The sequence below is a fragment of the Ctenocephalides felis genome, unplaced genomic scaffold (genome assembly GCF_003426905.1).
Source record: "Ctenocephalides felis isolate EL2017-DRISC unplaced genomic scaffold, ASM342690v1 CF-g0.4_SCAFFOLD_03571, whole genome shotgun sequence".
NCBI classification, from domain to species: domain Eukaryota; kingdom Metazoa; phylum Arthropoda; class Insecta; order Siphonaptera; family Pulicidae; genus Ctenocephalides; species Ctenocephalides felis.
The window spans coordinates 43,281,850-43,426,028 of NW_020539725.1; the positions used below are offsets into that span (position 1 = coordinate 43,281,850).

A 144,179-nucleotide genomic window follows, 5' to 3' on the forward strand; every position below is an offset into this window, starting at 1 on the left:
TTAATATGCAATATTAGGTAAAAATTTGCAAAAACTGTTTTTATTTTTCAATATCTTTTCAAAAAATTTGGGTTATTTTTGAAAATAGTATACTGAAAACAAATGCCTTATTTAACATTCAGAAAGTTTGTAAAATTTGAGTTCGAAATATTTTTTATTGCTATTTGGTTTCTGGAATTGAAGATTCGAAGTTTTCAATTTATAATTACAAATATTATTACTTTGACTTATACACACTGTAGCTCATATAACACTAATGCAAAAGCATATTTGTCAAAATCTCACAAATAGGATATGTTATTTGGTGTAAACTCTGTGTAGTAAAAGTTTATATAAAAAAATAAAATGAAATAAACATAAAATAACATAAAAGTCCTCACCAGTATGGTGATAATATCAGTGCACCTGGGAAAGATAGTCAATTACTGCATTATTGTAAAATATCGTCATTCATAGTAGCAAAATGTGTCATAGTATTTGAATTATATATTAAATATATATGAATTAAGTATATATGAAATATATGTGAATGCCGAATTCCAGTGAGCATTGAATTTTTTTACTAGTTTGTCATTGTTATCCATTTATTGGTTAACTTAGAGAAAAGTACCTCAATAAGGAATCCTGCTATGTAGTTACTAGTTATAAAATATATTGTTGATAACACGAAAAAATATAAAAAGCAGCCATAAATTTCCCTTTCCACTCGTATGCCGCTCTGGCGGCAAAATAGATATAAATCTAGCAGTTCGTGAGTGGAAAGGGTTAATATTCAAGGGAGAAGTAAAATCAATAGAATGGACCTTGTCACGAAGAAATGTAACATTGTCTATAGAAATTTATTCATTGCGATGTTGAATAAAGTCAGTCATTGTGAATTTGTGATTCTCAATAGCACAATCAGGATGGTATTCCACATTTGGCTGCTTTTCTCTAAACATATGAAATTATTTAATTTAATTCTAGTATGTAAACTTGTTATTTATGAAAAACCTCGCTAATATTTTTTAAACATTGCTTTGATGAACTAGTATACAAAAAATAGATTATTTGTAAAAAATAATAATACTTCCACTAAATATTTAGTTCGTAGATTATCATTATTTGACACTAAAGCTTATATTATAATTAGGCATCACTTCAAATTGTTTTAGATAACGCTTGAAATTTGCTCAAGTCTAAACACTTAAAATATACAGGGTGTCCCAGAACTCAACGTCAAGGCGAAACGACCTGAGAATATTAACCTTAACAGTACCGAACAAAATCATAAAAAAAAAATCTCATGTTTGGAAATAATGAGCTTTTAGTGTAATTATGACTATTTTTCGGTTATTGTGATTAATTTCAATTTTTTAAAAAAACTTTTTAATAATAAAATTATCAAGTATTTGACTATTTTACAATTCTGATTAAAAGTGCCAACTTTTTTTTAAAAAAAGGAGGTCCTCTCAAAATCGACCATTTTTTTAAATTTTAAATTCATAGTTCAACAAAAAGTCTTAATACTTGAAAACTTCCACCAATTGTATTATTTTTTTTACTGTTGTCCTAGAGATTTTATTTACGGTTACTATTCCAAATTTTTCAATAAAAAAAATAAAAATTAAGCACAATAACGGAAAAATGGTCATAATTTCACCAAAGCTCTAGGTTGCACTTAAAAGCTCATACTTTTCAAATGTGAATTTTTTTTTCTATTTTTTTAAGGACAGCAGTTAAGTTCAATTACACCCCGTTTCGGCTTGACGTTAAATTCTGGTACACCCTGTGTATGAAATATATGTTAAAATTATTTTGTTCATATTAAAATACACATGATTCATTTTTCACGTCTAAAAATCCAATAATACTGCCACCACATATGAGAGTGAATATTTGAGTGTGTGGTGTAGAAAATTTTGGAAAGTTAGAAATTCTTCCAAATTCCTATCTTACTCTCTCTAAAAAATCTTTCTTTTTTATATTATTTTGACCGATTTATAAACACCTATTAAAACAAAAATTTAAATAATATATAATTGTAAAATTTAATATTTCAATACTTATTTCCAATATGCTTTCATAATCAATTTATAAGAGTCCATAAAGTGTATCAAGATAATTTAATTTAGCTAAAGTAAACTATAGCGTCCAATTATTTAAAGCATAATGTTCGATACAATGCATTAAAATATAATGCATTTATAAATTGCTTAAAAATTATATAATAAATAAAATAAACGTTACTGTGATAAGCACAATCATTGATAAATATTGAATATTATTGATAGAAATTATGCCGAAAAATACAAATACATTCTTAATTGGCTATTGTAATGATTTGACTTCAATGAGTAATGGATTGAGAAATATACAATTTGTTTGAAAGTAAACAAAACAGATAAAACTGTGATAATAAAAAGTTTACTGCACAATGAAATGCATTAAAATTTTTAAAGCAACTTGGGGAAATTTATATGAAAAAAAAATTATATCAACACAAAAAAAATGTTTAAATTTTATTTATATATCCTTGAAAATAACATTATATAATTTAAAAATTATTATATTGTTGAGTAAATCATTCACCATAGCCTCTTAAGAATTTGCTTGCGTTCTGAAGTCATTTACTGTTGTGTCTTTTTCTGCTCAAACACGTTTCCAGTTGAAAAAATACTATTTTAGCTAAGGTAGAATACATGCTTTACTAATCTGCAAGACAAAAATTTGCAATCTTTTTAATAATAATAAAATCATAGTATTCTGATATAACATCAGCAAAAATTTAATTGGTTCAATTATTTTCAACATTCAATGATATTTTTTGTATAAAGGCATAGATATTACATTACATGGACTGCTAGTCCTCATATATTTTCCGTTGTATATAGTGCTCAAACATAGAAGGGTATGTGACGTCATATGTCTGAGCGAACATTGCCAACGACAATCGCGGACTCTCCCGGTTGATCAAATGTCATGTCATATGTTACGTGGCTAGCATAGACCTTATAATTTATAAACTGATTTTAACAGGTGGATTCGATTTTATGTACATTTATTTTACAAGGAAAATATTATTAATATCATTTCTTACAAAATTATCAGTCATCACAATTGCCATTATATTATTGAAATAAAACTATCACAGATAATATTTGAATTAAATTAACTGTTATGATAAATATTAGTAATATCATTTCTTACAAAATTATCAGCCATCACAATTGCCATTATATTATTAAAAACATAAACTTCTCCTTAGGGAAGTTAATAAAACATATGACATAAGACATTTAATCAATTCAGCGTCGGAGATCCGCGATTGTCGTCGGCTATGTTCGCTCAGACATGTGAAGTCGCATTCCCTTTATGTTTGACCACTTATTTTGCGCTCTACTAGCAGTCCATGTAATATAAAGTTTATGTATAAAGGTCACTAATTGTAAGTAACTTTTTGCTTGAGTACTTATTGTTGCAGATGCAATAAGTTTTTTGCCAAATAAAGACAGTAATTGTTTTATGATTTTTCTTTGCCAACATATATGTCGTAAACTCTTTGCTTTAGTATTCTTATTTTGAATTTTAGTTATTAGCAACTAATTATATCACCACGTTCCTTAATTGCTTCGAATTCTTTACTGAATAAAGTTTAAGGCATACAGTATTGCCATTATCATTTACAATATAAAATACTAGTTCAACAGAGCCAGCACTAACATGATCAAAAAATTATCATGAATACTATTTAAATATAAATAAATTATCATAATGCAAATTTTTGTCTGCCTACATATAAATTTAGAAATAATTACTAAATCTACTGTTTCTAATGTATGTTGTGACATGTCTTCTTATTATTCAAAATTTCAACAATAGGATATTAAGTATAAGTCAAAACTATTATAGGCATTAAAACTTATTTCAAAATGCACTGGTTAAGATAATTTTAACTAGGTTGAATCATTGGCCTACATTTTTAGTCGGTCCTAGATAACCTTCTCGTTTTTCCATAAAAATAAAGAGTTTTCAGAAAAAAAATCTGGCAGAATGTTTTAATTTCAAAATTCCGGGTATTAAAATAACTACCATCCTATTAGGCAAAACAATTGATTCAATTTACAGTATTTTTTTGAAATCCTAAAATTTCTTGTTTTATCAACTGAAACTTTTACTATCTATGCATAAATTAGTTTTAGGCAAGTGTGAGCTCTTAAAATACACATGTATTATAAAAGTTCATTTGTTCATATATATATATATATATATATATATATATATATATATATATATATATATATATATATATATATATATATAATATAGATATACATTAAATATCTAATATTAATCTGAAAGCAATCTATATAATAGCAATAAATTATGATATTATACTTGTTACTGCAAATAAAATAATACTACATGATAATTATAGATTGTAGTTTGTTAAAAAGCTTTTGCATATTATATTACAATATCCTTATAAAAGTTACAAATTGTAAGTTTTAATTAAAGATAGTTAAATTTTTGGTTGTGCTGGCTGTAAGAAAATTACAAAAAAATAATAAATTTATTATATATTTACTGCGTATCACTGATAGAATTTAAGTAAATTAATAATCCATGATTAAATCCCTCAAGGAATAATTTAAATTATTTCTTAACTGATAACTAGTTATTAACTCCCCATAGGGTAAGTTATAGGCATCGCAAAAATAATCGAAAATGAAATTTTATAAATCTTTACGTTTCAAAGGTTTCTAAACATTTTGGCATACTTTACGAAAAATTAGAAAAAATGGATGTATGTGTGTATGTAATGAATGTGTGCATGTGTGTGTATGTTTGTATGTGTGTGTATGTTTGTATGTATGTGTATGTTTGTATGTGTGTGTGAAAAAATTCAAAAGATTTCACATGCATTGATGGAATAAAAAAACAGATTAAATTTTTGAGAAGGCAGGTCTAGAGGTTTTGAAGATCCAATAAAAAAAATTTAAAAAAAAATCTAATTTGACGGTCAAAAATTATCATTAGACATATGCATATCAAATTATCAGATTCTTTGTAGAGATTCTAATAATAAATATAATTTTTTTGTACCAATGTTTATTTTAGTTTAAGCAGAAAGTTTTTTGAATCATTCAACCAGATGATTATTTCTATCAAAAACTGCCATTTTTGCACATTTAACTCGGTAACCGGCTAGACCTGCCTTCGCCAAAAACTAACCACCACTTCTGCCCATCATTACAAATAAAATAATTTTTGGATCATTCAAATCGGATGCTCTGCACTCTTTGCTCCGTAACTCCAAAACGACTGGACTGACTTTTGCCAAAAACTAATCAGCAAGTATCCCTATCAATAGGCATCGAATGTTTTTTGAATCATTCAAATCGATTGATCCATGCGCCCTAAAACGTGGACGAAAAATTGTATCCATACATACATACACACAAATCAATTTTTGCTAAGTTGTGCCAAAATGTTCAAAAACCATCAAAACCTGAAGAAATGCAAAAATTTTCAATTTTGAGTTTTAGACGATTACAATAACACCCTACGGGTAGTTAAAAAAGTTCAAATTTAAAAAAAATCAGAACATAAAAAAATTCAAATTTTTAAAAATACGATTTCTCAAAAATTTCAAAATTCCCACAAATCTATTTGATAAATTTGAAAACATGAATCAAACAATTTTAAAGCTTTTTTGAAAGCTGTAATTTTTGGTACGGAAAGTTCCAGCAATTTGTCTTAAGGCACAATGCCATGCACCACTAGTCTAATCTTAGTTTTTTTCATAAATATTGCGTTCTATTGATTTTAGTCAAAATAATTGAAATATAAAGCATTACTGTATGAAGCACATTGGAGTATAAATAAATAAATAAATAAATAAATAAAACATTATCTCGCATCCAGTCATGACTATTATTCCTAGTCACATTAGCCATGAGAGAACAATGTGCACTCAATTTCGTGAAAATCAAAAACAATAAAAATTCAAATATGTTTTGGGACCGAAAATAAAAATTTAAATGTGTAATTCATAGTTATTTCAGTATTAACTATTAGTAAAATGTCGCGATTCACTCGCTTTCGTTTAGTAACTTTTGATTTGCGCGACACTCTGATTCGTCTCCGGGCTGATGCAGGAAGACGTTTTACAGAAATAGCCAATAGGCTTGGAATTGAAACTGATGAAAATTCTATTCGGACATCATTTGCTGAAGCATGGAAAAAATTACGCAATGAACACCCGAACTTCGGGCTCGCATCTGGATTATCGCTAAAAAATTGGTCAGTCTAGATATAGAAAATTTAATTGTCATCTAAGGTAAGGGGCCAGTTTCTGACCTTTTAGAGTGACGGTGGAGGTTAAACTATAATAATTAATATAAAACTTAACTTAATGAAAAAAATTATAATTTTATCTATTAGTTTAGGATTTTTAAAATAAAGTAATGTGCATAAAAAAATTATTTGAACTAAATTTATATTTTAAATTGACGTTTTAAAAATTGACATTAAGAGCTCCAGTTTCTGACCCTCAGAATTCTTCGTGTGGCAGTTTCTGACCCTGACCGTAGCCCAATTTCTGACCCTCAAATTTAATCATGATTAGGTTATGAAGTGCTTACTAATTTTAAATAAACTGAAATTATTATTAAAATAAATAAATTAAATATTTATTCTAAAAATATACAGTTTGTTAAAATTTAACGTATAAATAGTTCAAGTCTTGTTATAACATATTACACAAACAAAAAAATTAAAATTAATTATTTAAATTACTTGGACTTTTTTTTATTTTAAGAGCTTTTGTTTTTTTTTCTTCAAGTTTCTTTTTTAATTATTTTTTCTGCCTCCTTGATGGCTTTATTTTTGGACCTTTCAGCTTTTCTCAATTCTTTTTCTTCTTCTAATTTTCATTTAATTAATTGTAATTGTATAATTGTATAATAATAAAAATATTAGTAAACTAAAACAGTCATAATTTAAGCATTGATAAAACTGACATTTTTTTTAATAATTTTATCACTTAAAAGATGTATTTACAAGATTTAAATACAATCTTTCATTTATACCAATGAATATTAAATGTAAATTTATCACTTTACTACGAAAAATAGTAAAAAAAATATAAGATAACAATAAATATTATTATTTTACATTTAATGAACAAGTGACTAAAAACATGTGACAGATAACCTAGCTTTTAGAAGGTTAGAATTGCAGGGTCAACAACTGTGACATACACTTAAAATTGAGCCTAGTTATTGACCCTCAAATTTCAGTAATAAAACTAAATTAATATGTTTTATAAATATTTTAAAATAAATTTTAATTAATTATTGACTTATTGTATATTTTAGTTAGATTTTCGTACTTACATAATAATTAGTGCACGAACTCAATTGTCGTAGCTCCTTACATAAACTGTTTAGACTAAAGCTAAAAAATGGCTTCCACAGTCACTTTTGGTTTAAAAATTTTTTTTATTTAGTTAATCTTTTTTATATTTTTTTAATTGACATTAATGAGGCATAGAATAAATTACTGTCAATTAAGAAAAAATTTATTTCACATTAAATGTATAGTTTTTTAATTAATTCCAAAAAAAGTTGAAAAGGTCAGGAGAAACTGGGCCAGGGTCAATAACTGGGTCTTTTACCTTACATATATATAAAATAAGTGGTTTTCCTTCCTGACGAAATAACTCCAGAACGCACGAACCGATTTCGACAATTTTGCATTCGTCGGAAAGGTGTCGGAATCCCCAAGGTTTAGGTTTATAACTAAGAAAAATTAGTTGTGCATGGCATCGTGCCTTAATGCAAATTGCTGGAACTTCACGCACCGTAATTAAAAATTCGAGTAATGACATTAGTGAGAATTATCAGAATTATGCTTGGTTAAGTCAACGAGCAATTCTTGCCGCAAAGAATAATGATGTACACGCACTGAATTTCACCATTCAATCAAAAATTGCTTGCGATTTAGTGACATACCAATGATTCCGACTGCTCTTCCGTTTGACTTCAAACGATTGCAATTTCCAGTTCGCCTTGCGTTCGCAATGACAATTAACAAGTCGCAAGGCCAATCGCTTAGTGTTTGCGGGATAATTTCAAATAGATTATTTAGAAAATCATTGTTTTTTACATGGGCAGTTATACGTTGCCTGTTCACGAGTTAGAAACCATCCGCTTTGTTGTGTTAACGCCAGACCAAAAACAAAAAAATGTGGTTACCAAAGAGCACTTCAATGAAACGCTGATAATTTGCGAATTCACTTCATTTACTTAGAGAAGTTCAACTAAAAAATACTTCATTTTTGTAATAGAAATAAATTCATTACTGTTGAATTGACATTAATGAGGCATAGAATAAATTACTGTCAATTAAGAAAAAATTTATTTTCACATTAAATGTATAGTTTTTTAATTAATTCCAAAAAAGTTGAAAAGGTCAGAAACTGGGCCAGGGTCAATAACTGGGTCTTTTACCTTACATATATATAAAAATAAGTCGGGTTTTCCTTCCTGACGAAATAACTCCAGAACGCACGAACCGATTTCGACAATTTTGCATTCGTCGGAAAGGTGTCGGAATCCCCAAGGTTTAGGTTTATACTAAGAAAATTAGTTGTGCATGGCATCGTGCCTTAATGCAAATTGCTGGAACTTCACGCACCGTAATTAAAAATTCGAGTAATGACATTAGTGAGAATTATCAGAATTATGCTTGGTTAAGTCAACGAGCAATTCTTGCCGCAAAGAATAATGATGTACACGCACTGAATTTCACCATTCAATCAAAAATTGCTTGCGATTTAGTGACATACCAATGATTCCGACTGCTCTTCCGTTTGACTTCAAACGATTGCAATTTCCAGTTCGCCTTGCGTTCGCAATGACAATTAACAAGTCGCAAGGCCAATCGCTTAGTGTTTGCGGGATAAATTTCAAATAGATTATTTAGAAAATCATTGTTTTTTACATGGGCAGTTATACGTTGCCTGTTCACGAGTTAGAAACCATCCGCTTTGTTTGTGTTAACGCCAGACCAAAAAACAAAAATGTGGTTTACCAAAGAGCACTTCAATGAAACGGATAATTTGCGAATTCACTTTCATTTACTTAGAGAAGTTCAACTAAAAAATACTTCATTTTTGTAATAGAAATAAATTCATTACTGTTGTGCAATGTGACGTCATATGTCTGAGCGAAGATTGCCGACGACAATCGCGGATCTTCCGATTGATCAAATGGCGAGGAGGGGTTTAAAATCGATCACTTGATTAATGGATGCCCCCTAAGGTAGTGGTGAAGAACGTGGGCTAGCAATCATAGAACCTCAGCCAAACTCGATTAGTTGTAATTTGCCTTAATAAATATGTTATTATTCCTACTTAATTAAGACTATGTTATTCGGTAGTAAATAAATCTAAGATGTAAAAGAGTGACAAAATTGAGAACACCATAACATATTGTCCGTACTACACCTAATATATAAAGAAAAGTGGTTAACCACTGGGTTGCCCTTTCGGAAAAATAGACACATCGCAAAAAACACGTAGTGTTGATCGTTAAAATAAAAGCAGCTCATATTGCGCAATCGGCTTTAACACTAAGTAAAGAAGAACGACAAACAACCAACTATATACCGAAATACCTATAATCGATTCAAAATTTATGTTTTACCGCCTTTTTATTTAACTAAACAAAAAATAATATTTCGCATGCAATTCACAATGGGTTGTTGAAAATGATCACCAATTTCTTCGCTTGCTAAATTTATACTCGTTAATTTCAAATCGCTATTTTGAAATTGTGATAGTATTTCCAACGTCCTACTAAATAAAATTTATATAAAATAATGCTTAGTTTAAGTACCTGCAATGTGTGAATATTGATACTGATGTAAGGTTTGTCAGCATTACTTTAGAGGACTTACCTGCAGTTCGAGTTGATGACTAATTCAGAAGTTACACAACATCCCACATTTTATAGATAAAATCCTTCTGTAATAAATCCTTATCCAACTTCTAAATAATAACTTAAGGTTTTTTTCCAAACATGCCACTGATGAACAATTAATAATTCACAATATTTTAATATCGAGCGTTCCTTCAATTAGATTTTGAGGTTATTTAGGAAAACCTTACGAATGCTCCATATCTCATTAACTTTCACATAAAACACATCACTTCACTTTAACACTATAAATTTCAGCACTTTTGTTCCTTCACAAATCACTGACACATACGAAATACGTTACTGTAAAATAAATAATGTCAAAGTACGATGTCCATCGATGGGCCATGTTCTGGTAAGCGTGATTGGAATATTGCGCCATATTGGACGCCATTGTCTTCTTTGCAAATCCTGAATCCCCCTGTCGGCAAATGCCGGAAACTGTTAAAAGTGGCGGAAATATCGATATCGACTTTTTATTGAACTTATCAAAAATATTTAAATTAATAATTGATATTGATAATTTAAATTATCTCCAATAAAAAACAAATTGTTAAAATTATTAAATTTCAATATATATGCCATTAACGGTTGAATAATGACTTGGTGGCTTAATAATGTAAGCTATATAAATTACTATATAACTATATAATTAAAATTAAAATTTTTGTTTTAATTTATTTCAAAATTTTTGAATTCGTTTTTTACAATATAGAATGATTTACTTAAATAATAATTTATTGAATAGTTGTACATTTAATATTAACTTCTGCAGAATATTAAAGTTTTACATATAAATATTACTTAATTGAACAATATTAATATAAATTACTAGAAAAGAATAAATGATGAATAATATTAATATAATAATTAATGAAATATTTTATTATATAAATAAATATAAATCATTAAGTTTGCCACAACAATTTATTGGTAATTAAATAGTTTACATATAATTAAATACCAAAATAATTAATAATAATAAAATATATATAAATAAATATATTATATATATATATATATATATATATATATGTATATAATAATATGTATATATATTATTAAATCAGGCCAGTTTAAAGATTATGAAAAATTATAAAATGTATTCGAAGAATTTTAGTAGCAGTAATATTTTTAAAAAAAACTTATATATTGGGAAAGTGGAATTTTGGCTTAAACTTTTATTTCATAAAAGTTTGCATAAACTTCTCGATAAGTGTAAATAATCAATAAAACTAGGTAAAATTTTCTATTATTCATATTGAAAATAAAATTCTTGTTTTCACTAATAAATAATCAACGCGATTTTCTAATATAATTGCAAATATAAACAAACTTATAATATGTGCAACTGCATTAATTAAAATAGTTCAATACCTTTACATTTCATTCTACTTCATGTTCATCTTATTTAAGTGTTGACCATCAACGATAATGGTAAGATTTTTTGCTATGAATCGGATTTTCAGGCGTGGATATTAATATCTTCCTAATATAGGTGGGACAGATTGATCTTCGAGACTTTCCGCACACATCTTGATGGTCCTGGAGATCCACGCATTGAAGCAGTATCGCAGAACGTGGAAGAAATTCTTACTTCTCCAGTACAATGGCAAACATGCCCTGGCTGTCCACAATTATTGGCGCAGCTACAAGATCATCAATTCGAATGGGCGTTGTTTCTAATTTTGATACTAGGCTGGACAAATTACTTGATCGCATGGGATTAAAAGTAATAGCATAATTAAAATATATAATTAAACTTAACTTCATAGATTTGAAACGATTCGTAACTCATACCCAATCATGAATTGCATAGTTCAAAACTATCAGAATTGTTTTTGTGAAAATAGCCACAATAGCAAATAATTGTCTTTAAGCCATTAGTAAATAATATAAAAACGTTTGAAAATCAATAATGAAAAATTACACAAATTTTATCATACATATCTTTAAAAATCGTACTCATCGATACAGATAGAAAATGTTAAAGTCTTAAACTATAGAACTTCCTATCTTGGTCAAAATTTTAATTGTTATATAATGCATTACAATAATATAAAGTTCAGTAAAATATATTTAATATCTTATTCGTAGGAGTATTTTGCTTTTGCTGTAGCATCCTACAATGAAGGAGCAGAAAAACCAGACAGGCGCTTATTTAACCGAGCATTATTTCTATCTCGTCTCCCTGGTATTAAAGCTAAAGACGCACTGCACATAGGTCGCCAAGCAACGGCTGATTACCATGGAGCACGCGAAGCAGGCTGGAGTTCCATTATTGTTTCAGACTGGAGTAAGTATTACTATCTATCATGGTTAATATTTATATTATCAAAATTTAAATAACGGTTTACTTTCTCATTTTGTCAAAAGTAGTTTAGTTTTACATAAGAAGTTTAATTTTCAGCCCCTGAAAAAATAATAGAACGATATCCAAGCGTTCAAAGAAATCATATCTTTCCCAATTTGGACGAACTTAGAAAGAAGTGGGCGCAAGGTGCAGTAAAATGGTGATCCATCGCACGTATTTTTAATATGTTGCAATAATGTAAGTAGTTTACGTTGGCAAGTAATGCAAAACTTACTAGTTGATTAATTAAATCAAACTTTTGTGATTGCAGATACAATAAAATTAAAGCAGCCAAAGTCAAATCAAGTATAATAAGACACTCATAACAATGTTAAATTACTAATTGTTTACTTATATAATGTTTGTTTAAATCATTATCTTAATAAAGTGTTATGAACCAAATAATTATTTTGAAGAATGATATTATGATAGAGAAAAAAAATTCAAAGAACTTTAAAAGAAATTTAGTCAATTTATATTAACGATAAGTGTATTAAAACAAAATTACATTAAAATCTTGGTTATTCTTAAAATGTTGAGAACAACTAATATTTAAAACTAAATTTACGTAAAGCCTATATACAATAAAACTTTTTTTTTTGCAAATTACAGTGGCTCAAACTCGGATCCAGCAGATAATGGTTCAAAATCATTACTATCCATATTACTTTCCATGCTTGTAACTTGTGGGTAGCTAAACTCTGCAAGGAAAAATTTAATTTTACTTATAGAAAATTTAAATTTTAGAAACACATGATCTATTGAAAAAATATTTTTCATGAACAAATAATAACTTAAACCAGCAATTAGTTTGGCTACTCCCATATTGTAAAAAAACGTTATTCGAAATAAACTTGTTGATAACTTTGAATTTAAACTAAGTCACCAACCTGGTAGTCGTCTTTGATATCAAGTTCTCCTTGTCCAAGAGGTGCAGGCAGTACACTTGGTGGAGCAGCAAGATCATCAAGTGATAATCCGGTGTCAATAACTGGAGCATCGAGATTACTTTGTGATTGTTCAGGATCTGCTTCCATAATATCCTCATTGGGGTTTTCTTCACATATTTTCTAAGAATGAATATAATTTAATACAAAAATGTAAGTATCAATACAAATGTATATCAATATCAAATTGTAATTCTAAAATAAATACATAAATATATGAACAGAAGGCATACATACATCAAATTCATCCTGTGATTTTGATGAATCATCTACAACACTTTGCTCTTTTGCATAATCTATATTTTCCATATATTCCTCAGATTTGTCTGCAACGTAATCAGACTTTACTACTTGCTCAGTCTGATTAACATCTTTGTTGTTACTATCATCATTATTATCCATATCATTATTAGCATTATTATCGATATTAACATCATTATCAATATTGTCATTATTATCGATATTGTCATCATTATCTATAGTATCATTATTTTCCATATCATCATTATTTTCTGTATTATCATTATTATCCGTATTATCATCATTTGTAATGTTATCATTATTATCCATATTATCATTATTATCCATGTTATTAGTATTATCATTATTACCAGCATTGTCAGCGTCGTCAGCATTATTAATATTATCATTATTATCAGTAGTATCGTTATGATCTTCTTCATTGTCATGATTTCTTCTCATGAGACCTAACATGTCCAACATACTTCTAACCACTTTATTAGAAGTTGCATCTTCTGTAGACATATATGCTGTTTTACGATCACATATTACTAAATGTTTGGCTAGAGTGTTACCTGAAATTATAATTATAAATTATACACACAGGAAGTAATATTGCTTTTTTCAGAGAAAAAAAGCACTAGACTCTTTCTTAAAAATGCAGAAAAAAATTGTGTTCCTGCACCATAACCTTTTCCTTATCAATTTTTTCAATTAATTCCCCTATGACAAATATATTACTAAAGTATTAAATAACTAAATAAATAATTTCAATTTTATCAGATGTTATGATTATTGAAATAATACATTAAATCTGCAAAAAATAATAATTATTCAAAAAAATTTGTTTTAATAATTATAATGAGTAAGCAATAAATGATTTGCTATTGGATATACTTTGTAACCATTCATATTAATTATAATCAAATTATATAAATATTTTAATAAGACAAAATGTTACTTTAATAAGAAAAATGTTAATCCATTTAGTTACTCAATCATAAAACTTTTTATCGCAAAGGTAAAATAGAAAATACAAACCATCATTAGATGAGAAACCGCAAATGCAATATCTTTCAGCATCAATGGGTTCAAGTGGAATTAAAGTAGCTGAATTAAAACCTGTGCAGCCAGCAGTATGCTTCAACATAGTTTTAAAGCAACTTGTAATATATAAACATTTAGAACATTTCAGTTTACCCCTGCAATGAAATTCAACTTCATTATTTAAGTATACCTCTAATCTAGCGCGATTAATAATTAAAATTAGCATTCTTACAGAAAATGTCTTCTGTCTCCAAAGTCACTGATACACTCTATGCAGTTTAAACCATCTTCAACATACATTGTTAGTTTGTCATAATTTTCTACAACTGTATGAGATATAATATCTCTGGGTGGAGTTGCTTTAATCTAAAAATAAAAAAATACAGTATATGATTTTGATAAGATGATTTTAAGCTTCCAGCTCGAAAAATAGTGAATATTATGATGGCAATCCTAATTTCATATAATAAATACATTAAAACCACATTATTGTTAGAAAATATACATACCTTAGGTCTATTAACCATTGTTGATGAAATGCAGTTATTCTTTATATACTGACTAAGTTGTTTTTGAGTTTTATGAGCATATAAGATATGTTCTCTCAGAGCACCTTAAATGTAATTAATTATGTTTAGTAAGTTTAATTTTTACCAGTGTTTCTTAGTCATTTATTACCTTTGTCATAGAACCATAAAGCACATTTAGTACATTTCTTAGCAGTTACTCGATCCATGTGATTTTTCAAATGATCATAGAAATCCCTTAGTGTTTGAATTCGAGGCTTATCTTTAGCCCATATCACCATAGCCTGAAAAAAAAAAAATCAAGTAGAAAGAAGAATATATGTAGACTACAAATTTCTATGCATGAATCATGTATTTAAAACATATATAGTAATATACTTATATTTCAACCGTAGTTTCATGTTCTATTTTATTTTGTATTCACCTGTAAACAGAATGGACATTGCAAACTTGTATCTCCATCATGATCTTCGTAAAAGTGTTCAATGGCAACTCTATGTGAAGAACATCTGTGATTACATGTGCCGCACATGTAAGGCATTTCGAAAGCTACATGCATCTTGCTCATATGAGCTGCCAATAGGCCTATTGTCGAATATCTTGTCTAAAATATACCATATTAAGAATTATAATAAATTTAAATGATTATAAAACTAAAATATAAATATGATAAATTGTAGATATGATTCTCTAGTAAAAACAGTAATTTCTCCATCAACAATTTAATTAAAACGGCAGTGTTGTATTTTTGCTCTGACATTGTACCACTTTCATGCCTAAATTATTCTATCAAACTGATTAACTAATTATTTGACTGAAAATTCAATTGCTTTGAACTTTCAAAAATTTAAAAATTAATACTTATACAAAAACATTGAAATATAGAACTTAAATTTGCATTAATTATATCAAATTTTTCTTACATACCTCACACATAACACATGCAAGAGTGTTCACCATTGTATTCTTTGTATCATTTGGATGAGCTTGAATTATGTGTCTTCGGAGTTCATCCTCAGTTGGAATTATTTCTAGGCAATATCTGCATAACTTTGACTCCTTGTCAATAACTGGATTAACATGTGTTAACAGATGATCCAACAGTTTTACATTATTTGTAAATTTTTCAGAACATTCAGAACACTAAATGAAACAAGAATTAATATATGGTTATTATATATATATAATATATATATATATATATACATATATATATATATATATATATATATATAATATAAACGTTTTAAAGGATCACTTGATCCAAATTAAAGTCATTTAATATAATAAAGTGATTAAGCCAATTTAAGCAACTTGATATTTATTCATAAATGCTAATAATGTATGCGGATTTGTAGTCCATTATAAATAAACACAATAATACCTCAATATCAAGCTCAAGTTTCACATCCGTGGGTTCACCTTCTAAATATCCATAATAGTAACTTTCTATAGCCACTAAATCTTTGTTTTCTTTAATTTTTTTGGGTGTTGACTCAATTACTGCAGATTTTTCAATCGGTTGTGGTGTTTCAGTTCTCTTAGATTTTTTAAGCTGAACTATTGGAAATTTTTTAACTTCTCTCTTCAATTCAGGTGTTGCTCTTCTGGTTTCCATAATTTGTTTTCTGGATTCCATAACTGGTTTTCTTGTTTCTATAGATGGTTTTCTAGTTTCCATAGCCGGTTTTCTGGTTTCCATAGCCGGTTTTCTGGTTTCCATAACTAGTTTTCTGGTTTCCATAACTGGTTTTCTGGTTTCCATAACTGGTTTTCTGGTTTCCATAACTGGTTTTCGAGATTCCATAATTGGTTTTCTTGTTTCCATTATTGTTTTCTTGCTATCGAATGCAGGTTTTTTTGCAACTGGTTGTGGAATGGGTGATGCTGTAAAAATAATCTCGCCTTAAATGATACACTGCCTTAAATAACTTTCAATTTTCAGCAAATTGAAATACCGCATACTTAAAAAATTGTGATTTAAAAAAGGAATGCCAACATATACATAATACTCGTAGCTGATATCTTATTCAGTGTTACCATTTGTAATACCAAAATATTATCACGATTTTATGATCTAATTACAAAATCTTAAAATATTTATTTTTAAGAAATAGTTGTGTTATTAATTTGAAAGTTTGATATATTTATATACTATTATATTTAAAGCTTGTTTCTTTTTGGTTTTCTAGTTTCCATAGCGTTTCCATAGCCGGTTTCTGGTTTCCATAACTAGTTTTCTGGTTTCCATAACTGGTTTTCTGGTTTCCATAACTGGTTTTCTGGTTTCCATAACTGGTTTTCGAGATTCCATAATTGGTTTTCTTGTTTCCATTATTGTTTTCTTGCTATCGAATGCAGGTTTTTTGCAACTGGTTGTGGAATGGGTGATGCTGTAAAAATAATCTCGCCTTAAATGATACACTGCCTTAAATAACTTTCAATTTTCAGCAAATTGAAATACCGCATACTTAAAAAATTGTGATTTAAAAAAGGAATGCCAACATATACATAATACTCGTAGCTGATATCTTATTCAGTGTTACCATTTGTAATACCAAAATATTATCACGATTTTATGATCTAATTACAAAATCTTAAAATATTTATTTTTAAGAAGATAGTTGTGTTATTAATTTGAAAGTTTGATAAATTTATATACTATTATATTTAAAGCTTGTTTCTTTTCAAATCCAATCATGCCATGTGCATTAATTTATTAAAAGTTTAATGTATTCTTGCCTCAATAGTTAAAGATGTGAAAGTAATCAGTTAGGTAATGTTTTTGAAACATTAGAAAAAAATAAGTAGCTTTAAAAAAACTTAGAATGATTCAATGAAATAAAAACCAAAAAATAATATAAAAATTTGTTTAATCCTTCTAATAATTTTATACATATATAAGTTAACTAAAATATATATTTGATATCCATTCTTATCAAAATTAAAAGTTATAAAGCGACAGTTACAAACAATACAAGCTATCTTCTTACTTATAAACAATTGTAACAAAGACATTGATTCAAAGTCGAAATATTTATTCTTGCCTCAATAGTTAAAGATGTGAAAGTAATCAGTTAGGTAATGTTTTGAAACATTAGAAAAAAAATAAGTAGCTTTAAAAAAACTTAGAATGATTCAATGAAATAAAACCAAAAAATAATATAAAAATTTGTTTAATCCTTCTAATAATTTTATACATATATAAGTTAACTAAAATATATATTTGATATCCATTCTTATCAAAATTAAAAGTTATAAAGCGACAGTTACAAACAATACAAGCTATCTTCTTACTTATAAACAATTGTAACAAAGACATTGATTCAAAGTCGAAATATTTTCACTCACATTCTATAGGATGGATTCTTTTTCGACCTCTTTTAGCAGGAAGCACAGGTTCTTTAGCTGCTACTTTTGGAGGTGCCCAATTTTTAAATGGATTTGCAGATACCTAGAAACAGAAGAAAATGCTTGTATTACTCAATCCAGCTTCAAGAATTAGCTATTTGTCAAGCTATTCATGTAATTTTAATTGAAGCAAATTGATAAATGACAAAGATTTTGTTTATTAGCTACTGGCTAAAAAAAATTATATTTACACAAATTTACAAATATTTTGTATAATTACTTTTGTTAATCGAGTAGTTAGGGTTTCTTTAACATCATATTTTGTTTGTTCTGCAATATGATTAACTATATTATCAAAAGCCAATCCTGGTGTATTACCATACCACTCTCGCCAAACCTAAAAAAATGAAAGTGATGTTTTAAAATGAGAAACAATAATAGTTTTTGTATGATAAAAGAAATAGTTTTACAAGAAATAAAAAGACAAGCAAATTATTAAAATGAAAATAGAACAACAAAAATTTCATATTGACAAAATGCTTGCAGAAGTGAAATCAGAAAGTTGGAAAATAATGAGTTCTTTTATGTCACATAATACATTTAAATAAAATATTGCATGAATATAATTGAATTGAAGATCAAATTATTTATTTATTGTATAAATAACAAAGAAAATGTTACCAATTCATCCAAAAATTGCTGTATTATTTGTCGTGATAATAAAGATAATGTATTTTGGAACATGCGAGGAACTATTCTTCTTAAATATTCCATTATCCCATTATTACTATTCTTGTTATTAACATCATTTACAGCCACCTAAAAATAAAAAAGAATCCAACTTATATTTTATGCAATAGTAAAGATAGAACTAAATTTATTCCATTTTTATATTCAGTTTTCATAAACTTATTTCTGTTTTACTACAATAAATATTTAAATAATTGAGCATTGGATGATATAGTATACCTGATGAACTGTCTTATAGCCCATATTCAAGAGGGTGCTTTTATCAACTGTCAAATCTGTTAGAATTACACTGTCTTTATGAACCCAATTTGCAAGAGGCTCCAGAATTTTCACAAAGCGTTTCTTATAGTTTCTCTCACCATCAGCTAAAGGTTCAACTGCGCGTAATCTCACCTACTAAAAAAAAAAAAAGAAAAGGAATAGAAACAATTAAGCCCAATGAAGGTAATTTGATTTTGTCACTTTATTTATAATCTAAAAAAGTCGCATTTAGAACTATAGTAAGATATGAGTCAAACCTAATTATAACCAGCACCTAAACTATGAAATATTTAAATGTATGTTTCGAAAGTGTGACATATCTTATGGGGTACAAAAATGTGCAATAAGTAAATGATTATTTTTCTTGAATTGAATTAAAACCAAAATGCAATTCCTTCTGCTCAAAAGATAATAAAAGGATTATAGTCCTTAAATCACTCTACTTCAACCAAGCATTTAACCGTCTTTTATAAGACATTTGTTTATTCAGAGATTATTTATTTATATCAATTATGAAAAAAAAAATCAAAACCATTGTAAACTTTATAACTCATGTTAAAGCCCTATATTTGCATAACCTATTTTTGCCAAATAAGTGTAAAGCCACAACCATAAACTACTATTATATATTCCTGGTATTACATATTACATATTCCTTCTGTTATGCAGAATACTGTAGCAGTTTACCTAGCCATGCAATATACATTTATAGTTTTAATTCTTCTACTCTCCAAACATGCACCATTCAAGAGTTTTGATGGTTGGTTTGTACCTATCCCCTTGAAAACATATTCTTATTGGAAAACAACTGTAATAGGCGGTAATTACTATTATCAGAAATACCAAAATGTATCTATTTAAAAAAATCATATTAAAATAACAATAATGTGGGTAAGTCTGTCAGTCAATATAACCCCAATTACATCTAGACCATCAGCAGCATCACAAATCACCATCAAATGAACAACATTCCTTGGAATCTCATCAGATCGCAAGTTCTAACTTATATTAACCATGACTCACCAGTTTAGCAACAGGATCTAGGACACCCAGCACTTCCACTTTAACTTGTCTTTGATTGCCATCCTGGCTTGTAGTACCAAGAGAAATAACTCCAACTTCAATTCGTTGATTATTACCGCCAAGCATAGTCATATGCTTGTGCAGGGCACCTGTGCAAACAGCACGCAACCATGTAAATAGTCCTTTTACATAAAGATTGCAAACCTACAATAATAACCAAGATTCAAAGAACATATAAACATAAACATTATAAATTACACAAAAGTGATATTTTACTGAAATTAATCATATTTTACTATAATATCATTAAATAGACTCAATATGACTAAAATAATAGTATTTAATATATGCATATCAACATCAAATCAAACTATTTTTAAACAGAATTTATGACTTTTGTCACTATCATATTTCATGATACACCAATATGTCCTTTGTAATTTATTGCTTTGAGAACTTCACTAAAATTTTTTTGCATATAGGTCTACAAAACTAAAATAATTTGCAAGTTTATCAAGTTTTAAGTAAGCCATGTAACTGAACATAACACTAACCTTGACCCATTGAACAACGTTTTGAACATTAGTCTGACAAGACCAATGATATATCAGTTTCAAGAGAACACTCGGTGGATGAGTAGCCCCTTCAAATAAAGAACCAGAAAAAACAGAAACAAATCTCGTTGGACAGCATTCACTAATCCAAACATAACCACCAGAATAGGGAAACTTAGAAACATCCGAATACATTCCTAAAGACAACAAAGGGTTTACTTGTATTGTAATAAATGATTTTATTAAATTATTCTGTTTTTAATTTAATCAAAATAGTATAAAACTTAGTCACCACAAATATTTACTGATTAATTGTTATTTAAATGAATATGCATAAAATATAATACCCCATATCAATTAAAAATCATACATTTTTAATCATCTTTACTATAATACAAGTAATTAATATTATTGTAAATTGTGTATTATCTACAAATTTATTGCTTTTGAGCTATAAAACCATTTTTTAAAAATATCATTCAAACCAACATCACCATTTCAAGATTGACTTACCTAGTTTCAAATGATTTTGTGGGTGAATTGCACAAATTTGATCAGATCTGACAAGCCCTTGTTGAATTAGCCATTCTGTGAACTTTGTTGGAGTATGCATCAAAACACTTTTGACTTTAGCATCTAGTGCGGATCGATCAGCATTAATATTTTCTTTTGCATGTAAGTAAGGTCTAGCTACAACAACCAAGGATGGATAGGTTTTACCTGAAATCATTTTTACATAAACAGAAAGTTAATTGATGACATAATAAAAAAATAGGGCTTGAACATTTTTATTTACATTTGTGAATGCTTCACACATAATATTCAACAAGATTCATATTTTGAAACTGTAATTTATAATTAGCTGAATTTAAAACAATTATACAAACCCTGCAACTTATTAAATGACACTTCTCGAGAATCTGGAAGTGGTCTACCAGAATCATCCTTCGTTAGGTCTACAAAAGTATTTTTGGCTTTGCCTCCAACTCCACCAGTAGCTAAGCCACCCACAGATGTAGCTTCAGTTGGCCGAACAGTAGCTGTTACATTTTGTACTGCTAAAAAAAATAAAATAATGATTTGGGTCAATATTAAATCCAGACTAATTTATTAGTTATATTTAAACTTAGCATTTATCTGCTATCTTCAGAACTAACATTATTACTCATAAATTTCTGTAATCATTGATTGCAGAAATCATATATTTACATTACTTGAAATAATTAGCTTAAAGCAAATACCTCAGTAGTAATTTATATAAAATCAAAATAATAATTGTAAAGATTTATATAAAATAAAAAAGTGATCAAGACATCTACAGAGATCCAATAATTTATATTTACTTAATATAATTAAGTAAAATGAACAATGTATTATAGGTTCTGGTATAATATGTATTATATAAAGGTATTATAGAATTAGAAATAAAACATAAATGTTTGCATATATACAACAAAAGATACCTTCTTTAGGATGTTTCTTGAGGTGGTAGGCTCACTAGCAATGACCTTCGACCTTGTTGCTAGAAATAATGAACAATATAAACATATCAGACAAAATGCAGTAAAATCAAGTTTATTACTCATAAATAATGCATAATAATTTTATTTTGATAAAGATTATATTGACAAAATCTATTTAACCCAATAAAACAAGTTCAAGCAAATTCATAGTCTCCTTTTTGAAGAAATTATTTAATTACATTTAATATCAATGGAAAGTCTTTAAATTTAAATAGGATGCTCCTTAATTAGTACTCTTTTTGCCATATGAATTTGCTTCAAATTATCTGTAATTATGTTATGCTAAAAAATTCTATATATTTAAAATGATTTAAAATGACACATAATATTTTGCAATATAAATAAAAAATCAAATTATCCAAATTTGGCAAAAAAAACTCACTTTTACTAGTAGTGGGTGCAGGTGGAGGTGATGGACTTCTGCTTTTATAGGTACTCTTACTAGGTCTTCCAGACTTGTAATCACCTGCTTGATTTTCTTGGCTGGAGGAGGTGTGGGACTGTCAGAATCCCGATCCAATGCTGCAACCGCTGACGCAGCAGCCAAAGCCGCAGCGCGGCTTGCTCGTTTACCACTACTCGTCTTTTGTATTGTATTATCAACATATCCGCTGTGAGGAGTACTTAAATGGGAATTCTTTGGAACCTTTAAAGACTTTGCTGTGTGATTTTGAAGTGAAGAAGGCGTTCTGAAAAACAAAAAAATGCAAGCTTTTGATTTTAATTTTTCAGATTGACCCAGACTATATGAACTATTTATCATCTAATGGAATATATTTGCTCATATTGATTTCCATGCTGTTTAATTCATTTCAGTTTGTAATTTGGAGTATCAAGCAATGAAGTTAATGATAAAAGTCTGTATTCAATAGAAGTAACAAATGACGTCTGTTAAATATATCTAATTGACTATTTTCTACATTAAATATTTATATATTTACATATGCAAATCTGATGATAATTCTAATTGTAAACCTTTAAGAAATATCAACTCTATAACAAAATATTATTACAGATTCAGTGATTTTCAATAAATGTTAGTTTTTCAGTAATTATAATTCATAATATATAGCAAATGGTATATCAAACTAAATTATTTATACTTTCTTGCAAGTTATAATTACAGGGATAATGAAAATAGTTGATTCGAATGTTTTCCAAGAGAAATGGGTAAATGAGCAAGTGAGTAGACAACTTAGCGAGCAACATAAATTGCATAAAGTTTTAATAAATATACATAATTTGACTAGAAATTATGCATACCCTCCAGACACTTGATAAGCAGCACAGTTATCCCCTGTAAAAACGACTTCTCCACCAGTGGATTTAACGATTTCATCAAGTTTAGTTTGTATTTCCTGGTGTTCATCATCTGCTTTTTTAAACGCCGCTAATTGAGCAGGACTTAACTCGTCCGGCCAACATTCCAGTTGCAAGACCATTGCGAATAATATTTATGTTTTACACAATTATTAATAAAATGTTCATGCCTTCAGTAATAAATGGAGGCACTATTTGAAACTGAAAAACTCACATTAGCAACTATTTTTCATTATAAGTCATGCCGGCTGAATAATAATTATTTAAGGCTGAAGTCAAGATTCACTTTCATGCCGCAAGATTATGTAAGTATTAAGTTGCAGTATACATATTAAAGTATTGCAAATTATAAATCCGCGTAATTAATTTCACAAAACAACAAACATCAAATAGAAAACACTGAAAATCAAAATGGCCAAGTTGTTTTTTATAGAGCACTGAAATCTGAAACTGTCACATCAAGGGCGCCACTACCGGCGATTGGTTGAAATACCGGGTTGGCGCCAATAATTTAAAATCTATGATCACTTGTTTATTTATCTATGTAGATGATTTTCAGCTATTCGCCATGTGCGAAATATTTGTTTATTTCAAATTTGAATAATATAATTAAAAATGAGCCACCAAAGCTGTTGTGTAGTGGGTTGTAGAAATACCGGCAGAAAAAGTGACTGCAAGTTCTATTCATTTTCTACAGCTAAGTGGAAAGAAAATCAACGAGAAAAGTGGATCGCTGCGGTTAGAAGAATAAAGTAAGTATCATAACCTTATTGTTATAAAAATACAATTCGGCGTATTATGAATAGTTGTAAAATTGTTATGTTTAGCAAAAAGAAAAATTATAAGTCAATAAATTGTTATATTATCAAAATTTAATGCTTACTAAAAAAATGTTTTGCAAACAATGTAATTAATACATTGCTGAAATATTGCAAAATATATATTTGTATAGTGTTGATGGATCACCATGGGTTCCCAAGCCTTATGATCGCATTTGCAGTGAACATTTCATTGGAGGAAAAAATCGGACGCCGTATTGAGTCCTAGCTTCGTTCCGACAATCTTCCCTGCAATTTATAAAACTCGAAAAGTTAGTGAATCTACGATTATAAGCAGGTAAAACTTATTTGGTAAAACTATACCATTGTTAATAATTTAACTACAATAATTAATATTTTTAGATACAAGCGTTTAATACCCGTAAAATAAAAAAAAAATCACCTCCACCGTCAACTTCTGAACTCACTATACAAGAACCAATGCAAGTGATAAATGAATGTGAACCTCCTCCGATTGTATCTCTAAAAGTTGACCAAGAGTGCCAAGTTGATTTTTACTCAAGCTCCGATGTCAACTCACATACATTTATTTGCAACCGTTATATAACAAATAATTTATGTCATGCTGAAACTCAAACAGAAATAGTTGTAGATACTAGGCCGGTAAAAAATACATGTTAGTAATAAAAAATTTGTTAATAAAAAAACGCGGTAATGATCAAAAAACGTTTGCTGATAAAGAAAGTCAAGCAGATAAACTGAAAATTTCAAGAGATCAGTAAATAACTTTGCGAATAATTGTATTGTAGTAATTTGGATTATGCTCATATCCTAATTATGTCTTTTATCATTAACATATATTTATTCGAAACAAATGTATTATATTATTAAATTATTATATGATATTAAAATATTAAATGATTCTGTAATAAATAATTAGTGCAGAAAAAAATTTAATGTGTATCCATAATAAAGAATAGATATAAGAAGAAAAGAGAGTGTATATCTATCAACCATACTCATCTTTTTTCTTTTTATGGATGCACCTAAGAACATATGCATAGAGTATATAGTTCCCAACTCAAAGTATTACGGAAAAAATGACTTTTCTGAACATTTCATCTTGCATTTGTTGATCAGACAGAAATATTTATCATTTCTGAAATATTGCAAAATATATATTTGTATAGTGTTGATGGATCACCATGGGTTCCCAAGCCTTATGATCGCATTTGCAGTGAACATTTCATTGGAGGAAAAAATCGGACGCCGTATTGAGTCCTAGCTTCGTTCCGACAATCTTCCCTGCAATTTATAAAACTCGAAAAGTTAGTGAATCTACGATTATAAGCAGGTAAAACTTATTTGGTAAAACTATACCATTGTTAATAATTTAACTACAATAATTTAATATTTTTAGATACAAGCGTTTAATTACCCGTAAATAAAAAAAAAAATCACCTCCACCGTCAACTTCTGAACTCACTATACAAGAACCAATGCAAGTGATAAATGAATGTGAACCTCCTCCGATTGTATCTCTAAAAGTTGACCAAGAGTGCCAAGTTGATTTTTACTCAAGCTCCGATGTCAACTCACATACATTTATTTGCAACCGTTATATAACAAAAATTATGTCATGCTGAAACTCAAACAGAAATAGTTGTAGATACTAGGCCGGTAAAAATACATGTTAGTAATAAAAAATTTGTTAATAAAAAAACGCGGTAATGATCAAAAAACGTTTGCTGATAAAGAAAGTCAAGCAGATAAACTGAAAATTTCAAGAGATCAGTAAATAACTTTGCGAATAATTGTATTGTAGTAATTTGGATTATGCTCATATCCTAATTATGTCTTTTATCATTAACATATATTTATTCGAAACAAATGTATTATATTATTAAATTTATTATATGATATTAAAAATTAAATGATTCTGTAATAAATAATTAGTGCAGAAAAAAATTTAATGTGTATCCATACATAAAGAATAGATATAAGAAGAAAAGGAGAGTGTATATCTATCAACCATACTCATCTTTTTTTTTTTATGGATGCAACCTAAGAACATATGCATAGAGTATATAGTTCCCAACTCAAAGTATTACGGAAAAAATGTACTTTTCTGAACATTCATCTTGCATTTGTTGATCAGACAGAAATATTTATCATTTAAATCTATAAATAATATAAATAATAAATAATTATTTAATTGCAACAAAATATCATTTAAATTATTTTAGGTGAAATGAAACAACATATAAAATTTAGACAAAATCATTTGTATTTGCTCCAGGTTACCATTAAGTGTGTTGTTTTAGACAAATTGTAATATTACATAATGTAACAGAGTAAAATATCTGTAAGTCCGACCTCAGGTATATAATATACATGCATGCCAAACACAAATTTGCATCTGCACATATTCAGTACAGGTCCTTATTTTTTTAAATTTTTTGTATAAAATTATTTTTATATCTAATTTTTTTCAAATCTCAAAATTAAAGCATGATAGAACAAAATTATATATAAAATAAATATACAAAATTATATTCTACAACAAATAAGATTTTATTCTGTACATTTTCATCTACTTTTAGATTCTTATATATATTTAGTTCTTTTTACAAAAGTGAAAACAGTCACAAATCTGTTTTTGTACTTCAGGGACTCTTAAAAATGTTTGATTATTCTGATTTAGTTTGCTTCATATTACAATAATTACTAAAGCATGATTTATATATATTTACATATGCCAGCCGAGTGTTACTCATAAATATTATATTTATTTATTTATTTATTTATTTTTTTTTTTTTTTTTATAACTCGTTTTATTTAGCAATCAGAAATACATTAAGATTCCTATGAGCTGAAAATGACAATGTAAGAGCGATGCCTAAGAAGAGCTCCAATGAGATCATCTCAGTTTAACAATTAATATAATAATATTATATTAGACCTAATCTAAGACCAAGTCTAAAGGCCATTGTCGTTTTAATCTTCTTGTACCATAAGGTTTAGTAATTTCTACTATAGAGGGGTTCGAATGTGAGTCCAGTTTGCGTTTGTATTTTTCTTTGAATTCTTGGAAAGTTAAATGCACCGTTTTCATCTTGAGGTCGCTGTGAATGGTTTCATTTGTTACATACCATGGAGAATTAAGAATTGTTCGTAAAATTTTTGACTGAGTTCTCTGCATTATAGCTATATTAGATTTGTAAGCACATCCCCAGAGCTCAATTCCGTAGGTCCAGATTGGTTTGATAATTGATTTATATAGCAGCAACTTATTTTCAACAGTGAGCTTAGACTTTTTACGCAGAAGCCAATCAAATTCTTTCATTTTGATCATTATTGCTGCTTTTTTGTTTTTATGTGGCTTTTCCAAGTAAGTCTGCTATCTAAATGAAGACCAAGATATTTCACTATGTTTTGTTTCGGAATCTGGACGTTGTTTAAATAAATTGGAGGACAAGTACCCTCTCTCAGGGTAAATGTGATATGAGCTGATTTGGTTTCATTTATGCAAATCTTCCATTTGGCAAGCCACATTTGTAGTTTATTGATATGTTCTTGCGTTTTGTCGGGAAGCTTGATCAGCACTGTGATTACTACTTAGTATGGCAATATCGTCAGCGAATGTAGCAAGTGTCAGATTTTCAAGTAATGGGAGGTCCTTTGTGTATAAAACATATAAGAAGGGTCCAAAAATACTACCTTGTGGAACTCCTGACATTATTTTGTGGAAATCAGATGTTACTTGATTTACTTTTACTTGAAAAATCCTATCTTGTAGATATGATTTGAAAATCCCATAATACCTGGATGGAAGGTATGCTTTTATTTTATATAAAAGTCCTGGGTGCCAAACCTTATCGAATGCTTGTCGAACATCCAGGAAGACACCACTACAGAAATGCTTATTTTCAAATGACTTATGTACAGTGTCAATAACCCTGTGAACTTGCTGTGTGGTCGAATGTTCACGTCTAAAGCCAAATTGATGGTAGGGGATCCAATCTGAAGGAAGCTCATTGTTGATTTGGTCCAAAAGAATCCTTTCAAGCAGTTTAGATATTACGGGAAGCAAGGATATTGGTCTATATGAAGACACCTCAGTCAAGTTTTTGCCTTTTTTGGGAATCATTAATATTTGGGCAGTCTTAAATGATTTTGGCCAATACTCTACTCTGAGTATGGCATTAAATATATACGTTATTAAAACAATCGTTTTCTTAGGAAGTTCTTTCAACGCCCTTGCAGTTATTTTATCAAAACCAGGCGATTTTCTTGTATTTAACATCTGGATTTGCGAGTTGACTTCTTTGGGTTTGATAGGTTTGAAAGATGTGATAACTGTAGAGGTTTAAGCAATTCTTCTTCAATCTCTTTATCCATGGTAGAATCAAATGGTTTAAAAACATTAGACAAGTATTTAGCAAAAAGCTGCGCTTTGTCTTCTTCACTTCTTGCCCAAGGATCATTAGCACTGTTTCTAATAGATGAAGAAAAGAATTTAGGCTTCTTCACATTACTAGCTGCTTTCCATATCGAGTTATCTGATCTGGATAGATTATTAATGTACTTCTCAAAATTTTCATTTCTGACTTGCCTAAGTTTGCTTTTAAGTTCTCTGCAAAGTTTATTGTATGAATTTTTATCGTCAGGTCTATGATTTTGTTGCCATTTAGCTCTGGCACGTCTTTTTTTCCGAATAAGTTCTTTGATTTCCAACGGAATATCTTGGAATGCAGGTGATGCTTGAACTTTAGGAGTTGCTTCTTGAATTGAAGTCTTAATGTGTTGAAGCAAATCTTCAGTAGCCTTGTCAATTTCAGTATCGCTTTTGAGACTGATATGTAAATTTGTTCGCTCTTTCAAAACTTCTCGAAATGTTTCCCAATTTGTATATTTGCTATGTAATATATTTGAATTTATTTTTTGTATAACTGTGATTCCTATAGTTAAAACAATTGGAGAGTGATCTGAGGATAAATCGTATGATGGCTTAATATTCGTCACGTTCTCATTTATGTTATTCAAAATAAAGAAGTCGAGCAGGTCTGGTATTTTTTGAGGATCACTAGGCCAATATGTCGGGGTTCCAGTGGACAGAAATGAATAATTATTATTATTTAAGGTTCTCAGGAGCTCATTACCCTTGCTTGTGATCAGACGTGATCCCCAAGAAGTGTGCTTGCAGTTAAAATCACCACCTACAAGAAATTTCGCACCCAATTGATGGAAAAACTGTTCAAAATCTGTTTGCTTGATATTATGTCGTGGAGGGCAGTACACTGCTGAGATTGATAATTTGTAAAGATGCATACTGACAAGTATTGTTGTTGCTTGTAGGTGTTCTTTTTGGTACGGAGGAAGTTCGGTGTGAACTATTGTATTTCGAATAAGTATGGCTGATCCTCCATGAGCCGTATCATCCGGGTGATTGCAATAGTGTAGTGTGTAATTCGGAATCTTGCAGAAAGAGAAGCTAGTAAAGTGGGTCTCGCTTATAGCATTATGTCAATGCGATTCAAAGTAAGGAAAGTAGTTAATTCTAGCTTGTGCTGTAGGAGCCCATTGGCATTCCAAAGTGCAATTCTTATAAATTTAGCCATTACGGATTAATTTTATTAATAAAGTTGTTAGCAGGTTGAAACCACACCATTTTGATGAATTAATTGATTAAACATCTGTTTGAATTCGTGCATGAACTGAGCGAAGCTTGCGGATATGCCTGAAGCAGACTCTGGATTAACGTTGTTATTTAACACCTGTGCATATGTTCGAGGGTGACCTTGATTAGCGATCTGATTTAGATTTAGATTCGGGTACGGGTTAGTGGTAATAGTTGGATTAACCGTATGTCTGTTGTTGGATTTTTGGTTTATAACGTTTGTGGTGTATTATGATTCATTTTTGGAAATTTTTGATTATATACCTTCTTATATGCTGGGCATCCACGATAACTAGCTGCATGATCTCCGTCGCAATTTGTACAAAATTTAATACATTTTCAGGTTTCTTGCAGTCTGATGTAGTATGATTGTTACCACAACGGGAACAAGTAAACGGTTTATTGCAGTAACGTTGAGTGTGACCGAATTGTTGGCATCTTTTGCATTGCACAACGGATTTATTATAGTGTGGCGGTTCTATACGAATTATGTTGTTAAGAATCTTTGTTACGCTGTATATGTCTTTGTTATTTTTTGCGGGTTCAAGATCAAGGTAAAATAAATTTAGAAGAATAAAGTAAGTATCATAACCTTATTGTTATAAAAATACAATTCGGCGTATTATGAATAGTTGTAAAATTGTTATGTTTAGCAAAAAGAAAAATTATAAGTCAATAAATTGTTATATTATCAAAATTTAATGCTTACTAGAAAAAAATGTTTTGCAAACAATGTAATTAATACATTGCTGAAATATTGCAAAATATATATTTGTATAGTGTTGATGGATCACCATGGGTTCCCAAGCCTTATGATCGCATTTGCAGTGAACATTTCATTGGAGGAAAAAAATCGGACGCCGTATTGAGTCCTAGCTTCGTTCCGACAATCTTCCCTGCAATTTATAAAACTCGAAAAGTTAGTGAATCTACGATTATAAGCAGGTAAAACTTATTTGGTAAAACTATACCATTGTTAATAATTTAACTACAATAATTTAATATTTTTAGATACAAGCGTTTAATTACCCGTAAAATAAAAAAAAAATCACCTCCACCGTCAACTTCTGAACTCACTATACAAGAACCAATGCAAGTGATAAATGAATGTGAACCTCCTCCGATTGTATCTCTAAAAGTTGACCAAGAGTGCCAAGTTGATTTTTACTCAAGCTCCGATGTCAACTCACATACATTTATTTGCAACCGTTATATAACAAATAATTTATGTCATGCTGAAACTCAAACAGAAATAGTTGTAGATACTAGGCCGGTAAAAATACATGTTAGTAATAAAAAATTTGTTAATAAAAAAACGCGGTAATGATCAAAAAACGTTTGCTGATAAAGAAAGTCAAGCAGATAAACTGAAAATTTCAAGAGATCAGTAAATAACTTTGCGAATAATTGTATTGTAGTAATTTGGATTATGCTCATATCCTAATTATGTCTTTTATCATTAACATATATTTATTCGAAACAAATGTATTATATTATTAAATTTATTATATGATATTAAAATATTAAATGATTCTGTAATAAATAATTAGTGCAGAAAAAAATTTAATGTGTATCCATAGATAAAGAATAGATAAAAGAAGAAAAGGAGAGTGTATATCTATCAACCATACTCATCTTTTTTCTTTTTATGGATGCAACCTAAGAACATATGCATAGAGTATATAGTTCCCAACTCAAAGTATTAAGGAAAAAATGTACTTTTCTGAACATTTCATCTTGCATTTGTTGATCAGACAGAAATATTTATCATTTAAATCTATAAATAATATAAATAATATATTTATTTAATTGCAACAAAATATCATTTAAATTATTTTAGGTGAAATGAAACAACATATAAAATTTAGACAAAATCATTTGTATTTGCTCCAGGTTACCATTAAGTGTGTTGTTTTAGACAAATTGTAATATTACATAATGTAACAGAGTAAAATATCTGTAAGTCCGAATATATTATTTACCTCAGGTATATAATATACATGCATGCCAAACACAAATTTGCATCTGCACATATTCAGTACAGGTCCTTAATTTTTTTAAATTTTTTGTATAAAATTATTTTTATATCTAATTTTTTTTCAAATCTCAAAATTAAAGCATGATAGAACAAAATTATATATAAAATAAATATACAAAATTATATTCTACAACAAATAAGATTTTATTCTGTACATTTTCATCTTACTTTTAGATTCTTATATATATTTAGTTCTTTTTACAAAAGTGAAAACAGTCACAAATCTGTTTTTGTACTTCAGGGACTCTTAAAAATGTTTGATTATTCTGATTTAGTTTGCTTCATATTACAATAATTACTAAAGCATGATTTATATATATTTACATATGCCAGCCGAGTGTTACTCATAAATATTATATATTATTTATAACAAACAAATTCATTAATATATAATAAGTTTGAGTTTGTGATCCAAAAGTTTGATTTATTGCATGCACTAAATCCATAATGAAACACTTTTTTGATCAGAACATTTAGTCAGTCTAAAATACAAATGTAACACTTGAAGTGCAGCTCTTAAGAATGATTTTAAAATTGTACTTGTGGAATGAATTTAGCCCATAATAAAATTACATCCTAAATGTTTTTGATGTTATCCAACATTGTTTTTAATGACAAGGTCATAAAACCTAATTTTATTTCGAATTGCACAAGTAATTTCATCAATTTACAACTGTACAATTAAATGCACATACATCTCATACAACATACTAATTGATAACCTGTATTTATACACATTAATTTTGTTAACTCATAATTTTTCATCGTCAATATATTTGTAGAACATATAAAATGCATTAAATTGCATCAGAAGTAAATCATAACAATAATATTTATTCACTATTTATGATTATACCTATCAGGTATGTAATTATTATAATAATGCACAGCACACCACGTTCATGCCAATTATATTACATTCCAGTTTATGTATCGATTATAAAAAATTGTGCTATATACACACTGCATATATATATATATATATATATATATATATATATATATATATATATACATATATACATATGTTTACAAATACAGTTGGACAATATTCTGTAATATAATATAATTAGAGTAATTATTATGATTTACACTGATATTCTTTTCAATTGTCAGTTGATGAATCTCCATAATTGAAATGAGAAATCACATCACAGTTTATAAAGCACATTTGAAACACTATTCATTCACTGAAATTATCATACAAGTAACCCTGAAAGTTCACAATTCCGTCTGGCATAAATGTGCAGAAGGAAAGTCACAGAATAGGGTCACTTTTAACATCAGACTTTTGGCAATCACACGTATGTCAACAATTGCAATATTACTTTATGGATACCTGATTTCAAACAAAATGTCTAAATCAAAAATATATTCTGTAACATTAATTACAAAAAATAAAACCTAATATTGATGCAATACAACGTCATTTTAGTATGTTATAAAATAACATCATCTGATCAACATTATTTTATCCATAAATAAATACATTACATGTTGTTCATGTTACTTAAATAAACTTTCATCACTCTATTTATTAATAAAACAGATTTCGGTCACCTCTTATTTCAATTAAGATCACGATCTTCTAAGTACTTGTATTCAAATGTAAAGCCTTCCTTTTTCCTTTGCCCCCACTTCTCATAATCAAAATATATATACGTCCCCTAAACATTGAAATAAACAACACCGGTTAATATTTAATATAACTTGTATGTACCATATAAAAAATAAAATATAAAAAAGTTACCTGTTCATATTCTTCATTAATTATTTTTGGTTCTTCATGCCTCTGAAACCACATCATATATTTTGTATGAAATCGCCATGATTGCTTTTTAAGTGCTTTGGCTGCTAAATACTGTGCTTTAGTTCCCTCCATATAATAAAAAATAAAAAACAGGGACTCAGTAGAGAGACGTTGAAAAAATTCCACAGTGTCTGAATGTGGCAGCGGAGTCTGTAAGTAATTGTAATTTTTTGTTTCATTACGTTGAACTCATAATTCAAGTTAATGATAACCAATTGTTTTTATTGTTGACTCATCTCACCTGTGGATAATATGAAGGCGTTTGTGCTGGATTTCGTGGGAGGTATTGCCTTAGTCGTTCACTGTCACTAGGATGAGGCATATGATAAAATGCAGCTTCCATCATTTGGAACTATAAGAACAAAAATGTGATATCATTTGAAATAGAAACAATGTTTTATTTCTTTAGCTACGTTATTGGCTTTGTAAGATAGTACATAAGGCCAAGTCTCCATAATTGAAATGAGAAATTTTAATTTTTTAATTTTACTTCATTCTTCAAGCGCAATTTTTCAAGTCTATATCAATTTATTCATAGGATATCTTGCCTTAAGGCAAGTTGAATAATCTTTCCAACATGAGCAAATAATCGACTGTCAATAATAATTCATGAGTGCCATATAAAAATACTAAGTAGACACTCAAAATTGGAAACATTTTCAGTTTATTCATTAATACTGACAAAATGTGCCAATATGTTTTGGTACTGGTTTACTATTTTTGACAAATAGTTTAAGTATCATATGTTATTGTACAATAACGACTAAAAACGAAAATTCACATTTCTAAAAAAAATTATCTTTTAGTCGGTGCTTTCTCCAAAATGCTGCATCAATTTAAAAAATTTAAAAACCTTTTGATGAACCATGATAAGGACTCGTGCTGATTTTTGCGAGACGAATGGACGAGCGGTTTCGTTGCGGAAAAGTACAAATTTATTTACAATTGATTTTGAAAATTCAAAAACCGGTCGAACGATTTCAACCACTTATCATAAGTCAACAATAATTTTCAACAGTTACAAGAAGTGGTCCGGGCGAGCCAAAAACTCATCTCCATGATCCTCAACTACAATAATTCGAATATATTTGAATTTTTATAATCGCTTCAGGATTCTTAGCTAACACATGGATCAAAAATGTTGTGTTTTCAGCTAATTTTAAAGAAAAGACTCGGCTGATCGTCTCGTAAAACTAATCAAGGCGAGTGTCAGCGAAACTAATCGAGTCGATTCTCATCAAATGGCTCTCAGATTCTTACATTTTCTAATTTGGAAATTGGATTCAGAATGACGCTTTTTTGGACAAAACAAACTTTATGTAAAAACTAAACTAACTAGTTGGTATTGGTATTTTACCTTGAGGCAAGTTTTTTTTTATATTTATTTATATATTAATCTCATATCTCAGTCAGACAGGGGTGTCTGGTATGAGATATTATGAAACAAAAAGTTACATGAACTTCCCGAAATGTGTAAATAAACGACTTAATCAATAAAAAATAAATTAATTTATGAGTGATTAAAAGTATTCCGAGTGGATTTATTACACATACTTGAAAATGAACGAACACGTTAACTCGGAGTATTTTCTAAAAACAAATTTTAATAAATCAACAATTTTTATAATTGAACCAGTTTCCATAGGATTTTAATGGTTTAGTATGTTCATTAAGATCAAGTACTTTATCGTTATACCAAGTAAAACGTCTAATTTTAATTTTAACAAATGTCCAAAAAACTGCTCATTTTCTCAAACTTTTTTGAATTAAAAAAAAAAACTACTTGTCGCAAGGCCGTAATATTTCAGTAAGTTCTATAAGACCATGATACATATCGCCAAAAAATGTTCCATGAAAATCGTCTTAAATTTTTTTTCAACAGCTAATTACAAGAAAACGGCTCGGTAGATTTTTACCTAAAACTAATCAGTATCATTCCCAATTAATATCTTTCAAACAGTTTTTAATTTTTTTAAATCGATTCAGTAGTATGAGCTTAAATGTGGACGAAAAGTTTAGCACTTTTTTCCAAATTTCAAAGAAACGGCTCGGAAGATCGTCGCACAAAACTGACAAACGATAGTGCTCATTCAGATACATCAAATGGCTTTTAAATTTCTGAAATCTGTTCAGGCGTTTTTGAGCAAACGTCGATGAAAGTTCTAATTTTGACAAACGCCGAAAAAACGATACTAATTTTTGAAAATTTTGAAGAATTTTTAAAATTAAGCGACTTGTCGTAGGGCCGAGATATTTCAGTATGATCTATAAGACTATAATATGTACCGTCAAAAAAAAAAAAATTAATACTTTATACAAGAAAACGGCCCGTCCGATCTTTACCAAATACTAATCAGGTCGATTCCCATATCTTTCGAACGGTTTTTGAATTTTCAAAATTGATTTAGAATTGCGGGCTAAAACGTGGACGAAAAACTTTTCACTTCTCTGCTATTAACAAAGATATGGCTTGGCTGATCGTCGCGCAAAATTGAAAAACGCTAGTCCTCATCGAGATACATCAAATGGCTGGCTTTTAACTTTCTGAAATCGCTCCAGTCGTTTTTGAGAAAAAGTCGATTTACAGCAAAAAATCTGTTTACACACACATACTTTTCCCAAATTTGGTCTCATTCGATTCAGAATGGCTTGAAACGTCGAGAAAACATAAAATTAGCGAATCGGATTTTTTTCTGAAATAATAAACTTCTCCTTCGGGAAGTTAAAAACAATTAAGCACTATGGAATCTAACCTGACACTGGTGTTCTTTTTGCAGAGGCACTGGTCCTAAAGGAGCAACACCCAACAATGGAGGAATGTGTGCTTCGTTCAATGTCACCATAGAATTAGCATTGGGCACGTTCGATGAGGGGGGCGGCGGTTGCTCGAACAATGACTGAGGTCGTGTGTCGGAACTTTGGACCGAAGTCGGAATGAGTGTTGGTGGTATTTGCTGCGTTTGCTGCTGCGATGATGATAATTGCTGCTGAGATGCTGAAAGTTGCGATTGTTGCTGCTGTTGTGACATGACAGATGTCATTTCTAAACCAACTCGATTCACAACTTCTTGTGCTATTGATTTTAGTGAAGACATAGAGTCCGTCGGCTGCATTGAAAATAAACAAAAGAGATTAAAATTTTTATAGCAATATGCATTTAACTAGAACTGACTGAAAAACTATTAGTCCAGTCATTTGGTGCAAAAAAAGGCTGTTGCCGGTACAGTACTCCGGGAATTCTGAAAATTGGTAATCTCATAGATTTCGAGGTGCTCTTTACGAAAATCAACTTTGCCACCTCAAATTTGAACGGCAAGTTGCCGCCATATTGGAAAAATGGCGTCAAACAACAGCTGTTTTTAAATATCTCTTTTCTGGCTGATTCTGCGATAAAAGTATCTATGTACGAATTAAACTAGATAAAATTTCCTATAATTTCTTAGAAAACCGTTTTTTTGTAAAATTGATAGTTTGAGAGTACAGCCGCCTCAAAGTCTTAGCTGCTCTCGCCGTAGTATCAAATCTGTCCATACATGACAGCACTTTGAACTTGACCACATTCCTTCTAATAAATAAATATTTTCAATGTTAAATTAAGCGAATAAGATCTTGAAATAAAATAATTCAAATATTTTTCAGTTTTTTAGCTGATTTTTTAACACTTCAATGGCAAATTAGCTATAAGTAAGGAGCTTGAAGTGTTAAAAAATCAGCAAAAAAAAAACAGAAAAATATTTGAATTATTTTATTTCTAGATCTTATTCGCTTAATTTAACATTGAAAATATTTATTTATTAGAAAGAATGTGGTCAAGTTCAATGTACTGTCATATATGGAGAGATTTGATACTACGGCGAGAGCAGCAAAGACTTTGAGGCGTCCGTACTCTCAAACTATCAATTTTACAAAAAAAACGGTTTTCTAAGGAATTATAGGAAATTTTATCTAGTTTAATTCGTACATAGAAACTTTTATCGCAGAATCAGCCAGAAAAGAGATATTTAAAAACAGCTGTTGTTTGACGCCATTTTTCCAATATGGCGGCAACTTGCCGTTCAAATTTGAGGAGGCAAAGTTGATTTTCGTAAAGAGCACCTCGAAATCTATGAGATTACCAATTTTCAGAATTCCCGGAGTACTGTACCGGCAACAGCCTTTTTTTGCACCAAATGACTGGACTATATGGAGAAAACAAATTGGGGCTTTACCATCAATTTGTCAATAGGATTTACAGAATTATAAAGAATACTATAATTTATAGTTATTAATTAGTTATTACCTTATCTTCAGTTGGAAATATTCTCAGAGGTAATGAACTCACCTCTGAGATAGAAGGTCCATTCATAATAACTGGACTGCATTTATTGATTTCTGTTATATTTGTATTCGTTACATCAGGCGTTTCACAGGAATTGTGGACACTGCTATCTTGACTCGTCACCGTTGGAGCAGTAGGAATAATCGCAGGTGTTGTACTTACAGCCACCACAGACAATGTTTGACCTGCGGTACTTGTAGCCAGAATAGGACTTGGAGCCCTTAATGGTATAATAGGCCCATTCTCCAAATGCGCTGTTAAATTTTATTAAATTAGTTTTAACAGTACAATTTACCATCTGGATAACTTTAATGGTTATCAGATTTTTGATAACTAATACTGCAAATAAATCAACAAATAAGTCGAATAACGAATGTCACAAACTTGACCATGAATGAAGTGTTAATTTGTAAAAAAAATTAAGATTTATACAACTAAATAACCAGCTAGCCGTTGCAAGCCTAGACATAAAAATTAAATAAACATGTAATGCGTTAGTATTATAACGACTGTGGATAGTAATTATATTAAAAAAACTAGTTTAGACGCTAAAAACTCGCCGAATATTCGGTATTTTACCGAATATACTATTCGTTGCAAGTCTACCTATCATATTTCAATTCAGAATATTCTGTTACATATTTGAATGCAAGACCAGCTTAAAGAAAACAAAATCTATATTATAAAGCATGACTTTTTCAAATTTACGGTCATGAATAGTTTGCCTAGTAGAATGAAATAAAAATCAATTATATCATTATCATTATCTCACTTGTACTGTGTTTTATGACAGCTGCAAAATTTCCACCATTATTTGTGCTTCCGATACTGTTGTTGGTATGAGGTGAAGGAGGTGGTGGCGGTTTACTGGGCGTAGAACTAGCAAGAGCACTAGGGGTTATCTTATTATTTACACTAATATTATTGCTAGTGCTATTGCTATTAACCGTCACACTATTATTGGCATTGCTGCCAGCACTTGTATTTAAAATGGTACTACTCGCACTTGTACTTAGGTTTGAGTTGGCTCGAACAGCAGTAGGTTTCACCGGCTGAAATTCAAATATAAATTTTAGATATATTCATTACTAATTAAATGAATAAGTTCAAATTAAATATGTTGAAATTTTAAAATGCAAACATTACTACTTATTCACTTGCAAACATTTCACAATGTAAAAATAAAATTTTGTAGATGAGGAAATTAGGAAGTAAGTAGTAGATGCTCTAAGAAATAATATTAAAAAATTAAAGGTTTGTAGATATGAGGTGTTTTAAAGAACATTTGATAAAATGATAATTTTTAAATTTTTTGTACCACTAGTTGGAGTTAATATCTTCATTAAAAACTATTAGTTCTATTTTTATATCCGAATCTTCAAATAACATTATTCTCAAACCACTTCGTTTGAAGAAATTGTTGTCCCGTAAAACTATGAAGTTTTGTTTTAGAAGTCAAACATTCAATGTCTTACCTAATTGTAAAATATTGCACATTTACAGGATAAGAATTTGTAAACTCTTTATTTTAAAAATACCAACTTGAAATTTTGTATTGTGATACTACAAATTATAAATATGTGTAACCCATTTCTTTGCAGCACAAACAAAAATATAGAATAAATTAAGTTATCATGATTTATATTTTTGAGATTATCTCATTAGTTATAAACACATTTAATAATTAACTGATATTATATTAATTACTAAATATTCAATAAGGCTCAAATGCTCGCAACTTTAAATAATTATTAGTTTTGCATTTTATATTTATTCTTTATGACTTGATATATATCAAATAATTATGAAACTAAACTTTTTAAATTTATTCAGAAAAATAATATAAATTCTATATATATACTTTTTCATTTATGTTTTAGTGTTTATTGGTAATGCTTTTTTAGTCTAAATTGAAAAAAAAAATATCCAAAGATCTAATTAAAATAAAAACATAATAACAATTTAAGATATTTACAGTAATTTTGCTAAGAATGGGAACATCTTCCCTTTTCCTTTTCTCATGGCAATCATTTTCGTGGCAATCGCTACTGTGGTTGTGGTTAATGCATCCAATCATTGATGGAGATGCTATAGGACTTGTTCCTGAGGCCATGCTAATTGGAGAACCAGCCGTGTCATTGCTATTGTTGCTATCTGTCGTAGCTGATGATGGTAAGCCGACACCACTTAATTCAATTTCATCCAATCCTATTATATCATCATAAATATATTCATTTTCTTCAAAATCTGGCTCTTGATTTGCATCTATGTAATATTCAACATCATCCTTTATCCTTTTTATCTGGAAATTAAAAAACAAGTTGCTAATATGATAATGAGTAAAACAATTCAATATAAATTTAAGAATTAAGAACAATATTATGTGTGTAAAAATGTAAAATTTAGCTAACTGATGATGCTCGATTAAAAAATAAAACACTAGAATTAAATTATTTAAAATATCTCATCTAATCTAATGTAATTACAGAATGAGTAAATTGAGTGTAATCCCGGAATTCACTGCAAGGATAGAAGAAAACCCTATTCTGGAAGAAAAGAAACACAGGATATAATATAGAAAGCGGAGATCATAAATTGTGAATCTTCATAAAAATTACATTTTTTATATAATTATTGTAATGAAAGCAAGTTTGAAGTATATATAGAAAAAATTATTAAGTAACTACTAAAGCAAAAAAATTTTTGATTTAGTTTTTCTGGTTAAAGGAAATGGCTTATTTGAAATCAGTTAACAGGGTTTTTTTCTATTTGCACAATAAATTTTATACAAAGTATCTTGTAATATTATAGTTATTAATTTGTTTGGTCTTAACACGTTTGGAGAAAAATTAATTAAAAAAAGTTTCAACAAGCAAAATCTAATATTCTATTTAATATATATACCTACTAAAATATAAAATTCTACTTCATAGAACATATTAAATTATAAAATAAAAGTAAATATTAATATATTAATATAGTAATATATCAAGTGAAAGTAAAAACAAAAAAATGACTTAGATTGTGAAAATAATATAAAGAAATAAAAATATTTTTAAAAAATTACCTGATCAACTTCAACAGACATATTATCCAACATTCGTAAAAGTGTTTCTAATTTTTTAATATGGTATCGATGCTTTTCCAATCTTGATCTTAAATCATCTATCCTATCTTGTTTATCTTTATCTACTCGTTTCTTTTTCCCCGCCAATAATGATTCAATTTCTGATTCAAACTGATCAATCTGCAAATAATGTAATATTGAATTATCAAAAAATATTTGAAATATATATATATATATATATATATATATATATTCTCATAATTTAATCTTTAAAGAACCAGATTTACTAATAATATATTAAAAATACTGATATATTATAAATTAAGCTTTTACTTCATATGCTCTTCAAAACGCATGTAAAACAAACCTGAATATTTAAAGCATCAATTTTATTAGCTAGCCATGATGAGATATCGTCCCTCTCTTTTTGTGCAGGGTCTAGTTTTTGAGCTGCACCAAGTCCTTCCTTAGAATAAGCTTTTGTTTTGGTTTCCCTTTCTACTACTTTAAACCTTTCCATTTGCTAAAAAAAATTGTACAATAAAATTTAAGTTCAATTTAGCCTGAATGCCAGGGTAGCACATACTGTTTCTATAAGCTTTCGGTAATCAAGTAATGTGCTTTTATCCTTGATTTCCCCCGACGCGATCCATGATTTGATTTGGTCTCGCAGCCTCTGAAGCTTTTTGATTTCCTTCTTAAGATCCGCCTCATACTTTTCCTTGAATAAAGCACTTATGTGAAAAAGATAATTTAATTTTTTAGTTCAACTTTGCCAACCTTTTGATTACTATTTGTTGCATTATAAACTTTCTGCCAAATATCCTCAAAAGTTTCAACACCTTCTGTCACTTTTTTTAGACATCTGTCAATTTCACCTAAAATTTAGAGAAGTTATAATTGCTATACAATGGCAAGGGAAGTAATGGGAAAGAAATTGCTTAAGATATCAATTATTTTGGGTTTCAAAATACTCCTGGCTAAAATAACATATTTAGTCGCAAATTCTGACTCATTTCGGCGACCTAGATCTGGGGATAATCATATAATTTTCACATCTTGATTACATGCAAAGTGTAAACAGGTAGTGGGAAATTTTCATGTCGGCTGCTAAATTTACCTTGCAACTTTCTCGTAGCAGCCATGGCTATGTAAACATGTGGGAAAATGTATTAGGCATAGTCCAAACATACAAAATATTATCAAGATACAAATTAAACAGAAATGTTTTTTTTAGAATTGTCTACTGAACACACAAGCTTTGTCTACTATTCAAAATGGCTGCCAGTCAAGTCAAATCACGCATTGTCAAAACACGTTCAAAACATAACATAAGAATTGTCAAAATAAATTATGATTTAAATAATACTAGAATGCAGATGTAATTTCAAAATTATAAATCGATTATTTGCGTAATTTTCATTCGCTTTTGATCTATGTATATTATAACGCAGATAATTTCAAAAGCTAATATCTTCGCGCCGTAATAGGGTAATAAACATAGAAATGCATAGACACATATTTGAAAAGCTTGCAGTAGCATAATAGAAACTTTTTGGGATACCGGTGCTGTCACACACGGCAGGCTTTCGCGCTTTGATCTTTGATTCAAAATGTTACGAACATTTTATTTTATTTAGTTTTTATATCTGCATAGTTATTGTAATAAATAATTGTGATTAATAAAATATTGCATATAGTTTGCAAACCAAGATTTTGATTAAGGATTGTAAGCATAGATAAAAGAGAGAGTATATGCATAGCATAGATAAAAGAAGTATATGTGTTGTATATGATTGTAAGTCATCTGTAAGTACATACTAGTCACTTATCTATGGATAAGCTAAGATAATAACCATTTTAACCAAGATTTATTAATGTTTAAAACCATACATTGTTGAGCAAAATAAATTTCCGGTTTCCGGAAAATTTTAGAATATAATTCAAAAACTGATCCAAAATCCAAATCCATGCAATTTATATGCAAGATCCTGCAATATGAAAAGTATTGGTAATTTGTTGGTAGAAAATCAACATATTGATGCTCGAAATTATTATATTGTGTAGGATTGAAACTGTTAGAAATTTGATGAGATAGTTTACTGAAGCCAATATCTCAATTATAAATCATTGATGATAAAAGGTGCTAATTTATAAAAAAATGTTTAAACTAATTAACTTCTGCTTAGGATTTGTTTATGAATTTTAGTAATTGTAAATTAATTTTTATCAGTGATTATTTTAATTCAATAATAAAATTATACAAGAAGACAAACTTGAAAATTTCAAGTTTTGTAGTCATAATTTAGTAAATCAAATAAACTTTATCAATCATATAATATATTTATAATTCCTACATTACATGCAATTGCTATAACTTATTAAATTTTTACACTAATTGAACTATTTCAGTATAGTATCTGTCACAAAAATAACATTTTGTTGAAACTAATTCTATGGTGAATTGCCACGCAATGCTTGTTGATATTATATTTAATATATTTTTGTAGATCTAATTTTCTTGGAAGATTTAATGTATTCCTGATATATAAATTTCATCTAAATATGTAATTATATATTTAGTTTTACAAAGATCTTTTGATAGCATGTCTGCTATATAAAACATTTTCTATTAAAACTTAAAATTAAGCTAAGGTTTTAAGTGTCACATATATGAGCATTTTGTCACTGTTTACTATATTACTATGCCACCTAATATTTTGTATCCGTAATTATATTCATTTAGTCTTAAATGATTTGTGCATTTTATGAAAATGCACATTTATAAAGATCACCGAGACAAACAAGAACTAGAAACGCTCAATGCAGACAGTCCTGATTGAAGACTAGTCATTGATCCTCTGAAACAATAAAGAATTATTAAACAATGCTAAATCATTTAAAATATTCAAACACTTATAATAATTGCAATTTTGGATTACCTAAAAGGTGTTAGTGAAAATGATGGTTCAAATTCAATGAAATAATACTGTTATTAAATAATTGCAAAATTTGTACAAAAAAGTATCTTATTCAAAATTAATTGAAACCTGTAATCTGACGAACTCAAAGTCTCATGATAATACATCACTCTTGACAATCCAGAACTTTGTTTTGCTCCTTGTTCCCTACGCCACTGCATTATATATGTACCACAGTGTGTCATTATATGTGACCCCTTAAAATAAATTTAAATTTTTTGATTCTCACATAATTATCAATTAAATATTAAATTTAATAAGCACGTGTTTCAGAAGACATAATTATTACTATTAATAATATTATTAATATCATAATTATCACTATTATCTATATGATAATAATTTACCTGCACACTCTCACCATCTTTACAAATTAAAGTTTTTTCAACTGAATGATACTGCTGCCCTTCTTTCCAATTTTTATTATCCAGCACAGAACTTTTACCGCCAACTACAAGCAGAATATATATATATATATATATATATATATATATATATATATACTTGATTATTATTTCATATTTTACCTTCTTCAATATTTTGATTTGTTCGATATACTGAGAAATTTATTGCTTGTCCCAACACATCAAAATCCCATGTTAATACACTTCTAGGATCAACATTATGTATTAAAACTTCATGAACCTAAAATTTAAAAATTTCTGTGTAATACTTATTAGGAAACTATAAATAATATTATTAGATGCAAATAAAAATTATGAATACCTGTCCTTGTGTTAATTGAATAGCGTGATATAAAGATTGATGTTCTGGAGAACTAGGCACTCCATTTTCACCAACCGTATTGGACGGATGACCAACAATATATAAAGATTTTGGTACCAGACCTCCTTCATGAATTTGTGTCTATAATATTTTTTATATTATATATAAAATGTTTATATATTCTGATATTGAGATTCATAAAAGTGTGAATGCTTACTTTACAGTCTCCGCCTAAAAAATCAGGTACAGAATCCTCAGGTATCAAAGTGTTTAAACCATCTAAACTATCACCAGCAGAGAAAAATACAAATTTACTCCTGGTATTTTCATCTATAATTATTCATTCAGATATATAATCGTGATTTGCTGTGAATGCCATAAAAATAATAAAGTAATACCTATAAATGTGCTAACTAAGGTCCACAGTATTGGAAAAACTCGCGGCGCTCGAACGATTAAAACACGACCCATAGTATCAGGATAATTTGCTTCCACTGTTTCAATTATTCTGTTTCATGATAAATATTTTTTTGAATGAGTTCTCAATAAAATAAATACATGAAATTCTGAAACCAAGATACAAGATAAATGCATTTAGTAATAAACCTTAAAAGTGTTCGAATTCCTGGTCTCCATAAATGGCGCATATTTAAGCCTTCCAGATCTACCAAGAGACACCAGCCACGCACTGCACGACCCATTTTTCTCGAAGATTGCATAATACGGCTCAACCCTTCTTCACAAATGTGCAAAGTCTAGATTTTAAATTAATTAAATGCCATTATTACCACTACGACCATATATATGTATAAAAAATAAACACTGTTACAAATAGTAAACACATTTACTTCTATGGAAATAGATAATATAGAAAAAAGTAGTGATTCCTAAAATGATTCACTATGAAAAAACAATAAAGAAATTGCTATAATAATAAATAAATAATAAAAATAAATATTACAATATTTTTACCAAGTTTAATATTCCCTCCTCCCCAACAGATTTGATTAGACCTTTAACATCCATGTGACCAAGTCTTAATAGGTATAATGGTCTTCCATCTGCATAAAAATTTATTGTTTATAAATTATAATTTGCTACACAAATGGCTGCTTCTAAAAATTGTAACAAGAATAAACTATAATCATTTTACCAATGTCAGTATTATGCCATCCTCCTGGAAAGTGATTAGTCAGCACCGTATGCATTCTGTAAGTTTGTTTCAGATGATCTATATTATTTTGCTTTCGCCACAACATACTTTTTTGAAACATCTCTTTAGCTCCTTGAATATCAAAATCACGCGCTCTCAGGAAACGAAGAAGTGTGAACCAATCCTGAGGCTGAGTCAAAGATTAGTCAAATCAATTTCAAATCATTCAATCAAGATTAAGCATATATTACACATGTTTTAATTACCTCTTCTGTGTCATCCTCCAAAATTGCTTTTTTGAATTGGAGTAGCTGAGATTCTTCCAGAGGTGTTAAATCGCAAAACCATTTTTTAATATATTCAGCATTCAAAAGATCTAATAAATATTAATCATCATGTTTATATATTTATATATTAACACTTGGAGATACTATTCGGCAAGGATGTTGGGCAATGTTGCATAGGTTGCATATATGTATATAGACAATAAAAAAAGTGTAATAATGTTGCTTCAGGCTAGTATAGGTTACTTCTAATTACTTCATTAGCTTGAAAATTTTCATTAACATGAAAATTGTAGATACGACAGAGAACTGGGAAAACATGTGTAGCATTATTGAGTATGTGAGGTGTGTGTGGTGGCCTGAAGACATGAAAGTTTAGGTCCAACAATTTCCAAAAATTATGTGTGGATATCTATAATCATGTATATTTTAGCATTATAATTACCTTCTTGCATGCCAGCATGCTCATTATTTACATCATCTTTTGACATACTTGTATAATTATTTTGTGAATTATCATTTAAAGTTGAGATATGATCTCCTTCAATAGCTGGAGCTGTCCAAGGACTAACATAAGTAATGTTTTCCTTTTTAAGTTCTTCTACAAGTATTCTATCAATTCTTTTCCTATACAAAATAAATTATGTTAATAAAAACAAATATTAATATAATTATCGTACTAATATCTCGCCAAATAGGCGTAAAATCTCAAAATTAAGATGTTTAATTCAAAGCTTTTTAATTAAAATTATGAAGTTGCTGCAAATCTTTTGAATTATATCGAAAGCAATGTTATCATTTTCAATTTGTTCAGAATATTTTTATAGAAAATTAACTAAAACTTTCAAACAAAAAAAAAATCAATGATGAATGAAGATTTTTAATCTTTGAATATATCTACTATGCTCTGAAGATTCATTGTTCCAATAAATTAAGATACATATTAGTAATTAAAATTATATTAAGATATTAAGATATTAAATTAAATTAAAGTATGTTTATTTCTCCATTTCTTGTGAGAAAAATTGTGGTTTGTCTAACAAACATTTTCATTTCACGTAAAACGAAATTAACCAAATAATTATAAATATGGTACAATCTCTAATATCTCTATATTTTATATCTTGCAAAATAATACCTTTCGCTATATTTTGTGAATATTGTTTCATGGCCAATTTTTCCATTGCACTTTCGAAACCAAAAAAGTTTTTAATATCAAGAGATGCTGTCTGATCAAAGCAAGTCCAAGATGGATTTTCTGGATGGACCTAATATAACAAATGAATGAATTATGACAAGGGAAACAATACCGATCGGTTATAAATATATTTAAAAATTCAGATTATAGGGTATTAATTTTCAACTACGTAATATATTATAAATGTCTCTTACGTAATATCTGCACTTTTCAACAACACCAACTCGATTTGCAAAGCTTTCGTTAACGGCATCGATAATCAAACATCTGGTCTTAAGATCTAATGTATTTGTTTGGATAAAATATACGACATCAACGCCAATAATCTGAAATCAAATAAAACTTGCCTTAGCACAGAGGTTCTTTTATTAAATCGGCAATCAATTCCGACTTTAAAATAATTGGTAGTAATATACAATACTCTACAATAATAAATTCGTTCTAAAAATTTATATAATTGTTCCGATTTAAAGTGACAAGAAATGTTTTAATAAGTGCATTTGTGAACAATTATTAGAAAATAATTAGGAATATTACAATTACATGTAAGTTTTTACACCATATCACTTTCTTATAAATTAGTTTTAATTAATAGTTTTATCTGTGCTTTCAAACTGGAGTCCACTGAAGATGACACAAAACAATGTGTCAAAACGTATAGAAACAATAAAAATGTTATTAGCCCATACAAGTTTTTACGTGATGGAGTATGCCTAAACTGTGAGTACAGCAAATTTAATATTGATTACAAGCCTGATATTAATTACAATTATTGCAGTTAAGAAGTGATGAAATCACAATTTTAGTCTGATACTCACTTTCTTCAGCAGATAAGGAGCCTCAACAGCCAATTTGCACCTCCTAATAGTTTCGCGACGTGATCGTTCTTCATTCCATTGATCGTGCGTGATTTCGCAATCAAGCACCACAGGAATTTGTGGACATGTTGGAAAACGACGCTCATACGCCTGGAAAATAATAAAAACCAATCAAATTATTAGATTTTTAACATTCCAAAGAAAGGGCTTTACTTAAAATACAATTCACACTCAGCCATTTAATTTTAAGAGCTTTGATATTAAAACGAGCTGGATATTACCACATTATTATGAAAACAATGATGGTAAAAAAATCTTGTTTCATAAAGAAATTAGGCAGACAAGTTCAAAACATCTGAAGAAGGATAAACCATTTTTCTGAAAACAATCATAAATAAAAATGTGAAGATCATCAATTATTAATCCAATTTTTATCGAAGAAATTATTAGTGTAAAACATTGGCTCAGGCGAAACCCATCATTTAATTAAAAAAAAATCGTAAAATTTCGTTTAAGTCGTAAATCGTAATTTTCGTTTTCGTTTAACATTCAATAAGAAATGAAGTAAGGTTCATAGAACCATCATATACTCGTATAACACAAGTATCGATACTTATTATTTGATCAAATATACGAAAAAAAAAAAAAATGTACAATCGCTGAAATTAACATATTCATATATTATTATTATTGACTCTTGCTTCGGGATTCGCAGCTATTACATAGCCTTCGTTTTGTGCAAAAATTCTTAAATTTTTTCCACAGTTTTGCAAAACAAAACTCTCATTATTTTTCTTATTAAAAAATTCATGATTATCGACTGGTTAGTGCAAAATTCTGTGATGTGTACACATTTTTAGATATAAAATACCATGCTCAATTCAATATCCACTGATGATGACATCAAATTGTATGTCGAAACGTTTGAAATTAAAGATTATTTTTGAATATTTGCTTTTTGATGTATCGCCCTCAAGAAATCACTCATTATTGTTATTATTATATATATATGTGAATCAGCTGGCTAATTGACTTTTATCGTTTGCATAATCAGAAATTATTAAAATGTAATAAATATTCAATTTAAATTAATATTAGAATTCAAATAGTAGAATTATAACATACCAATCAGGAATAAGAAATGCAATTAAAACAATTATTTTGCATTAAAAAAGTGTTTAACCAGTACGCCGGTTGATCTATGCATGTTACAGGTTTACCATAAATTGCATATGATTGCAAAACATCTTAATATGATTTAAGACTAGTCAAATATTTGAAAAATTAAAATTAACCATTCTCAACCCCAGTACATCTGTTTTACTCTGAGAAAGGATACATGTAGTATATCTTTCAACAGTGAACAACAGCTGTAAATAAATTTGAATCAAATCCCTTAGAATGCATTTAGGTGTTTGGCTTGGAAAACACCATATAAAATGTAAAATACAACGAATCCAAGAACTCAACAGGCTATTGGTCCTATCAAAATTATCCTTGGGATAAAGTTCTTATTTATAATTAAACTTATTTGTAATCAAACCTATCAAAGTTTGGGGCAGAACTACAAAGACTAACATAGTAGGTAAAATAATGTTAGAAAGAATGGAATCAAAATTACTTAGGGCAATGACTGATGCCCTGAAGTATATTCAAATTTTCATAATACACAACGATCTTCAAATCCAGTTATACCAGATGCAATTAAAACAGAAACAACAATCATATTCAAAATAGTAAGACACTAATTAATTAGTTACACCATTACTCAATACCTCAGTCAATAAGAAGACTAAAAAAATGCATAATATTTTTGATGAATAGCTCAAAGAAATTGCATAATGCTCTATTAACATATGTATATATATATATATATATATATATATATATATAAGGGCTGAAATTTGAAAAATTCCATTTTGACCCATTTAAAGTGCCCCAATCGCGTCCTAATGTATGACCGACCCCCACTAACTTTGGAAGGCCGATCCACCCATGTCCGTGGTTCAACCCCTGGAACTTCCCCTGAGCGGTTTTTCAACATTTAACCCTTATTTTTGGGTCAATGCACGGGACATCAGAATTCATTTTAAAGGTATGGTTTCTTCAGCAAAGTATCTTATTTTGATCCCTAGAATCCGAAAATCATATGTGCCTAAGTAACCTTTAAATCGACCCACCCATATATATATAACTGTGTGTGTATGTTTGTGTACCCAAGTTGTTTCAGTAATGTCAAAACCTTCACCCCCTAAAGCGAAATAAATTATTAAGTTGATCTAATCAAACCACTCACGAAAATTCCACCAGAACATCAGTTCTTCAATAGACCTGAATTATATACACTACGAACCAAACTATTAATTACTTTTTGTACTTTGTACATTGTAATGGTAAGCCTCAATGCAATTAATATTTAGGCGTTCGTCGAAAACATGAAACATTAAAAAATTCTATGTTAAATAATTTACATTAGCGTACATTATATAAATAATATATATTAATGACTTATACACGTGCATATTAAGTTGTATCAGTTTTACAATATTTAAATAGGAGGACAATATGTGCTATTTCTCTTTTTATTAATTATTATTAGTTATGTTATTCTTTTAAACAAGTTTAGTGTTTAATAAATTTTATATAATTTTTTGGGGTTTCCCTGGTTTGATTTCTGAATGATGAGATGCATTAAGTGTAGAAACGTTTAATAGAATTTTTTTTATATTTTAATCCTTTATTAATTTGACTATATTATATAATATAGATATATATATATATTTATTATATTATATATCTATATATAGTATTATTTATAATATATATATATTATATATATATACTACACATATACATTATTTGTTATTCGTGATATATATTAAAAAGTCGATTTGAAATTCGAGAAATACCGACTGTTTTAATTAGCAGTGCATATCTATTCATAAGTATTGTTATTTTTATTCTATTCAGCCTTCATTTGTAATTATTATACAGTTTTTATTACTTAAATTTTAAATGCCAATAACAAGCTTAATATGATAAATTGAAGAAGTAGAATATAAATAATTTTAATCATTAGTCAATAATTATACAATAGCAATGCCTCAAAATCAATGTACAATTAAAGCAAAGTTGAATATTAAAATTTTAAGCTACCAACTATATTTTTAAAGGTAAAGGGCATCCAGCATCTACTGATAAAGTTCGGTTATTTGAAAAGGCTCACCTAGGGGATGTCTATTAATTGCGTGATCGATTTTTAAGGATTTTTGGATCCCCCCTTGGTGATAAATGTTTGAATTTTTTAAATGTGATATTTGTGATTTTTTGTCAAACCCCTAAAAAAATCACGCGATTAATGGACCTTATGGCCCCCTACTTATTTGAAAAAGTAACCTTTCAAACTTTAATTCAAAATTTACAAATTTTCTCAAAATCGCTGAATGGCGTGTGGTGGAAAGGCAGATTGTAATTTAATAAGGAAATTTAAAAAGAAAAGATTGCTGAGTGTCGTCTTTGACTTTGTCCTGGGTTAAACAACAATAATCTTATTTTCGTAATGTGGTATAATATGAGTCAGTTTTCAAACCACGTTATATGTAAAACCAATCTCATATTATTTATTATTTACCGCTATGCTTTTACCTTGTATGCGATCGTAATAAATAATTTCATTGACACAGCAGAGCCAAATATCATTATGCAGACCGACAGACGCATACGTTTTAAAAGAACTACCTCTGCGATTCACATACATATATTGTTTCTACAGTTAAATAATCTGTTCATTTAACAAATATATGAACTCGCACTCGGAGAGCTATGGGAATTGAATCAGAGGTCCCAGATTCGTCACTAACCTCGAGTAGCCTGATGTCAAGCAGTAGGAACGTCGGCTTTTACTTGAAAGTATAGCATAGTCCTTGTCCGCCATTGTTACATCAAAAATATTCATCACTATTACAGAAGTGCACAAATAAAATACCATACATAGAGATGAGACAACTGGGATGCCAACTATAAAACCGACGTAAGTTAAGGGGGTATTCTAGTGTAGAAATTCAAAACATCGATTTTTTTTTATTTATATTTTCAAAGTTTAACTATCTAAGAATATGGGTACGAGAAGGTTTTTGAAAATTTGAATTATTTTCGTAGATATAGGCATTTTACAGACTCGGTCTCGATACTGGTTTGGCTTCACGCAAAACTTTAAATGCGTTTTTCTCAGAAAAGACTTTTTCAGTACTGTTGACACGATTTCTTGAGTTCTACTCGACCGATTCATTTGAAATGTTCAGAGAGTCTGGTTTGTAGACCGATCTATAGCCCGAACTAGGATTATCGCCAAATTCCAATTTTTACTATTTTTAAAAAATTCGAGAAACTCAAACAAAACAGTAAAAAAACACTTTTTTTTCAAACAGTCGCCAAATTGTTAAAAATATTTTTTTTTACTCATCGCTAGTACGGGCGACTGCGACATAAATTGAGATATATATCTTTTATTTTGCATTTCCGATGGCTAGGAGGGCTTGAATCATGTCAGCCTGAGATGCCAATTTTTTGAAAAACTTTTACTATTACTTTTTTATTTTTTGCATTTTCGATGGCCAGGAGGGCTGAAATCATGTCAAGACTGAGGTGCCAATTTTTGAGACCACCACTTCATCAGCTGCCAGTTTTTACAATTTTCAAATTTTGTATTTTTTAATTTTTGTTTTGTATTTTAATAATATTAATAAACAAGTGGTAAAAAATGGATAGTAAAAACATTCATTGCTTTCTTTTACGACACTTTAAAAATGACCTAAAATTCATCGCTCTACACTAAAATACCCCCTTAAGACAAATTATCAAAACAGCTGAAGTTTCTGATGGCTATCAAATAATGAATAATAAAAATAAGTCCTAATTCGTTCCAGTATGATTATGATAGATCACAATTTGAATCATGTTTACAATAGTGGTGATATTGGATTCATAAATAATGATTATAATAAATACGTCAGAGATTTAGTTACCGTTCTCAGAACAATTTTATTAACATTGCGGTCAGGGTCATTTGTCATCAACATAAAACAAGTACTCGTACTTGCACCGACGAGTAATTCAGAGGATGTTGTATCCAAATATTTTATAGGCATATTTGAAAGGAAATGTAACCCGATAAAATTGGTAGTCATCATAGTAATACCGACCTTTGATTGTTGTCTGAATATAATTGAGTTTAAAAATAAGTATTTAAAAGTTTGACGATATTTAAGTGGTAACCGAATTTCTTGACAACTCACATTATTTTTTATAATTCTAAAATATTTTATTTTCAACATAGCTATAATAGTCCAGTCATTATAGTCAATTCACCTCGGAATTTGAGATACCCAGCTGCAAGTCTGTAAATACTTGTATATTGACACCCTAAAGTTGTCTAAAACCTACATATGGTAGGGTGTAATTACCATATGTAGGTTTTGGGACAACTTTTAGAGTGTCAATATACAAGTATTTACAGACTTACAGCTGGGTATCACGAATTCCTAGATTCTTACCTAATTTAAGCTTAAATGACTGGACTATAAGAGAAACTAGTGGTGTATGGCATCGTGCCTTAAGGCAAATTGCTGAAACTTTCCGTACCGTAATGAAATATTCGAGAAATTTTAAACGTTTTCAAATATATTATTACAAATACTGTAATTTTCATTATTTTTGCTATCTTGTTATATCTGAGCAAATACCGAATAAAATTACAAAAATATTTTTTGAAAAAAAAAAAAATTAAAAACAATTTTTTTTCCAAAAGCAATTATTTTGTTGAAACGAGCAGAAAGTTTTCTGAATCGTTTAAATCGAACGCTTAGTTCTATCAAAAACTGCAATTTTTTTTAACATTTAGCTCTGTATCTCCGAAACCGCTGGGCCAAAAACTAATAACGACTTTTCCCCGTCATTACGAACTGAATGTTTTTTGGATCATACAAATCGGATGATCGGTTCTCTCAAAAACTCGATTTCTATTTTCTGCATTCTTTGCTCCATATCTCCGTAACGGCTGGACCTGCCTTTGCCAAAAACTAATCAGCACATCTCCATATTAATAGGAATCGAATGTTTTTTAAACCATTCAAATCGGTTGATCCGTGCGCCCGAAAACGTGGACGAAAAAATTACGGACATACAAAACACACACACACACACATCCTTTTTTTCTGAGGTATGCCAAAATGTTCAGAAACCTTCAAAACGTCGAGAAATGCAAAAATTTTCATTTTTGATTTTCTGCCCATTACTATAACTACCCTACGGTTAATGAGAGGTTTTCAGGATCGATACTCTTCTTGGAGAGCATGATGTCAAAAAGTAGAACACCGATTTTCACTTGATAATATACATCTAAATATGTTTTTAAATGAAATAGCCCTTTACCGGAATGGATGCATTAAATTAAAATTGAATCATCAGTTTTCGAAAAATTCTAATAATGAATTATATCAAATAGAGATTCCGTTAGGTTGCCTTCTAAGAAGCCGCGTGGTCAAGTAGTATCATCACTACTCTGATAAGTTCTGATTGCTCTTAAAAAAATAATAATATAATACTAAACAAACATTTTTACAAAAACTTCAAACATAATTTAAGTCTAAAATTACAATTATATCTTTGTAAACAAAATTATAAATTTGAAAGCAATATATAACATGATTTCATCCCTCAAAATTAACAAGAATGAGTTCAGAAACACAAAAATTAAGGAAGTTATAAAGTATGTGATATACTTTGATCTATGATCATAATATGTTCGCAAAACAGATTAGATTGAAAATAAAAAATATCTAATTATCAGATGTATTACACGTGCAGACATCAATGCCATTATTAGACTGGTCATGAGTTGTTATTTATATTGAACGTTTAGATAAAAATGTTTTGGATGAAATGTTAAAATACGGAAACAAGTGTAAATAACATGTTGGCTAAAAATTGAAATGCCATATTAAACGTGTTATAAAAGATTTGGTATAATGAAAAGTGATAGTGGAAAGTTAAATATAATAAAGCGATCCTTATCTAATTAAACATAATTTGCCCACACAATTTTAGTGGCGATACACTGAACCAATCAAGCATCTAATACCCTATATATGAGTAGGTTATATAAACTAGAAATTTTTATCAATTATTATTATAAATATTTACAAAAAGTTGTATACTTTCCGGAATGCAAACCACAACAAATTAGATTATAATGGAAAAAACAAGATAAAACCATCAAATATAGAATAAACGTGTAAAACTTTCCTTAATTCTCTTCAAAATTCTCAATTCGAGCCGTTAATCAGGGTTAATGTATTTAGCGAATAACATTTCATATGAATATTTATTCTTGGAACAAAGATGAAATTTGGCAGTTCTTTTCCACTGAAATAGAGAGCGAATAGATGACACACCACCAAACAATTCTAATTACGTATACAAATATATCCTAGATAATCCAATTCAAAGAAATCGATAGATGTTCGTCTCATTCCAAAGTATAAGAATTAATTTTAAACTAAAAATATTTATAGGTATTAGATTTAATATCGAAAATAACCGTAAACATTAAAATATTATTTTTTTAAATTTTTTATTATTGTTTCAACAGCAATCAGAACTCTTATTCTATATGTTTTATAAGTTGTTTTTCTTGAACACGTATGACCTAACGTATTTTTATGAGAGGCAAGGCAACCCATCGGTTTATCATTCTCCTATGTGTTCTTTTATGTCTAATAGTTATCATATGATTGAATGATGCAGCTATGTCCACGAAGGACGATTTCCACTTGGAATTATATTGTGATCTATAACGGAAAATTGACATCAAAGCAGCCTGATGTCAGGCTTTGGCGGTAGCGGGAGTCGAACCAACGAACCCAGGACTTGTTGGTGCTAGCTAAGGTTCGAACCGATTTCGCCACGCCGGACTCACCCTTTTCGGGAATTAGTAATATTACCGATTATTATAATTTTTAGCCTTTAATTCATTAATAAATTTTATAAATTCATTTGTACAATATCCCTGACCGACAAAACATCCAAACAAACAAAACCCAACTGAGCATTTTATTTTTTACGCCGCTGAAAGAAAATTTTGAAAATAAACAAAATAATAATATTCTACAAATATATTTATATTTTTTTTCAATTTGCCTAAAAATGTTTTCGAATAGATATTGCGATAATAACGGCATTGACATTACGATGATCAATCCTAAAATGTCATCGCAGTAGAAAACTAACGGTTGATGTCGATAACCCAATCATTATAAAACAAAAACTATTCAATAGCAAATATTTTAAATGTCATACGAAAGTAGAAGTTGACCTCAGAATATTGATCTATTAAACGACAAAGTTAGAAAAAGCTAACATTTCCATATGCTCCATAAGCACAGGTTAGGGTTATCATACGGGTTCGATCCCCTTTATGGGCAAGCTGGTATCAAGCAGTAGTAATATTTAATATCTTGGAAATATAGACCTAATAAGAGAAGCTCGAGTGAATTTCGGATTGTCGTACCCAAATGAGAAATAAAGCATACACACACATAATGTTTTTTTCAAATTTGCTGACCAAAGGATTCAAAATGACTCAAAGCGCCGAGAAAACAAAATTAGCAAATCAAAATTAGCAAGTGAAAAATATAACAATTGTATTTTATAAAGTAATACATCAATTCCATTTTTATTTTTATTTTATTTTATTTCCTTAATTGATTTATCAGCCACATACAACCAATCTTGCAATAGAGATATTTGTTCGGTATGAAAATAAATGGCAAATGAAAACCACTTATGTTTCTTGTTTGTGACACCAAAATGGTAGTAGAAAATATGAAGAAATAACTGCCGAATACATTATGATAAGATAAAGTTGGCATATTATTATTCGAAAATAAAGTACGAGGCAGCAGAAAATACGACGTGATGAGAATCGAAAAATAATCGTATAGTAAGTAGAATTATTTATAACACTAATTATTAGTGCAAATTAATAATTAAGCTAAATGAATAAATGAGTTTAGTTTCGAAATCAAAACTCATCAAGCGTAAAATCTAATTGTTCTTGAACTTCTGAATGGCGGGAATTCAAACATATGTCGAATATCGTCATTTTCAAATAGGTTAATATGTACCTGTTATAAAGATACGTCATACATACGGTTCATGTGCTGTAAGGTATCATTAAACTAATTACAGATTTAAAATATGTATTAATTGTAAACCTCCTAAATAAAAGATAAGTTTCGATGTATATTCTTTATACCATACATCGACTAATGGACTGAAACACATTTCAATCTCTCAAACCGGTTTAGCTTGAATTCGAGTTGAATGGGTTTGACTGTACTGTACTTATATGTAACTAATAAAAAACCAACTGCAATACCACTTTTATTAAAGCAAATTGGAAATGCAAGTTTTATTCAGAATTAGCAATTATGGCAAATATTCAAACGTGAGCAGTGAAGCTTAAGATTGATAAATTAAAACATTTAGACACATAAAATTGATTCTTTCTGTTAAAAATTAATTTGAACATTGATTCGTAATCTATACCCAATAATAATATGGGATTTCAGAGTACACAACAAAGTTTTAAAAAAACTGGTGGTGTATGGCATCATGCCTTAAGGCAAATTACTGTAACTGCCCGTATCAAAAATTATTTTTTTTTTAAATATTAACATTTTTGAGAAAAATTTACTTCGAAAAAATTAGATTTTTGAGAAACTATAATTTTTTGACAAGATTTTTTTTTTTTTGAAAAATAATGTTTTCTTTATTTTGAAATATTTTGGAAATTCTGAACTTTTTTTCAAAGCAATCGTACTGCTTTAACAGCATAGAGACGAAATATCGAAGCGCGTAAGCGCCGTGTCGCCGTCTAACGGATGAACATTGGCATGGAACCCATAGGAATGTAAACAAAATTTATACTTATTATTAAAATCTCCATAAAATATCTGATAATTTGATGTGCATATATCTAATGATCATTTTTGACCTCCAAATAGCATTTTGTTTTTACTTTTTTTTACCAGATCTCCGGAATCGCTAGACCTGCCTTCCCAAAAACTTAATCAATTCTTCATCTTGTCAAAACAAGTAAAAATGTTTTTTGAATTATTAAAATCGGACGCCCAATTCTCTTTAAAACTAAGTTACAGTTTTTGGCTCTTTTTGCCCTGTCTCATCGGAACCGCTAGACCTGCCTCTGTTAGAAACTAATCAGCACGTCTCCTTATTAATAGCAATCGAATATTTTAAAATTTTCCAAATCAATTGATTCGTTGTAGCCGAAATCGTCGACAAAAATTTGTATCCGCACACACGCACACACATACATCGTTTTTTCTAAGATATGCCAAAATGTTCAGAAAACCTCTGAAACGTAAAGATATATAAAATTTTTCAGTTTCGATTTTTTGCGATTACTAATTGTTAATAATATGCCTTTTGTGATATTTTAATAAATCGAACGGAGAAAGGATCATTTCACTTTCAAATAAGAAAGACACTATTTACATTGGCAGTTGTTCATTAATTATTCTTATTCAACATTGCTCTCCTCTATAAATAATAAAAAAATTTAATGATCACTTTCTACAAAAAATGTTTATATAGAAACACTTTTTTATGATATATGACATCGGGTCGTTGACTCGCATTTTGTTTTCCAGATTCTTTTCTCCTGTACAAATATCGTAAATGTTATATTTTAAGATGTTTAATCACAATATATGCCAAACTCTCAGGTTTTTAGTTTAAATTCCAACAATTTCTTATCAAAGTCTCAAAATTAATTTAATATTTCCAGATAGATCTAGATAAAAATCGTATAAATTAGCTTTGTGTGAAAATCGATAAAAGAATTTTTTTGTAATCAGCAAATTAGAATTCTCAAAATATATCATGAGTTATTTCAATGTCAATGAAATCAATTTGAATATACACATATAATTATCAATTAAAAACAAATTTTCTGTCTGTATAGAATCCTTTAATAATTGTGGGATGCATAAAATTTCCAATACATTTTAAAGTTAAATTTTAAGTTTAAAGGTTCGATAAGGAGTCTGTTTTGTTTTTGATTAGTAGATTGTAGAATTTGTTAATGAAATCTCTATAGTTTTTATTCAAGTGCAATTACATTTATATCTATATTTCTGCAAAACTCCATTTCAGGGGGGATCTGAATGTTTACAAGTAAATGAGATATTTATATATATGTATATTGAAATGACTTATTACTCTTAAGCAATACATATTGTTATTCAAATATATGAATATTATTTATGCTTTTTTATCCATTTCAAAGTTAGATAAGAATATTCTAGGATAATTAAAAAGTTTCACATTCTCTATTGATAATACTAAAATGATATTTATTTTAATAATTAGTGCAGGATAAAAATAAAATAAAAATTATATCACGCATGTGTTAATTATTTCTATCAACACTTATAGCTTTTCTTTTGTTTGATGAAAAATAGAAGAATCAAAGTGATTATACTAATTTAATTATTCTAATGAATAGATAAGCAATACATATTGTTATTCAAATATATGAATATTATTTATGCTTTTTTATCCATTTCAAAGTTAGATAAGAATATTCTAGGATAATTAAAAAGTTTCACATTCTCTATTGATAATACTAAAATGATATTTATTTTAATAATTAGTGCAGGATAAAAATAAAATAAAAATTATATCACGCATGTGTTAATTATTTCTATCAACACTTATAGCTTTTCTTTTGTTTGATGCAAAATAGAAGAATCAAAGTGATTATTACTAATTTAATTATTCTAATGAATAGATAATACGTTTACAAGTAGTTCTTAGAATATGACCACTACAGAGGTGATGTATTTAATGAATATTTAAAAATTTGCCAATAATTTATTTTTAGCATATGCAAATTTGTTCATATTTTACTATGCAGTGACACTTACTAATTTCCTTACATTAAAGATAAAGAATACGTTTGTTTGTTTTAGCATTTTTATTATGTATGTATATATACATACATAATTTGTATAATATTTAATACAAATAAATATACATACATACAGACACAAACCAGCAGGGTGTATATATATATATATATATATATATATATATATATATTATAGAGTTTAATATTCGGGTTTATTATATTTTATTGGCGCATAAAATCAATTAAAATATATATTATGTTTTATTGATATATATATATTATATATATATATATCTAATATATAAACAATATATAAACATTAATATTACAAACATATAATAAATATTATATATATATATATATATATATATATATCTAATGTTTAGGATAATATTTTTCTACTTACCGCCATCACTAATTCGAATGGATATTTGTAAATTCGGACTGGAGATTGATAATGTTGCACCATTTTTTGTTTTTTTTATTTTACACTTATATAATTTTTAAAACTTAAAACTAAGAAACATCAACAACTGGCATAATCCATAATATATTAAAATTATTAAAAGATTACTATTAACAAATAAATATTTATTTTCTTCTATATATTTATAATACAAAATCGGCCAAGCAGGCCGATCGGGGCCTTTCTTCTATCACACACTCACGGACACAACACGTTCGCGAGCTTCTTTCAGATCTGTCAAATGTGTCAAACTGGATTCGAGTAGTAACTCAAGAGCGAATTTGCGTGACAGAGAGCTGGCCGGCATTACATCAAAATATTTCCTTATATGGATTTAGAACTTCACTTTACAATGTTTAATTTAAAATAAAATAATTAAAAAATAAATATAGAAAGTTGACTAAATTAATGAACATCTTTATAATCTATAATACTTGTAAAATATCGAGACCCATTTTCAATATAAAATTTCACAAAATATCAATTGATTAAATTAAAACACACGCGTAAATACGTTGCACTTTATAACAGTTATATCTTTTCATAAGCAATCACTCTTTAAAATCCTATCTTTAAAAAATAAACAAATCGAAATACTTTTTTTCAATTTTAGCCACAGAAGTAAATTTGGTACTGGATGTCCTATTATTTTCTGAGAAATCAAAGACATTTGTCACGAGAGCGAATAAGCCGATTCTGTCACTCTATTGGCGTTTAAAAAACTAAATTTTTAGCGCCCTTTTCAAAATACCTATAAACACCCATGCATTTCTTGAAGAGACATCATATTCTATTTATTATTATGTAACATAACGCTTATTAAATTTCTTAATAATTTATTTTTTTGGTTAGCTTAAAGAAATAGTAATAACAGTTACATGACAAGACTTAAATATAATGTGACACATGACACCATAGAAGAATAATATATGTATACATTTTAAACGTGTTGAGTTTTTCTCTAATATTTTATATTTATTTGTAGAGTATTTTAAAAGAAGTAATGGCTGTGTGTATTGATTATATTAAGCGAGAATTTCCATTAATAGATGACGATTTAAAACAATACGTCGAAGGTAATTTAAAAACATTGATCTTGCGTGCAATATGTCATTAGTTTTAGGTTATATATTGTTAACAATATATCTCTTTTTTTAGGTGTTTTAGAAAATGGGGCAGATGATTTCGAAGACAGCGATGAAATATACGAAGCTATTGGAGAAGTTTTACATGAAATTTCAGAAAAAACAGAGGATGACATACGGTATTGAAAAATATGTTATTTAGCTTATTAAATAAAAATTATTCACAGACAGTTATGTTACTGACTGTGTGATTTTTTATTAAATGTATTTTTCGAAATATCATTCACCACTATACTTTTCTAATATATTTTATATTTATTCTATAGTTTTTTTTTATTCTAGACTTTAAAATATTTTATATGCATCAGTGTATATATTTAGTTTCAATTACTGCATCATTTATATCTCAATAGAAACATATGCGAGAAACTTCTTATGATGATGAAACCAGAAAAGGCTGTGAGCAAAACACAGCATAAAATATTAGATGCTCCTGTACACTTAGGTTCAATGGCAGCAACTTTAGAAGCTGGTGTTGATGATCTTAAAAGCATATGGGCTGTACAAAGGGATGATAATTTGGTGAGTACAAGCTGTTGATTATACTAATTGGAATTATTGCAAACTAAATCATGATTTTAGAAAGTTGATGCAAAGAAACTAGAAAAAGCAGAAGCCAAATTGCAGCAGAAACTTGAAAAAAGACAGGATGTTAAGCCAGCGGCTGTAGCAAATACAGTATTACAAACTGCTACAGCAAGTCAAGTAACAAGTAAAAAGGACAATAAACTTGAAGCTAGGGGCAATAACCGTGCGCAAGATATTCGTATTGAAAATTTCGATGTTGCCTATGGTGACAGGTGATTGTGAAGCTTTGCTATTCAATCATTGCCTATTGACACTGCATATAATATTTGCTTTGTTTTATTTTTATATCATTTTCATTTAACTCCATAACAATATAAAATCCACAACAATGACTCCATTTTAGTGTGGTTATATAAATAATTTGATATCCTACCTTTTGGCATTCATATTTTAATTTTATATCTACATATTATTAATTAATTCTAATATTGTAGGGTATTATTACAAGCAGCTAATCTTGTTCTAGCCTTTGGTCGACGCTATGGTTTTGTAGGAAGAAATGGCTTAGGTATGTTTCATTTCGCCTTCATTTAAATAAATGTACTATTGAAAAATTTGTATTTTAAACCTTCCACTTGTAGGTAAAACAACTTTATTGAGAATGATATCAGGAAAACAGTTACACATCCCATCTCACATATCAATTCTGCATGTTGAACAAGAAGTTGTTGGTGATGATACTCCAGCTTTAGAAAGTGTTTTACAATGTGACTTAGTAAGAGAGGGATTACTTCAAAAAGAAAGGGAATTGACTAAAGCAGTAAACAATAAGTAAATTATTATTAAAATAATATAAATGGATATTCAAATATTTTAACACAACAATTGATGTTACAGAACCAGTGATAATACTGAAGGGGATATTAGTGCAGAATTGTCAGAAGTATATGCCCAGTTACAGGTAATTGATAATTTAATATAAGTAAATTCTATGTATTTTTCATATGAAGGTTAAATGCATATTAAATAACTGTTAATATGATAATTTTAGATGATAGAATCGGATAAAGCACCAGCTCGAGCATCAGTAATTCTTAACGGTCTTGGTTTTTCACCAGAAATGCAGATCAGAGCAACGAAAACTTGAAGCTCAAATGCAGCATAGAGCCCATGTTCAGGAATTTATTGATAGATTTCGATATAATGCAAATCGTGCTGCCAGCGTTCAGTCTAAAATTAAGATGTTGGAAAAATTGTAAGTTAATTTATAATTATATAATATTCAGAAGTTTTGTTTGAATGACAAAATGCTCATGAAATACTTTTTTATATAGACCAGAATTGAAGCCTATAGAAAAAGAAGTGGAAGTAGTTCTGAAGTTTCCTGAAATAGAACCTTTATCTCCACCAATACTATCATTAAATGAGATTACATTTAGGTACATCGATCAAACCAACAAAATTCAGTTTTATAATTCCACACCTTAGTTGTGATTCAACTTTAGCTAATGAAAAATATACATTTCAGATATACTCCTGAGAGAACTATATTTACTAATGTAAACCTCGGAGCGACTTTAGAATCCAGAATTTGTATCGTAAGTCTGAAAAATTCAGCTCTAATGCTCCATGTAATATAATTCATACTTCATAATGTATCAATATTACAGGTAGGTGATAACGGAGCTGGTAAAACTACATTATTAAAAATTATCATGGGTTTGTTGACCCCTACACAAGGCTCTAGGCATACACATAGAAATTTGAAATTTGGATATTTTTCGCAACATCATGTAGATCAACTTGACATGAATGTTTGTTCTGTTGAATTACTCCAGCAGAGTTATCCTGGTACATACAAAAATTTATATCACAACCATGCAGGAATTTTATTCATAATTAAAAATATTATTATTTATAGGCAAACCTGTGGAAGAATACAGAAGACAGTTGGGTAGTTTTGGTGTTTCTGGTGATCTTGCATTACAAACTGTAGGAAGTCTCAGTGGTGGTCAAAAGTCTCGCGTAGCCTTTGCTAGAATGTGTATGGGATGTCCTAATTTTCTGGTTTTGGATGAACCTACTAATCATTTAGATATAGAAAGTATAGAAGCACTTGGAAAAGCTATAATAAAGTACAATGTAAGTGAATGTAATTCTTTAAATAGTGATATTCATGCATTTCAACAAAGAAATGTTATTAAAGAAATCAAATTTCAATGTTATTTTTCAAATTAAAACAAAATTATTCAGCCATTTATTTATATACATGTGTATATATATATATAATAATTTAAATCAATTATTTTTTATACTTACAGGGAGGAGTGATACTTGTTTCTCACGACGAACGTCTAATTAGAATGGTTTGTAAAGAATTGTGGGTTTGTGGCAACGGATCAGTTAAGAGTATAGAAGGTGGTTTTGATGAATATAGAAAAATTGTAGAACGTGAATTAGAGGCCCAAAATAAATAAAATTTTAGTTTCATTGCATAAAGTCATTTTTTAATAAATAAATTAATATTATTTTAAAACCAAAGTTTTATATCTGACAAATTATTTTTTTATATAAAAATGAAAGATATTTATTAAAATAATATTTATTATTGTGATTTAATGAAAAACAAAATTTTTAGATATGAACAATTATTCAAGTATTATGTATTATTGTATTCTTTGAACAATAAGTACACAGTCTGTACAAAATGAAGTAAATATCCTGTAATTTTGGCCTTTTTAATTTTTTGTATATATATAATGATTATAGTTGAATAAATGACAAACATTATTTAATTGCTCTAATTAGCTTGTTTTTCTTTCGTATTATATGATAAACGAAACTTTGGTATTATTGGTTACTATTATCTGCATTGAGAAGCATTCGAATTGTACTTATGGGAACATTGACACTTTCAATGTTCCTTATATTAAATCTACCCAAAGACGATTTTCGTTGGATTCTCTTTAAAATTTCATCTGGCGTGTTACATAGACTTCCCGGCTCTGAATTTCTAGAACAGAAAAATGTATTCGTGTTATAACATTTCAATAAAATACTGAAATGTTGCTAGAGTTTTCATTTTTTTGGTTAATATTTACTCAAATATAGAATTAAATTGTATCTAAACTAGTGCTTTTTTCATTTCATTGGTAATCAAAACTAAGAAATATAAGGGTAATACCTATTCTCGGCAGTGTAATTCTCGTCCACATTTCTTCTATTAGATACTGCTCTGTTTATGCATTGGTCGATTATTGGTTTTTGTTGCTCATAATTCACAATTTCCGATTTGTTATCGACGATGCTATTCCAATTTAAAGCGTGTGTTTCCATTTTTTGGGGTTTTTGCTCAGAGTTCAAGTTAAAAGAATTTCTACTGCCATCATACTTTCTATGCTGTGAATAGCCATGATATAATTTGTTCTGTGAGTGCTCTTTCGTTGCATATGAGTGTGATACTGAATCCATATTAAATCTATATTTTTGCAAACTAGAAATAATTTTATTTTGATCCACCTCTGCTTCCATGTTCTGAAAAAAAATACAATCCAAATCATAAAATATAAGTAATTCTATAAACTAATATCAAAATATGTATTTAAAGAAAAATGAGACAACATTTCACATTCAATAGTGAAACCAAAATGTATTTATACAACATTTTTAGATTTAATTTTTAGTAATACTCATAATGGTTTTTATTGCATGATATCTCTGATATATAAATAAATCGTGGGCCTAAAAGCTTAAGCTATTAAATACATAAAAATTTATTATTTTTAGAAGTGCTCACCATTAAAGGAGGATTCACCATGGGCCAACCTCGTACACCAAAGTTTGATATTTTTTTCTTGGTGGGCGATTCATACAGTATAGGTTGTCGCTTTAAAAATTGTCTATGCCGAATATCATTTCTCTCATCCTGGATATTACAGTAACCGAATCTTGTGTTATTATTTCTATTTGTGTAATCAGAATATTTGAATCCCATATCGGATTTAGTTATATGCATTGGTGAAATTTTTACATCATATGGGGATAAAACAGGTGTCTTGACGATAGCATTGTAACTTTCGTCCAATTTAGAGAATAATTCACGATATTTGTTTTGATTTGATGACATGTTGTGTTCATTGCTTGCATATTTCAAATTAGTACTATACATGTTATCGTTTGCAGTCGTCATCTCCACATCATTTTGTGTTACAGTTGGTGTGTTGATATAACTAACAATATTGCTATCTAGGCATTTTGAAACATAATCATCACGAGTTTGGTGAAAATTACAATCCATTTCGTTAACATTTTTATAGTTATCGTCAATATTTCCTTCAAATTGTGAAGTTAGATAATTATTATTCGAATAACGTACGTCATTTTTTAACTCATTTGATAAAATTCTTGGTAATATTTTTTCTGGGTTACTATTTTGTAACCTTGCTCGAAAGCCAATTTCTAATGAGTAATCGCGGATTTGTTGTAAGTTGTACTTATCTTCTAAGTTCTGATAATCATTACCCGGATCATATTTTTGTAATTCCGGATTACAATAATTTTTGTATAATTCATTCTTATAGTTATTATTGTTATTGAATAAAGCTTCATTTTCAATTCCACCAATTTGAGTGTAAGATCTATTGATTTCATAACTATCATCATTTTTAATATCTGTATTTCTATTAAAATTCTGACATCGATTTTGATTTCTCGATTGATCACACCACATTTTGTTTGTATTGATATTATTTTTAATCGTCGCGCGGTTGTCGAAAATTTGATAGGCATTGTCTTGCGCGAATTGTAAACTTTCGTTGGAATATTCCTTTGGTCTATCGAAATTGATACCAATTTGCAGGGTAGCTTTTTTATTAATGCTTTTATTATTGTGAATATCATCAATTTGCATTTGGTTTCTGATACCATAATTCTGTGGCTCAACGCCACTCACATTTCCGCCACTTTGAATTGGATGAATTGTAGAGAAGTTTTGATCGCTAACATATTGGGTAAATATATTTTTATCTACAAAATTAGTTGAACTATGTGACTTTTCATTTGTCTCGCCATTATTATTCACACAATGTTTATATATTTGATTGCATCCAATTCCTTGCATATTTCCAGAGCCAAAATAATGCTGCTCATGTTTTCCATGTAAAGAAGTATTTTGCCTTGATGACTCCAATAATTTTTCATTATTATTTATTGAATTTGAATTCATTTTCCATTGTGCAATTTCGTTCAGATTATGTGAATCTTCCATGTTAGTATTTTGAAATTCAATATCATTCTTATCATTGTGGTTTTTCAGGAAAGAAAAATTTGGTTCAGAACTATAATTTTGTTTTGCCTGAATAAAGTTTGCAGGTGCTCTAATAGATTCAATGTAGTTGGGATTAATTGATGTTGTAGTCATATTATCGTTCAGTTTAATTTTTTGAGTTTGATCAAAATCTATAAAGGAATTCTGTTGTTGAGACGAAAAAAATTGTGTACAATTCAAATGCTGTTTTGTAATGTCCGATAACTTTTCATCTGAAGATAATGATTTTACTGTTTCATATTGAGCAATTTTAAATTTTACAAATTTAGGAACATTCTGTTTGCTGTTATTAATACAAAAGAAATATTTTCTGTATGATTTATATTGGGCATCGTCAAATCTGAAATTTTTGCAATAGAATTCATTGAATTTAAAGCGTTTTCGTTTAAATTATTCATTGGATCACGTGGTTCCTTTCTAATTTCTTGGATATTATTATTTTTTTCAAATTTAATATAATTGCTGTTGTGGACATCTACCAAAGAACTATTTTGGAGATTTTGGGTATGCTGCTGTGGCAAATCGGACAACTTTTTATTCAATAATAAATTTGAATTTAAATCATTTGATTCAATACAACGATATGCATTTTCTTTAAATTCTATTCTTTTATTTTGCTGTTGAACATAATTTAGGTTGTAGTTATTTTGCAGCAAAGAAATATTTGAATTATTCACAACTTGACGTTCGCATTCTGGTCTATAATTAATATCAGTATGTTTAAGTGACTTCTGTTTATTGTTATCTACACTGTTAATATTTTCAAATTCAATACGTTTTTGGTCAGAGCTATCTCTCTCACGATTAATCGTGGTATTGTTATTAGAATTTTCATTTGTCCAATCTTGAATTATTTTATTCAATTTATTATCGAATTGGTCACATGTTCTTTTCGTGTTTTCATTACTTTTATTATCCTTGAGTTTTCCTTGGTCCAGATTATAATTTTCTGTTTCCTGCAGCTTTGTAAATAATTCGTCATCAGCAGATGCATTTTTGAAGTTTTCAAGAATATCATTCGATTCAAGCAATTCAATAACATGATAGTTCATATCATTGCCTGCATCTATATCATTTGCCCAATCACTAGCCTCAGCATTGATTTCACTACTGTCTGGTGGTTTTATTAAATCACTTTCAACGTTTTTATTATTATAATCATTGTTTCTAATACACCATTTTTGTGAGTCTGATGTATGCTGAACATTAGTTTGGTTATTGAATTGCTGAGTTGTCTGATCATAATTTGGATAGTTTTCAATATTTTTAACATCTTGGTGATAATCAAAGTTATATTGTTTTTCTTCTTGCACAAGTTCATTTTGAATTCCTGATTCGCTGAAGGAAAGATTACTTATATTCAACGTCGATTCTACATCCAAACCAACTGCAAATATTGTCATGCAAATTGTTACTGTTTTATATTGAAATCATATAAACGATTATCAAACTAGGTTCCGGAATCTTACCCCAAGTTTTACTGATGATTCTGGCAGTGATAATACAGTCTTGTAATGATTTCAAGGAAACTATTTGGGACCATTTAAAACCTGGCGCAATATGTCTATCACTAATAAAAGATACTGTATCAATGGCAGTAAAATATAATGAAAATTATATTATAAATAAATATTTACTCACATTTTAGCCTCATATAAAAGTACATTGTTAAATGAATCACCGACTAGAATCGAAGCATCCACAGATTCTATGAATGTATTATTGTTTTTCACACGTACCAAAACCTGAAGTATTTGGAACTTTCATTAACAATTTCATAATATTTATCATCAAAATTTTAAAATAGGTTTTGGACATAGCACAAGTCACATAAAATCACAGAGAAAAAATCTCCTTAATCAGATTAAATTTTCAGATAGTTAATTAACGTATGTAAGTTATATCACAGTTTCTTTATCCTTTATCTAAAGTAAGTATATTTATTATAATGAAGTAAAGAAGATAAAATTTACCTCAATAGAATCGCCAAATAATTCCATTGTTAAACTGAACTGAGGGAGCTGCGCAACTCTTTCAAGAATATCATCACCGACAGGAGGCACTTTATGAATTATCTGGAAATTTACGAATAACATATTATATATTAAGCAGTTAACTGTGAAAAGTGCAATCACAGAGTAAGTTACAGCAAAAAATCAAGCTTTCTTTCGAATAAAATTTAAAAAAAACGCTATTATTTTTCTATATTGAAGTAGAATGTGTTATTAAAATCGGTCGAAAATGTTCCTAAGTTATTTATATTGTTCAATGTAATTATGTTTGTTCAACCAAGTAATAATTAAAATATTTATTATTCACACCAGTGGTGTTGTGCTAATATTTATTTTGCTGAAACGCTAAAATTAAAAAAAAACGGTTCTCATGTTTGTTCCGGTTCCGTTCGAAAAGGAAAGAAACAAAAATCATTACTAAACACATTTTGTGCACATATATGTATGTTTATTACAATAATAGGAACGTTTAATAAAAATTAGTTAAATTATAATTTATAAAATTCGGTTTCTATATGTAGCATTTTTTTTTTGTCGAAAGCGTTTCAGCCCAAAAATGATTTGCCGGAACGACGTTTCGGTACGTTCCGGCTCGACACATCACTGATTCACACTGACTTAATGATTATTATTAATTTTCAAACAAACCCTTTCGATATCCCTTGGATTTGTATCAGCTATGGTTTGAAAACTATCTTTTTAACAATCACCAAAAGGTTTCACGCGTTTTGGCCCAAAAATGATTTGCCGGAACGACGTTTCGGCGCGTTCCGGCTCGACACATCACTGATTCACACTGACTTTATGATTATTATTAATTTTCAAACAAACCCTTTCGATATCCCTTGGATTTGTATCAGCTATGGCTTGAAAACTATCTTTTTTAACAATCACCAAAAGGTTTCACGCGTTTCGGCCCAAAAATGATTTGCCAGAACGACGTTTCGGCGCGTTCCGGCTCGACAACACCAATGATTCACACTGACTTAATGATTATTATTAATATTCAGTTACAAACCCTTTCGATATCCCTTGGATTTGTATCAGCTATGGCTTGAAAACTATCTTTTTTGGCAATCACCAAAAGGTTGGCCAAGGCAGGTCCGATACCGGGCAATTGGCGCGAGACGTGTTTGCTATTTTCCCATAATCCAGTGTTTAGGCATTTCGTTAGTACCAAACACGCGTGTAAAGCTGGTAAACATGGAACTTCCGCTACTGATAGTAGTAAAAAGTCGGTCAAACCTGCAAAATAGAAACCATAGATAAAATAGATACTTAATCCACTCAATCCATTGAAGGTAATGTTATGAGGCAAGATTTTTTAATGGTAGTAGATTTTCTGACTTATCTTTTATCTTTGCTGAAGAAGTATTAGAGACGTTTACGAACAGATTCAACAAAATGCAAAAATAATAATTATTATAACAAATTATAATACATTACAATTAGTGATTCGCTCAGCAGTCTTTCGGATTACAATTGCTTCTTGATACAACGCCGAATTTGATATTAATTGCATTCCTAAGCTGGCCTGAAGTAAGCTGAAAAATATGAATTAGGGATTAAAACGCTTTATATACAATTAAATATATATGTATATGTAGTAAAACCCCGTTAAGACAATTTTCCACGACCGGACCAAAGACTTATCAAAGTAAAAAGCATTTTCTGCGTGATAGGAATAAAAAGATTCGAAGAGCGGACATAAATTAGCGTATTATGTGAGAAATCGTATTATCGTATGATCATCTTAACGGCATTCTACTTTATGTCATAAACCATTACCAATTAATTTTTTTCTCAACTGTCTGTATCAAGCCAGGAACTGGAAAACGTATTCCTGTATTACAATTTCGAGGTCTGTTAAGAGCATTTAATACAGTTCTGTCTCCCATTCTTAATGAAATTTGATCAAATTCGCGACACCTTGAAATACGTGTCAAAATTTCTTCCATGGTTGCAGAAGGATTTAACTGTGAATAGAAATTCGATCATAATTATCGTTTGTCGAAACTGGAAATATGAATTTAACGTTTAACAAAACGTAAGCATATATATTATTATATAATAATAATATATTAATATTATAATAATAATATAATATATTATTATTATAATTTTTACATAGAATGGTAAAATTTATAATACCTGATCAAAACCTTTCATCGATTCAAATTTTAAGTAATATTTTGCCATAAGTTCTCCCTTTTCCGTGGGAAATACATTCAATCCAAAATCCGTATCGAAGTTTAGTAAATGGTGCTTGGCCAGTGCATTCATTTCGATGTGACACAATGCTAAATATTACAAATAATATACATATGCTGATTACAATTGCTTCAGATTAATTAATTAAATTTCAAATTAATTCCTCAGAACTAGAACCCTACTTTTTTTTCAAAATTTTTTACTTTGAACTAATTTGAAGTTGAACATTTTCCTGTGTGGTCAAGAAACGTTTTTCTCATTAATTAAATTTTTTTCTAAGCATTCAATTAAGACAAAAGATAAAATTTTCTAAGGTTCATATTGGTATAGTATTCTTACTTATCGCACTCGAATAATAATAAACTTAAATCTACTAACCCTCCAATTTTTTCTCAACTTGATCACGTTTGAGACCAAACTGTAACCCATAGTGAGTTGGATTTTTGACGGCTCTCACGTACAAGAATGTAGTTCGAATCCATTGCAGTGCCACCGCTAAATCTGTGATAGTTCCCAACACAACTTCAGCATTCAGGTGTTCTCCCAGGTGTCTATGAAGTGAAGATTCTATCAACTCCGTGCCACTGATCAACGACTCGTAATATTTCTGTAAAAAAATTGAAAAAAGGGATCGTTTTAATTTTTGCAACTAATATACAAATAACATTGTACATATAATGCTTAAGTGTTTATGACTGGAAAATCTTATTAAAACATCAGGTTAAGAATAAAGGCAATTTTTTTTGGCCCTTGTTGGTAATTTCCGAGCAATTAGTTTTTATATAAATCCCTGATATGAATTCTATTAATTTAACAAACAAACAAAAATAGAAACGAAAAACAAATAATAGAATTACCTTGAAAAACCCTTTCTTACTAATTGCAGATATTATTGATAATGATAATGGTAAGAAACGCTAATAAAATATATTATGTTGATACTTATAATATAAGAAACGTAACCAAACTAAAAGAATATATTTTAAATTAAATATTCACCCAAATTAATAACGCAAGTTATTAATAAGTAAGTTAAGAAGCAGTGACAAAAAGTTATAAAAAATGGCAATCTGATTTGATATAAAAGAGCCCAAAAGATCAATGAAGGCTTCTTACTAGAGAAACTTTCCCAAAGCCATGGAAAATTATCTCATAGTCTCAATGAAATATTCTAGTTGATTATTTATGAAATTGCAATGAAAATAGAACAATTTTTGCTGGTGAAGTTTTCATTGAAGATCGCGTGATCCATTTTTAACTTAGCAGTTAACTAGCAGTAAGTGGAATTCTGCCTTAAGGCAATTAAGGCATCGTGCCTTAAGGCAAATTGCTGGAACTTCCCATACCAAAATTTTTTTTTAAAAACGATTAACATTTTAGAAAAAAATTTACTTCGAAAAAATAAGATTTTTGAGTAACTATAAATAGGAAAAAAATTACTTTTTTTTGAAAAAAAAAAATTGAAAAAAAAAATTGAAAAAAAAAATTATTTTTTTTAAATTTTTTTTTTGAAAAAAATGTTTTTTTTATTTTGACATATTTTGGAAGATCTGAACTCTTTTTCAAAGCAATCGTACTGCTTTAACTGAGACAAAATACAGAGCGCAAGCGCCGCGTTGCTGTCTAACGGATAAACATTGGTACGGAACCCATAGGAATGTAAACAAAATTTATACTTATTGTTAAAATTTATATAAAATATCTGATACTCTGATGTGCATACTCGTATGTCTAATGTTCATTTTTGACCACACAATAGTTCATTTTTTTAGATCTGCCTTTATGAAAATTTGAACAGTTCTTCATCTTGTTAATACAAGTAAAATTCTTTTTGAATTATTCAAATCGGACGCTCCGTTCTCTTAAAAACTGAGTTACCGTTTTTGGCACTTTTTGCCCCATATCTTCGGAACGGCTAGACCTGCCTTCGCCAAAAATTAATCAGCACGTCTCCTTATTAATACGAATCGAATGTTTCTTGAATTATTCAAATCGCTTCATCCGTGTTCCCGAAATCGTCGACGAAAATTTGTATCCGAACATACACACACACGCACACACACATACATCCATTTTTTCTAAGGTATGCCAAAATGTTCAGAAACCTTTGAAACCTAAAAATATATAAAAATTTTCATTTTCGATTTTTTTGCGATTACTATACATAACTTGCCCTACTGGAAGTTAAAAATAATATTAAGTTTCATAAAAAAATCACAAATTAATTCGCAGTTAATTTGTCAGTGATCAGGGTGCTTGAAAGAGTTATAAAGATAAATAATCATTCAAAATTTTATTAAAAATCGAAACCTGAAATATTCGATAATTCTTTAACCCTTTCCACTCCATAGTCGACATGGTGTAATACCTCTTTTTGCGAAAAATTTTAAAACAGGTGGGATTTTTGTTGCTAAAATGTTTGAATCACGAAAGAATGAAATGAAAAACAAATAAATATGCTCCTAACATTTTAGCTACAAAAAATATATCTTTTACAAAATGCACAGAAAACACTAAAAATAAAAAAAACGTAATTTTACTGGTGGAATAAAAATAAAAACACCCTTGGGGTGCAAAGGGTTAATATATCATTATCCTTATAACGTTCAAACAATAACTTGTAACCAAGTTATGTCCTGTAAAGATAGATCGTGAAATTTAAGTGCTCAATTAAATTGATTAAGAGCTCGAAATTTATTGTACCAATATATAAAGTTTATTTTCATGTAAGTAGATTTAAACGTCTATTTTGTCGTTGTTTTTATTTTATATTAAAAAATTCTTAAAAACATATTAAGGTTTTTTTTTTTTCACATTTTTCAGATTTTTCCGTATATCTGAAAGATTTGTATCTGTCCCAAAAATGCATGCATATGAATTCAGAATAATTCTATTTTGAATTATATATTGATCATTTGCATCCGCCAAGCAAATAAATACTTTTATAACATCGTTCGAGAGATTTTACACATCTTTGCCGTATACTAATTCCGTTTCTTACGGTATTGTTATATTGTGTTCTATATAAAGTGAATTACAAATATTTTTTCAAATTTATCTCACCTTCCCGGCGCACACACACGCAAACACACACAAAGTTTCGTACAACACATTGTTATTGTTTCACCACCTGAGTGAAATGACAGCATAAATTAAATAATTATACGTCGCTATAATTATATGAATAATGTATCAAAATGTTGCGAATATCCTATATGCAGCAAAAATGTGTCACTTATGCAATTTATCCGAAATGAATGCAAGAATGGCAGTGAATACAATTTTAATGATCGTTGAGATAAATTGAAAAATGTAATATAAAAACATTAATAGAACAAACTTATTTCGTTTAAACTTAAATTGAATTTAGACGAAATAAGTTTGTTTGCTTTACAAGCATAATTTTCATTTAAAACATTATCGAGAAAAGCAGTCTTTTACGTTAGGAGGATTATCAAATTAAAGTTAAAATATGAAACATTGTTCTTTATTGATTATAAAAAACTGTGCCAAGTTTGAAGTAAATTTTGCAACTAATTTTCGGCTAACATGTACAAAAAATTCGTTATTTAAAAGCAACATATAGTTGCTTCAATTTCATTAACAAGCTCTTATAATTTTCAGTATTTCAGTATCAAATATACAGGTGATTATTAGTAAGCTCATAACCATTAAGTATTGCAGATACTTTTTGAATTTAACTTAACATTAACATCAAGTGTAAAGTTAGTAGTTATCATTATGTTTGATTTCAATGCTTCTTACCAAATCAAAATCTCTCTCCAAGATAATTTAAAATACGATTCTATTATCTCAAAACTGATCTAACGCCAATAAAATATATTTGTAATTTTTTTCTAGTAATAATATTAATTAATAGGCGGCAATGAAATTATCAGCAATGTTGTTGTTGAATTTACCTTGACCGCATACTGGAAAAAAACATTAATAATCGATGCGTACGAATACAAAGAATACATCTAATAATTGTATAATTATAGTAAAAAATAGTTTTATTTGCATTGAACAGAAGATGCCTGTATGATAATTGCAAACATCTAAATAAATTACTGTGTCATAAGTAATGGATTGCATAATGTAACCACTCAGATAATTTTGATCAATTTCAATATCAAATAGATCAGGAATTAACTATTTGAGTTTTATCAAACGACCATTTGATGTTTTAAATGAGATGCGTTACGTCCTTTTACTTATTATTCACTCATCAGGGCCAACTTTTTGTAAATTGGTAGTTTTGTCAAAGAACATATTAACAACAATTTGAATAATTTATTAGAACAAATGCGGAATAAATAAGCAAAAATAAAAAAAAAACTGATAACATACTAAAACAATAAAAGTTATGAAAAACATGCATTATGTAATTTTTACGATCAAAATAAAATTGCTGCTTGTCTATACAAATGGATGACTATTATTGCACAGGTTTCATTGTTATTTTGTATTAACCCCTTAACTTACGATTTAGATTCGAAAATGTCGGGCCAAAGTTATTCAAGCTGGCGCAGCGTTTGCGACTATTTTGCCACACATTGTACAGTTTGTCCCAAAAATTTTGTATTTTAGAGTTAAATAGAGTTAATAAATATCAATAATTGCAATCACCGTACTGAACGATGGCCGTAATGAGTAATATTTGCTTCTGGCCCGATTATTGTCGGAACCGTGTGGGCTGGGTGGGTTTGAGCCCACCCATGGATTTTGATGGCTGAGCACACCCATGGATTTTGATGGCTAAGCCCACCCATGAATCTCAAGAATTGATATTGTCTAAAATGTCTAAAAAAAAGGAGCCCATACTGGCTGCCTACCCGTCACAAATTTGCTTCCGACGCCACTGGGCCTAGCTATTGCACTACACGCAGGCTCTACTCGTCATTGTAAGTTAAGGATTTAAAGGGTTACATGGATTTCCTCGGGCAAAAACGGCATTTTTTCAATATTTTTTTTAAAATCCTTCGTTCAAGACTTTGTAAATGAGTAGTTCGCGAGAAATCTTGACAATTGTCTTTGAAAACATAGTTTTGAGAAAAACGCGTTTAAAGCTTTAAGGGGGTTGTTCTTTTTTTGTTACAAAACATGCAAGTTATTTGTTTTTGTTTTTCTTGAAATGTATTTATCATAAAGACATGCGGTTTTTTTTAATCAAAAATTACAAATTCATAGAATATTAAGAAATTTTTTATTTTATTTTTTTCGCTGTCATTTTTTAACCAGGGGGCGCCAAATTGGGCATTGCAAAATCGATCTCGTTTGCGGTGCCACAGATAAATCTGTTGCGCATCGCCTGAAACAGAAAAAAACGAAACTACGTTGAAGAAGAAGTTTGAATCCAGTCCCCCTACCAAAATGAAAGAAAAAAAGCAAGAAGGAAAAAAATGACAGCTATTTAAAAAAAAAGTGTCCAAAAAGGCCTTTGTTTTGAGACGAGAAGGTTCGCAAATTTTTTTTGCGTAATGTTATCAAGTTGTTTGAGGTAGGGGGACTAGGTATTGCAGTGGTGAACAAATTAAAAAAAAATGCAAGTCGATCCGACTTGTAGTTTTCTTTGTATTTGTGGCACCGCATTGAAAAAAGTCAATTTGAGAAAAACGTATTTAAAGTTTTTAATATAATGTACTAAATACACCATTTAATTTAATGTACGAAATACACCATGGTTTTCAAAGATGCTGACACATTAAAAAGGTCATGTGCATGAGGTATTATAATGAAAAAGAGGCAGCTGGCATACAATAGCTCGCGGAACGATAAAAAAACGCTTTCAGAGGATCATACGTATAGAGATATATATATCTATAACTTCTTCAAAAAAATAGATATTGAGATGATTTTTTTTTTCAAATAATTCTAAGGTTTTTAGCTTTCATAATATCAAAAAATCTCAAAACCGAAACATAAAAATATAAAAAAAGTACAATCCCCTTAAGAGACAATAAAGATGGACTTCAAGCGTCCACCTTTTCAAAGCTGTATCTCCGAATCTATTAGTCGGATCAACTTGAAAAATTACGACAATATTCTAGAGATGTTATAGGATTTAATAAGACAAGAAAAAAAAATCGATTTTTTGAAACCGTGAAATCCATGTAACCCCTTAATGAAGTAAAGATATATTTTTAAAGTGATTTCTAGTGGTGTCGAAATTTATGTATCTAATCTATTAATAATATTTCGGATCCCGAGATTTAAATATTTTTATCTCAAAAATACGCTTCTGCACTTGTGACTAATTAACTTAAGACTGAAATACCACCTGGACAATCTCTTGTGAACTGCAGAGTGTTTAGCATTAGATAGACGCTTGCAAAAATGGTTAGATCGTCCGATGGCGGCCGAATGCAGGTCGCACGGTGCACGGACGAACACAACGAAAGGTTTAGAAGAACTTGACGCGGGTCAAAGGCCGCCAACCGATATTATTTGACATTTGCCGATGAATCACGAATGGTGAGCAAAGGCACAATTCTAGAATAATACTTCTGTAAAGTAGGTTCTTCATAACCTTTTCATCGGCTTGCACTTTTTTGATAACGCTAATTATAGTCTACAAGATTCACTTTTCGAAACAACAGATGATATGGAAGATATAACGAAATTGGTTAAGAGAGAATGCAGAATTCATAAAAAAATTAACCTATGTGTAAGTGCCATTTTGTCCCGAGGCAAGTTACATGAACTTCCCGATATGTGTGAATAATCGGTTTAATTAATAAATAAAATATTTGCTTTGTAAATAATCTACCTGTCTAACAATTTACGTGTTTATCTGTTCAAGTTGCCTAAGTTGTCCACTTGTCCACTTTTGTACCTGCCCACCCCTTCAATCGTTTACCTGTCTACATGTCCACATGACTACCTGTCTACATTTCTACGTGTCAACCAGTCAATCTGCCTTCATGTTTATCTTCCTATTTATCTACTTGTGTACCTATTTACCTGTCTACCTCTCCACTTGTCTACTGTTCACCTGCCTACCTTTAAGGTGACCATATTTTTTGCATGAAATACGGGACGGATAAGAATGTGTGTCAGAGTGGGAGGGGGGTGTTGGTGAGCTAAAAACTTATATGCACATTTTTTCCGTTCAAATTTTTTAGTTGAAATATATTAAACATATATTGACAATCAAAACATTTAAAAATCCGGGACAAAACATCTAAAACCGGGACAAATATTGCTTTTATAAAAAGCTGGGACGCATGGCGGAAAATCACTTTACTACTTTCCATCTGTGTATAAATATTTCTATGTGAATCAATAATAATGATTTTCAATAATCATTTCAGACCTCATAATGTATTTTTCCCCTGCAACTCCGAAACCATTAAACCTGCCTTCGCAAAAATGTAATAATTCTTCATTCCGTCAATATAATTAAAATTTGGAATCAATCTAATCGGATGCATATTACAATTCGTGTAAGTTTAAGATAATGGGCTTTTTTAAGCTTGTGTAAAATTACTGAAAGTTTTGCTCTTGTTAATTTTATATTTGTACCTTACTACCTTCCATCTGTGTATAAATATTTCTATGTGCATATGAATCAATAATAAAAAATTTTAATTATCATTTCAGACCTCAAAATGTATTTTTTTACTGTAACTCAAAAACCGCTGGACCTGCCTTCGTAAAAATGTAATCAATTTTTCTTTCCGTCAATAGAATTAAAATTTCTTTTGAATCAATATAATCGGATGCATATTACTATACGAATAAGTTTAAGATAATGGGCTTTTTGAAGTTTGTGTAAAATTATTGACAGTTTTGCACTTGCTAATAAATTTATTCTATAATTGTTGAAATTTATGGTCTACCGATGTTTGTAATATTCATTTGTAATATAATTAGCATATCTTACATAGTCGAAGTATAAAAGTTTTAATATATTGTATAAGATAAAAGTAAAATGAAAATCTCCAAAGCTATCTTTATTTGAACGCTCTACATCAACAATTTTACAAGTTTATCTCGGATCAAAATTTTAATTCTTCAACATGAATCGAATATCGGTTTCTTCACCAAATGTCGAATTTAACCCCTCTTGTCTGGGAGAAGTTCGCTAATATTTTCAGTGAAGAGAAGCTTCAACATCTCTTCTATAAAAACAGATATCGAATTATAATATATAATTATATTTATTTTTTAATTCAATCATTTAATTGTAAACTAGTTGTTAGTGGCATTTTGCCTTAGCAAGTTGCATGAATTTTGCGATATATATAAAGCAATTATTATTATCTTTCAAAATAATGTTTTCGCTTTTCATTAAAACCTTTATATGTAATTGTATTATTTAATACAAATTTTTATCTGTAATTGTATTATTTAATGTATACAAAGAGGAACTATTTAATACTGGGCTGAATTACACACTGTAGGTACTCGTAAATAAACATAAGCCTTACACTTTCGAAAATGAGCAATAAACATTAGAAAGTGCATTACTAATAGCTCCTTTTGTCATAAAATAATAATTTCAACTTGCTCTCTGGCGACAATTTTATATAAGAATTAAAAAGGTTAATGATTTGAAAATAAATGAAATATCACATAGCTCTCATTTCGTTATAATACAACCCTTTCTTGTACCTGTGATTACATCTATCTAACTAGGTTTTTACATGTTTATGATTTTAGAATTAATATGAAATTAACCATATTAAGGGGGTATTCTAGTGTAGAAATTCAAAAAAATTTATTTTTATTTCATATTCTCAAAGTTTAACTATCTAAGAATATGGGTACGAGAAGCTTTTTGAAAATTTGAAATATTTTCGGAGATATAGGCATTTTACTGACTCGGTCTTCATACTGGTTTGGCTTCACGCAAAACTTTAAATGCGTTTTTCTCAGAACACACTTTTTCAGTACTGTTGACACGATTTCTAGAGTTTTCATCGACCGATTCACTTGAAATATTCAGAGAGTCTTGTTTATAGACCTATCTACAGCCCGAACTAGGATTATTCCCAAATTCCAATTTTTACTATATTTGAAAAATTCGAGAAACTCAAAAAAACAGTAAAAAAACACTTTTTTTCAAACAGTCGCCAATTTGTGAAAAAAAATTTTTTTACTCATCGCTAGTTCGGGCGATTGCGACATCATTTTAGATTAATAATATTTTTATTTTTTGCATTTCTGATGGCCAGGAGGGCTGAAATCATGTCAAGACTGAGGTGCCAATTTTTTGAGACCACCGACTTCAACAGCTGCCAGTTTTTACAATTTTCAACTTTTTTATTTTTTAATTTTTGTTTTGTATTTTAATAATTTTAATAAACAAGTGGTAAAAACGGGTAGTATAAACATTCTTTGCTTTCTTTTACAACACTTTAAAAATGACCTAAAATTCATCGCTCTACACTAGAATACCCCTTTAAAGGACTGATTGAACTGGTGAATTAGTAGTATATTATAAAAAATATGAATCCCATTAATCCAGGAAGGTTCGCTTAAGTTCGGAATGCTACTTCAATACAAAACTATTTTAACATAGAGCAGTGTAGAGCGCTCTCTAATATTTTAGGAAATTCTTTTATTCTTCATTTTCTTTAAAATGTTAATTCAGAATATGAAAACATAGAAGGTTATTTAAAACGTCGTTTATATAATTGTCCCAAATAACGGCAATTTATATCAAAATTAAAACTTTACTTTTTACACGTACCAATCAGTGATGTTAACGTTTTTGATCTTTTGCTTTGTATGCAAACTATACAGCTTATATATAGATATATATCATAAAATTATCATAAAATCAAATATTTATTAAATTAAATATTATATCATTTGCCTGAAATGCATTGCCTAGCTAGGGTCACAAATTCTATGGTACTGATTTTCTTTCCATTAGCCACAGGATGATCATCAGGTAGCTCTCGATCCAAAGGAAAACCACTTACTCCAAGCACACTCATACCATAGCGAAACATGCTCTCATCAATAGCTCCTTCTGATTCAATTCCGCCGTTTTTGACCAATTTCGTCCCGAGAGCAAATAATAAGCCATCGTCGTATATTAACGATGGAGGGACGAAAGCCTGCACACCAACTTCACGAAATTTTCGCATTCTGACAACACGGGGATGAAACATAAACAGTTACACAATTTAACCAAACTCAACACTCATGACTAAATTTTACGTAAAATAAAATATATTTACAGACAGAATGTAAATAAAATGCAACACCGACCATGAATGATTGTCAAAATATTACGATTGTTACCTGCGAAGAAGCTTAAGAAGAAATAGTACCGGATCCTCGGGGCATTCAAGCATTATGTGAGCTGACAGAAAACCGATAACGCTAGTAATATTGGAGGATTCTATGTATATAGATGCACGATTTTTGGCCCATCTAGTAAAAAGTAAAATTATTTAATCAAAAATTTATAGAATTATAAATAATAAATTAAAAAATTGAGCTGATCTTGATAATATTTTAAATGAGTTGTTTCAACTGGAAACATGATTGAATAGTTTTGTCTTCCAAATATCTTTCACTACTCAGTTTTTGGGATGAAGCCGAAAATACCAAAAAAAAATTTGATGATAATAGTGTTAAAATCTACTGAAAAGGGTAGTGACTTAATTTATAAACAATCATAAGAAAACTTGATATGAGAAAATACGTTTAGTTTGGGTAAACATGATAACAATAAAATTTTGAAGCTTCTAATACCAAACGAATACCGACATAAAATTTTGAAGCTTCATTTGATTTGGGTATAAAATAATAATATCAATAAATACCTAAATGTTCGATTCAAAAAAGTCATTTTATATATGATGATAATAGTGTTCCAATCTACTGAAAAAGGTAGTGCCTTAACAATCATAAGAAAATTAATATGAGAAAATACGTTTATTTTGTATAAACGTGATAACAACAAAATTTTGGAGTTTCTGATACCATACCATTTTAAAGTTTTCATTTGATCGCGTAAGTATAAAATCATAATAATAATAATTGCCTAAAATTTCTATCCTTTCTGGTCATTTTACATCTCAGTGTTCCATTGAGATATTTAGATTTGGAAAATTCATCCTCTTCACTACGATACCATCAAAAGTATATGAACAGTAAAAAATTATACAAAACCATAAATGAACTTTTTTTATTCAATGAGTTGTCCTCAAATGCATCATTAATATATTGTGCAATTAAAAACTATACAGAATAAATTAGAATCAGAATATATTTTTTTAAGTTTTTAGCAATTCTTATTCAAGAAGATTCAATTGAAATTAGGAGTCTAGAAAGATAAAATATTATAATAAAAAACTTAAAAGATTAAAAAGATATGTCATTTTGTCATTTCATAATTTTGAAATAGTGCAGTTTTACAACACTATAAATCTCATTTTATAAATTCGTATCTCCTAAAATATGATTTAAAGACAAATAATTAGTTCAGAACTATATAATTAACTTAATAGAAAATGAAAATTTTTGCATATCTTCACGTTTTGAAGGTTTCTGAACATTTTGTCATACCTCACAATCAGAAAAAACAGATGTGTGTGTGTGTTTTGTTGTCCGCATTTTTTGGTTCAAGTTTTCGCGCGCACTGATCAATCGATTTGAATGGTTCAAAAAACATTCGATTCCTATTGATAGGGAGATGTGCTGGTTAGCTTTTGGCAAAGGCAAGTCCAGCCGTTACTTAGATACAGAGCAAAGAGTGCCGAAAATAGAAATCTAGATTGTGAGAGAACGGAGCATCCCATTTGAATGATCTAGAAAACATTCGGTTCACAATGATGGGGAGAAGTGGTGATTATTTTTGCAAAGGCAAATCCAGCCGTTTCAAAGATACGGAGCTAAATGTACAAAAAAATGGCAGTTTTTGAGATAACTAAGCGTCCGATTTGAGTGATTCAAAAAACTTTCGGCTTGTGTTCAGTCAATTCAGTTTACATAATTCTTATAAATATCAGACAATGCTACAGTATTTATTTTTAATAATCTATTTGAAAACATTTAATATTCCTCGAACATTTCGTTACGGTACGGGAAGTTCCAGCAATTTGCCTTAGGGCACGAAGCCATACACCTTATACTAGTTATATTTTATATGGCAAAAATTCATCGCAATAAATTTATAAAATTACCGAAATAAAAAGTTTGTATGTAAGATTCAAATCTTGATTATCATAAGTATAATTTTGCACAAATAATGTCATATAACAAAAAAACTCTGCCGTCTGAAAATGATGAAACAATATTTTTATAGCAATCCGTAGTCAACGGTAAATAAGCTAAATTATCTCGCTATTATTTGAATGAAAGATCTCACGAATAGACAAAGCCTTATATCATTTACTTCATGAATGTCAAGGCATCACATTTCACTCTCATCCTCGCAGCAAGTAATTATTGCCGTAATACCAAGCAAACTGCAAAGCACGCGTTGTGTCGTGAACCGCTCCTCCGTGTTTAAGCTATTGCGTCGCATTAATAAAACAACTCGACGCCAAATTATAAAAAAACATACACTCACAATTCTTAAGTAATGGCGAATCATCGAAAAGGTAATATGCCGTAGTCGAAGAGAAGAGCATCTACGACCTTGCATAGGACGTTGCGAATACCACGATACCACGATACCACGATTAGTGTTAGAACGAAATATCGAGTACTGAGTAAATATCGATACTTTGCGGTCGATAGTGAGTACTTTTGGTATCGATTTTATAGCTCGATCTATTCGCAAATATCGATCTTTTTCGTCGATAGTACTCAAAAAGAATCGACAGCGTAATCTATGAACTCCACTCATCGACCAACTATAAACACCACTCATTTTGCGAAATGCAATGCAATAGTCTCTCTAGGTGGTCATAATTGTTCAGAGAAGTGTCAAAAAATGATCCCGAAGGGTCATTAGTCTCAGAATTTGTTGCTCAAAAACCCAAAATGAATATGACCAAACTAATAAATAAAGATGTTTATTTATTACTCTGTTGTAAAATGAAAAGTACCAAAATGTTTTATAAAAACATATTCAACAATCGAAGTATGATTATTTCAAATAATAATATTCATCAATTTCAATATATTGGTATTTTGCGTAAAAAAGAATCGAAATATAATTATTCCAAATAATAATACTCATCAATTTCAATGCGTTATTATTTTTCTTTCTAAAAGTATGTGAATTGTAAGTTGAAGTAAAGTACTTGTAAATTAAAAATTAAATAAACAATTTAAAAAAAACAGAAGAGCAATATTTTCTTTGTGGTACGTGAATCTTAAAATGTCTCGTTTTCAGTTTGTGCACATTATGAACATATTTTAGGAATCGGATTTCAACTGACCTTTTCTGAATGAATGACAACAAAATTAAAGAATACTTTCTTTAGTATAGTGGGCAAAAAACTTTTAGAAATAATAAATTAATTTGTTCTTTCTTGTGGCAATTGTTTGCACTAAAAATATTAAAAATATTATTGTGCTTAAAAATACTTAAAAAGTATTGCTTTTTGAATATAGTATCAGACTATTATATTGTTTTAATCAAAAATACTCAACTATTATAACTTGTCTTTTTTTTTTGAAAAATTATAGAATTTGAAATTAGTATTGAAAAATTACTGTTAAAATTTTACAATATTGAAAATGATTCTGATTTAACACATCAGAATACAAGCAATAGAATTCATTCTAATATTGTGATATAATATTTAATAAGTTTTAGATCTTTCTTGCACTTATGTTTGATTTTTATGAAAAGTACTCAAAATTCGATATTGAGTACTATCGATACTTTCCCCACGATATTTTTTTGGCATCGATATTTTGATTAGATACTTTTCAAAGTACTCAATATCGATCTTTTGCCTCGATACTTCTAACACTAACCACGATACCGCGATCTTACATTATGCGTTCGTTGATTATGTTATCGCGAGTCGTGCAGGTTGCGCAAGTTGCGACTACGACTAAGACGGACCACAGTCTTTTTAACACGTGTTGCAAATTACCAGTAGTTAACACATCATATATGGCTTATTACAATTATATGTTGCAGAATGATCGGGGAATCTATAAAAATATATGATTATAACAAATGATGCGGATTCGAGTACGAGTAAGTTTATAACTGGCGAGTTGGTAACCAGAGTGGACCATTCCAAATATACCTAAAACGTAGCGAAAAATTTGCAATTTTTTGAAATGTTTTTATATTTATTCATTATTATTATATTATATCATTTTTATATATCTTTACGTTTCAAAACCTTCTGAACATTTTGGCATACCTTAGAAAAAATGGATGTACGTGTGTGTGTATGTGTGTGTGTGCGTGTATGTGTGTGTTTGGATACAAATTTTCGTCAACGATTTCGTGAACACGGATGAAGCGATATGAATAATTCAAAAAACATTCGAGACGTGCTGATTAGTTTTTGGCAAGAACAGGTCTAGTAAAAAAGTAAAAAATGCCATTTGGCGGTCAAAAATGATCATTAGACATATGCGCATCAAATTATCAGATATTTTATAGAGATTTTAAATAAGTATAAATTTTGTTTACATTCCTATAGGTTCCGTACCAGTGTTTATCCGTTAAACGGCGACGCGGCGCTTACGCGCTTTGATATTTCGTCTCTATGCAGTTAAAGCAGTAGGATTACTTTGAAAAAAAAAGTTCAGAGTTTCCAAAATATTTCAAAATAAATTTTTCTTCAAAAAGACTTTTTTTTCAAAAAAAACGTAAGTTTTTGTCAAAAATTTATAGTTTCTCAAAAATCTAAAGAAATAATTTTTGGTACAGGAAGTTCCAGCAATTTGCCTTGAGGCATAATGCCATGCGCCCCACTATAGTTTTACTTGTTTTTTTTTTCATTGTATAAATGAAATAGAAGCTCTCATAGTCCACTCTAGGTTTCAGCCAGAGCAGAATTTTGCTGCCATTTAACAAAAGATATAATTATCATGCTTATTCTAGTCTATGACAAGATTATTTTGTGAAAAATTTATCATGTCCTCACAGAATTTCGGATTGATCCACCTTGGTTACCAACCCTCAAATAGAATTTTACTATGTAGTAGTATTATCCCATTATCGTTTACGTGAGTTTTATTATACGTTTGCCATTTTTAATTCAGTTTGGTATTTATTTTTCAATTATGACTTTATTGCTTTTTAATCTCTTCAATATGTAAAGATGGCAAATAAATGCCTGTGGCAGAAATTAGATAAGAGAATCAAATATCTCTTATTTTTATTCTCTGATCTCTTATACGCATTATCGAATGAGTTTAACTACAGAATCAAATGATGAAAATATCTTAACTAAATAAAGCTCGATTTAGGCAGCCGTACTATAAAGCCCTTGTCGTTAAATGGTACATTTTTGTGTTTACTCCGAACAATAAATTATAGTTCTTCAATTAATGCATTTTTACGAGGGACAGTGTGTGGACCTAAGTTAATTTTCTGATATGAATTGCATCAAAAGGTAAACATTTGTGCAACCTATTTCAATACAATCGAATGTAACAATACTGTATTGAGTTGTGCCATGAAAAATTGATTAAATTTTAATTTTAAATGTATGTTTTATATCTCTAGTAGACACGCCACCGGGTATTTGTACTAATTTGTACTCAATATTAATTTGTCTATAGGTCTATGCTTAATTGCATAATAAAGTCAGTTGCAGCAGGGATACTAAATTACAAAATGTGAGAACAACGAAAAAAGATAAAAATAAAGTTCCATTTTAAATGGTTCGATACGCATTTCATCGGAAAACTTTGTCATTGGCATTTTGTTTATTATTTCAAAAAACTGGCGTGAAAACTAAAAATAATGTAAATGCTTTACATGAAACTTTTACGTTTTTTTATATTGCTCTAGGGCGATGTATACGTTTTATAACATATATCCTAACAAGTTGTAAGTGCAAAAATAATTGTAGTATTAGCATAATTGTTAATTGGCTTGTAAATGATGTAAGAATATTATTATAGGAAAAGATAAGTAAGCTAGCAATAGTACATACTAGTACAAATATAAACATGCTTACATTATATATATATATATATATATATATATATATATATATATATATATTAATATTTGCATAATATTTTAAGTGCATTTATGTGTCATAGTAAAACTAAACTAACACAATAATAATGGTATTTACTTATTGCGGCTTAGATGAACTTCTCCGTGCGGTTCAGGCATTGCTAAATTTAATAAAACAGGATAAAACTCTCATAGTTGACATTTACCGAATACAAATTTGTTACCAAACCGTGAATTACAGCATACTAGAAAATACTCATTTATTATATTGTTCAATTGATTTTAGACCTGCTTGGATAAGGAAGTATATCGTGCGATTTTCGATGCTCAGCCGTAGGTTTATATAAATTGATTTTCAAAATGAATAGATAAGTTTTTCGCTGCGTTGCTCGCTATTCCAGTTTTATTTTTTCTAATGTTTAAAAATTAACTAGGTGTAAGTGGAATTTTATCTAAAGGCAAGTTGCAAAAACTTCCCGTAGGCCCATATTATTTCAGAATGTTAGTGACAAAGATCTCTACATCAAAACATCAATTTTTCAAAAGCTTTTCAGGATATATTTGGAACATGAAAGAATAATTTTGCAGTTTTTTCGCAAATTACTAATTAATCTTTCAAAGTTTTTAAATTCTCAAAAGTGTTTCAGGTTGTTTTTGAAACGTGAACGCATTATTTTACAGATTTTCTGCAAATTACTAATTAAATAACCAACACCTTATCCTTATTCTTGAAACGTTTTACCCAGCAAATGAAAAAAATTAAAGGTCGATTATAACTGTAACCTTTTGATAGAAAGTTGATTGAAAATTTATTGTCATAAAATTGTTACTAAGTGAATTTTCTTTGCGCTTTTCTATTTACATCTTAAGTATGATCATAAAACTCTTTCCATTCTCATGCTAGTTGTTTCGAAATTATTCATTTCTTCATCAGATTTATAATTGTTTTTGTCATTTTGCAACAAGGATTTCAAATGCCAATATAAATAAATAATTTGAATAACTAGGCATTTCTCTACATTGCAAAAACTTCCCGATAATCGATAGAATCAATACGAATTAAAATTTAGCAACTTTTAGAATTATCACGACAGAAGTTTGAAATTCTGAAATAGCATAAATTATATTTAATCCAGTTTTCAAACCCATAACATTTATAATATTAATTGAAATTATAAAGTCTGCCATCATAAAAAGTTTCAAAGCTTTTTAACTGATATAATTGATAACATGAAAATGCGACCATTATAGCCACTGCTACAATAAATATTTTTAGATTTAAATAAATCATAGGAAATATATTCACCCGAAACATGCAATAACTCAAATGTTGTATATGTATGTGCTATTTAAGTATATATGTGCGCTTTTTATATACCATAAATGCTTTACAAATATTTATAATAATATATTAATCTTCAGGACTTAATTACCATAATAAAAATGAACTGGAAGGCGCTGCAAATGAAATTCATGTGACAATTGTTATTTATGAAAAATAGAGTTGGTTATAAAGATTCTCTTAATTAAATGTGAATAGGTAACTATCATAACAACTATTCTCACATATATAATTTGGATTATGCAAATATAACATGTATCACAGCGAACTAGATGGAATTAAGCTTGAGTTATAGTGCATTGATAACTGTAATATATATATATATATATATATATATATATTATATACATTAAAAATTAAACTTGTTCGAATAAACATACTTCATCTTCTCCCTTTAGGCCTTATCTCAAAATATATACTATTTCGACACCATACGTTCCTCAATAGTATTAGCTCCAATGTTAACCTCCAGGTCAGTAGATAATAATTTTAAAAATATCTAATAAAGTTTACTCAAAATTATATTCTACTGTATATTGTAGAAATAATGTAGAACAGAACCAAAATGACAAAATTTCTGTGAAAACTGCACTTATAAGGAAATAGATTTGAAGGCATAGATAAATAAGAATAAAGTTTGAAAGTATGGTTCATTGGCGGTGAAGCAAATAGTGAAATAATTCACGATGATGAATTAATTAGGAATTTTAAAACCCAAGATCAAATGAATATAATGCCAAAAGTTAGAGATAGCACAATTTTCTGTATAGTGAAAAACAAAATGAAATAGAGTACCAATGCTATTAAAAATTTGATATTTAATCGCTAATATATATTTACACAAACATGTAAGGCATATATATATAAATATGTATGCCATGGGCAAAATGACCCCGAGGTCGTAAGCTTATAAAATGCAATCAGGGTTCGATTAAATCTTTCAATCTTTCATCAATAATTAAAAATGCGAACATGTTCTAGTTTATAAAGGTTTCCGTTTAATAAAGCTTTTACTGAAATGCGAATAATATTCTACAATTTTTCAATGTTTTCAAAGTATAAAAACATAAAATTTCAATATTATATCAATTATATCCAGAAAATTACTATAACTTACCCTGAGGAAAGTTAATAATTGTACATTTATTTCTTTATGATTACGCGGATTTACAGTTCAATCTATTAATAGCATTTACTTATTATTTATTTACATGCGCTTTTGTAAATTTAAGCAATTTGTTATCCAAAGACAACCAGAAGATGCTTTTCTCACAGAGAATGAACTTTATTTCACAGCATTTACGAGAAAATCAACGACAGAGTGTAGAAAATGATATTAAAAGTTTTGGGATAAAGTTCTCAAAGTTCTCATGGAAGTAACATATCAATGATTATAACGATATGAATGCTGAAAGGCAGATGAAATCGCATAAAGTTTGTTATTGATTGCGCATACGTAAATTCAATAGCTTTAATTATCTGCAAGCAAATTGATTTTACTACGCTATAATGGGCATTAATGTTTGTATGAAACTAATTAATGATAATCGTAATTAATTTTATAACACTATTGTATATTTATATCTTCTATCTTCATATTACATTTCAAAGTATCGAAGATATAATATCGGTTGTGATGTAATAAGCGTAGACTGTGATACAATATATAAGATGATAATAATTTAGCTCTATTTTAGTTTATACCAATTACTCTTATTTTATACTTATTATACATGTATATCTCGTTGACATCATATTTGAGACATGATTTCAAGTGAAAATCTGATATCACTACTACTTGATATCAAGCCGGCCAAGGTAGTGTTGAACTCAGAGCAAGTTTAAAAAAAACTGTTCACACATACACTCGCATACATATACACACACACATACTTTTTCCAAATTTGGTCTCATTCGATTCAGAATGGCTTGAAACGTCGGGAAAACATAAAATTAGCGAATCGATTTTTTGAAGAAAACAAACTTGCAGTCGTATACTACGTGAATTTTGATTCACAAGTTGGTGTTTCGATTTTCTTAATCACTTTTTTTGATCAGCAATCATTTTGATAATCTACCAGTTTGGCTGGGAGACAATTAAATTAAAAAGTAATTTGAAGATTTGTACCTAAATACTGTCCTTAAATGTGATGAATTAGTCATAAAATCAAATCACAGACGAAAAGGGCAAGTGTCATAACCGTTCATACCCGAGGCACGGTTGTGACAGGCATAAAAAATAGGTTAAAAAACAATAGTTATAAATGCCAAAATAATTTATAACGACTTCTATGAGAAATATGTAATACAACATAACATAATCATTTGAACAAAGTTTATAAGTATAATATAACAATATCTCTTTCGTATTTCATTAAGTTAGATTTTTCTTCACCTTTTTAAATTTCACCCAAAAAGGACAAGAAATTCATATCACATAAAACAAACAAAATTAATTGCTGGTAATTAACTATAAATGTTTAACTTACAGCAAAATAACAAACAAAGTGATCTATTTGTATACAAGTAACAGTTATCATTAAAAGAACTCGAACAAAAAAACTTACTTTTGACCCTTTAAAAGCAATTCGGTCTACAGATCATGTTAATAAAGGGCCCTAACTCAAAGTAATAATGGAAACTTGATCGAACAAACATACTTCATCTTCTTCCCTCAGACCCTATCTAAAATCACTAGTTTAGTTGTTATGACGACTATCACTACCTGGCATAACCCAGAACCCAGTCTCCCTTAAACAGTATGAAATGATTTTAGGTGACAAATATTATTTTTGTCTCAATAGCATATAGGGAAGTTCCGTAACTTGCCTAAAAATGAAAAATCTAACATATTGTAACTTGATGGATTTGAATAAAGTGTTTGAAACGTGAGTTGTAATTATTTACTTATTGTATTTGAGTAAAAGCTGGATGAAATAATATTATAAAATTTAATTTTTAAGACATTTTAGATATCCAAAGCTGATCGGTCGTTAATTAATTGTTTATTTTCTTGGCATAAATTTAGGTAAGGTACAGTTTTGCCAATTATTTAAAAAATGTTTCATTTAATGAGTAGTAAATAATAGAATAGTATTAAATTTTTTAACGATGTTGCATTAACAGAAGAAGTCTGTTCATAGTGTCAGTTGTTAACATACGAGTATACGAGCATTTTACTGAATTTCAAGTGAGCCGTGTGAATTCTCAAATCTTTGCAAATAATATATAGTCTCAAGCGAATGATTACATAACGAATTACAAGTGTGTTATGCTGCTCAGTAAATGTTAATGACATTAAATACCCAAGATTTTAGCATTACAACAACCCATCTCAGCTATTGAAAAAAGTACTATAATTATATTTTTAAGGCTATGATGTTCGTTTTAGTCGAGTAAATAAAGATTATAAATCTATATGCATTTCGAAAATATCTATATAAATTTACAAATATAAATTTACAAATGTTCAAACTTTAAAAATTAAAATAACGAAAAATATATCAAATATTTATTTATAGATGTTTTCTGTATTTTCTTCGATAATTTATCAACAGATTTTTCTCGTATTTATAAGTTAGTTTTCAGGAACATGATGTATTACTTGAAGTCTTTTCGAAAACATATGATAAATATTGAAATAAAGAATTAATTATTTTTTGGGAGTAATGTTATTATAAAGGTATTAATGTGCTTTTAAAATAAAAATAATATCTTTGATAAAATGCTATGTTTCATTCAATTAGTACACTGAAAAATCAAACCCACAATAGTAGCTCTAATAATTAAAGAATTTTTGTTTACTTTTTTCAACTCATTAATGAAATATTATTTGATGAAAACTTTTTTTTCGATAAAAGTATGAAATTTATACTAAAAAAGTGATATTACTTTAAAGAGAGTATTACGGTCTTTTATATCTGCACTAATGAGAAGGAATTTCAATTTAATAAAAATTTAACATTTTTACATGTGCTTTAATTTTAACACCACAAAAATGTATAAATTAACAACTAATTTTTAAATAATTTAATTATAAACATTGTTTTCACAAGTTTCGATAATGCTTTAATCAAAATAAAATCCTACGTTGACTGGACTATTTTGTTTATATATTATAATTTTGTACAAAAATTGTTTTGATAATTATCTTACGTAACAGAAATATTTTATAGATTTTTTATTGTTAATTATAAATCCGCAAATTTGGTGAAGGACACCATGTAAATAAATTAGTAAATCTAATTACGGCACATGTGTATACTTTACTCATTATCTATTAATGAATGAACACTAACAACAATAGATCATAACTAACGTTAATAATATATTCTGATGTATCATATTATGTTGTTTATAATCACAAATCATAATATTTATCATACAATATAATAGCTTTGAAATAATTTTTAATATATTATATGTAATCAAGTATGCATATGTAAGATCCTTCTAATTAGATTTCCATCGTATTGTTATAGAACAGTAAGCATATATTTATCATCTCAACAGATTTATTAAATATGAAATAATTATCTATAGTCATGATGAATATATTGCTGATTTCAATTAATGATTAAGTCGAAGAAACTAAAAACTTGCAATACTTTGTTGCCTAACTCCAAGTCCATTAAAGTTTCTTTCTAACTAAATATGTCATCCAATCAATTATAAATTGTTTATAAATTTATCCATAGATTCTATTTATATTATATAACCCAACGTCTTTTTAAAGCTCTTTTATTCAATGGAGAAATAAGGAAATTATAAAATGAATAAAATATAATTTTAAAATGAATAAATTTTGAATAATAGTTAAAACGAAATAGAATAATGTATACGATTTATTCTATGGCAAAGGAAAGCTTTTATTTGAAATATGCTTTGTTATATAAATGTATAACAATATTATATAGTAGGTATAATATTCTATAAGCTATTGTAGATTAAATGGATTGAACATTTCACATCTACTATGAATTTCTTGCTCTTCTTCCATTTTTTAAAAATTATTATTTTGTTAATTTACCTGTCAGCTTGGAGAAAAGTAAACTAATTGATAATTTAAACATTTGTCTACGTGAAAAAATTGAAATACTGTCCTTAAATAAGATGGATTTGTCATAAAATCAAATCATACAAGAAAAGGGGAAGTTTGAGAGAAGCATAAAAATAAATTAAAAAGCTATGAACACCAAAATGGTTTATAACGACAATATATAACAAAACATTTTTTTTCAAAACAGAATTCACACATGAAAACTCATTTTTGACTTCAATAGTAATGCGGTCCACAGATCATGTTAATATAAGGACAATAATAGGAACTTATTCGAACAATAATGTTTCATCTTCTTCCTTTGGACCCTATCTCAAAATCATTATAGTTTAGATGTTATGACGACTGTCACTATCGTATCCTGGCACAACCGTACCCAGTCTCCCCTATTTTATTCATTCGATAATAATTATTTATAGAGTGCATTATTTAGTATGTAGGCTTCAAAAGATTTATTAATTTCCCGAAGGACAAGTTTATGTTTTCATAAAAAAATCCGATTCGCTAATTTTATGTTTTCTCGACATTTCAAGCCATTCTGAATGGAATGAGACCAAATTTGAAAAAAGTATTGAGTGTGTGTGTGAGTTAAACAGATTTTTTGCCGTAGGATCGACCTGATTAGTTTTTCTTATAATAAAGTGTTAAAAAAAATTTTTCGACGATTTTTATGATTTTTTTATGGTAGATACCATAGTCATATTATAGATCATACTGAAATATTACAGCCCTACGACAACTCGTTTAATTTTAAAAATTCGTCAAAGTTTGCAAAAAGTAGTATAGTTTTTTGGCGTTTGTCAAAATTAGACATTTCATCGGCGTTTGCTAAAAACCCTGAACCGATTTCAGAAATTTAAAAGCCATTTGATGTATCTCAATGATGTATCGTTTGTCAGTTTTGTGAGACGATCTGCCGATCCGTTTCTTTGTAATTTGAAAAAAGTGTTAAACTTTTCGTCCATATTTAATCTCATACTACCGAATCGATTTTTAAAAATCAAAAACTGTTCGAAAGATATTAGTTGGGAATGATACTGATTAGTATCATTATATGATACATTTATATGATAAATAAAAATAAATACATATATGATAAACATTTGTTAATTGTTGGCTTGAATTAATAAATATTTCATGCACTTATAATAATATTCATAAAAATCAATCACAACAGGCTCGTATATCAAGTGAGCATCTAGTCGCTAATTATTAAGAATATATTTTCTAAATTATAGGATTTCATAACGCACATGACAAATAGAGAAGACAAAAGTAAATAATGATAAACAACGAAGCTATTAGTTAGCTTACGTCATTGTCCATGACGCTAATATTAGAATTAATTAGTGTTTCCTTATGATTGTAATAAATAATTAGTTTGAATTGAAAGCTTTGAATAAAGCTTGCTTTTGAAATTGGTGTTCTATTCAAATTGTCTTTATTATGCCAATGCATAATGTTCTTTGACCAATGAGCCACTAAATAGACGACCCTTTACACCTCAAACCCTTCATAACTTTTAATTTCACAAGTATTTCCTTGAATAATATAACTAAACTACTGCTTCTGAAGATTAAACAATTCACTTCTATGAAAGTAAATTATTCTATCAAAAGTCAACAGCAGTATACATATTTCTATATTTTCATTAGAATATCCAAATTCAGTCCTTTCGTATCTACGTGGATAATTTTTTTTAAATTAACAACACTTTTAGAATTCTATGTTTTAACAGTATAGCTATTCTGGCAAAACTTCAATTCTATAATTTTGAAAGTGAAGCACTTGATGGAGATTTCCAAAAGAGTCAACTTTTCCTTATCAATGGGTCAACTAGATTTATTTTATCAAATTTTACTATCTGTAATTGTTTAACCGATTTTCAATTTTTACTGGGTTTTGGAAAATTGTTATTGCGGTCAGAATAACTCAGTAACTTGCTGTTCTCAAAGCAATGAGAAAAATCCGAGAAAATCTGGAATAAAATTATATCAACCAATGGACATGCAACAGACCAATCATACCATTATTATCAATATAATTAATAAATCATTAAACTAAGAGTAATATGGTATTACTATTACCAAGTTCAATAGTATAGAATGTAAGATAGTTAATTTTAGAACCAAGTTTTAAATGTAAACAGTGGTAGTTTGATTAAATTCTTCCAATGCAAGCATAGTTCACAATGTGTTTGTCAACATTAGACAACTTAAGTACCATTTAATGCAAAATAAATTTACTCCAAACGTCGATGAGCTAATAATTTATTATTACGCCTCTTCTTATGAATATTCATAAAATTACATATCCTGTTTATAAAACTGTAGTATATTAAATGCACGAATCTTTGATTTATCCGTGTACAATTATCTTTTATCACTGCTTATTATATTTTTCATATTAAACAGGTTTCTTTCATCTTATTCATTCTAGAAGCCTTCAAACATCATTTGAAAATTATACAAATGCGATTGAAATTCGTACTTGAGATTTCGACACTATTATTATCAATTTGAGTACGGTAAAAACTATTAATTGTAGGAAGAAAAAATATATTCTTCTAATACAATATTTAATGTAACATTAATTCTTATATATGACCCTTAATTTCGAAAAAAAACATATTTGATGGTTTGAATTAAACAATACCGTAGGTACTATATGAGAAACATAGTTGTTTGTACGAACATTTTAAAATGACTTCTTAGTACCAACATTAATTTTGAATTAACTTGTATATATAGGAGAGTTAGGAAAATCCTTGTTTTTTCTCTTTAAAAGGTCAACATTTATTTAATCGAATATATAATAAATATAAACAACTAGAACATTAATCCATATGGGGTTCATAAAAACTAAGGTCTACTCATGGTCTACTATAGTTTTATATTATAGTACAACATGTTTTATCTATTATTAAACTTAATTAAATATATGAAAATGCATATAAAATATTTGTGAATATGAAAAAATGGTAAAAACTGTACTTTTTAATAAAAAAAATTAAGTTGCAGCATATTGTGGTCGCAATATGAATTATGCTTGGCTTGAATTTTGGCTTTTTGAGACTTATCGTATTTTTAATGTAAATATTAACGGTTTAATCGCTGAAAAACAAAAACAAAGAATGTTTAGCATTATTCGCGATTTCATAATAAATATAGATTGGCAAAGTAGCCGGAAGATGTTAGCTTAAACCTTGCAAAATTGTCGACAATTTTTTAAATAAATTCAATTAATGAATGTATAAACTAAGCAATTATTTTTACTTCAAATGTTAATAGAGGGCAATGACAAAAAGCAAAAGGTCCACAACACAAAATGTTATAGGTATCGATTAGGATTATAGGTATCATCCTGGTTATCTAGGTTGTTCTGGTTATCCTCGCGCTGATCACTTGATTTCCAGACACCAGATTTTCCTAATCTTTGGATTTACAATACTTTTTTGTGTTGTGGACTCTTTGCGTTTTCAGCCTTGAAAAAGCTTTTTGAGAGCTTTACCAGGAATTCGTCTTCTAGCTCATATAAATATGCCTATACGAATTGCTAGTGAAGCATTCAAAAAGCTTCTTTAAGGCTGAAAATTTGTGTACACAATTCCAGTGAAAACTTTGCATTTGGGCATTATTATGAGTACTTCAACATGAAAGATGGATGATTACCTGTTAATAGCCTATAATAGTATAGGTATTATTTATTGAGCTGACCATGGGAACATAATACTAAATTTGAGATAAATCCTTGAACTTAAACTAATTCTGTCCAACGAATAAATTATATCAAAAAAGATATTCCATCTTCGGTTCGTCCCTCTCAAAAATCTCGGAATATAAATTTATCGCGCGCTTCATAAAATAAGTGTGCATATTGTCGATTGTCTCACGCCCCCTCTTCGATTTCCGTCAGTATAAAGACTGTGATGCCAGGGAGGAGAAGACATAAGCCAACATCCATTTATCAAAGATAGCAACGGAAATCTACTCAATTTGAGACGATATTAACGTGCCGAGGTACATTATTATACGATATACAATTTTATATAGGCAAAAAGTGCATGCAAAAGTGTTTTGTAAAATTCCATATCAAATCCTTTTTGATAAATTATGTGATTTATTTAAAACAGAGTGATATTAAATTTTAACCAATTTATATTAAGTTGAAAAATAGTAGATATTTTTAATATCAATAATAATAAATATTCAAGTTTTAGACAATATGTCTATTTTTATATTTTGTATCGTTGGGATTTTCTAATCAATTGAGTGATTTTGATATTATTAAATATTGTAAGGGTTGAAACGTGACAAAGTTTCTAACTACACAAGTGAACTTATTTATTCAAATATATTTGATTTAAATATCAACTATTTTTCTGCTAAACATTAAGGATTTTTTTAAAACATTTTTTTGGGTTGAAACAATGATTCGATTAAATCAATTTCGCTAATTAATAAATTTCCTAGTTATTGCTTCTTATGTAAATTCCTAAATTTATATATGCATGAAATGATATTATACTTTCAAGAAACGTAATGCTGGTTAAAATAAAAATTTGAATTATTTGAAAATATTATTTTCAGACTATTTTTTGCCCTACCCTTTTACCCCTCATTACCATATCAATCATTATATTACATCAACACATTTTTTAACCAAAAAGACAGCAATAAATATCCCCCAAAAACATAAATGAGCTGTTTGAGATGAAATGTAATAATTTGAATAATCTTATAAAATGTTATGCTAATATATTTTTGTTTTTCAGATTCCAGATAAATAAATACAATGAAAGTATATATCGTAGCACTCGCGGTTACATTGGCTGCAGTTTTAGTCAGCGCAAGACCCCAACAACAAGATGCACCAGAACCGGTAAATTTGAATCTTTGAATTTCAAAATTTAAAAAAATCAAGTTAATTTTTATATACAAGAAAATAGTAAAATTATCATAATAAACAGATCTTCAAACATAAAATTTCTTTAACTATAATTACATATGTTTTGACCTACTTACGAGTTACAAAATATGTATTACAAGAACGTAATTGAAAGTTCCATAATTAGTTTGGTTTATTTTGAATCCCTTTTAAGTAAGTTGTTAAAGGTATATAAACCTAAAATTTCCTACATAAATTATTCTTTATCATTTAGTACGATTTTCAATACAAAGTGGAAGATCCGCCAATTCAACTATCATTTGGAGCCAATGAAGCAGGAGATGCATCAGGAAAGGTATGTCATACGATAAAAAATTAATATTATATACTAATAAGAAGATAAGATATCAAATCTTTTTGACATATGCGAAAATATAACATATGGAGTTTTAGGAGTTCAATAAATGCCAATATAAAAAAATAATGATAAAGTATTATAAATTTTGATTAGAGCAACGTTTTGAACCCTATCATCAAATTAATTAGAAAAAGACAAACAAATTAATAATAGACCGTAACGATTGTTAAAATAACAATAAGCTTTTTATTTAAAATTATTTTTATTATTATAGGTGACCGGCAGCTACTACGTTTTACTCCCCGATGGAAGAGTGATGACCGTCGACTACGTTGTAGATGGCGAAAGCGGTTTTCAACCGAAAATTTCTTTCAACAAATAGATCAAGCTGACAAAGGAATCGAATCACGTAAACTTCATTAACAACATCATTTCATAGCTAAAAATTTAAACAACGAAACATATATACTCATGAATTACTGCCTATATTATTGTTTATACTGCCTAATAAACAATTTGTGATTAATACTAATTAATTTACTACTGCTAAACAAAAGAAATATATGACGAAGCTGTGAAACGCAATAAAATTTTGTAAATATTTTGCAGATTCATTTAAACTAACAATTATGTACAAAAATCTAAATTGAATTAAATTGTGATGTTCATGTATATAATAAATATAGTAAAGAATAATAAAGTCAAATATGAAATTGTTTTTGTTATATCTGGCACATTGTTGAATATGTCGTATATAGGTTGATTTCATATAAAATATTTTACCAATTGGAAAAAATGTCGAAAGTTACAAAGTCAGTCCTGAAGTAGAAAAAAAATCAACAAACTGCATCGATAAGAATAAATCGATAGAGCTTGTAAAAATACCTTAAATAGTTTCAAACATAAAAATGCATTATTATGTAAATAAAGATATTTAAGGTCAACATGTAATAGTTACTACATATCTACATTATTATCAGACTTGTGAAAGAAAACGCAACATATGAACAAATTGTATGATTTGGATAATTTAATTTGCATTCCATCTAAAATGTATTAATTAGAGAACAAATATTAGAAACTTGCACAGATTGGATTTGCAAAATTTATTTTACAGAAACGGTGTATAATCTTCATTAGCTTTCCAAAATTTATGTTTATGTTTCAAAATTGTATTTGTATGTATTAAAACCAAAATTTGACTTTTCGTCGATGTGTGCGTAAAAATCGACCGAGCCGTTTTTTGCAATTATCAAAAAATGCAAATTTTTCGTCTACGTTTTCGCAAAATCTGAATCTATTGTAAAGAAAAAAAAACGATCAAAATAGAACAGTTGAGATTTGAACTGATAAGTTTTTGGTAAAGATTTCGGGTCGTTTCCTCATAGAAAAAAATTGTGTTGATAATTTTTATAAAATTTTGTATAATGGTAGAGTTCATGGTATTAACGATCAATAATTTTTACATTTATAAAATAAAATAATAATCACTTACTACTTGTTGTTGGCTTGTCATGATGACGGCTGTAGCAGTAGTGTCGAACTGTGGTCTACCAGCCCTGCCAATCATTTGCAAAACAGTGCTCGAGGAATATGGTCTACGCACTCCAGCACCACTATACTGCGTCGTACCTTTAACAATAACCAAATGAGCTGGCAAATTCACTCCCATTGCTGAAAATTTAAAAAAAAATTATGATGAGACCATAGATAAACAAGTATATGGATGAGACTAAACATAATTAATATTTATGATTATGATCTTTAAAAAACAGTATTTAAAATAACTATCATAAAGATAACTGAGATTACCTAATGAATTTGTAGCAACTAATATTGGGAGATCTCCATTTCTAAACAGTTCTTCAATGGCCTTTCTGTCTTGAATTGCCATTCCAGCGTGGTGATATGCAACACCAGATGGTAGTATTTGACGCAGGTTATTGTCGAGAATTCTAATGTAAAAAATGATTAAATTAGTAGTAAAATAATGGTAGCAAAGATATTCGAAAATGTCCATATTAAGAACCACCCTAATATATATTTATGAAGTGTTTATAAAGTTGTACTTACTTGGAACCTGTTTGCATTATAATTTGTAATTGCTCATTTGTAAATTTCACGGTCATCAATTTTTGTAAGGCTGACGCAGTCAGTTTAGCTCCATTTCTAGTGCTTACAAAAATCTGACAAAATTAAATTATTGTATGGTTTACCAATTAAAATTAAAAAATTAGCTTCTTAAAGCAATCAAATCAGATTTTCTAATATATGTAAGTATATTTTTTTATACTACCTAAATAGTACATTAGCATTTAATAATATGATAGTTGTTCCCAATAATAATTTATACTATTTAATTATCTAATATTATATAATCATGATTGTCAGTTTCAATATTTTGACAAAGTTGTCATATCAAAATTTAAGTTTTAAATTTTTAGTTTAATTAACTCAATGTTCAGAACGCTAAATTATTGGTGTTATTGTTATGTATCAAAAACAACTTATTTGGAAATGCACACAAGCAGTTTGGACCCTTCGTCCTGAAAGTTGGAAATCTGATTGTATTATCGGCAGAAATTATGGATCGAATAACTCAACAACAGCATGCGGCTCTGTTTTTCATAGCCGCCAAGTTTTATTGGCCGATGGATCTATTAATGATGCAGGAATTGTTGTAAACTCCATGGGAAAAATTTTCGAAATCATACCGGGAAAAGATGCAGAAAATTATGCGAAAATGAAAAAGTTAAATTACGAAAATTTTGGATCAAGGACAATCTGGCCCGGAATTGTAGATACCCATGTTCATATGGGTGAACCAGGAACAGAATGGGAAGGTTTTGAAAGGGCAACGAAAGCTGCTGCTTGGGGTGGTGTAACCACTATTGTCGACATGCCAATGGGTTCCATACCGCCGACGACAACAGTCGAAAACTTAAAGGCAAAACTAAAGGCTGGCATAGGTAAAACTTACGTAGACGTCGCATTTTGGGGTGGAATAGTCCCAGATAACTCGGAACATTTGCTGGATTTACTTAAAGCAGGTGTTCGAGGTTTCAAATGTTTTCTTATACAAAGTGGCGATCGTGCTTTTCCAAACGTCACTAAAGATGATTTAGAAACAGCATTGAATATTCTTAAAAAAACTAAATCCGTGATACTTTATCACGCTGAACTTCCAGATGATGGAAGTAAATGCAGAAAATCTGGAATAAATCCAGAAAAATATACAACATATCTAAAAGCACGCCCGCAGAACATGGAAATTAATGCTGTTAAATTAATTATCGATTTAACAGAAAAATTCAATGTAAGATCTCATATAGCGCACGTCTCTTCAGCAAATTGTTTTCGAAAATTAAAAGCGAATAAATGTAAAGGGCTTCCAATAACCGTTGAAACATGTCCTCATTATCTGACGTTTTCATCTGAAAATATTAAAGACGGACAAACGGAATATAAATGTGCGCCGCCGATTCGAAATCAAAATAATCAAGATGCCCTTTGGGAAGCAGTGAAACAAGGAGATATTCACACAATCGCTTCCGATCATGAGCCGAGCGTAGGGATTCTCAGAGGCAAATGTCCTGATTGCAAACCCGACTTTCTAAATGCAAAAGGTGGTATAGTAGGCTTACAATTTCTTCTATCAGCGCTTTGGACAAAAGCGTTGGAAAAAAATATTCCAATGGCTACAATTTCAAAATTATTAAGCGAAAACCCAGCGAAATTGGCAAATTTAAATTGTAAAGGTTCAATAGCAGTTGGAAAAGATGCAGATCTGATAGTGTGGGATCCCGACCGCAAATTCGAAGTGAAGAAGGATATAATTATACATAAAGACAAACACACTCCGTATTTGGGTATGACATTAAAAGGTAAAGTGACCACAACTGTGCTACGTGGACAAATTATTTATAGAGCTGGCGAAAGTGTTATAGGTCCTTGTGGCAAATATCTATTAGAATCTTATTGTTGATATTACCTAACTAATTCTTTGTAATAAAATAATCAAGTATGCTTTTAATAATAAAATATGAATTTGAAGAAATAGACAAATAATCATTTGGAAATTCCGTTTGAAAATCTATTATAATATATAATTAATTTAAGATAAATTTAAATTTATTTTTACTCACCAAAGTTGGTTTCCCAGCAGAATACTTTCCAATAATTGGCATCAATCTATAGCTTAATGTTATCTCAAATTTGAATGAACTTTTCTCATTAGAACAGTGATACCCAATTACGATACGATTTAATTTTACAGGTCTCATAGTCTCGTCTAATCTTTAAACAATATGAAAGAATTTGTTGATTATTAGAATTCAAAATAATTAGAAAGAAAGAAAACAAAATTAACATTATATATTACAATTACTTGTAAAATTTTGCAGGCTTTCCTTTATCACCAAGCCACATAGCTATATCTTCAACATTAGGCATAGTTGCAGAAATAGCAACAAAACGCATATCTTGTTGAACTTCATTGTCATTTAGAGGAACTCTATGTTTATCATTTGAAGCTTTAATTCGTTCTAGAGTGTTTTGCTGCTGCATGAGCTCTCGAATAGTTTTCATTCTACTCACAACTGCCTCCAATGTAGCTCCACGTTTTTCTTCATTTAGCAACTGAACCTGACAAAATATTTAATGTTTATTATTCAAGTATCTGTATTGGAGCAAACATAATAATATGCATAATGGCCCTATAAATTTATGAATATCTTACCTCATCAATAAGGACCAACTTGATAACTTTCACAATATCAGTGTTATTTTTCCATCGTCTTGTTATTGAATCCCATTTTTCTGGAGTTGAGATTATTATATGAAAACCAGCCAAATGGCTAAATTCAAAATTTTCATTGTCTCCTGTAACCTCAATAAGAGATAATCCTAAACGAGAAAATTTGAAATACCAGTCCCGAAGACGTTCAGTGCATAAGGCTTTCATGGGAGCCACTAAAATTGTACATTTCAATGTGAAATATAAAACCTAATATAAAAATTGATTCAAATTGTAAATATTAACATTTATAAAGCTATAATCAGATTTGAACTGAAGCTGACTAATCAATATTTCAAACAAAATATGCGACTTTTAAATAAAAATCTGTAATAATAAAACTTACAGTATAACATTTTAAAATCTCCATTGTACGCTATGTCTTCTAAATGCAGCAAATATTGAACTATTGCTAATTCAAAAATAACGGTTTTGCCAGATCCAGTAGGAGAAGATACTACCAAATTTTCATCTAAAAACAAAGATTTTTTAAATCAGTTTTAATGACATTTTGTGCCAAAATTAAGGAAAAATATGGTTTCACTAAATTTTATAGGTTATTTCTGCAACTTCAAAGACAATAGAAACATTGAAAAATTCGGATTGTGATTCGTTTTGATGTACAAAAATATTATATTTTTGAATTAATTATAATTATTATAACATATACATACTGCTATACAATGCATCATCCATTATCTTCGATTGAACAATATTGAAGCATGAAAATTCTGAAAATATATGACGATATTTTGTAGCTAACAATACTTTATTAAGGAAAAGACCAGAAAAACGACATAGAAAAGTTATGGTAAAATTTTAATATTATTTCTGTAAGGATACGGATTTCCTCAATTGATCTGTTTTCTCCAACACATTTAAAATATTTTGGTGGCCTTTCACATTTAGAATTTAATGCAAAGCCAACACTGTCAGATTGGATACTGCCAAAAGACATAGATAAAGAATCATTATAATCACTCTGCTCCTCCAGTCCAACTAAATCATCTACCAAATCCATTTTGACAAAAATACGAAGATCTATTTTTATAAATCATTTATTCAACACAATTTCATGTTACAAATTTCTAAACAGCAATCAGAAATAAAAACGCCATTTTGAAATGGTTAAATTAAAAGTACACTGGGCTAACTTCAGTTCTAATGCAAAAATATTGCCATTCATTGAACAAATAATTCCAACATTAGTACATATAGTTTAAGAGCCTCATTTCCACATTTCACTAAAGGATACCGTAAAATATATTTCTCAAAGTTTTATGAAAATTATATTACTTTTATATAAAATCAAATAAATACTAATTTAAAATAAATTTATGACTCTCGGACAGCATCTTCAATTGCTTCCTCAGCAACACTTGCATTAACAGGATTTGAACTTTCATTTAACATTTCCTGAAATAAGAGTGCTTTAGAATTTAAATTCTCATAAAAATCATTCATCACAAAAATATTCAAAGATAGTAAAATTTTTTAAGACATTTACAGAACATCACATACTATAGTAAAAGTAATTATTTTCATTTCTAAAGAAATGATTATGTTAGTTTTGAATAATTTTATATGTAAAGTTAAAACTTTTTAAATTTGAAATAGTTATTACAGATGTTATGAAGACGAGTAAATTAAACTTACTGTCATATCTATCTCATATAAAAAAATTCTCAGCACATTCTTTTTGTTAAGTAAAACTAAGCTTATACATTGGTAATAAACTAATAAATAAAATAGCTATTTCTTAAACTTACAGTTAGCACTTCAATTAGCGACCTGGATTCATCTAGCATGTCTTTTATACTTTTGTTTTCTTCAACTAAATCAGCAATTTGTCCATGTAATAATTCATTTTCTTCCAAAGTTTTGTCCAGAGCCTCCCGCCTTCTTTCAGCTATTACCTAAACATGCAAAAATTTAATCAAATAACAGTACACATACACATATTACATATATAAATATATATATTTATTGCGATGATGAAATACATTTTATTCTCAAAATTGTATGATTTAAAATATTATATTTCAATAAATAATTTGTATAAGTGTAATCGTACCTGCCAATAATGTTCACTAGGAGGCGCATCAGATGTCAAATCATCGGCTGTGATAGAAGAGGCAGCATCTGCCTGAACTCCTTTACTTGTGGTTGCAATCTTCTTTCGTTTCAAATCATTTTTATCAATAAAGTCACTAAAAACAACAAATATAATTTATGTACACAATATAATAAAATCACTATATTCTAACATTAATAATTTATTATTGAAATTATAATGTATTGAATATAAACACGGTTGCTCGTTTAATAAAAATGTTATAGATTTAAAAGTTTTCACATGCAACTTAATCTAAAGCCAAATTGTTAAGCCTCACATCATTTATATATTTGATTCAACAAAGAGAAGTTGTTAGTTACATAAATATTATACTTACATATGCACTTTGTTTGATGATTCTTTAGTAGCACAAATTTTGCTTGTAGGTCTTCCAGCCAAATTTTCTTTGTCAGTTGCTGCTTGCTGAAGAACTTTGAAAGTTTTACGTGTATTCAACAGGTTTTCCTATAAATGCAAAAGAATAATTTAAATTTAAAAGGTATTATTTACAATAAGTAATAAACTAAACTCCTGAAATGTATAATAAACATTAAATTTTAACTAATCATTTTAAAACACACCTGTTGCTCCAACGATGCGAATTTTATCGTAGCATTATTTGCCATGATTCAAAAGCTAAGAATCAATTAAAAAATGTAAATTACAAGTTACAAGTATCACTTAAGAACACTAGTCAACGAGAACGTTTATTGTCAGGACTAAAACTAACCAAAAACTAAAGCCCGCTTTCCAAGTACCCGAAAACAAATACGCGAAGACAATAACATCGATATGACAGCCATAGATACGAGAAAGAGAGATGACAGCTAACTATGGATTCATGTGTGCCAACACATAAATAAAGTGAACACTCCGTGATACCAACCTCAGAAATATAGCAAAGTTTTTGCCGTTGATAAAATATTCAAAGATCTATCCACGGATTTTTCAAAAAAGTTTTTGCCGTTTCATTTTATGAAATATTCAAAGATATCTATCAACATAAATCTATCAATCATAGATAAAAAAAGAGTATCTTCGAAATGCTTACTACCAACCATAAATAAACAGATATGCTACCAACTGAACTTTTAAAATTATGCTACATATTTTTGAAAAGATGTTTATTTGTTTACTATATGCGCACTAACTTTAAATAATAATAGTTATTATTATTATTATTGATTTATCTACTTGGCTGTATAGTTATAAATTTATATTTTTGTTGATCATACAAATAATAATATTTTTATTTATTTTTCAAATAACTAGGAACAAAAACAACTTCATACCATTGTGAAAAAGATCAAAGCAGAACCAAATCCGTTTCACTACTTTTACAATTTTGAACTGTAGTTTGTGAAATAATCTTATTGTTAATGTAAACAACTGTTATAAAAATGAATAACAAAATAGATCAATATTTAATTAATAGGAATCATAAAAATATTTCAGGTATAAATGGAAACTAAAATTTTAAAACCAAATAAATCTTTAAGTTGGTTTGGGGTTATTTTTTTCTTACAGGTACCTACCAACGAACACCGCAAAGTTTGACATACCCCAATTCATATTTGTCGAGTAGCAGGTACATTATTTTTCAATTACAAAAATTAATAACTGTACCCCTGTACATAATTATTTTATAAATAAAATTATTTTACTGTAGCAATGTCACATCAAATTCTGGCAATCAAATTCTTAGATCTAATGTACCTTATCAGTCTCATCAGTCTAATTCCAATGTTGGTTTTGTAAGGCAGGTAAATATGAGTTTTTGATAAGCAAGTATTGCTGATATGAATACAAAAAAGTAAAAATAATCATTTCTGATATGTATTGTATATTTTATTAATTTATTTATGGCTTTTAATCTTTTGATCATTTCTCCACTGCCTTGTATATTATTTCATTATCTTAATACATTAATTATCACTATAATACATACACAGCAGTTTCCTGGAATTAGTCAAGAAAGATTCTTTCCTCATCAATCTCTTCCTGAAAACATCAACCATATTCAACCTCAGCAAGCAAAGAATAAAAATTTCATTGCCGTACCATCTGGCTCTCAATATAATACTCCAACTTCTGCACATGAATCTCAATATAACTTACAAGGTTCCGAAAAACAATTATGTCAAGGAGACAATTATTACATACAAGTATCTAGGTGAATACCATATTTTATAAAACTTGTCTTAATTTAAAGGAGTGAATTTCTAATTTATTTCTACTTATGTATCCTTTATTTAACGACTGTAAATATTACTCATTTTTCAAAACATTGATATAAATGTAGCTAATAGAATTCTTGCTACTTACCAGCCAAAAAACTATGCTACAACAAACAGCAATGCAAGTCCCGATTCAAATTCCAGTTAATCGATCTCCTAATATTGGCTATAGATTACCAAAAGCACAAGTTAATTTGCAAGCCGAGTATTCTATAGATACAGGTATTAAATAATTGAACATATCATTATTGATTAGTATTGCCATAATACTGATACAATCAAAACGTTTATTTTAGCATGCAAATTTTCTAGCCCTATGATGAGTAATTCTTTAATCAAAACTGAACCAGGTTCTAGAATACCAATTTCATACAAACAAGATAATGAAGAAACAATGAACGTATATGAACTTGATCAAAATAAAGTAAGATAAATATAACTCGTATCTTTGTCTTTATATATATATATATATATATATATATATATATATATATATGTATATAAATATTTGCTATTTGAAGATCATCAATAAAGCTAGAAAATCAACGATAGTACCAACTGCTGCCCTAGTGAATGCTATCAATTTACACAAGAATCATCCAAATCTTGATGCTCTATTTGAAATTTATGGTATGCCATTTTTTTTAAATCTTACCATCAATGAAATAAATCAGAAATATGCATCTAATAGAGTTCTGCAATTTCTTCCTATCCTCAGTACTTTTCGCTATAATTCAACAGAATATATTACACAATTACAAAGAGACTTTGTCAGTTATATTAGACTGATATTTCATAATATAATATAATATTCCATAGTTAATAAAATAACTTTTTCACAATATCGAAAAACAATATCAAAAATATAGTAAGATAGTTAAACATGTTTTAGGTTCATGTGTTAATATTCGTGCTGGTAGACAATGGTGTCAAAAAATAATTCTATTGCGGGATTATACAGGACCTGTTATGCAGGTTAGTATATATATATACAGTTATACATATATGAGTTTATATTTAAGCCTGATAATAATAAATGATTAATTTTATATTTATAAGGTTTAAATCTATAAGAACATTTAATTTGATTTCAGGTTTCTTTCTATGAAGTTGATACAGTTTTAGATGAGGATATTTTGCCTGGTGATTCCCTAAGAGTCATGGGTAAAATGTCATTGCACAATTTTTTACAAGCTTACAAAATAAGGAAAACTAAACCTGATGAGTTGCAAGCTGTTTCACGTTTATATGGAGTCAGTCTATTTAATATCAAGAAGATGTATAAAAACAATGAATAACTTCTGTAATCATATTATTCATTAAGTTAATCTTCTTATAATTTAATAACGCCTAATAAGGTTTTTTCGTGCAGCAGTTACTTATCCATGCTAATATTTATAGCTACATTTATATGAACTGCATTAATGATTTTATTTTTAATATATAGTAATCCTCTTAATAAACTCTTTAATATAACATAAACATAGTTTGTTCAATTAATTGAAAAATGCTTTCGTATTAAAGGATTCTTATAATAAAAATACCTGAAATACTGACCCCTACTGACTTTGCATTTCATACGTGATTTTTATAACTGATACAACTCTAATAATGAAACCAATAAATAGAATTAAATACGAAAAATGTTTTTAATATATGTATCTATGTACAAAAATTTATTCATTAAATATATACACACAATTTTATTTATTATAAACTGCATATAGTACTTTGCAACATATGATGAAAATTAATAAATTATTAAAGGTTGATGGTTATAATATGCATAGAAAGGTTATAAATCTAACAAATCTTATTTAACTATTCCGATACTTAAACATATTTCTAACATTTGAGAATTACTTAATTTGTAACTTGCGAATTTAACAAATTAAATTTTTACACATTGGTTTAACGTCCTAAGAATAATTATATATTCTGCTGTATTTATATGATAAAATGCATTAATTTTGACACTACGTACTTAAAAACTAAACATTAATCAATCAATTGTATAATTTACTGGTATAGTTTATGAAAATATGTGATAGTCACAATCACAATCAACAATAAACAATATGTTGCGTTTCCAGTTTCGGTTACAGTGTATCACTTACATCAGTGTTTGAAACAGCGTTCATTAGAAATTGCACACCGCAGCATTATTTGCGATTGAACCAAGGAAAATGCCATAGCAATCAACACCAGACCTACCAGTAGATATCCGCAACAAGCTACGAGCTGGAGCTGGTTGCCATTCAATGAACGCAACGGTAAAATATCACCGAAACCTGAAAAATTAATTCATGTAAGAGGATAGTTGTGTTTATTTAACTGGTTCTATTATTTCATACCAATTGTAGTTAGTGTCACGAAGCAGAAGTATGCACCATCCAGCAGAGACCAGTCTTCCCAAAGAGAAAAAATGCACGCGCCAAGAGCTATGTAAAAAGCAAGAACTAAAGCAATAACCGCCAACGGCACCAGGCTGTTCAGAGAAGAACTTGTAACCCTGCTGCTTTGACTGACAATATTATTTGAAATGGTTCTATTTGCGTCATGGCTGGTGACAATGGTTGAACGGCATATCAACGGAACGCGCGACGGCGTGTCGTGCGAACAGGATCTAAAAAAAAAAAATAAGATTCATGGGATTCATAATAATGCGTAAGATAGATGATTAAAAATAATATTTTATTTCTATATAATTATATTATTCTTACGAAATATTATTATCGTCATCATCTTCATCACTTTGCATAAGCTCTTTAGACACATTACACTTTATATTGTTTGCATTTGAAATTCCATGTTGAATTCTATGTTCTGCAATAAGTTGCGTAATTTCGGGTGGTCTTGGTCCTCTTCGCACGGTTGCTAATTTTATATTAGATCTTTGAAGTTGTTCTGCTGGATTAGCTTTTTTGCACTTTGATTGATAGGAGGTTTGACAAACTTGTAAAGAATGAATTCTATCTTCGGAACACACTCCCATTTTAAATTCTAAAGTAAAAAGATCAACCAATTAGAATTTATGAGATACGTTGTAATTGTGTAACAGTTATCTTTTTATGTGTTCTTTTAGAATATAAATGACATCATTAATATCTAATCAAATTCAATTAGAATAACCAATTGAAATTTATGAGATTAATCGCAGTTGTGTAACAACTTATATATTCTTATAGAATTGCATATATTCTTAGAGAACCATTAATATAACAAATTTTAATTCGTTTTTTTATATAATAATTATTTTATACCATGATCAATAACTAAACTACGTGAACCAATTAAACTTTATCGTATAATAATGCAAATTGAAAAGGAAGTCAACTGCTGGACCAGATATTGGATTGCATATTGTAGAAGTACTTAATAGCAATTGAAATAGCACCAATATATGCACTGGTAGTCTATCGATTTGCATATATACTTTACTCATATACTATTACGGCTATTATTATTTTAATAATAAATAATTCAATTTGAGAAGAGAAACTTATACGGTGCTCCCTAGTGATTTGTGATGTGTCTGGTATTGAGTGATTTGTTCCTTTGTCGTGAGAGAAGACATCGTGAAAGCAAACATTGACTAGATGGATTGTGCGTTTGAGGAAGCAAATTGTGGTGTACAAGGGACTGAGCGATTTTCCCTGTGCCCAAAAATCGGCTAGTTATTTATAGAAGAAAAATGGAATGGTAAAAAAACTAGTGTATTGAGGTAAATTTCTGGATCATAATTAAACTTTTCAAAAATCACTTTAAAAAATTAATAAACTAGAGAAAATCAAACACATAAATATGCAAAGTTTTGAATTCTTTGAAATGTACATATTGTGCGCGGAATAATGGATATGAGAAATAAATATAGGGCTTTGCAGGACTTGTACATGAGTGATCGTATATAGGTAAAGCATAATATTGCTGTGTGTAAGAAACCATATCATTGTAAAACATATATTGCGGGATTCATATATTTATGGGTCGATACTGCCGTAAAATAGACCAATGTTATGGCAAAGCTATGTTACGCAGCATTTTTAAATAGAGTGGTACTAAAAACTGTTAAAATGCCACAGTAGAACCTCGTTTATCCGGATCTCAGTTATACGGATTTGCGACTATCCGGACCACCAGCCACGACTAAATTAGATGTATGTACATTGCTACAATTCGAATTTTTGCGCAATTAATGCTGCAGTTTTAGTATATGTATGTAATGTAATCCAAGAAAATATATATGTACATGCATGAGGAAATTTTAATTTATTAATAAACATTATTTTCATTGATATCTATGTATGTATTTGTTATTTTTAATAGAAACAAAACATTATTCTTTGTACATTCGATTATCCGGATGCCTATCGACAGCAATTAGTCCGGTTAATCGAGGTTCTACTGCATATGATGTGGCAAAATCGTAGCAAAATAGTAATACTGATAAAAGTAACTAACTAAGGATACAATTTATATTTATCCAACGGAATTTTCACTCGAATATTTAATATTGAACCTGAAACATCTGCCAAAACATTTGTCATAAAAAAACAAAAGAACAAACGTTTTGGGTATAATTCCAAATCACAGAAACTCCGAATTGAAATACTGATATAAATATATATATATATATATATATATATATATATATATATATATAAGTGTGTGTGTAATTCCACACGTGTTACTAAATACATATAAAAATACTTTATTTTACCATCATTTTGCATTTGGGGGCATTGCATGTATTGTGTTTCTTGCCGATAGCGTTGAGGCATTATCCTCTGTCTTTCAGATATTATATTATATTGATCAAAAGTAACACCCTCCACGGACTAAAAGAAAGAAATAAATAATATTAAATATCAAATTTACAAAAAATATTCACAAAAATAATGAACTTTTTCATAAATTCATTTATTTTTAATAATAATATATTACTAACGTTACCATCTAAAGCTTTTTCTTATAACAAAAGGATTTTATCTAATAATAAAATATAAAGTCTGTCAATATTTAGAGAAACAATCATAATTATATATGAAAAATTACTTACAATTTTGTAAAATAATATCTTACCTATAACAAATTGAATTTCAATTTTTTTATAGAATATTTGATATTATGATTCTCATTTATATAGTTAATAAAATTAATTAATTTTTGATTCATAAATATTTTTTACATTCCAGGGATATGGAATGTTCCCTTTTTCGCCAACTTTGAACCATTCTTTTTAATAAACACTGACTAAAAATCAAGTTGAATATTAATTAAAAATGTAATGTAATCGAAATACCTCAAGCTATAGATGTTTTTCTGCGGCGAGGACATAGAAAGACAGCAACAGTAAACATTTATAGGTACAAATGTTATCAATTATTATAATTTAACAAACTATAAATGATTTTTAGTTAATGTTATCAATAATTCAAAGATACTTATTAGGAGGACATTTTATATTCCAGAATTGTAGTACATATTTACAGATAAAAAAATGCATTATTACTTCACAAAAATCAAATTATAGCATAGAAAATAGCATGGAAAAAATTTTGAAAATTGAAAAAAAATTTTTTAGTTATAACTTAGTGACAAATGAATTAAAAGCGAAAATTCGTGTCATTTTTTATTAAAAATTCGAAGCTCTGCAAAATTTTTGAATTTTTTTAAATTTTATTTCCATACAAAAGTTTGATTGAATTGCGCTTTGAGACAATATTAAGAGCTAAAACTTGTTGAGAATTGTTTTTTACCAATTTGGAACCATTTGAGCCCTTGGGAGCAAGGAAATTCGAAAATGTCCATATTAAAGACCACCCTAATATATATAGGTATATATATATATGTGTGTGTGTGCATTGATACTACATAATTTTCAATTATCCTACCTTATTCGTTTTCCACGAACTTTGCATGACATCTTCCGCGCATTGAAAGTCGAAGTCGACTTCTGACAAACAGTATTTGCAGCACAATCTGCTCCAGAGTCGTGTGAAACCGTTAGCCAGAAGGGTTCCGACTGATGATAAACATATTAAAGCTAATGGTACACCGAACAATGCATATAATATAGTGCACAATCTGCCATTCGTCGTACTTGGGGACATTGTTCCATATCCTGCAAATTTATTAATGATATAGAGAAAAATCGATCATTAAATTTTCAAATAGTTCCTGCATTATAAATCAAATTCTTTAATTCTTGAAACCTGATATCTTTTCAATTATATACAGGAGTGGCCGCAAGAATGAATAAATTAACAATCAATATATTCATGTAAGGAAAATCCCCACTGGGGGAATTTCTAAAAGCCCTGTACCCGTCAGCAAATAACCTCATTGAACCCAAGGTTCAGATTGGTTATAAAAAATAAATATATATAAAAAAAATATATACAGGTACTAATAATAACCAATTCAGATGAGTCATTATAACAGAAGATGATATCTTATTTTCAGCAGTAGGCTGAATTCTAAAAATTTTGCATCTATTTGCAAAGAAAACTAGCAAAATATTATATAACTTCTGAACGGTTAAAAAGATTATCAAGAAATAAATATATATTGTCTAATATGTATAATAAAGTTTTTGTCTCAGATGTCTATTATTCATATAGTTCTGAACAAGTAAAATGTATGCATTAAGCTAATTGCAAAACTTATCAATGCGAGGATTGAGTCGCTTAATGAAATTAGATATATTTGTAGCAAATTAAATAACAGTTGGAAACTATATAAATCTGGATATTTTTCTGATGCACTGACATAATTTATGTTTATTTATCTATGAACATGATTATAACGTAAAATTTATTTTTTATGGTTAATGTATTTTTTAATTTTAATATTAAATAATTGAATTTATTTCAAAATATAACTAGTAGTGCATGGATAGTGCTAGTAGTGCATGCATAAGGCAAATTGCAGGAACTTAACGTACCAGAAATAAATATTCGAGAAAAAACAACAAAAAATATTAATCAATGATTATTAACAATTGTTTAATATCTTTTCATATAGATATTTATAATTACTTTATATTTTATTGTTTATATGCACAAACGATCGTATCGCATATAACACTTGAGAATTTTTACGTTGAGAATCCATCTGAGGATACATGTATTTCTTAGAACAATGCAAATGACTGAATTGTCAATTCAAAATTAATATTTAATGTTTAAAACTTTATGTTTTTAAAAATTTTGAAAAAACACTTACATGCAAATTTTGAAAAAATTTAAACAAAATTAGTATACATTTTTGAAATTTTTTGAATATCTGATAACTTGATGTGCATATATCTAATGATTATTTTTAACCGCCAAAGATCAATTTTTTAAACTTTTTTCTCTTACGTTTCCAAAAATTTAATCAGTTTTTCGTTTCCTCAAAACGTTTTCTGAATTATTCAAATAGGACGCTCGGTTCCTTAAAAAAATGAATTAAACTTTTTGCCCCGTATATACGAATCGAATGTTTTTTTGAATTATTCAAATCGCTTGATACGTATTCAAGGAATAGTGGACAAAAATTGTATTCAAACCTACATACACACACATACACACATATTCATTTTTTCTAAGGTATGCTAAAATGTTCAGAAACTTCTAAAACGTAAAGATATGCTGAAATTTTCATTTTCGGAAAGTTAAAAATTAATGTGATTAGGTAACAGATTTTTTTATTTGTAAATTTTGCATATATTTAAAATTTGATATATTCTGATACTTTGATTAACTTCTTTTCAAAGTTAATTAACTTCAAACGTACAATAAATATTCTATACTAAAAATTCAAAATCTATCGTTTATAAACTCTTCAGAAACAATAAGAATCAAGTGTAAATATAACGAGTGTGCATTAAGTCTATTTTAACAAGCAAAGTTAAACGAAGTCAGTTTTACGATTATTATAAACGTTTTAGATTAATATCCTACTCCTTAGCAGTAACTAAGGATACTCACAGAAATTAATATTAATTTTGTCTAGATCTTAAGTATACATAAATAATGAATAATTAAATTATATTATTTTTCTAGATATTTAAAATTTTTATCTATATCTCGCAGAATAAACATTTTTATAGTTCAAAATTCATCTTTATTAGGTAATAGTTCAAAACTGGATTTTTTTTTAAATTAAAAAGAACTTAAATAAGTTTAACTAAATTTATTAATTCCTTATAATTTAATATTAACTTATATTGTTATGGAGCGGAATAATCAATCAATTTCGATTAAGACACCAAGCTCTACATACATAGTTATTACAGTTATGTTTAAACCGAAAACAGGGATTTAACATTTAGCTATTTCAACAAAATACTAGACAACAGGAAAATTATCTTCTAAAACAAGTAAAAACAAATAAAACCAGACGGAACATTATATTGAGTGCTATAAAATTATTCAATGGGCTTCCGAAAGAGATAATGATGACCAAAGAAAAGAATCAATTTAAATTTAAGTTAAAATAATATTATAAAAAAATCTAGATAAATAAATTAGATCAAAGCATGAATGTAAAAATGAATATACGTATGATTGAATTATAGAACAAATGATATAAAATGTGGTAATGACCATATCATATGTAGAATATATATATATATATATATATATATATATATATACAGGGCCGGTCCTGCCTTGTATGCGATGCATGCAAAAAATGCGGGCGCACGCCTTAGGGGGCGCCAAAACGAGATTCGGAAATGAAATTTATAATGCATTATTCGTATTTTTTTTAATATAAAATCTAGAATACTTAATAGATTATAATAAACAATCTAACTTAACTATGGATACGTAGACACAGAAAGCATATTCAGTTTGCAATGTGATATCTGTAGAAACAATGAATTACTCATGCAAATTAGTAAATTATTGTACTGCTTATTATTTAATGAACTTATTAAATTTTTCTTCGATCGAAGTTAATATGAAATCGAAAAAGAAATTAACTAGTGTTCAATACCGTAAGCGCAAACCTACGAAAGTTTAAATTATTGGGCACTATTGATGAAAAATTGTGAAGTGATTTAGTTTGAACGGAACTTGTTAAAAAATAGATATAAATTATTATAGAGAAAAATGGAAAATGGAAAGTCAACGCTTAGAAAATTACTATAAGACCGAGAAACTTAATTGTAACTTTGTATTTGTTGAAAATGTTTTGCATCTGATTAACTTTGAACTTTGAAGACATGCGTGGTTAGGTTTATGGAAATAAAGCAAATATGAAAAATGGAAGCAAAATGTACTTATAAACAAAACTCGTGAGCTTTTTTTATATCTAATGATGTCCATACTAAATTTAATTATTAACTAAGCAGAAATAATACAGATACAAATATAATTGTGTTTTGTTTTCGATATAGTTCAGGAAGTATGTAATTTCTTTTCATCTTTTAAAATACGTTAAAAATTTAACTTTAAAATAACAATCTGATATTCTGAATCAGATGGAAAAGTAAACATGGATACAATTTGGCTTTACGATATCAATGAGTTACTGATGCAATTTTGGATATTGTATATAATGAAAAAAAAATTAAAATGAAATTTAAAAAATCTAACATGAAAAATGAATTTTATGTTTAAAAATGAGAATGAGTTTAATGAAATAAGTGAAATGTTTCAAAACCCAAATATTAATATTACATATATGTTAGAAATACTTGAAAATATAAAATATTTAATTATGGTCAACCCGCAAATCGCTTCGATTTTCTAAATAAAATTAAAATCAATTTATTTTATACGCTTTTAGATTATTTCAATTTTTTTTTGTGAATTTACGTAAATATTTATATAATTTTAATGATAAATGTTAAAACAGTTAAAATTATTGGGGGGAGGGCGCTAGAACAGATCTTGCATGCGGGCGCTGAGGACCCCAGGACCGGCCCTGTATATATATATATATATTATATATATATATATATATATATATATATATATATATATATATATATATTGATTGTTTCTTTTCCGAACAGTAAATCCAATAATAAAAAACAATTGGTTTTTTGAAGATGTTTAATAACGACGTTTCGGAACTAGGTTTATCATCAGGTTTATTCTGCCAAAGACAATGTTTTTTTAACTATTGACTAACATTAATTAATGATGGTTATTACAGATTATTTAGAAAAATTATAAAGGAATGGATTATGCACCAGTGTAAAGAGTAATAAAAATTAACTAAAAAAGGTTTTATAAAAATTGAGAAGCAAAAATTATTTATTTGTAATAATTTATATATCCATATCACTAATATATTTTTTGTTAAAAACACTCGATTTTTTCGAGGATATTTATAAATGTTGCGACTTCACAAAACTTTAACACACTGATATGGAGTTCTGTCGGCCAGATGTAAGGGATATGTACGGAATTTAGGCAAAAATATTTTTTTATGGCTTTTGTATTGGTAATTTACAAAAAAAGAGGAAGTATTGCTTTAACAAATGTTGAGAAATATTATGTATATATACATGTACATACATACACCTACATACACTGTCGGAAAAGAAACAATCAATATATTGAAAAAATCCAGGACTTATCTATTGAATATATATATACTTTGAATAGAATTTTTGTACAATCTCTCATACCAGGCACTTCAGCCTATCTGAGATGTATAAAATTTATATTAAAATTCAAATAAAAAAAAAAATTAACAAATTAACAATTTATAAAATCTATTTTACCAATCGTGGTGACCACCGTGATGCTGTACAACAAGGCCCTGCTGAACGACCATTGCACCTGTGGAGCCGTTTTCAAATGCTGCTCGTCGTTAATATTATTACTTCCGCCATTACTTCCGGATTCCGTGCGTCGTCCCACAGCCTTCAGCACAGACTGTTCGAAGCGCATCAATTGAAATTGCACCAAACTAGTCCAATTGCGCTCGTATAGCACGTTCAAACGTTCTGAAATGGTGAAATAAACAATTTGATATTTATTTGAAACATATACACATTTATATATAATAATATAACCACGCACGCGGAAATACTGAACATGTATATGTCTGTAAACTGGACCGCTCTGGGAATAGAGAATAGAGTACCGCTTGCAGGACGTTATGGATTAAAAATAAGGAGACAGAAGAATTTAGATGTAGATTTTTCAAGAATAAATGAAAACTGTAGATTTTTTTCAATACAGGACTTTGAAAGAAAAACCACAAAGCGCTGAAGTTTGAGAAGTAAGAAGTGAAATAGAGCAAGGAAGGTATGGAGGCTCTAATTGTCTAATTCCACCGATCAGCTTCTCGCCAGTAATACAAATACAGTAGAACCTCGTTTATGCGGCTTTCGGTTATACGGATTTGCGATTATCCGGACGGTGATTAGATTTTGACAAAGGCAGGTCCAGCCGTTTCGGAGATATAGAGCTAAATGTGCAAAAAATGGCAGTGTTTGAGAGAATCAAGCATCCAATTTGAATGATTGAAAAAACTTTCTGCTTTTTTGAATTATTGAATATTAATTCAGATTTTAATTCTAATTATAGCTAAAGTTCTAAACATCACTTATATACTTCAAATAGATAATTTACTTTAATTTAATTTTATTATTAAATACTTAAAAGGAGAACCCGCGCGTTGCTCGTCTCGGATTTTGATGAAACTTGGCACAATGGTAGATTTGATGCCCAAACTGACTGTGGTAAAATATTAGAGGCCTATGAAAAGCGGTTTAATTATAAAAATTAATTAAAGTTTGCATTGTAGCAGCGCGCGGCATGTATAGCTTGCGATGTTTTTCCTTATCAACAGCAGATTGGCCAAGTGGCTATCGTCGTGGAATTCTAATTTTTGCTCCGGGGTTCAATTCCCGATTCTGATATATATTTTTTTATTTGATATTTATAATTTCACGTGTAAATAATATCAAAATTAATTTTATATTTTTCGCTAAATATTCTATAATAAAGTCCTCCGTAATACTGGTAAATTTTTATTTTGATATTACTTATGAAACTTGCCGCAAAGCATGCCGCGCGCTGCTACAATGCAAACTTTAATTAATTTTTATAATTAAACCGCTTTTCATAGGCCTCTAATATTTTACCACAGTCAGTTTGGGCATCAAATCTACTCCTGTGCCAAGTTTCATCAAAATCCGAGACGAGCAATGCGCGGGTTCTCCTTTTTAGAAATATTAGACAATGTTCTTCATTTTAAATCCGATTGATTAAGTTTTGTTTATTTACTTCTTATAAAATATGAATAATGAAAGTTATATTATTCATAATATTCTATTTGAAAACATTTAATATGTCTCGTACGGGAAGTACCAGCAATTTGCCTTGAAGCACGATGCCATACACCCCACTAATTTATAATGATCTATTTAAAAACCCACAAGGTTCTGTATTAGGACCTTTATTATATCTATTATACACCAATAACCTTAAAGACGCAAAATTAAAGGAAAGATACATATTATATGCAGATGATACTGCCATAGTATATGCAGATAAGGATTAAAAAACTCGAAGATACTATAAACACGGACATGAAAATATACACCGAGTGGCTAACTGAAAATAAACTAACAATTAACATCGATAAAACAAAATACATTAATTTCAAACATAGAAAAAATACCGAGAACACTAAACTAAATATTAAAGTACATAATAGAAAAATAGAAGAAGTGGAAAGCATAAAATACTTAGGACTGATAATAAATGAAAAACTGACATGGACAGAACATATGAACAAAATAAAAATAAAGATAGGAACATTAACAGGGGCATTGAAAAGGATCCACTCGTTCGGCAAAAAAAAAAAAATACTAATTCTTAAACGCAAATAATACCTATAATTTTATATGGAATAACAACATGGAGCCAAACAACTAAATCTAAATGGCATACAGAAAATAATGAATAAAGCCATAAAAATAGCATATAATTTTCCACATCACCCACCAAATACTTACAGACAGAAACAAATAATCATTCACTAAATAACATAATCAAAATAGAGAAATGCAAATTAATACACAAAATGAAATTTAACCGCATTAAAACAAGTGCAACAATAGACATAAATCAAGATATACATGAACACTACACTAGACAACACAACAATTTCCACATTGAACACAATAGAAAGAACAATTTGAGAGAAAATGTCATATGGAGTGCTAGCAAAATATATAATGAATTGCCAAACGATATTAGGATGACCAATGATGACAATAAATTTAAAAGAAAAATAAAAAAATACTATAAGGAAATTGAAGACAAAGAAGACTGAAGAGTTAAAGTTCAGAGTTATAAAGATATTTTAATTATATATATAGATATTATATTAATGAACTAGTCAAATAAAATGTATATATTATATGAAAACTGTTTTTCATAATCTCTCATACCAGGCACCTCTGCCTGACTGAGATATGAAAATAATGTATATATGTAAATAAATAAATAAAATTAAAAAAAAAACACATTTGATATTTCTCGTACGGGAAGTTCCAGCAATTTGCCTTAAGGCACAATGCCATACACCCCACTAGTTTATAATCATTTATTTAAAAGCATTTAATATTTCTCGTACAAGAAGTTCCAGCAATTTGCCTTGAGGAACGATGCATTACCCTCTATTTATTGCTTGATAATATTTTAATCTTCTAACATAAATGTATAAAGTGCGCTTATTTGAAGCTAAATCATCCGAATTTATTCAAATGTGTCTTGTTATTGAATTAATTCTAAATTTATTTACAACACAACGAAAATCGCCTCAAAATTAATTATTCTGGAAATTTTCAACGACATACCTAAAACTCGTATTGAATGTAAACGATCAATCGTCATCTTCGCAAATATTTAGAGCATTTTCAGATATTATCTCAACTTTGTCATTTATTCTGATTTATTAAGGCTACATTCCCATATTATATTATATCCAGTTGGAGGGAAGCTGGACGATCACGTAGTCAACGATGTTATATTGCCTCATTGAACTTTGTCTCAATATCTGAATTGGACTCGCTCCGAATATCTTCAGTCTTATAAAACAACGAGGACGCTGCTCAGGGGACTGTTAAATTTCTAAAGAAACTTATTTAATACGGAATATCAAGTCACATGCAGTTACATTTGAACATTTTAGGCATTACGTGGAATAGTTAATAAGATATTATTATATGATAGTTGATAAATCATAATTCTTTAAAAAAATCAAGTTATGGTCTTTGCTACAATGAAGGCTATAATATAAATAAGCAAATCTAATTACAACGTTAATCTTGATAAATCTGGATAATAAATATTACCTATACTCTAGTTAAATAAGAAAAATCGAACTATAAGTATAAAAATGCGTATTATTTTGCTTATATTTGAATTTAAATTCAATTTAAATACAGTTCATGGCTTCGTATTCTATAAAATTTTACTTCACCGAAAATATGGTTCGATTTTTAACTTCCCGTAGAGTAAGTTATTGTAATCGTCCAAAAATCGAAATTGAACATTTTTACATTTCTAGACGTTTTTAAGGTTTCTGAACATTTTGGTATACCTCAGAAAAAATAGATGTGTGTATGTGTGTGTATGTATGTATGGATACCATTTTTCGGTCACGTTTTCGGGCGCGCGGATCAACCGATTTGAATGGTTCAAAAAACATTCGATTCCTATTGATAGGAAGATTTGCTGATTAGTTTTTGGCAAAGGCAGGTCCAGCGGTTACAGAGATAAAGGTCAAAGAGTGCAGAATATCGAAATCGAGTTTTGAGATAAATGAGTATCCGATTTGAATCATCTAAAAAATATTTAATTAGTAATGATTGGGAGAAGTGGTTATTAGTTTTTGGCAAAAGTAGGCCCAGCCATTTCAAAGATACAGAGCTAAATGTTAAAAAATGGCAGTTTTTGAGAGAACTAAGTGGCCGCATTAAATGATTCAAAGAACTTTCTGCTTGTTTTAACAAAATAATTGATTTTGGAAAAAAAAATTTGTTTCAGAATATTTTTTTTTCATTTTTTTTATTTTTTTATTTTTTGTATATCAAAAATAAATAAGATTTTATTTTTAATTCTGACTAAAGTTCTAATATACTTTAAACAAATACTTTCAACTTTGCAATTTAGTTTATATAAATCTTATTATAAATGTTTAAAGTTCTTATAAATATTAGACAATGTTACAGTATTTATTCATAATAATATATTTAAAAATATTCAATATTCCTCGAACATTACGTTACGGGAAGTTCCAGCAATTTGTCTTAAGGCACGATGCCATATATCCCACTAGTTATTATTTATTTTGATTTTAAACTTTTGCCAGAATCAATGCAAAAGTTTGGAGGTTTAAAATAAACTGCATCTGACAGTTAAAACAGTAAAAGTACCTTTAAAAGTAATTACTGAAAAATGTTGGGTTTGATTAATTGAGAGTTCCGTGGTTATTTATCAAGAGTAATGAATTTCAATTAAATATCCTTTTTAAATCAATAGGTACTATAGCCCAAAAATTCTTTTTGCTATATATATATATATATATATATATATATATACGATATATATATATATATATATATATATATATATATATATATATATTGCTCGTATATATATATATATTGCTACACATAATATGTATAATATATATATATATATATATATATATATATATACACATATATATATACACACACATATATATATATATATATATATAAACTGACATTTTAACACTTTTTGCTACATATCTCCAAAGGCGCTGGACCTGTCTTTGTCAAAAACTAATCAGACGTCTCCTCATCACTAGGAACCATTCAAATCGGATAATCCGTACGCACGAAATCGTTGACGAAAAATTATCTATTATCTTCACACATACACACACTTTTACTTTATCTGAAGTATGCCAAAATGCTCAGAAATCTCTGAAACGTGAACTACTTTACGAGACCTTTATATAATTTTTAAGTATACGTTATTTAATTGTTCTATTAGATGTATTATTCATTACTTTTTTATATAATGTTTATACAAGCTAACACGTGGGTAGGGTAAAAAAACAACTAAACCTTTATCCTGACACTGTATGAAAAGATATCTGAAACTTCATATTATCAACATAATATTAATGTTATGCTGAACGAAGCAACGGTTCAGGTTCAATCATCTATAATTCAAAACATAAACTGCAACTCTTGAATTTTGGAAAACATGTAGAATACGAACGAATGAAGGAAACTTCATACTTCCATTATTAATTATTCGCGTATCATAATAATTATGATTCAAATCATATTTTGCGTGCTTAACAGAAAACAATAACTCAAACAATATATCCAGTTAAATTCGTAGCCCACAGAGTCGAGGGAATTTATCATAGGTACACATATATGTGTATCTGGTTTCAAAAACTATTGTTCTGTTATATTATAGATATAGAAGACTGTGCGATCCCGATATCATTAATTCAGTTTAGTAGTCTCGGTGGAAATCAAATACAGCGAACGAAAGTCACGACAGATTGAGCAAATAGACTTTCATCCAGTGTCGTTTGATCTTTATCTATTCCGCGTCCTCCCTAGACGGTATAATTGTCCAATAAAAATAAAAGAATATATTCAAGCCGGCAATAATATATAATTTATTGCATCATCAAGAATAAGATAGATTTGTTTCCTAAGACGTTCCGCTTGAATAGGATTAATTCTAGTAAAAATACGACTGTTGTTCTTGTTTCTGACTGAGTAAGCAATTTTCATATCAATCTGCTGATTGCAAATATCTAAAATGTTCAGTACTGCAAACATCTGAATCATAAATGAAATTAATTAAAACTTTGATAATGTAAATCTGTAGATTATTGAAAATCGTAACATATTTGAATTTTTTTTCAAACGTTTGAAGTTATGATATTTTGGAAAGTTCTTGGCAAAAATCATAAAAAAATTAGTACGTAACATTTTGGATGGCTAATTCTAAACAAACGGCATGACGGATTACATAGGAAACTAATCAATCGATTCCGTATAGAGTTTCCTCATGGCTAATTGCCTTTTAAATTTTTGAAATCGGTGCAGTGTTTTTTGAGAAAACGTTCATGAAAGACCAAACTTAGGCTCACAAGCACATACATAAAATTCATCAAAATTAATAATTATTTCATTCCAATTTTAGGAGTTTAAAATTTCAATTCTTATTAACTAAGTCTAATATCTACACATCAGGAAGTTTTTGCAAATTGCTTCAAGTCAAAATGCCTCTTACACCTAGTTTAAATATATATTTTATAATTGCAGTCAAATATATATTTTATAATTTTCATTCAAAATAAGAAACAAATGAAATAGAATACAAAATAATATGAGATTGAAATAGATGAAATACTAGTGGTGAATGGCATCGTGCCTTAAGGCAAATTGCTGGAACTTCCCGTACCATAACGAAATGTTCGAAGAATATTAAATGCTTTCAAATAGATTATTAAAAATACTGTAACATTGTCTAAAATTTATAAGAATTATATGAACTCAATTGCAAAGTTAAAATTATTTATTTAAAGTATATAAGTGAGCTTTAGAACTTTAGCCAAAATTATAAATAAAATCTGAATTATTTTCGATATACAAAAAATTAAAAAAAAAATGAAAAAAATATTTTGAAATATTTTTTTTTTCCAAAAGCAATTACTTTGGCAAAACAAGCAGAAAGTATTTTTAAATTATTCAAATTGGATGCTTAATAATCTCAAAAACTGCCATTTTTTGCACAATTAGCTCGGTATCTCCAAAACGACTAGACCTGCCTTTGCCAAAACCTAAACACAACTTCTCCCAATCATTACAAATTGAATGTTTTTGAATATATATGTGACCTTGCCACACAAAGTCAGCGCGTTAACAAGCCATGAAACAGGTCTTTCAAAAGACATGCAATACACAAAATTTTTGACCTTAGAAGATTTCGAGAATCTTTTTTTATTTTTTTATATTCCACCAGTGTAAATGAACGAAATTTATGTGTTTACTTTTAAAAGCTATCAGTAATTTAATTTTCTTTTAAGGCTCTGAGATTTATTTCCTTAATTCTAAGTCATGCTAAGTCAACATTGTATACTTTTTTAGTATTTAATGTTATTTTTTTATTTATGTATACACTACAAATATGTAAGTGCAGCAAAGACCAATTTGCAGTACATTTTCAATGAGAAAATATATGATCCGTTTGATCATTTTGCCGCTTATATCCAATTCTATATTTACTCTTGCTCACGCCAAATTATTATTATAACACAAATTAGTATAATGATTATTACTGATTAAGTCAATTATTTACACATGTCCAGTAGTTCACACAACTTTCCTAAATGCAAAGTACCATTACACATAGTTATATCACAAATCTAATCCCGGTAATAATACAGTATTTAAATCAATAATAAATTATGTTTTATTTTTATACTATCTAATTTTTATAGTATTCAATATTTTCTTACGAATATCAATGACGCAGTTCTCCCACGTGACAAAAACTATGAATGGAAGGATCACCTGTGTTATGATCTAATCACCGAGCTGTTAACCTATACGGCATATGAATTATGTTTATGAAAAAAATTAACAATTTCAAATCACGTACCTAATTAGGAGATATTCTCATTGTCAATGTACAGAAATGAGACCGATGAGACCATGGTTTTGTCTTACTTCGGCAATTCAGCTAATAATTTGTTGACATATTTCATCGGCCATTTACTGATTACCTTGTGGTAAATGTAATTTTATTAAGTTCCCGTAGGGTAAGTTATTGTAATGGGCCAAAAATCGAAATTGAAAATTTTTACATTTCTCGACGTTTTGAAGGTTTCTGAACATTTTGGCATACCTCAGAAAAAATGGATGTGTGTGTGTATATATGTATGGATACAAATTTCCAGTCACGTTTTCGGGCGCACGGCTCAACCGATTTGAATGGTTTAAGATACATTCGGTTCATATTGATAGGGAAAAGAGCTGATTCGTTTTTGACAAAGGCAGGTCCAGCCGTTACGGAGATACGGAGCAAAGAGTGCAAAAAATAGAAATCGACTTTTTGAGAGAACGGAGTATCCGATTTGAATGATCTAAAAAACATTCAATTCGTAATGACGGGGAGAAGGGGTGATTAGTTTTTGGCAAAGGCAGGTCCAGCGGTTTCGGAGATACAAAGCTAAATGTGCGAAAAATGGCAGTTTTTGAGAGAACTAAGCGTCCGATTTGAATGATTCCAAAAACTTTCTGCTAGTTTTAACAAAATAATTGATTTTGGAAAAAAATTTTTTGCTTCAAAATTTTTTTTAATTTTTTTTTCCAAAAAAACTTTTTGTATATCGAAAATAATTCAGATTTTTATTTTAATTCTGTTCTGATACACTTTAAACAAATAATTTCAACTTTCTAATTTAGCTTATATAATTCTTATAAATATAAATACACAATGTCAAAATATTTATAATAATCTATTTTAAAACATTTAATATTCCTCGATCATTTCGTTACGGTACGGGAAGTTCCAGCAATTTGCCTTAATGCACGATGCCATACACCCCACTAGTTTGAGTTTTGATTTGCATCAGGAGATTGAGTATCGTTTTATTATATTCACGAACACACACATATATATATATATATATATATATATATATATATATATATAACCTAGTCAACCGCACAGGTGTTTACTTTGACGAGTAAACACGTCTTTCTACTGAGTTACAAATTCATCTATTGCGCCCTCAATGGTTCAGATCCACAAACTATTTTATTTAGTTAACAGTACTGGAATTTTAACAACATCTGGTAACAATTCATAAATTTAGGATCTTTTCGACCCTATATAAACAGCTTCAAAAACCATTTTATTTCATTGTGTATTTGGAGCTCGAGGTGACCTTTCCAATGGTAAGCCTATTATGTAATAACTTCGTATATTTGTTTTCAAATGCATGGCGTGGAATTTTTGTTTTGGTTGATATGATTTGACTCGATATTGTATTGACTTAAAATTAAAATTAATTGGTGACACACCTTTGTATATACTAATATTTTTTTGCTATAGTGTTTTTTTTTTGTATTAATATCGTACAATATTTTACACAGGAGCGGACAACTTCAGGGATTCATTGTGCATTAAATTGTTTTATATTGTATTTTTTATTGATTTTTAATTGATAATTTGAATTTTTATATTCACTTAGTTTCACTTTTCGTTATTTGCATCCCCGTTTTTTCTTTTCATTTTTGTTTGTTCGTACGAAGACTTTGATGGATAATTTTGATCTCGTTTAAAACGCGTTTTAAACCCGCGTTTCGCGATTTTTAATACGTTCCTATCGCCTACCCCCCACGATAGGTTCGAGAAGTTCGCGTTTCAATATTAAATTAATTTAATATATTAATCTATTAGTTTTTGTGGGTGTATGGTTGCTTGCAAAGTTTTTCCCACAAATGGCGCAACTCCATACACGGTAATCTGTAAATAAAACATGTACTTTCATCTAAATAATTTACTGAATTTGTTTACTATAATATACCATATATTGATGATTATATAAATACTTTAAAATATTTTTTTGAAATTTGATTTTTTTTATTATATTTGATACGCGTTCATGGATGTAAGTAACCCGTTTAAATTTGCTAAATTACTTATTTTTTTAACCAATTTTGGTGATAAATTTAAATTTTTTCGTCGTTGCACAATGGGTCCCCCCGGACGGAGAATTGCTGAAGTTGTAGTATTTGAAGTGAAATGAAAGGTACGATAATATAAAATCCTAAATTATATGAGAAATTAATGAAACAAACTTTTATTTTAGTGTGAATCAGCTGCCGTTAGTTGTTACCAGAGGAATAAATACCAAAAACTACTACTACAATCCATAGAAAAAAATCTGCACCGAACCTATTTGATGTACCAGGACTGACAAATGGCCACCAGAAGAGAACGTGCAATTGTAAAGGTTTTTTCGTATTAATATTATTAGTATTAAGTAATTAGATCTTACTTAGTTATAAGTTATGCTTATGATAATATTACCGGGGCCCCGCTTGTATGTTCATCCATATTATTATGTCGCATGTTCGTGTTTTCTTTTTCACCCTTGTTTAAGTAGAAATTTTTCAAGAATATTCCAAAGAAATTATGAACTCAAGACCACCAAACAGGATCATAAGAATTTATATACTCAAGACCAACCAGAAGAAGAATTAGACAACCAGGATCACAAGAAGTTACGTACTCAAGACAAACCAGAAGAAGAATTGGACGACATATGTGAAATGCAGATGAAATGTGAGAAAAAGACTTCAGTTATATTATATTAGTGTTATTGTATTGTTAGTTATATTATATTATTTTTATTGTATTATATTGATCTTCAGTTAGGATCAGGTTGAGGATGGCGTGTTGGGCTTAAAATTTTCGGTCATACGTTTTTTTTTGTAGTTATCCGCGTATTTTAATTTCAATTTTACAGGCCTGATGGTAATGGGTAAACCTTCCATATTTTTTCGCGAATTTTTTTTTAACATTAATTAATTAACTATAGCAAATCATAAAATGATTTGCCCATACACTTCATAGCCTGGGAAACTATGGAGTTGTTTTCCAAGTCTTTACATGGTGGATCGAGGGGGGTACATCATGTAATTACTTTTTTTTTGTAATTTTAAACTCACCGTTATATTACTTAAATATAAATTTATATTAATTTTTTTTTCTATGCAACGGAAGGTTCTAAGGGGTTTTCAAGAACGATCTTAGGATACATTCAATAATTTCGCGGGGGATTTTTCGCGGCGCATTGGGGTCAGTTAAGGATAATTTTATAAGTTCATATGTTTGTATTTAGTTTATAAGTTAGATTCGGTGGACTAGGGCTGCAGAAGTCGATACTTAGTAGTATTTACACCATATCCATTTCAATGTGAAATGTTAGATACGTAAATATGAATAAAAGTATCTATTTCTGTTGCGACACCACATTAAAAAAAACGCGCCTGGCAACTTCACCTCCTGGGTAGCGTGGAAGAAAGTTGCAACTTTTTTCCAATATGAACTAATTATGAACAATGTAATGTTAAAATATTTAATATAATAAAACTTCTCAAAATAATCTTACTTTATTTATTTTAAGCCTTGAAAATCTTTCCACAGGTGCATTTAAAAAAAGTTATTTTTTTTTTTTAGAAAAACTTTATAGTAAATGAGTTCCATTTCAATGTTTAAAAAAACACATATAAAAATTACGAGGTTTTTGATAAAATTATAATTTTATCAAAAACCTCGAAATTTTTGTATATGTTTTTGAAACATTGAAATGGAACTCATGAACTACAAAGTTTTGGAAAGTTGTGAAAAATATATATTAGATTATTGTGATAACTAGTTCTTGAATAGCTTTCATTATGTTAATTTTTTTTTTATTTATTAACAATTTTTTTACGTAATTAATTAAGAAAAAAATCTATTAAACTTTTGGTAACAAAATTGCAGATTGTTATTTATTTCACTATTTATAAAATAGTGAATTAAATTAAAAACATAAAAATTCTATCAAAAACCTTACACAGCCAAATTTTTTTAATAGGTTTTTTAAACAATCAAATCGAAGTTATTAATTATAAAGGGTTTTTTTTTCTAAAAAAGCATTTTTTTCCAAATGCACCTGTGGAAAGATTTTAAAGGTTTAAAATAAATAAGCAAAGATTGTTTTGAGTAGTTTTATTATATTAAACATAACATTATATTGCTTATCATCTGTTGTTAAGATTAAAAAAAAATTCAAATATTGTTTTTATCCAAAAGCAATTATTTTGTTAAAACAAGCAGAAAGTTCTTTGAATCATTCAAATCGGACCCTTAGTTCTCTCAAAAACTGCCATTTTTTTGCACATTTAGCTCCGTATCTCCGAAACCGCTGGATCTGCCTTTGCCAAATACTAATCAGCACATCTCCCTATCAATAGGAATCGAATGTTATTTGAACCATTCTAATCGGTTGATTCGTGCGCCCGAAAACGTGGACAAAAAATTGTATCCATACACACACACACACATCCTTTTTTTCTATGGTATGCCAAAATGTTCAGAAACCTTCAAAACGTCGAGAAATGTAAAAATTTTCGTCGAATACCTACATGTATCAGGAAATTTTTACAACTTCAAGACAATATGCCTCTTACACCTAGTCAAATGTATATTTTATAATTGCTGTCAATTTGTTCAAAATAAAAAACAAATAAAATAGAATGCAAAATAATATAAGATATTATAAAAACATAAGTGTATTGAAATAGATAAAAAGTAAAATTAAAATTTATAGTATAGTCTGTTTTTTAATTTTTATCTCAATTAGAATAACGAAATAATGTGATTGATCATAGTAGTTTTATTAAAAAAAAAATTTTTTTTAACTTCTATTTATTTTGTCTTCATTATTAAACGTGAACGCTTGTACGGCTACTATGAATATTATAAAGTTACTTTCCTTTAATAATAATTCAATAAGTTTGATAAGAGCCAGAATTAATATTTATTATTACGGATTGCTTATGAACAAATAAATAAATAAATAAAAATGTATTTATTCAATTAATACGTATAACTTATTCATTCACACTTGACTATTACCTTAAGTATTAAACAATAATAATTTCGTCAAACAATTTAAAACAATATAAGATTTTTGAATAAATTTCAGCAAAATATTATAAGAAGGCCCGAAATGCGCGTTTTAGAAATTAAAATGATTTATGCAAGAGCAAGTACCTCTGATAAAACTTTTGACTTTTACTTGTAGTAAACTTAAGATATAAATCTTTTTCCATACAACTAGAATTTATTCAAAGGATTTAAGAGAAAGTTTTGTCCGCGCTCTGAAAAAGTTTCAGATAAATTGAAAACACAATTTAAAACAGATTTTAGCAGTTGTTGATGCTAAATGTAAACAAAGCTTCATCGTGAATAAAGCAAACAAGTTTATTAGATGGCATGTCATAAGACTTGTAAATGAGTAATCTGATAGAAAATTGTACTCGAGTTTTAGTAAATCGTTGAATATATAAACACATGTACTTATTAACATAGAATATATATTTTGTAATAAAACACACTATTATAAAAGCAAAGCTTAGGCAATACTGCTGCATGTTTTTGACTATGAAAGCTTAGAAGCGATTTGAACACTTTTATAATTATTTGTATAATTGTATACTCATTTTTGATAAACATAGTATTGCTTAATGCTCCAAAAATTCAGAATTCATGGATTTATATCACTCTATCTCAATTTTATCGTTTATTGTGCGAATCCAATATATATATATATATATATATATATATATACAAAAATGTTATTCAAATTTGCAATTTAAATACTATTTGCATATTTGTTATTACTCGACGTCAATCGTCACTCGCACGCCCTCAATTTATCTTTTATTTGAATGCTGCTAACATTAAAAGAGCAATAAAAATATTATTTAAAATGAACATTGATGGCCAAAAAAAAAATATCAAAAGAACGAATTTATTCTAGATTTTCTTTTGATTTAATTTGAATAGCAATCAAAACTATGTATGTTCTATAAAAAAAACTGTGATAAAAGTCCTTAAACCTAGTGTTATTAGACTGTAATCCAGCGATTGACCATTTTCCACGTGATTTTTTTATCTAATACTGGTGGTATATACTATATCATATAAAAGTCTGTTATCAATACTGCTTGATTTCAAGCTGTCCGAGATAAGTATAGAATACGGAAATAGTTTGTTTTTACCACGCTGCCAATTTTAAATAAAATACATTATTAGTGATGGAAACAAATATACTTTGCAGTACCAAACAAGTATTTTGCCTACTAAACCACTGCAATTTCCCCTGCATATATTTTCTACATTCAATTATTTAAAATATTTTTCTGGGAACTGAAACGGAATTTATTTGATTATTTGGTCAGAACTCAAAATAAGTTACATATTTCAACAATATTTAATGATGATGATTTCATAATTAATTTACAAAAATATGTTTAAAGCTAAATAACTTTAAAAATTAAAAATAGAAGTTAAAAATAAATAGATGTATAATCAAAACCATTTAAAAACACGAGCAATTTTTACTAAAACTAACTTTCACAATAAACGTAAATTTATTCACAATAAACGTAAATTTATTCACAATAAACGTGTAGTTTTATCTTACATAATAAACAAATATTGAAAACTTTCTACAGAATTTTAACTTGACCTCTTGTTACTATTTTTGTTTTTAACTTCCCGTATAATAATCGAAAAAAATCGAAAATGAAATTTTTTTATATATCTTTACGTTTCAAAGGTTTCTGAATATTTTGGCATACCTTAGAAAAAATGGATGTATATGTGTGTGTATGCGAACACCGATCAACCGATTTGAATAATTCAAAAAACATTTTATTCGTATTGATAAGAAGACGTGCTGATTAGTTTTTGGCGAAGGCAGGTCTAGTCTTTCCGAAGATACGGGGCAAAAAGTGTCAAAAATAGTAACTCAGTTTTTAAGAGAACGGAGCGTCCATTTTTAATAATTCAAGAAACATTTTACTTGTATTGACAAGATTAACAACTGATTAAATTTTTGGGTAGGCAGGTCCAGCGGTTATGAACTATGGCGGCCAAAATTTTTTGTTGGGCAAATGTACATCAAATTTATAGAGACATAGATATTTTATAGAGATTTTAATAATGTGTACACATTTTGTGTAATTTTTTTTACGTTCCGCACCAATATTTTTAATTACGGTACGGGAAGTTCCAGCAATTTGCCTAAGGGTACGATGCCATGCTCTCCACTAGTTGTTGTTCCAATTATCCAATGTATGAATATATAAAAATAAAAACAAGCTATTTATCCTTCTATTATATGTAGTACTTTCATTCGTTATTTAAAAACCTCTGATCAAATATTAAAGTTGAACAGATTTTTGAAAATTTTATTATAATATTCCACATTTTTTTCTTCTCAAGTTTAACAATATATACATCAATATCCAAGATTATGATGACTGCAATGATCAATATCTTAACTGAAAAGCATTAAATTTAAGTAGAGAGCAAGTTTTATAATCTCATATAATGAGAAACTCAGAAGCTAAAAAAATGAGACTAAAAAACTAGTAGTTTAAATCACCTATTTCTCAAAGATATTATTATATTATAATCTGTTAGATTTAAATTCGTAATATGCAAGAAAAATTATTACACCGGTGGTAAAAATACTTTATGATAAATAATTTTTGTATTTAATTATTTACCTTTTAGGATTTTTTATATTTTACCTAGCTTTCAATAGTTTTAATTTTCCAAAAAGTTTTAATATAAGATTGTCAAATATCTCCTTTCCGCCTTTTTGTATTATAAACCAAGAGCAAAAAAGCGGAAGGGAGATATTTGACAACCTAATATTTATAACTTTATATGAATACACTATATGAATTAATACTTCAAAGTAAAAAAATAGTTCCTTTGTAATATTTTTTTTAATTAACGGTTTATTTACATTTCCATGATTAAACTTTTAAATGAATACCATAACAAAAAAGTCGCTTAGAAGTTTATCGAAGTAATTGTCATTTGCTTAATAAGGTATGACAAAAATCGCGGCACTTAATCGTGAGTTAAAAGTTTAAATGAGTGGAAATAAGTTCTCGCCTATTTAATTCCAAGTCGAAACATTATTCCCAGTCCATTGGTTATTCTACTGAAAATGAGTTTACTCTTTTGGTTTAAATGAAGAAGTAATTGTAGAATCTTCATATACTAGCGGTTTCCAAAATTTGTACTTTTCGGTATTTATCAATTTATGATACACATTTTAATGTAACCTGTAATTATCTGTAAATTTGTATTATATGTTTCTGTTTTAAGCCGGATGAAAATATTTGTATCTCTATTAAACACATATTGTGCGAACCAAATTGTTTAATAGTTAATCATTTCAGTTTTATTGCCGGTAATGATATATTTGCCCATATAGAAATGAGCTGGATAGCAAACAAAAGTCAATATAAATTTGCGTTAATGTAATATGTATACGTTTAAATTATATTTTGAAATATTTTCATTAATTACATTTAATATTTACTATGATTTTATGATGTTTATATACAATTATAGAAATCATAGAAAGTAATATAGAATACATACATAGAAATGATATAAAAACAATTTGAAATATTTTTGGAGAGGAATGAGCAACGAATGGCCAAATTATATTAGTTTTCATTAAAATTATAAACGAGGTGAGGTATGAGCAACTAATATCGAAATTATATTAGTTTTCATTGAAATTGTAAAAAAATATTTCGAATATTGAACGTTCTTTGCAATTGATGAAAATCAAAATATTTGGTTTAAAAAATAGTGTAATCCTAATTAATTAAAATATAAGATCTATAATAAACATCTAAAATTATCTGAATTGTGAATAAAAATTATTATATTCATAAAATTCCTAATAATCATAATAATAGAATAAATAGAAGACAAATAGAAAAAATTATTACCAAAAAAACGACTACATACGAGTAAGTGTGGGGTGAATTTGTGTGCAAACTAGCTGTAAGTGGAATTCTGTCTTAAGGCAATTAAGGCATCGTGCCTTAAGGCAAATTGCTGGAACTTCCCGTACCAAAAATTATTATTTTTTTAAAAACGATTAACATTTTTGAAAAAAAATTACTTCGAAAAAATAAGATTTTAGACAAACAATTAAACAAAAAATTACTTTTATTTTGACATATTTTGAAAGATCTAAACTTTTTTTCAAAGCAATCGTACTGCTTTAACTGCATAAAGACGAACAAACCGCGTAAGCGCCGCGTCGACGTCTAACGCGTAAACATTGGTACGGAACCCATAGGAATGTAAACCAATGAATGTTATTGTTAAAATCTCTATAAAAAATCTGATAATTTGATGTGCATATGTCTAATGATCATTTTTGACCGCCAAATGACTTTTTTTTTTTACTTTTTCCATTAGATCTCCGAAACCGCTAGACCTGCCTTTATGAAAATATGATCGGTTCTTCACCTTGTCAATACAAGTAAAATGTTTTTTGAATTATTAAAATCGGACGCTCCGTTCTCTTAAAAACTGAGTTAACGTTTTCGGCACTTTTTGCCCCGTATCTTCGGAACGGCTAGACCTGACTTCGCCAAAAACTAATCAGCACGTCTCCTTATCAATACGAATCGAATGTTTTTTGAATTATTCAAATCGGTTGATCGGTGTTCCCGAAATCGTCGACGAAAATTTGTATCCGCACATACATACACACGCACACACACACACACACACACATACATCCATTTTTTCTAAGGTATGCCAAAATATTCAGAAACCTTTGAAACGTCGAGAAATGCAAAAATTTTCATTTTCGATTTTTTTGCGATTACTATAACTTGCCCTACGGGAAGTTAATAAAACAAAACATTAATACCTTTCAATTTAAACTCGAAATTATTCTGTGAGACAAATATAACCATAACTATTTGAATAAAATACATTTGTATCATAAAGATAATTAAAAAGATTATTTCAATATCGTATTAATCAATTGGTATGCACATTGGTTCCTGGCTTTGAATTTGAGCTATAATTTTCTCCATATATATCATATTACCTAAATTTACTAGGTCTATTTTTTTTATAATAGACTATTATTCTATCCCAAATTCAAATACTGATTTAAATTTGATTCTACTTTACATTTGAAGAGAGTTGAGAAATATAACGTAGATCTGATTGACAACGCCATTGGCGACCTTTGCTATAATATCATCAATATGTGTCGCCAGAGAATCGTTCGAAATACATAGAGCGTTTTTTGTTCAGCATCATGTCATTTCTGGTATTTCGATTTTGATGCACATATTCATGTGTATTAAAAGATAATAAACATTTATACTGATTTGAGCACATATGAATGAATCCTCATCCCTAAAAATAAAATAAAATTCTTTTGTAATGATGTAAGTAAATATACTCTGCAAACGATTATTCGGATTTTGATAAATCTTTAAGTGATTTTTTTAGGATGCATGTGATTATAAAAATATAGTAATATTAAAGAAATAAATGGAAAAAATTGCAAAAAACAACATATCATTGTTTGGCATTGAAAACATTTTGATACATAAGAACTGTCATTTACTAAAAATGTCAATTCACTTGAAATTTGAATTTAATTTAAGCGAGCATAGACAATATTAGTAGTATATAATATTCATATTCATGATTATGATTAAGAAAAATGTAATATCTACAAAATTGTTGCCGAAAACCAGCCAAGCCAAAAATTAAAATAATATAAAATAACACAATACGCCCAAAATTGCATGTACATTATTCTTTTAAACGTATGCATGTTGTTTTTTGCGTTACTTTACTTAATTATTTAAATACAAAAGAAAAATTCTACTTATTGAAAAAATGATTCAGAATTTTGTTTCATGTCTCAAAAATCATTTGTTTGGCATTGGATATGAAATATTTAGCAAGTTCATGATCTTAGATTGAACAGTGCCATATGAACTATATTTTACAAATTAATTCATCTAAGATTTTAACTAAAGTGGTATTGTTTAATAAAATATTAGTAATAAAAATGTAATTTATAAATTGTAATTGCAAAAAAGCAACTGATATAGGGTACGCGATTATAAAAATTATAGACTATTATATATTTTATAAATTATTGAAGCAATTATATTGGTTGGAAATAATAAAGGTGATATTGATCTTTTACCGTAGATACTATATTTATTCTTTCAGAATTTTTTATACTGATAAAAAAACTACAGTTTCTAATACGTATATAGCTTATGATAAGACCATAAATGAAAGGACATTAGATAGAATATTAAAAAATAAGGATAGAATATTAAAAAAATTGGAACTTAAATTGTAGACGTGGGTACAGGATAACGTCTGTCGGGTCATCTAGTATATATATATATATATATATATATATTATATATTATATATATATATTATATATGTATATATATATATATATATATATGCGTGTGTGTGTGTATACATTTGCTCAGATAGACGTGTCGTTAGACGGACGTAAATGATAAGATCAAATTGCCGTTGTCCATAATATCTGTCCTACCAATATATATTCCTCTTCTCTTGTATATAGACGATTTATGTGTAAACTGTGTTCGTCAGTGTGCGAGCTGATCCTTCAGATATATTACTAGATTACGTTTATATCTTGTTACCATCACACGTCAACGTATGCAAATTCTAGGACTTTCTTCAGCATTTTGAATGTGAAACTCTAAAGTAGATTTTCTTAGAAAAAACATGGAAGCAAAGCACACACTTTTTACTATTGTTACGAATCCTGTGACAAGTTTTGATATATCCACGCTGACAGGAAATTAGTGACTTCTCTTATCGGTGGTTAACATTCTGTTTGTTTTTATGGTTAACTTTAGTTCGAACTTCGATCTTTGAAAATGTAAAAAATTATTTTCCATAGTCAATTGCTTATTGGAGCAATTACTTCAATTTGTTTTTTTTTTCTTTTTATTTTTTATTTATTTAATTTTCTTTATTTTTAATCCATTTTCATTTATTTATTTTAATTATTTTTATTTTTTTTAATGTTTTTTCTTTCTGTGATTATTATTATTATTATGTGCAATTTAGCCATATAACTCATAGAGTATGTAAATAACTCTGATTGCTATATAATATGAATGAATAAAAAAAACATATAGAAAATATCAAGTAATAATTGTATTCTACTTGTATTTATTTTTATCGTTTCTTTTGTATGTATATTATTATTTTTGTTTTATGATATATTGGCATTATTTGTAAATATTTAACCTTATGCCGAGCTAATCCCATAAGGGAATAACTCCTCCGATATAAAAAGTTATCGATTTCCTGACAAACTAGAAAAAAACTCTAGAGTAACCTATATTTCCCATGATTCTTAAATATTATAATACGTCCGTATTCGATACGTGTAATTATTTATGCTCTTTAAACAAGTAATCGAACCTTGAGTGAACATAAGTTCAATAAGTCTAACAAACTAGAATTAATAAGTTTAAGTATTAAAATAATTTTGATAAAAGATCCATAATTACGTGAATAACTTAGCCGATTTTCAAACAAAAGTAATCGACGTTAAAATAGTTATAATATATATATATATATATATATATATATATATAGTGTTCGGTTGGTGTATTTTTCTTTTAGTTAACATATGGTGATACGTTAACCAAGTTTGTCTGTAAAAATATTCATGAATTAGCATGTATGTTCATATAAATAAATTCAAATATTAAAGAATTGATATATCAAAACTAAATAACTCAGCTGAAGCCGCAGTACTGTTTCTTCATAATTACTGTAAAGAAATAAATATTCCTTACCTCAAACGTTTAATTATTTCACACATTTAAATTTCCGTTTGGTAAAGAGCATGTAATTTGTAACAAAATATTATACAATTTTTATTAGCTTCACTAAGTTTATAGGAAAAACAGAGAATGATAGAAAAAAACTCAAAAATGAACAGCTATTAGTTATATAATTTGCTCTCAGCCCTCTTAACAAAGAAATTAACGTTTAAATAGCTATATTATAAACTTTATTCGATCACTACTCTTATAAACAAGCTAAAGAATAGTGATCGATCTACGTCATCAAATATTAGGCTTCAACTTGTTTGCATAGTTCAATACAGCGAAGTTACAAAGTTATCCAAACCCAACATGTATCCGCCTTTTCGAACAACATAGATGATGATGCATTTCTACATCACCAACTTTAAATCATGTATCGGCGTCTCCACCGCAAATAACGACTAGAAATGTAAACTTTAGAAAAATATTTTTATTACTTATAACTCTGCAAGAAGTGTGATTGGAATCAAATTAATATAAGTAGCTCGACGTTTGTGACTTTATTTAAAATAATAATAATTATTATTATCATGAAAATTTTATTTAAAATTTTCGTGGAATAAAGAAGTATGCGTGTAAGTTTATGTGCTCAAAAAGCAAAATGACATTAAAAAATCATCTTAGCAAAAAAAATGAATTTTATCCTCACCATTTCATTTATATATATATATATATATATACATATATATACATTATATATATATACATTAAAGTTTTATTCTGACGAATTACATGATAACCTGTACAATACAGGCAACAATAGGGTTTTATTTTTGATCTTTTAGAGATGCAGAACTTAACCAACTTGTATGTTAATAGAGTTAAAGTCATGCTATACATCCGCTTATCTAACAGATTGCCAACCTTAATTAAAAAGTAAAGCTGCCGGAATAAATAGAACAATTATAAAGAAGGGTAAGGATTTACTGCGAATCCCAAATAAATAATAGAGCGCAAGACTAAGCGAGTTTTGTACAACTTTTCTAAATAGCTGACTTTTCTGATTAACTTTTTAATAATTAACCGAAAAAAGTTGACCTTACGTTAGCTATGACAAAATGCAAATAATTCTGTGATAATAATTAATAGTAAGATTAATTCAAAATGTTATAGTCTTAAAAAAACATAATTTGAGGTTTTATGTTAATAATTATTCTTACCATTTATATCAGCTCTAAAACGCCCTATTTTTGCAAAGTATGTTGTAAACACGTTAACACGGTGAAAATATCATATACTCATGCAACTGTACCAAAGAGAGCATAAACGCTTCTCATTTATATATGTTCTTCTTCCAGTATTTTGCTATATTTTTTATTTCATGGCGAAATACAATATTTTAGAAAAAAAAATTACTATAAAAAGTAATGCGATTTAAAGAAAATATACCGTATAGTAGCAAAAGCTTCTGGAATATTCTATAAGATGTGTAAAATGGCACAAACATGCAATGGGAAAATTACAGATGCTGTCGGAAAACATATTTTACTTAAATTCTTCAAATATATTTTAATCCTTTGAACTCTTTCTTCAAAGACATTCTACTACAATGTGCTTATAAGCAAAATTTGTATATACATTAAACTTATTCCATATTAAAGGTTTCACCAAGAAAATCTCTATTTTCATTCGCAAAACCAATCTGTAAATTTTACTCGAATGATATAAGCTGAAACATATTCAAAATAAAATCTTTTTTATCCGCCGGAATTTTACAGGGCACAATATACATTTTTTTAATCATAATCACACATGCTGAGAGTAAATTACAAATAGTTTTTAGTTTTATGTTGGCTTGGGGGACAATAAAGCAAAACTTTAAACAAGTTTTTTATGATATTCATAATCAAACGTTGCATAAAAGGTTTCAGCTAAATTAAACCGGCGGTAAAACCAGGAGGCAAGGTAGTAATAGTTCCAGAACAACATTATTTTTGTTGAAAATTTATATGAAGGTATTGCTCAGTAAATGGTTTTATTTTTCATGTGTTTTAGTCGTAGTAGTTTTATATTATTTTTCTGGCTATGAAATTGCACTAAGTAACTTCTAGCTTTATTTTAAACATTACATTAATTTATAGTTAACATGAATTATAAATTATATACGAACGTTGATGACCACATACCTTAGAAGCGGCCAATTGCCGCAATTCTCAGTTAATAAAAGTTTTTTATTGTATCGCAACAAGTAAAAAAACCTATTGTTAAATCTTTAATAATCACTATTGGTGGTGTGTTATTTTTTATCAAAAATGTCAAATTTTTTAGACATATTTAAATCTGAGTGTAAAAAGAAAAACGAATGCACAAAACCAAACGAACTTCTCAAATACTTTAACCTTATATGAAAGTTTCGCCAGAGTAGTTTAAATCAATTTTCGAAGAAAATTTGATAATAAAGTGGCAATTATTTAAAATTTCTATAAATTGTCTGTTGTAAAAGTCAATAATCTTTGAAACTTGTTTTTACCAAAACTAATCAATTTTTTTTTCATTATGCTAAAATAAATCGTAAAGTTACCAGAACATGCCAATTTTCAATTTTCTGCCTACTTTAATGAATTATTGTATAAGAAGTAAAACTCCTAAATTATCTCAAATCAATTTTATTCAATTTATTTCAGTTTTATTAATATTACGAAAAAATAACTTAATAAAAATATTTTTTCACGCTTCCAAATAATTATATTAATATTTTATATTCAGTCAAAGGTTTTCGCACGAGTAGACGAAATAAATTTAGATTCCCATTTAAATTCAAGGAGGGTTCAATATATCCAATGATGAGCATGTGAATCCACTTCTCTCGATCGTTTTACATTGTTGGTGGAAAATACTTTTTATGGGTAAACACGTAAATTCTTTCACACGCAGATTACATTGAAAAAAGTCTAGGATTGAAAATGAAAGAGAACTACTTAGGTAAAATCACTTTACGCATGGGACATTCAGCTTCGTACAATCGAATCCCCTAGTTCACGTCATCAAATGGAAAATCAAAGTGAGTATACTTGCATAATAGTATATTAGGGTTTATCCAGGATTTGGGTCCTTTCAAGTTCGATACCCGAGAATCAGAGTCAAATTGTCGTTTGGTTCATGAGTCTGTAGACTATTTTCCTTTCTGACAAAAAAGTAGTCTTACATTTATATAAAAAATAATTTAACCGCAAAATTATGACAAATCAAATGTTTGTATAGATATTTTAATAGTCAATTATTAAATTATTAAAGTCAATTAGTAAATTATTAAAGATTTTGATAACGCTATTTTTCTTGGTATCGTTAAAAAGTTTTTATTATGCATATAAATTAATTTTTTTATTCTATAAATTATATGCACTTTTTACACCAATAACCAACTTTGCAAGCATTTTTTATTAGCC

General features: G+C 28.5%; 12 protein-coding genes across 16 annotated transcripts; 5 read left to right on the forward strand and 7 right to left on the reverse strand.

Moving 5' to 3' along the window:
- Window positions 1–11,558: 11,558 nt before the first annotated feature.
- On the reverse strand, window positions 11,559–24,205 carry LOC113386086. The gene is made up of 22 exons (XM_026623893.1): window positions 23,805–24,205; window positions 22,924–23,230; window positions 22,482–22,497; window positions 21,906–22,076; window positions 21,532–21,738; window positions 21,019–21,215; window positions 20,465–20,668; window positions 19,400–19,573; window positions 19,112–19,249; window positions 18,711–18,827; window positions 18,431–18,533; window positions 16,464–16,966; window positions 16,007–16,222; window positions 15,504–15,683; window positions 15,231–15,363; window positions 15,062–15,165; window positions 14,785–14,918; window positions 14,547–14,707; window positions 13,503–14,080; window positions 13,209–13,388; window positions 12,929–13,019; window positions 11,559–11,659 (listed from the first exon to the last, which is right to left on the reverse strand). Exons 1-22 carry the CDS (start codon window positions 23,981–23,983, stop codon window positions 11,559–11,561), a joined length of 4,194 nt encoding a protein of 1,397 aa, XP_026479678.1. The 5' UTR covers window positions 23,984–24,205.
- Window positions 11,650–12,612, forward strand: LOC113385176 (rhythmically expressed gene 2 protein-like). The gene is made up of 4 exons (XM_026622996.1): window positions 11,650–11,697; window positions 12,063–12,261; window positions 12,376–12,516; window positions 12,590–12,612. The coding sequence occupies exons 1-3, from the start codon at window positions 11,686–11,688 to the stop codon at window positions 12,480–12,482; spliced, it is 318 nt and encodes a 105-aa protein (XP_026478781.1). The 5' UTR covers window positions 11,650–11,685; the 3' UTR covers window positions 12,483–12,516; window positions 12,590–12,612.
- Window positions 24,206–24,421: 216 nt separating the features above from the next.
- On the forward strand, window positions 24,422–31,795 carry LOC113385230 (THAP domain-containing protein 11-like). Of its 3 annotated transcripts, none has more exons than XM_026623062.1 (3): window positions 24,422–24,613; window positions 31,101–31,265; window positions 31,332–31,795. In XM_026623062.1, exons 1-3 carry the CDS (start codon window positions 24,477–24,479, stop codon window positions 31,642–31,644), a joined length of 615 nt encoding a protein of 204 aa, XP_026478847.1. In that variant the 5' UTR covers window positions 24,422–24,476; the 3' UTR covers window positions 31,645–31,795. The 3 variants fall into 3 exon arrangements, 2 of the variants coding, with proteins under 2 accessions (XP_026478847.1, XP_026478848.1); XM_026623063.1 differs by having other exon boundaries at window positions 31,149–31,265; XR_003367982.1 differs by lacking the exon at window positions 24,422–24,613 and adding an exon at window positions 30,757–30,898.
- Window positions 31,796–33,883: 2,088 nt separating this feature from the next.
- On the reverse strand, window positions 33,884–42,813 carry LOC113384582 (CCR4-NOT transcription complex subunit 3-like). 3 transcript variants are annotated; one of them, XM_026622321.1, is made up of 13 exons: window positions 42,674–42,813; window positions 42,334–42,431; window positions 42,140–42,274; window positions 41,921–42,076; window positions 41,554–41,733; window positions 40,973–41,032; window positions 40,462–40,788; window positions 39,259–39,538; window positions 38,490–38,740; window positions 36,922–37,275; window positions 34,410–34,520; window positions 34,109–34,318; window positions 33,884–34,025 (listed from the first exon to the last, which is right to left on the reverse strand). In XM_026622321.1, the coding sequence occupies exons 1-13, from the start codon at window positions 42,696–42,698 to the stop codon at window positions 33,927–33,929; spliced, it is 2,286 nt and encodes a 761-aa protein (XP_026478106.1). In that variant the 5' UTR covers window positions 42,699–42,813; the 3' UTR covers window positions 33,884–33,926. The 3 variants fall into 3 exon arrangements, with proteins under 3 accessions (XP_026478106.1, XP_026478105.1, XP_026478107.1); XM_026622320.1 differs by having other exon boundaries at window positions 38,448–38,740; XM_026622322.1 differs by lacking the exon at window positions 40,973–41,032 and having other exon boundaries at window positions 38,448–38,740.
- A 1,461-nt stretch (window positions 42,814–44,274) lies between these two features.
- On the reverse strand, window positions 44,275–61,174 carry LOC113384896 (protein real-time-like). The gene is given in 17 exon segments (XM_026622668.1): window positions 44,275–44,414; window positions 44,604–44,731; window positions 44,882–44,985; window positions 45,062–45,179; window positions 45,261–45,401; window positions 45,478–45,590; window positions 45,659–45,768; window positions 45,867–46,015; window positions 46,233–46,321; window positions 46,414–46,603; window positions 46,680–46,789; window positions 47,191–47,304; window positions 47,307–47,324; window positions 47,836–47,965; window positions 48,090–48,221; window positions 48,714–48,863; window positions 61,112–61,174. Coding segments are annotated over 17 exon segments (1,929 nt in total). The 3' UTR covers window positions 44,275–44,344.
- An 845-nt stretch (window positions 61,175–62,019) lies between these two features.
- LOC113384736 (ATP-binding cassette sub-family F member 3) lies at window positions 62,020–65,321 on the forward strand. The gene is given in 14 exon segments (XM_026622498.1): window positions 62,020–62,247; window positions 62,330–62,435; window positions 62,670–62,838; window positions 62,899–63,116; window positions 63,339–63,412; window positions 63,486–63,675; window positions 63,742–63,805; window positions 63,896–63,968; window positions 63,970–64,099; window positions 64,179–64,283; window positions 64,373–64,442; window positions 64,515–64,695; window positions 64,766–64,986; window positions 65,166–65,321. Coding segments are annotated over 14 exon segments (1,830 nt in total). The 5' UTR covers window positions 62,020–62,174.
- Window positions 65,322–65,581: 260 nt separating this feature from the next.
- On the reverse strand, window positions 65,582–66,287 carry LOC113386890. The gene is made up of 2 exons (XM_026624649.1): window positions 66,029–66,287; window positions 65,582–65,857 (listed from the first exon to the last, which is right to left on the reverse strand). Exons 1-2 carry the CDS (start codon window positions 66,178–66,180, stop codon window positions 65,695–65,697), a joined length of 315 nt encoding a protein of 104 aa, XP_026480434.1. The 5' UTR covers window positions 66,181–66,287; the 3' UTR covers window positions 65,582–65,694.
- LOC113386087 (GATA zinc finger domain-containing protein 14-like) lies at window positions 66,204–68,263 on the reverse strand. The gene is made up of 4 exons (XM_026623895.1): window positions 67,465–68,263; window positions 66,641–67,176; window positions 66,364–66,378; window positions 66,204–66,305 (listed from the first exon to the last, which is right to left on the reverse strand). Exons 1-4 carry the CDS (start codon window positions 68,261–68,263, stop codon window positions 66,204–66,206), a joined length of 1,452 nt encoding a protein of 483 aa, XP_026479680.1.
- A 164-nt stretch (window positions 68,264–68,427) lies between these two features.
- Window positions 68,428–105,930, reverse strand: LOC113386088 (probable ATP-dependent DNA helicase HFM1). The gene is made up of 18 exons (XM_026623896.1): window positions 105,753–105,930; window positions 105,256–105,381; window positions 104,853–105,085; window positions 104,502–104,758; window positions 104,260–104,410; window positions 102,188–102,300; window positions 101,927–102,069; window positions 101,613–101,788; window positions 97,060–97,083; window positions 72,772–72,988; window positions 72,334–72,482; window positions 71,971–72,158; window positions 71,629–71,726; window positions 71,201–71,427; window positions 70,144–70,245; window positions 69,812–69,915; window positions 69,640–69,740; window positions 68,428–69,557 (listed from the first exon to the last, which is right to left on the reverse strand). Exons 1-18 carry the CDS (start codon window positions 105,928–105,930, stop codon window positions 68,428–68,430), a joined length of 3,717 nt encoding a protein of 1,238 aa, XP_026479681.1.
- Window positions 98,771–100,742, forward strand: LOC113385272 (cuticle protein-like). The gene is made up of 4 exons (XM_026623112.1): window positions 98,771–98,888; window positions 99,644–99,750; window positions 100,031–100,111; window positions 100,389–100,742. The coding sequence occupies exons 2-4, from the start codon at window positions 99,664–99,666 to the stop codon at window positions 100,494–100,496; spliced, it is 276 nt and encodes a 91-aa protein (XP_026478897.1). The 5' UTR covers window positions 98,771–98,888; window positions 99,644–99,663; the 3' UTR covers window positions 100,497–100,742.
- Window positions 105,931–106,059: 129 nt separating the features above from the next.
- On the reverse strand, window positions 106,060–107,811 carry LOC113385416 (geminin). Its single transcript, XM_026623263.1, has 5 exons — window positions 107,607–107,811; window positions 107,363–107,490; window positions 106,984–107,119; window positions 106,679–106,825; window positions 106,060–106,325 (listed from the first exon to the last, which is right to left on the reverse strand). Exons 1-5 carry the CDS (start codon window positions 107,649–107,651, stop codon window positions 106,245–106,247), a joined length of 537 nt encoding a protein of 178 aa, XP_026479048.1. The 5' UTR covers window positions 107,652–107,811; the 3' UTR covers window positions 106,060–106,244.
- Window positions 107,812–108,346: 535 nt separating this feature from the next.
- Window positions 108,347–110,560, forward strand: LOC113386089. Its single transcript, XM_026623897.1, has 9 exons — window positions 108,347–108,480; window positions 108,553–108,613; window positions 108,695–108,788; window positions 108,978–109,198; window positions 109,354–109,484; window positions 109,559–109,686; window positions 109,784–109,892; window positions 110,155–110,237; window positions 110,357–110,560. The coding sequence occupies exons 1-9, from the start codon at window positions 108,426–108,428 to the stop codon at window positions 110,558–110,560; spliced, it is 1,086 nt and encodes a 361-aa protein (XP_026479682.1). The 5' UTR covers window positions 108,347–108,425.
- Window positions 110,561–144,179: the final 33,619 nt, after the last annotated feature.

Bases quoted from the DNA above. Each gene is read 5' to 3' on its own strand.
- LOC113384582 (XM_026622320.1), bottom strand. From the start codon at position 42,698: ATGGCTGCTACGAGAAAGTTGCAAG. The intron at 40,789-40,972 runs GTAATTACATTA...TTTAATTTCCAG, and splicing joins ACACTCAATTTACTCATTCT to ATAAAAAGGATAAAGGATGA. The intron at 34,319-34,409 runs GTGAGATGAGTC...AATTACTTACAG, and splicing joins CGCCTTCATATTATCCACAG to ACTCCGCTGCCACATTCAGA.
- LOC113386088 (XM_026623896.1), bottom strand. From the start codon at position 105,930: ATGGATTTGGTAGATGATTTAGTTGGACTGGAGGAGCAGAGTGATTAT. The intron at 104,759-104,852 runs GTAAGATATTCA...ATATTTTGTCAG, and splicing joins AGTTGGTCCTTATTGATGAG to GTTCAGTTGCTAAATGAAGA. The intron at 72,989-97,059 runs GTGAACTATGCT...AAATATTACGAG, and splicing joins CTAATGTTGACAAACACATT to TCGTTGATCAGTGGCACGGA.
- LOC113385416 (XM_026623263.1), bottom strand. From the start codon at position 107,651: ATGGCAAATAATGCTACGATAAAATTCGCATCGTTGGAGCAACAG. The intron at 107,491-107,606 runs GTGTGTTTTAAA...TTGCATTTATAG, and splicing joins TCGCATCGTTGGAGCAACAG to GAAAACCTGTTGAATACACG. The intron at 106,326-106,678 runs GTAAGTTTAAGA...CTCTTATTTCAG, and splicing joins CGCTAATTGAAGTGCTAACT to GAAATGTTAAATGAAAGTTC.
- LOC113385176 (XM_026622996.1), top strand. The intron at 12,262-12,375 runs GTAAGTATTACT...TTTAATTTTCAG, and splicing joins CATTATTGTTTCAGACTGGA to CCCCTGAAAAAATAATAGAA.
- LOC113385230 (XM_026623062.1), top strand. From the start codon at position 24,477: ATGAGCCACCAAAGCTGTTGTGTAGTGGGTTGTAGAAATACCGGCAGA. The intron at 24,614-31,100 runs GTAAGTATCATA...ATATTTGTATAG, and splicing joins GCTGCGGTTAGAAGAATAAA to TGTTGATGGATCACCATGGG. The intron at 31,266-31,331 runs GTAAAACTTATT...TAATATTTTTAG, and splicing joins GAATCTACGATTATAAGCAG to ATACAAGCGTTTAATTACCC.
- LOC113386087 (XM_026623895.1), bottom strand. From the start codon at position 68,263: ATGACTACAACATCAATTAATCCCAACTACATTGAATCTATTAGAGCA. The intron at 67,177-67,464 runs GTGGAATTGAAA...CACAATTTGAAG, and splicing joins TAGATCTTACACTCAAATTG to GAAATATTGACGATAACTAT.
- LOC113386086 (XM_026623893.1), bottom strand. From the start codon at position 23,983: ATGGTCTTGCAACTGGAATGTTGGCCGGACGAGTTAAGTCCTGCTCAA. The intron at 19,250-19,399 runs GTATACTATATC...TTTTATTTTTAG, and splicing joins GCTATAAGACAGTTCATCAG to GTGGCTGTAAATGATGTTAA. The intron at 13,020-13,208 runs GTTGGTGACTTA...TTTTCCTTGCAG, and splicing joins ATATCAAAGACGACTACCAG to AGTTTAGCTACCCACAAGTT.
- LOC113386890 (XM_026624649.1), bottom strand. From the start codon at position 66,180: ATGGAAACACACGCTTTAAATTGGAATAGCATCGTCGATAACAAATCG. The intron at 65,858-66,028 runs GTATTACCCTTA...TTTCTGTTCTAG, and splicing joins AATTACACTGCCGAGAATAG to AAATTCAGAGCCGGGAAGTC.
- LOC113386089 (XM_026623897.1), top strand. From the start codon at position 108,426: ATGAATAACAAAATAGATCAATATTTAATTAATAGGAATCATAAAAAT. The intron at 109,199-109,353 runs GTGAATACCATA...GCTACTTACCAG, and splicing joins TATTACATACAAGTATCTAG to CCAAAAAACTATGCTACAAC. The intron at 109,893-110,154 runs GTATGCCATTTT...AACATGTTTTAG, and splicing joins TGCTCTATTTGAAATTTATG to GTTCATGTGTTAATATTCGT.
- LOC113385272 (XM_026623112.1), top strand. From the start codon at position 99,664: ATGAAAGTATATATCGTAGCACTCGCGGTTACATTGGCTGCAGTTTTA. The intron at 99,751-100,030 runs GTAAATTTGAAT...TTTATCATTTAG, and splicing joins AACAAGATGCACCAGAACCG to TACGATTTTCAATACAAAGT. The intron at 100,112-100,388 runs GTATGTCATACG...TTATTATTATAG, and splicing joins CAGGAGATGCATCAGGAAAG to GTGACCGGCAGCTACTACGT.